At 41.1% G+C, this 121,896-nt stretch overlaps 2 protein-coding genes across 4 annotated transcripts; one reads left to right on the top strand and one right to left on the bottom strand.

Moving 5' to 3' along the window:
* Positions 1 to 938: 938 nt before the first annotated feature.
* On the top strand, positions 939 to 83,239 carry MCM9 (minichromosome maintenance 9 homologous recombination repair factor). 3 transcript variants are annotated; one of them, XM_067011717.1, is made up of 13 exons: positions 939 to 1,197; positions 3,636 to 3,849; positions 13,235 to 13,551; positions 14,017 to 14,098; positions 17,591 to 17,791; positions 21,556 to 21,681; positions 23,353 to 23,472; positions 53,256 to 53,430; positions 70,495 to 70,697; positions 71,550 to 71,753; positions 72,858 to 72,940; positions 73,431 to 73,576; positions 79,566 to 83,239. In XM_067011717.1, the coding sequence occupies exons 2-13, from the start codon at positions 3,678 to 3,680 to the stop codon at positions 81,037 to 81,039; spliced, it is 3,303 nt and encodes a 1,100-aa protein (XP_066867818.1). In that variant the 5' UTR covers positions 939 to 1,197; positions 3,636 to 3,677; the 3' UTR covers positions 81,040 to 83,239. The 3 variants fall into 3 exon arrangements, with proteins under 3 accessions (XP_066867818.1, XP_058939849.1, XP_066867819.1); XM_059083866.2 differs by having other exon boundaries at positions 3,532 to 3,849; XM_067011718.1 differs by lacking the exons at positions 21,556 to 21,681; positions 23,353 to 23,472; positions 53,256 to 53,430; ... (3 more) ...; positions 73,431 to 73,576; positions 79,566 to 83,239 and having other exon boundaries at positions 3,532 to 3,849; positions 17,591 to 17,802.
* ASF1A (anti-silencing function 1A histone chaperone) lies at positions 25,391 to 39,843 on the bottom strand. The gene is made up of 4 exons (XM_059083871.2): positions 39,268 to 39,843; positions 33,179 to 33,294; positions 28,958 to 29,134; positions 25,391 to 27,665 (listed from the first exon to the last, which is right to left on the bottom strand). Exons 1-4 carry the CDS (start codon positions 39,374 to 39,376, stop codon positions 27,453 to 27,455), a joined length of 615 nt encoding a protein of 204 aa, XP_058939854.1. The 5' UTR covers positions 39,377 to 39,843; the 3' UTR covers positions 25,391 to 27,452.
* Positions 83,240 to 121,896: the final 38,657 nt, after the last annotated feature.

The following is a 121,896-nucleotide window of genomic DNA, read 5'->3' as shown; positions in this document are numbered from 1 at the left end:
GTAGCCCCCGCTCGCCGCCAAATAGAGAAAGCCCGAGTGCCACAAAAAAAGACCCAACGCAGCCAAAAGTAAATAAATTTTTTTAAAAAAAGCATGGTTCCTCTTTCCCCATGATTTTAGGGATAAATATGAGATATAAATTTGACAAAGGATCAAACATTTTTGAAATTATATAACACCTAAATAAATGGTGAGGTTTACTTTGTTCAAGGGTCATATGATTCAATATTATTAACACATAAATTCTTCCCACATTGACCTACAGATTCCATACAACTCCAACAAAAATCCCAGCTTTTTAATAGAAAATGTCAAGCTGGCTTTAAAATTCATATTGAAAGAGAAGAGCCCAAACAACTTTGAAAGAAAACAAAATTGGAGGCCAAACACTACCCGCTTTCAACAAGACTCATTATAGTTACAGTAATTAAGACAACGTCGAGTTTTTATAGTTAGACAAATAGATTGGGGAACAGAAATATTAAGTGTCAGACCCACACATATAAGGACAACTGATTTTTGACACAGGTGCAAAGGCTATTCCGTGGAAAAAATACAGCTCTTTCAACAAATAGTGGTAGATACCCATACGACAGAAAGTTACCTAAGATCCACACTTCGCATCATATCCAAAAATTAGCTCAAAATGAATCACAGACCTAAACACAAAACCTTCATTCTAAAACTTCTAGAAGCAGACAGATAATCGTTGTGGCCTTAGCTTTGGCGGAGTTCCGAGCTGGAAAGCCCGGGCCGTACACTCCCTCACGGCCAACGCACAGCCCGGCACTCCTCCCCACTACCGAGCAGCGGCTCCGCCCAGCCCCGCCCGGGACCCTACTCGCCACTCCCAGCGAGCCCTGCCCCTCCCCTCTCTTCCCGCGGCGCCTGGCGGGGCGCGCGCCCGCCCGCTTCTCCACCCGGAAGAGCCACCTGAGCCGCCAAGTTGAGGCAGTGCTTGTCCCGGCGCCCCTCGGGAGCGCGGGCCCGGCAGAGCCGCCCGCGTGGCGCCTATCTCGTCCGGGCGCAAGGCAGGCCCGTTGGAGCCTGCGCGGCCCCACGCGCGCGGCCCGCCCCGCCCCCAACCCGGGGCCTGCTCCCGCCTCTTTGGACCCAGCCGATCGGCTTGAGCTCTCCGCGCCCCTCGGCCTCGGGAGCACTGCGCCCCCGGTGACTTCTGACACCGCGTATCCGCCAGTAAGTGACAGACGCTGCCTTGTTGCACCATTATTTATCTTTCCCACAGTGCGTCCCAAGTCTCGCCCACACCTGGTTAGTTCCAAAACTATTAAACTCTGGGACCAGGCCGGCGACGGAGCTGCCCGCAGCCGAGCCTGGGAAGTGTCAGAGACCTGCCGAGTTCTTGTAGGGTACGGGCTACGTCCAGAGACGGAAGTGTGTAAAGCAGTTCTCCGGGCACAAGTCGGCCCCACGTTTGCCGAGCGCCCGCGGCGAGCCAGGCATGTAGGAGGCGCCGACCTGAAGCTGGCGGGCGGGGAAGGGGCGGTGCCAGAGGGGCGGGTCCTGGGAAGCGGAGGGGCGTGGCTCCCGGAGGGGCGGCGCGGCGGGTGGCCGGCTGCGGTCACAAGGGACCCAGATAGATTGCTGCTGATGCATCCTCCCGGATTTTTCTTGTTGGCAGTTTAGTCAAGAGGATAAGGTAGCACAACTTGGCTTTATTTATTTGGTCTGAAAATGTTTCATAAGAAAAAGGAAAAGGAACTTGAAAGTTGTAAAGCTCTGCCACCAGTTAATCTGGGTGAGCATGTTTCTAGCGTTTGCAAACAGCTAAGAAATATTTGATTAGTCAGTTGTGCCCAGGTATTGAAAGTGAATGCTATTTTTTTTTAGTGATGCTATTTCAAAAAGACTAGGCGAAATTTAATATGATCTTAATCTGAACCATGAATTCTGCGGCTGTCCGCTTCCTGCCGTATGTGGAAGTGCCTTTTAAATTGCTAAATTTGTGGCTCCAAATTTAATATGCATTTGTGGAATCTTAGAGGTTATTTTATAGCCACTCTTGGGATTCCAGATTTTTTAATTTTTTTATCAAAGGCCACATCGTGAATATACTATAGGATTAGTTGTTCCTTCCCAAGTGCTTTTTCTGCTTTATGCTTAGGTGAATTTATATTACCTAACCCAAACCAAATACTTACCAATATAGTGGCCTACACATCTCTTACTCTCACATTGGCATCCTGTAGGTGTCAGGATTCTTAACCAAACTGTGGTATACCGTGCCCCCCCTCACACCTTCTAGTAGATTCCCAGAGAAGCAAATATTGCTAATAGCATGTGTAATACATACTTAGGATGCTAAACTGTGAATTTCATAATCTTCTTTAATCTTTCTGTTTCTAAAGCCTAGTACAATAAATGTTGGTTGAACGAAATTAGTCAAAGGACACTTATCCTTTGACTAATAAGAATTTCTTAAATGATCCATTTGGACAGTTTATTTGTAACTGTCCATTGCCACATCTGGGATTGTCACTCCGTTTAAATTTAATCCTTCTCTTCTTTGTGCTCCTATTTGTATTGCATTTTTGACACTGTTAGAGTACCGTTTCATTTGATCTGTTCCTTGGTTCTTTGAGGGCATAGAGGACCTTTTATTGTGCTTTTTTCATTTCCCAGAATAGTGCCTTGTACATGGTAGATATCTACATGTATACATGAAAATAGAATGAGGGTAGGCCCTTTTAATCTGTAGGTACAAATTAAAAAATATATACATATAGCCAGGAATGTAATATACTGTATTTACTTTCAATCGTAGTGATTTATTATTTAGAGACCAATTTCCTTTCCTCAGTTTAATGATCTAGCTTTATTTAGACTCTTGACAGCTGTTTTTGCTGAAGCCAATAGTTTTCCTAGGTTAGAAATAGAAAATAGGAACAAGTTCACCTCCAAATGTAAATTTCTAAAGCCAATTTGTTAACTATTTAAGTCAGAATTGGCTACCAATCTGAATAGTAGTGTGTTCCATTTAAGTAGCAGAATACAAATGAATGTGTGTGTGTGTGCGCGTGCGTGTGTATAACTAGGTTGTGGGGAGACAGAGAGAAAGATACGTTTTTTATGTGAATAAAATGTAGACCCAGGATGCTTGCAAAGAACTCTACTAGGAGTAACTTAAACCAAAAGACTGGCATTTAAGATTTTATACTTGAGAGCAAACGCATATATGGAATCTGATTAAAGAAAAGGCAAAGGCCTTCTACATGACATATTATAGGGTTAAGAGGAGGAAGTTTGGGGAAAAGATATGGGAAAGGCATTGGACCATTTTGGATTTTGGTTATCAGTACCAACATCATTCAAAATTAACTTCACTCACTGAAAAAAATAAATTTGATAAGTGACTGTGACTCTGTCAGATCCAATTAAGATTTGAATTCAGATAGTATTTTGAGATTAGAGTGTGGCCCAAAGTCAGAATGATTTATAACCAATCTTTTTGTAAACTAGTGTATAAGTCTAGAAATCAAAGGTATAATACAATCCTTTGTCTTTCTTAAGTTACTAGATCCAAGATGAATAGCGATCAAGTTACACTGGTTGGCCAAGTGTTTGAGTCATATGTTTTGGAATACCATAAGAATGATATTCTTCTCATCTTGAAGGAAAGAGATGAAGATGCTCATTACCCAGTTGTGGTTAATGCCATGACCCTTTTTGAGACCAACATGGAAATCGGGGAATATTTCAACATGTTCCCTAATGAAGTGCTAACTATTTTTGATAATGCACTGCGAAGATCAGCCTTGACAATTCTCCAGTCCCTTTCTCAGCCTGAAGGTGTCTCCATGAAGCAGAATCTTCACGCCAGGATATCAGGTGAATCACTTAAGGATTTTACTGCCATGTTATTGTTTAGAAAGATTTTGAGAAATCCCAACATATATTGAATTTAAGCACTAAGAATTAATTGACATTTATACTTAAAAGTATATCCATTTATGTAGTTGATGGTCACTTTTGGAAAAGAATCATGATTTTATACTGCTTTCTCTGGACATTTGGGAGACTGGGGTACTAGCCATGCCAACTGAGAGGAGGGAGAATGTGTGGAGGCAGTATATTTGTGTACATATATACATACATGTATGTGTGTATAAAACTAGTTCAGCTTTCTGAGCTTTTATGACTCCTGACAATGGAAGAATTGATAATTCAAAGAATTAGCAAAGTGGTAGATGCTACCTAGTGATCTTCAAAACTATTTTAGGAAATTATTATTATTATTATTATTTTGCATTACACGGGCCTCTCACTGTTGTGGCCTCTCCCGTTGCGGAGCACAGGCTCCAGACGCGCAGGCTCAGCGGCCATGGCTCACGGGCCCAGGGCATGCTCCGCGGCATGTGGGATCTTCCTGGACCGGGGCACGAACCCGTGTCCCCTGCATCGGCAGGCGGACTCTCAACCACTGCGCCACCAGGGAAGCCCAGAAATTCATTATTTTTATATATCAAGTTTAACATTGTGCTGGCCAGCTATTTGGCACTCAGTAACTTTTTTTGAATGAACGACAGATAAAGCCTCTTAACTTTAAAGAAATTGCAGTGGAGCAATCAGCAACTTGTGATGTCAAAGCTGTGTCTTTGAATTCCTGCACTCTTTGATTAAGTTGGAGAACACATGTACCATTTTGTTTAAAAATAAATATTTACTTTATAGTACATTTCAGAAAGGTGGGGATTTATAATCAACAAAAATGATTACTGTGATTCCAAAAAAGGTTAGGAGTCACTATAGAATTTCTTGGAGATAAATTAAGATTCAAAAAAATTCCAGGCATTTGATTTAAGTGAAAAAATAGTATCTGCGATTGCACTTACTGGAATAAAATTATGAAGATTATTAATCTTCATGCATCAGATACTAGGTAATCTCTTGCTAGGATCAAGAAGAAATGTCCTCTTCTGATAATGTTGCAGAAGCATTGTTAAAAGAGGCTTTAGGGGCCTATGCTCCGCATAGGAGCCTGTGCTCCGCAGCGGGAGGGGCCGCAGCGGTGAGAGGCCCGCGTACTGCAAAAAAAAAAAAAAAAAGAGGCTTTAGTTAATGTTATTGAAATGGTATTTAGCAAATGGTTTTAGGCTGTCCTTATGTTTAGACACTTTTCCATGCTCAGTTTAAATACTAAAGTTCTGTCTGCCTAAGTGACCCTATTGGTTTCAGGTGAATTTAGCCTAGTTCTTCATTATTCTCTGAGAAAGTGAGTCGCAAAATATGTTATTACCTTAGTAACATTCATTCTACAAACATATCCCGTGTAGGCGTTTGCTAGACCCTTGGGAAACCAAAACGAATATGGTATAGTCCCTCATCTAAAGGAGTTCAAAGCTGTAGGGGAGACAGCTGTATATTCAAATATTTACCATATTGTGTATGTATGATCACAGGTACATGCATATGTACATATTAAACATAATTGTAAAGGAGCTTACTGGCAGCTTTTACTTATGTGATGCATGCATCACTCAAGGTATGTGTGAGATATATTAGCTCACTGGGCAGGGAGTGAATTGTCCTAGGGGATTCACCCAAAGATTAAAGACTAGATGGTGAGATCATGGAGGGATGCAGGTGTCCCAGGCAGAATGAACCAGGGATGGGAAAAGTCTGGTTTTAGGTATATTGCACCTCCATCTTGGACTCCAGACAAGGTACTGAATTAGTAAAACCCAGGATGCCTCTGTGGTTCAGTCTCCTTAGGAACATTGCATTGCTCTTTGTCTTCTGGGATTTTTATTGGTCTAAAGTTTACTTGCTATTCCCAGTGGTTTTGATGAAAGGTATTCAAATATGCAGTTGGCATCAAAGTATTGAATAAATGAGGAAGAAAAAAATAGCCCTCAAGTATTATTTAAAGTAGTGTTTCTCAAACATTAATGGGCATCAGAATCACCTGTAGGGCTTGTTAAAGCGCCGATTGCTGGGCCCCACCCCCAGAGTTTCTCACTGAAGAGGTCTGGCCTGGGTTTGCACTTCTCAAAGCTCTGAGGCTGATGCCGATTTCCAGGGACTGCACGCTGGAAACCATGGACCTGAAGTAATTGATCTGGACATATCTCTAACACAGATGTGAACATATCTCTGTTTTAAGTAAAAATTTATTTATTTATTTATTTATTTATTTTGATCAGTGAATGAGTCAGAGAATGACAAAGGTTTTTGTTGTTTAGCACTAATGGTGGCTTAGTGCCTGATGTACCCTGCTTCACTGGGATAGTTGAAGAACACACTTAGTAGCATATAGTAAGACAGATTAAAATGAATTGACATTTCTATCAAAACACTGTCCCTTACCCTTTTTTAGTTCTAAGGTTTTGATTTTTGTGGTCAGTTTTGCTTAGCATTATGTTACTTTTATCTGTCTTTTTTTTTTTTTTTTTTTTTTTTTTTTTTTTTTTTTGTGATATGCGGGCCTCTCACTGTTGTGGCCTCTCCCGTTGCGAAGCACAGGCTCCGGACGCGCAGGCTCAGCGGCCATGGCTCACGGGCCCACCCGCTCCACGGCATGTGGGATCTTCCCGGACCAGGGCACGAACCCGTGTCTCCTGCATCAGCAGGCGGACTCTCAACCACTGCGCCACCAGGGAAGCCCTATCTGTCTTTATATCATAAATTTACTTTAAAAATTGTGATATGAAAGTAAAGAATCTGAAGATCAAAAAATGTACTCACCTCTACTACCCTTTTCTTAAAATAATATAGTTACTTTACAAAATAAACCACTTAATCGTAATGATGATATATTTTAGACTAATTTGCTTGATTCTAAAAAAAAAAATGTTTATCCTAACAGGGACCATATACATGATTCCATTCAGTAAGATAAGAACATTAAGGATGGCATATTGCCCCATATTATAAAAGTATAGAAGATAATGAAAAGCTAATCTTAGAAAAATTGGTTGTAAGTGTTTACATAGTTTTTTCTTTAGAGGTGCTGTAATTGGGTTTAGACACAGGCCCCTTGTTGGAGGTGGGTGGCAGGGAATTCACTCTCGCTGGCCACACTTCAGGAGGGACACAGAGAGGGTTGGTGAGCATATGAGGGACCCTTGTGGCTGAGCCTGATGCCCTCCACCTCTCACCTGCCTTCTTCCTGAGTGTGTAATATCTCTCCAGCACATCTTCTTATGCTGATTGAAATAAAATCAGTATTGCATAGACTTGTCATGACCCAGCATGCACAGGCCTGAGTTATCATGTGCAAGGAAAGGAAGGTGTCTGTGGACCTAAGGGAGTATCTTCTTTTTCACTCTTCCTGGCAGAAGTTTCCTCCAGATATAAGAAGCATCTTTTATGCAATGATGCATTCATTTGACCATTTTGCTTAGCTGTTCCATTTGTGTCTGTGAGGGTGCTAGCCTGGACTTAGGGAAGTTTTCTTGCAAAAGGGTAAGCTTGAGTGTGCTCTTCCTGGCTGAGTGAACTGGGGAGAGTTCTCCAGACAAAGTAGCATGCCTAAGGAAAGCTACAGAGGTACCATGAAATGCACAGAAAAATTCATGCACTTTGTCTGGACTAGGAGATTGGAGGCCAGATGTGATAAAGGGAAGGCTAGAGAGAGAGGGAAAGCCCATTTCCCCTTCTCTTATTCACTAATTTTCTCCTTATCTAAAAGTGCTTAATAAAGCACTGGGCTGGGCACAGAGGAGCATGGAAAGGATCTCAAGAAGTGATGCTACCCTCCAGATACAAAACGGTTAAGGAGCAGTGCAAAGCAATACATGACTAAGGTCCTAAATGACTGGTCCAGGAAGTAAGTGATTATGAATGTCCCTGTCATGTTGTCAGAGCATTTGGGGCAGGTCGTGTAGGATGTGATCTAAACAGGAGCTGAGTAGGCAATAAGAGACATTAGGGCATTACTATTAAATGAAAGGAGGGGAGGGAGGTTTAGCGACTGTTCCCACAATGTAAGCCCCTTTTTCTATTCTTAGAGGTAATGATAGGCAAGTCAATAGAACTATGGGACTGAGGATTTAAATAAGAGGTTCTTCAGGGTTATATGTTGAGAAAGTTACAGATCCTCTTCAGAAAATGCAGGTGTATATATATTTAAATTTCTGCCTGAATTTCAAGAGGTTCAGGGCTTTCCTAAAGCCCAACCATGGCCTCTACTCAAGAATCTGGATTTAGATGAGACATGCATCCTGGTAAGTTACCATCTTAGGGAGATGGGTAAGCCATGTGCTAGAAGTCAGTCACCAGCTCATACCAGCACCCTGGGGGGAAGCATGGAGCCTATGGGGGTGTGGGGGGTGGTGGCCAGGATGACCAGGAATCCTTTCTGTCTCCCTTTCAGGAGAGAGGCCCCTCTTTCAACTCTGTGTCCCCTCTACCCTCCATCTACTCTCCTTTCATAATAATGTTTTGACAGAGTTCATGCCTTCTTTAGCATAACCTTCCCCCATTCACCCTTTCACCTCCACCACAATGAATGCACCCTCCCCCACCTTCCCAGTAACTGCCTCATGGTCAGACTGAGGGACAAGTGTCGAGATTTCTCTTCCTTTATTTCCCTGCTGGATTTGATACTGTTGCCTCCTCCCCCTTTATGAAACTCCAGCCTTGGCTCCACTGACAGCACTGTCTTGCCCTTTCGTCCCTCTCTAGCTGTGACTTTTCTCCCTGCTCTGGGAGCCTCTTCCTTTACTGGTCCTGTAGGTGTGAGGTCCTCAGGGTTGAGGTGTGGCCATCTGCTCCTGAATCCTGCATCCTCTTCCTGATGGGGTGGCCTCCATTCTGAACCTAGGCTTCAGCTGCCACTTATAGAGCAACAAGTGCCAACTTGATTGATTGATTGCCAGAATCTGTCTCTTAAGCTCTGTATTCAAATATACACTTGCCCGTCAGATGTTTCAAACTAGAGATACCTTCTTACAAACTTAGTGTATCAAAAAGTGTAGTCATGGGCTTCCCTGGTGGCACAGTGGTTGAGAGTCCGCCTGCCAGTGCAGGGGACACGTGTTCGTGCCCCGGTCCGGGAAGACCCCACATGCCGCAGAGCAACTAGGCCCGTGAGCCATGGCCGCTGAGCCTGCGCGTCCGGAGCCTGTGCTCCGCAACGGGAGAGGCCACAACAGTGAGACGCCCGCGTACCGGGGGAAAAAAAAAAAAAAGTGTAGTCATGATTTCCCTCCCCTCTCTGTGCCCCCCTCCATCTGAAAATCGTATTTCCTTATTTATTCTTTCAATAGATATTTACTGATTGACTACCATGTGCCTTCCAGAATTCCCTGACTTGGTTAATGGAACCAGGGAACTAGGAGTCACTCTAAATTTCATCCTCTTCCTTATACCTTATCTCTAATTGGTTTCAAAGCTCATGTAGTATCTTTAATATCTATCCCTCCCCTCTTCCTTGCCTTCCTTTCATCTATCTTTCAAGTTTTTTCTTTTTTAATGCTTACTATTTATAAAGCGATGATAATAAGTAGCGAATAAAATTTACCTCTGTCCTGCCCCCATGGAGTTTATATTCTAGTGTGGAAACATAATTATGTATTCTTTTTATTTAAATTGTGGTAAGTAGTATGAAGGAGAAGAACAGTGTGTTAAGGCACATAAGAGGGAATTTAACCTGAAATGGGTTAAAGAAAGATTTCATTAAGAAAATTATGTTTAAGCCAGCCTTTTAAGGGGGAAAATGATAAGATTACATATAAGAACTAAGGTTTAAATAGTGCTTGCTATGTGCAAGTTACTTTTCCAAGAAACTTTATATGAATTCTTTTAATCTTCTTGTGATCCTGTGAGGTAGGTTTTGTTATTGCCATATTACAGGAGGGAAATCTGAGAGGTTATAACTTGGCCAAGGTCACACAGCTAGTGCATGATAGAGTTGTGACTCAACTCACTCATTCTGGCTCCACAGTATGTATTCTGAACCCTTATGTTGCTTCTTAATGTGGGCATTTTTGAGGGACAGAGTAGGGAGGAGAGTGTCAGGCAAAGGGGACACTGTATGAGAGCATTTGAGTGCCCAGAGGGCTTGGTGTGAGAAGAAACCCGTCACAAAACGTCCTGTGGTCCAATCCCACATTTGGTTCCTTATTCTTAGATCTGGGAGCAGCCTGGAAGGGTTTAAGTGGAGGAGATTAAAAGTTAGGCCTTCGTTATTTCTTGCCTGGATTACTATAGAAGCACCAGGGAATATGGTGTTTTACTCTTCCATCTGAAGATGCTATTCAGAGTAAGACAGAATCAATTTAAAAGTAGCTTTTTAGGAAAAAACTACAATAAAATTATACATAGCTTCATTTTTAAACTGAAGTTTGTTTTTGGACAAAAATAGCAAGCATCTAACTAAATGATTATGTTAAGACCTCATTCGTTATATGTATGACTTCATCATACTGAACATCCAGAGTCTGCTAAATTACACTGGGCAGTCTGTGGTTTCACTGGGCATTCTGCTCTATGCATGGCATCGGAGTAACATAGCACTCTCCATAACCCAGTTCTTGTGATCTTAGTTTTTCTTAAGTTTTAATATATTGACAGTAGAATTTTAAACTGAACAATCAATTTGCATCTGAAGCAGAGCTAGGAATGAGAGGAGTAGAAATGGGATGAAAAATGTGACTTCTTTAGGAGCCAAGAAAGAGAGAATGGATGTTTCAAAAATCTAAGTGTTTTCAAAAATATAATTGTTGTTAAGTTCTCTAACCCATCACTTTTTTTTCCTATTCTCCTCCTCACTTTGCTCATCTTTCTCAGAAGTAATTTTGATAGATTTTGTTTATACTTTTAAGAAGCAAATTGGGTTAATAATCCTTTTTCCCACTTGAGTATCCTTTTATATACTTACAATAGAGAACTCTTAGTGATTCTTTGAAAACTTAAAAATTAAAATTATTATCAAAAGTATATTCAACCCAGAAATCCTACTCCTAGGTGTATGCCCAAGATAATTGAAAACAGGTATTCAAACAAAAACTTGCACATAAATGTTTGTAGTAACATTATTCATAATAGGAGAAAAATGTAAACAACCCAAATGTCCATCAACTGATGAATGTATAAACAAAATGTGGTATATCCATACAGTGGAATATTCAGCCATAAAAAGGAACGAAGAACTGATACATGTTACAACATGGATGAATCTTGAAAATGTATGCTAAGTATAAGAAGCCAGACACAAAAGGGTGCATATTTTATGATTCCATTTACATGAAATGTCCAGAATAGATAAATCCGTAGAGACATAAAGTAGCTTAGTGGCTGCCAGAGGCTCAGGGGAGGGGGTATAGAGACTGTCTGCTACTGCGAACAGGGTTTCTTTTTGAAGCAGTGAAAATATTCTGGAAATAGATAGTGGTGATGATTGTATAACCTTGTGAATGTACTAATAACCACTGAATTATATACTTTAAAAAGGCAAATTTATGGTACCTAAATTATATCATAGTTTTTAAAAAGCATTCATGTGGGGAGCAAGAAAAAGGTAATTGAGAATCTGCAAGCATTGTGAAGATGTGTTGCCACAATGTACATCTAATTAAGGCCAAGAGACATCTCCATTTGGTGGTTTTTTGTTTCTTAACATTCTAGGATGGGAACTAAAAGAGGACATTGTACCCCTGAAACATAAGCAATGAGGATATGAGGACTAGACCTGTTCTTAATGAAAAGCTTTTGGTTGTTAGTTTGGCTTTTACTTGGTTGTAACTAGAAATATTGGTGTGTTCTCATCACTTAGCTACATGCAGCTGAATTAACAGACACCTGAGATGAGCACTGAGAAATGAACACCATGGATATTTTAATGGATAAAACCTGCTTTATTCCTGCCCCAACCTCTCTGTCTATTCCTGCACATATGATGTAGCACTGGTGAGCTCCAGGGTGTTTTAATGAAGCATTCCCTAGGAATTGGAAATAGGAAAATAAGTTTGTTTTCTGATAGTTAAACTGTAAAGTTGACACAGAACAGAGCAGAGATACACAAAATCATTGTAAGCAAAAGTATGGCTCCCTTACTGGCAAAGTGTGATACAATCCAAGTTAATATAAAGAGTATTTCCATTAGAAAGCAGGCAAGTCAGCCTTGGCAGCATAGAAAAAGGAGTCATAGTGGCAAATGTTGCAGTGCCCACCCTGTTTATACAGTATAGGATATATGGAGAGAGAGTCTCAGCCAGCAGCAGAGAAAATTCAAGTCTGTCTGTAGATGTCTAAGCTGTATCACCAGATTAATGTAGCCTGGCGCCTTAAGCATTCAGTTCATCTAACCAATCTGCTGCTTTTTTTTTTTCCTTAAATTCCTTGCATCCCAAACTGCCTTCTGATGACAATGATGATGACAGTGATGATAATGATTTGGCTTTCAGAATAGATCTATAAACAGGGAGAAAATGTTCTGACCATAGAAACTTAAAGTGTAATCATGGCAATTATGGTTATTTCTTATGAGCTTGGCAAATCCAATAGATCTGTCTTCAGTGTTCATGCTTATCAGGTTTCAGAGCTAAGTTCAAGGACAAGACCATAGACCAGGGGACATGAACCAGTGTAACAAATGCTCCCTTGATAAACCTGTTAGGAGGCAGCCTTTGACCATCACAGGCAGCATCTCTCTACTCCAGTGGTGCCTTGTAGCCAAATACGAAAAAGAGGGCATTTCCACATAGGAATTTTCTTTGGCATTTTGTACCTTTTGAGTTGCCTGTTTATTAATGATGCAAAACACAAGGTTTTAAAAGGATGAAGTGGTGCTGTAGGTAAACCTCTGGGTAATTCAAGACTTGAAAACACTATCCGATTATGTATTAATAAATCCTGAACCTAACTAGAAAAAGCACTAGCCTTTGTTCATTCCACTACCATCTCTTTATCACTCAGCTTTGATTTTATGTGTGGCATGTGGCAGTATATTCTTCATTGAATGAGGTTAAAATTATATACTGTGTTTACATCCTACTGAGATAGCCTTCTTAAGAGAATCAATTCTTTTTTTAATCCAGGTTATTATCAATATATCATCTAGATACATACTTTTAAAGAGAGTCCATTGATAATTGTTATTTGAAATAATTCTTTTATATTTTCTTGAGTTGATCTTTTTTCTTAAGTAAAACACAAAGATTTCTTTTTCCTGAAACTATACTTTCTCCCTCGGGAAATATGAGAAAAATATATTGCATGGAGTCAAATCCCAAGTAGAAGTTGATGTGTTTTTGTTTTGTTTCTCCATCAGGATTGCCTGTTTGTCCTGAGCTGGTGAGGGAGCACATCCCTAGAACCAAGGATGTGGGACACTTTTTATCTGTCACTGGGACAGTGATTCGAACGAGTCTGGTGAAGATCCTGGAGTTTGAGCGGGATTACATGTGTAACAAATGCAAGCATGTATTTGTGGTCAGGGCCGACTTTGAGCAGTATTATACCTTCTGTCGGCCATCCTCATGTCCCAGCTTGGAGAGCTGTGATTCTGCAAAATTCACTTGCCTCTCAGACTTGTCTTCATCTCCAACTAGGTGTAGAGATTATCAGGAAATCAAAATTCAGGAACAGGTAAGTGATCAAATAAATGCGAAAAATAACAAATTAGAAGAAGTGTTTTTCAGCTATGGGCAAATTGCCAGGACTAGGGAACACGTTTGTAATCTGTTACGAAGAAATAATCAGAGGAACCGAGTGATTTGTCTTATGACTAGATACAGGAAAGAACTGCCTCTCTTTTCTAGTTAAGTAAATGTTATTGTGTTTAGTAGTTGGAGCATGTGTTTATTTTGACCATCCACAAGGTAGATTATATTTTGAGATATTTTCCATATGGATGTTTTTATTTTATTGTAGTTTTAGTGAATTCAACTGATAGTAGGCACACGTTTCAAGAAAATTCCATAAATCCCCATCGTAATTAAATTGTGTGATAATACCAGAGAAATAGAAACAGTAATTTCAAGAACTGCTAGTCTTCTGAATACTTAGTATGTATCTGAGCATACTCAGTGTCTGCTTCCTTTTCCTTGCTAGGTTCAAAGGCTATCTGTTGGAAGTATCCCACGAACAATGAAGGTTATCCTGGAAGATGACTTAGTAGACAGTTGCAAATCTGGTGAGAATGTTAACTTATATAGTAGGTCCTAAAGTATTGACTAGGAAAAGCCACTTTTAATTTTCCCAAGATCACGGGCAAGTGAGTGTGGGGAACTTGAGAGCAGAGACTGGCATGAGGAGGTAGGTAATAGCAGGAAAGAAGCTGGGCTGGAGTTTAGCAGTCTAGTCTAGCTGCTTGTTTTACAGATGAAGAACCTGATTTGCCCATGAGAGCTTATCCTTTGTGTTTCCTTCTCTTATTCCAAACAACTTAAAAACTGTTGCTTTTACTGTTTGCCTAGCAATTTCCACTGGCTGTTTAACATTTAATTTAAATTGAAGGTGGGTCAGAAAATGCAAATGATTGTTGTCAACGATTGCCTTTCAACTAACTTCAACATTTCCTGCTTTAAATATTTCCCATTCTCACTAAGAACCCCTTAATCTCTATTAAAAAAAAAAAAAAAATAGCACCAATGTGTCCCCTGGGCAGTAACAGGTATGTCTGACCTCTTATTTCATATCCCAGTGCTCCCCTACTGGACAAGACGAAAATGCTTTATGTCTCTAAATTCCATCATTTCCTTTTCTTAACCCTAAGCTTCTCCAAATGCCTCATTTTTACAGAGCTGCCGTTTTCATTAAAATGATGAGGCAAAGGCTCTATGGAAACAAAGAGTTCAGTATCTAGAGTCAAGAATAATTCCTTGTCAAAATATTCTCTCCTTCCACCAAGAATCACCAACCCATAGTTTGAAATTTATGTCAAATATATTAAGAGTTCATACTTGTCTAAACAGTATTCTAAGTAAATAACAGCTTTGATCATGGTTTGCCTGCTAAATGGACAAGGCTGTGTCAAAGTACCTTGTTCATATAAGACTCTAGATTTTAACCAGAATCTGTAATGTCTGGATCAGCAAAGCAGTGCTTGTATGAGCTTAGCCAGAACATGAAAATGTCCTTTGATAGTGATTAAGATGTTTTCATGCAGTTCATCTAAACTGAATTCTTTCTGCACTTAAAAAAAAAATCTTAAGCTATTTTTCTTTCACATGTCACTAACAATAGAGAATGGATAGAAGCAGTCTGTCATCAGCTATCTTTCATTTATCCATTGCTACAAACCTCTGTGAGAATCAGAAGACATAAATGGCATAATCCTTGCCCTTCAGGAATTTACAGTCTAGTTAGGAACCCCAGTCTGACGTTGCAGAGTAATAAAGTTGGAGGTTGTGTACTGATAACTGTTAAGTGCTTCAGGAGATCAAAGATGGGTCTGACCAGGGTGGCTGCAGTGGTAAATATGCTGCAGAAGATAGAGGGGACAAAGAGATTGGATTGTAAAAGTAAGAATTTTAGCTTTCTGAAAATAACATTTTTTTCCAGTAACATTTACTATGGAAAAACATGCAAGTTTCAAATTAGTATCTATTGCCTTAGACTATCATGTGTACCTCACAATTGTTCTGATGATCGTATGAATCTGTCTCTCAAATATCTGAGTAAATGAAAACATGTATATATTAAAGGGTGTTTAATGGTATTAGTTGCTTTACAAATGTAAAGTAAGTTTACTATAATAATAGCTAATATTTATTGAGCATGTATTCTAGATATTGCATGAAGTACTTTATATACATTATCTGACCCAATTCTCACTATAGTTCTATGATCTAAGTATAATTATTCCCATTTTGTAGGTCAAGAAATAAACTCAGTTTATTAGGTAGCTTGCCACACAGCCAGTGAGTGGTGGAGCTGGGATTTGAATCCACATCTGATGAGTCAGTGCTCTTGTCCATTCTTGAGTACTTCACATTTTCCACATTACTGCTGCTTAGTAAAGTCAGGTTATTACTAGTGGGTGCAATACCTGAAAGTTAAATTTCTCATTTGACTTAATGTAGAAACAACCTATATATAACTCATTAAAATGACCATAGTAGAGAATTCTTTGAAGTGCTCATATAAAGTTGCCCTGGCCATTTTCATCTAAAAAATTGGGGGCAGACAATATAGTAAATGATCACTGTTCCTGTTTGGATTTGAAAACCATCCAGCCGTGGTTGAGGAAGTATCTTGAAAATGTGTGAAGAACTGATTTAGCGTGTTCATCACCATTTACTGTAAAGTTGCCTTTGGCTAGAAATATGCCTTCTATTCGGTGAATTGCTACCACCAGTTCCATGCATTTAGCATTCACAGAACACTTTTCTTCAGGAAATCAAAAGCCCTGCAGATTACACATTACACATTGACATTTATAGAGTGAAAGGCATTTTGTATCAGCAGATATCATATATTTGACATAGGCTTGGAAATGAAGACTTGCCTGTTAGTTCAGAGTATAAATACTAGGATTGGATTTAAGGTATGTCCAACATCCTATGTTCAACAAGATTGAAATCTGGGGGACTAGGATTATCTTTCCTTTTTTTGCCCCCTTTTCTCCAGTACCAAAATATCGAATGCCAAGCACTCACCTATACTCGCTAATTGAATTGTATGTAATAATAGAAACAGTTGTCATTGTGTCTATAAGTTACCCAAGGCCTCTTAGGAAAATCTGTAAAAGTTTAATATTCTACCCATCAATTAGGAATGGTAGAGTTTCCTTAGATGGGAAGGAACCAACAAAGAAAGAACGAGCAGGGTTGTATCTTGTGCTTTCATAGCTTATGGAAAGGAGCTTTGAAGTAGAACAAGTATTCATTCATTTCTTAGTGCACTCATCCTTTTGTTCATTAAAAAAAAAAAAGGCAGTGAGTGAATGTTAACAAATGCAGTTAAGTAAAAATGAAATATACAAGGAACTAAAACTAGTATAGTATCCATTATCACAAGATTGTCTCCTTTCCTGACACCAAATTGATTATGCAGTTGACCCTTGAACAACATGGGTTTGAACTTGGTGGGTCCGCTTATACACGGATTTTTTTCAATAGTAAATACTACAGTACTACACGATCCATGGTTGCTTGAATCTGTGGATGCAGAACCTCAGATTCAGAGGGCTGACTGCGGACTTGAGCATCTGTGGATTTTGGCATCTGAGGTGGGTTCTGGAACAAATCCCCTGCAGATACTGAGGGCAGACTGCACTTTAACCTTTTGGCTGCAATTCCCACCTCTCCTTTAAGTGAGAATTATATGGTTAGAGATTCTGAGAGGATGAACATTTCACCCAATATAATCACGATGAATAAATCATCCAGTAAACTATTTTCCCAGGGAAAGTTTAGAATTTGGTGTGATTATCATGTGGCAGATTAAGAAAAATTAAAATGCTGGCTTTAGCTTTTAGCCATACAAATACAAGTGCCTGTTTAAAAAAAAAAAAATCAGGACTCTGTGGTGTTCTTTTGCCCCAAATGGTTTGGGGCAAAGAACGTGTACTACTCTAAACCATGGTGGAGTAGTGGTTTATTTCTTGGTTCTGGTCCTTTGTCGAGTTTGTGCCCAAGCAGGCAGGATGCTACTGCTGGACTCACTCAGTGCTTTGTCCCAGGTGACGACCTCACTATTTATGGGGTTGTAATGCAACGGTGGAAGCCCTTTCAGCAAGATGTGCGCTGTGAAGTGGAGATAGTCCTGAAAGCCAATTACGTCCAAGTAAATAATGAACAGTCTGCAGGGATCAACATGGATGAGGAAGTCCGAAAAGAATTTGAAGATTTTTGGGAATACTATAAGAGCGATCCTTTTGCAGGTTTGTGTTAAGGGTATAGAGCTGATAATTATTAACGGCATTTCATTCATTAGTTAAATACAATGTTTGTGATTTACATGCTATGTATCAGTGACTGTGTTCAAAGGGAGTAGCATCAGTCGGTACCTCTAGCTGTAGTCTCCCTTTGCAGCCCTTTTCTGGTATAGTCTTTTCTATTTAGAGATCTTACTGGAAATTCCAAGAGATTTTCCATTTCCAACTATTATTTTAACATCTCTTATATTGCCAAAATAGTTTCAGAGCTTTCTACCTTCTTTACCAATTAAATACATAGTTCTGCCTTAAATAGGCAAAACTCATCCTATTATGAAACTTCATCCTATTAAAGCCATTTCTTTTCTGATGTATCTTATACAGTTAAGACAGCTTCACATGGTTTTAGCTGAAGACTTAAAACTATGAAGTAGGAAAGAAATGCAAAAAATCTTTGTCATCACAGCAAAAAATTTTGACTGTGACACTAAGATTAAAGCACAGATTAAAACATTATAGCCATTGGGTTTGTAGAGTATTTTTTATTTAAAAATCCCCAATGTATAAAACACCAATTAAATCTTCAAATGTCTATTTTCATTCTTCCTTGGAGGCATCTTCTGAGAAAAATAAACGGAAGCCAGTAAAAGACTTTCTGATAAACCTCACCTCAAATCTAATACACAGTGATTACTTTATTCTTAAATCACGTGCTGAACTGGACAGATATCATTTCACAAAAAAAGACTTTCAGGGACTTTCCTAGTGGTGCAGCGGTTAAGACTCCATGCTTCCAATGCAGGGGACATGGGTTCGACCCCTGGTCAGGGAACTAAGATCCCACATGCCGCGTGGCTCAATGAAATAAAAATTAATAAATTAATTAATTTAAGAAAAGGCTTTCACTTGCCTAAATATAGGCAGTTTGCTTTTATTTTGTGGGATGATTTTTTTTTTTTTTTGCTTATATGTGTAACGTGTATGGTGGTTACGGATCATTCTTTTATTTGATCCACACAGAAAGAACCAAAGGTCTCTATGTTGTGGCTTTATTAAGCAAACCTTTTAAGAATCATATGTATATTTAAATAAGTTTTTTTACTTAAAATTGTTTCTCAGGCTCAAATCCTCAGAAAAATCTGTAACTCTTCCTTGGATCATAATCATTCCTTATTAATTCCAGTGCCACAGCTACACTCCACCTAGTAACAGTGAAGGAAGGGAATCGTACAGTGTTCCAACTAGGCCATCAGAAGTTCTCTGTGCTGGTGATAAGTCTATCTTGTTTTAATTAGAAGTCTGTAGCTATACATCTCATTTACTGGATGGAAAGAAGAAATAAATATAATATTCTGTGAGAAGACAGGGAGAAAACGAGGCAACTATTTTCTTTTTAGTATGAACAGATTCTGCTTTCTTCATTTCCTAAGTACCAATTATCAGCCCACTGTATTTTACCATTTCAAAGTATATGTGTGTGTGTTGGGGGGTGTGGGGAGGAGGGTGGAGGTGGGGAGCTGCATCCAAAAGTGTGTCTTCATTTTGCTGGTCTAAAGCCAGAGATGACTTCACTGCTCAGCTCTGGGAGGTTGGCCTGCTTCATTAAGCTCTGATGCTGTGAGTATTGACGAGGAGCTAAAGATTTTCTTCTGATCTACACTGATCTCAGGGATCCCCTGGCCCTGATGCATTGATGCTGGATAGAAGCCCAAACATAGGGGTTGCGGTCTTTTGGGCCATCTCAACCCACTCCAGGGTGACTCATTTATCTTAAATCTAAGAAGTTCTCTTCCTTGGGGTAACTGAAGGCCACGCCACAAGAGTGGATTACATGGGCACACTATTAACATGGTCTACAACCAGAAATCTGAGAGGGAGGGAGGGAAGGAATGGGGTAGTATTCACCCTAATGCGTTCTCTTCCATGATATAGTCATGGGAACTTCTATTGCCATGACCCAAGGAATCAAGTTTTTCAACTTTAGGTAACAAATTTAGGGAATGGACCTTCCTCTTTGCTTTACTCTGGTACCTCAGACCTGACTTCAGAGTGTATCTTTTGTGTTGACCACAGTGTGAGGAAACCTTGAGATGATAAATAAGCACAAGTAGTACAGGTAATAAAATAGTTAACAAGTAGCTCCTACTATGTGCCAGATACTATTCTGTGTGCTGTGCACCTATTAGCTCCTTAACAACCCTACAAGAGACCATCATTATCTCCATTTCACAGATAAGGAAATGGAGGTGGAGAGAATAAGAAACCTGCCCGAGGTCAGACAGCTAGTAAACAGTAGCACTGGGCTCTGCCACCAGAGCCCGTGGGGTGTGCTTCCTGTCAGCACATTAGTCACTGAAACCACCTTTGCTGAGAAACCTGGCTCTTTGACAGCTCTGGCCTACTCGTTCCCTTGTGGAGGCTATTCTTTCTTTGTATGTGTAATCTCCAGATTCTGGTCAGAATTTACATACCTGCCGTTGGTCTTAACTATGTGGATCTCAGACTTTTCAGGAAAGGAGGGATTCCCTCCAGCAGTTAAATGAACTTCCTTCCAGGATTTACTAATTCTTCTTTTTGGTTCCCTTTTCACTAAAATGTTTTCTTTCTTAACCATTTCTGCCATCCCAGGTCACATCACCATAGCTTAATTGCCGCTGAATCAATTTTGGTTTGTTACGAAAAGTAGCCTTTGTGCATAGGGACACAAATTATCTAGGAAGGCCCTTTCCTTTATCTTGATGGAAAAGCTTCTGGAACTGGAATCATCAGCTAAAGTGGTACTTGTATGATTATTTTCCTCCTCAAAAGATCTATCATTGAAACATGAGTACAAGCTCAGAGTTAAATATAAAAGCCCTCAAACGTGCAGATTAGTTACCAGCATGTGGACATTAATTTCTGGTAACATGAATGCAGACATACAGAGTACCATCACAGTAGTGAATTCCATATAAAAGACGGACTCCATAGGAGCTTGTTAGAGTCTTGTAAATTCTATGGGCCTCATTGGTTGATGGGCCAATGACAGAATGAAATACCTACTTTATTCATTGATGGCATAGGCAGATCTCAGATTTGATGTTTGATATTTCTGAAAACAGGACCTAAAACCGTGGTAATCGCTTATTTAAAGCATGTTATCAGAAGAATCCTAAGACCTCCAGCTTGGATTGCTAGAGTTGTCATTTATAATGATCTTCTAAATATCCTGATACATTGATTCTTAGTCTAGATAAAACGATTTACCAAACTGCTCAGAGCAAATGCTGAATTGACTTGCAGGATGGGTTGATTTTACCTCTCATACCTCTGGAGAAGCTCCATGAGCTCCAAGTACCTTTTGTATTTAAAGATTACAGGCTTCTACAATCTGTCTCATTGTTTCTGAGATCGAACACTGTCCCTTTATTTAGGCAGTGGAGTAATTTTACTGAAATTATTGCACAAGAAGTGCAGCTGGTATTATTTTTAAGGGATAATGTTGGTCCATTGAGGGAGAAAAGAGATTTCTTTCTGTCCCTTGTAAAGTACGCTAAATTTATAAAAACAAACAGGTAGCACCCAGGAATAAAAAGAATTTTCATCTCATGGCATTATAATAAAAGGACTTTTAGGACCAAAACAAAGTTCTTCACTCCTTTTAGTCATTTGGAAATGGTACCCATGATCATTTTAGAGCATAGAGTGTTTCTAAGAATATAGGATAGAAAGGGATAGTTCAGCTAGGATTCTTGAAAATTATTGGTAACTCATCTTTCTGCCTTTCCCAGGAAGGAATGAAATATTGGCTAGCTTGTGCCCTCAAGTTTTTGGAATGTACCTAGTAAAGCTTGCTGTGGCCATGGTGCTGGCTGGTGGGATTCAAAGGACCGATGCTACAGGAACACGGGTCAGAGGTTAGTTCCCGTTTAAAATTTTTGAGAAATATTCACACACAGAGTAAGAAGAGAAGCTAGAATTTTTCTTTCCTGAGTAAAAATTGCTTGTTGAGCTTTATTTTCCAAATGTAATCTTTTAAAACTGACAGTTGTTCACTATGTAATACTCAGTCCAGCATCAGGAACTACTGTGTAGAATACCAGTCTTTCCAAAGACTTTCAATGAGTATATATTTTTGCTCCAGCCTATCAGGGTGCCACAAAATAAAATCTTTAAATTTCTTTCACTGTCTATGTTTTTCATTGGATCCCCAGTCTCTCTCCAAGAGGAAAAGATTAGAAATAGTGCTTTTTAATGTCTCCAAGTCAGTGTCTCTCCATCTGTGACTGTCAGTGTGTTTGTCTCAGACTGCTGCTCTCAGTCATCTGCCTGCTGGTTCCCCTTCTGCTGGTGGGTAGCAAATGTGCCATCTGCCAAGAGGTGCTGCCATAGGTCATGCATTCAAGCAAAAATTACTCTAAGTGTGTAATTACATCCAAATGGCAGAAAGCTCTTTTGTGGTTAACACACTTAACTGACCTGAATCTGGCATAAACTAGGTTTATTATGACCCTCATATAGGCAATATGAGGGTCATAATAACCAAAAGCTTAACCGAAAGACTAAAAGGACATTATTGTAAATCGGACTGTTAGTAGGGACTCAAAAACCATACTGTACAGTATAGAATAGTAAGTATAATAAGGTTTATGTGTATTGTATGTTTTGATTACCTACTGTTTGCAAGGCCTTCTGCTAAATGTTGAGCTTCCATAGTATTTCCCTATTAATGTATTCAGAAAATACTTGAATATTACTGAATAAATTTGCTTGATCAGAGAGATAACATATGCTGCAGGATGTTCATATGTTCATCTATGTTATGTTTGAAAAATAAGAGTACTTTAAGATAGATATTTCATTAAACTACTAAAATTTTCATAGAATGAAAAGGTTTTCCCTTAACTGTTAGAATCATAAGTGATTTGGTATTTATAAAGCACTTATAAAGTCCCAGACACTTAAAAATACTTAAATAAAAATAGAATAAAATACTTACATGGTGGGATGGAAAGATTTAATCACAGTATTTTGATATTTCAAATAGATTAAATAAAATCAGAAACTTTATAAGCCAAAATTTTTTAAAATGTTAAACACAGCCTTAAACATCTGGAAATAGCACAAAAATTTGCTAAAAAATTTAGATTTTAGGGCTTCCCTGGTGGCGCAGTGGTTGAGAGTCCGCCTGCCGATATAGGGGACGCGGGTTCGTGCCCCAGTCCGGGAGGATCCCATGTGCCGCGGAGCGGCTGGGCCCGTGAGCCATGGCCGCTGGGCCTGCGCATCCGGAGCCTGTGCTCCGCGATGGGAGAGGCCACAACAGTGAGAGACCCGCGTACCGCAGCAAAAAAAAAAAAAAGAAGATTTTAAATGGTATTCAGAAATCAATTAAAAGATTGTTATTTACCTTGAAAGTTAACTTTTCTAAGATTCTGGTTAAATCCTTCCTTGAATGACCTTAAGCAAAAGCACCATATAAAATAAAAATTGTGTGGGCATCCCAAGTGGACCATTTTCTTTTTGATTAATTACACTTACAAGTCTTTTCATAGAAATTTAAAACTACATTATTTACGTTTTTCTAGGTGAATCTCATCTTTTATTGGTTGGGGATCCTGGCACAGGGAAATCTCAATTCCTCAAATATGCAGCAAAAATTACACCAAGGTCTGTGCTCACCACAGGAATTGGATCTACCAGTGCAGGTATTTTATGTGACCATTTCAATTAATTTAATGTTACTACAGAAGCTAACACAATGGTTGCTTTTTTGTGAAAAAGTACCTATAACAGGACACATTTCAAGATTTTTGAGTTACTGCCAAAAACCTAAGTAAATATGTAGCATTACTTTTGTAGCTCCAAGAAAATATTTTAAAACCTCCACCTTCACTTATTTTCCAAAAGCTTATTCCGTCTATCTTTTTCTATCTTAAGTTTTGAATGATCCTATTCAATTTTCTCATTCTCTAATGATTACTGTCAAACATGTTTATGTAGCATCTGTTATTCTGTGAAGACCCAGCAAACAGTGTTGAAATTAATTAAATAGGGGGAAAAATCTCACTTCATAAAAGTACATAGGGCCTCCCTGGTGGCGCAGTGGTTGGGAGCCCGCCTGCCGATGCAGGGGACACGGTTTCGTGCCCCGGTCCGGGAGGATCCCACGTGCCGCGGAGCGGCTGGGCCCGTGAGCCATGGACGCTGAGCCTGCGCGTCCGGAGCCTGTGCTCCGCAACGGGAGAGGCCGCAACAGTGAGAGGCCCAAGTACCGAAAAAAAAAAAAAAAAAAAGTACATAGCTGGTGTAAAGCTTAAGGCATTTTCATGCTCATGGATCTCACGGGCAACAGTTAATTCCTACCAAAAATTCTTTGGTAGAAAATTTGTCTTAGTATGTGGAAAGCGTACTTTCATCATTGCAACGTGTATCTTCATTCATACATTGTAATGATTCTTCAACAAGAATATTTAAAGCCTGTGCTGATATAATGTCAAGATTTGATTATAAAGTGACTTCAGGAAAAAATTATTTTAAAAAACATGTTTTGATGCCATTTTGAATTTTTACACTGTTTTGACTGGGGAAATATTTCTCCTATTCTCCTATAATAGGCCTTTGGTTTCACACATTTTAAAAATGTTATTTGTTACTTGTTAGGGATGCCTACTGTCCGTGGCTTGTGCTCAAATTTCTTATGAGAAGCTTATAGTCTAAAATGTATTGTAAAACAGCAAATGCTCCATTAATGGTCCTATGTAACAAGAGCCCCATTTTAAGAGACTCTTAGGTTTTGAAATATAACTAAACAGTGTATTAAGCATTGATAAGAAGGGATTTATGGATTGAGAGGTGTACACAAGCTTTAGGATACTGGAGTCAAGAATATATGAAGAACACTTCATGTGCATTTTAAAATTGTTATGACCCAGTGTTCTAGAGTTCTGTATTAAATGATATTAACAACAAACAAATAAAGGTGTTTCCCGAGTAACAATGTGGAATGTTTCCTAAGTTAATTATATGGAGTGTCAAGAAATGAGTCCAATTTGTGGACTATTAGTAACTTCAGAGTATTTGGACAGTTTTAAAGTGAATGGCTGATGAATTCACTGTATTAGCCCTTTTCCTTCTTTTTCTTATTGCCAAATTCATAATCCAAATATGAAAGAAATGACAGGTAGAGGGAATATAAATTTTAGAACTGTAGAAAAGTTATTGCTCCTTTTCGTCTACCCAAAGGGCCAGGCTAGCCTTTCTTTAAACTGTATCACAATCCATTAGAGGGTCATAAAATGTTACTTCAGTGGGTCAAAACCAGCACTTTCTAAACAAAATAAAAGATACTAAAATATACTAGTGCACACAGTAAAGGTGCACTATTAAGGGCATATTTTCATGAAAATTGTTAATATAAATACATATTTGTGTCATCAGGTCATACTTAAATTTTTTTTTTATCATGGATTACACAAAAAGTTTTGAAAACGGCTGCCACAGGCTTTCTTGGTAAAGCTAGAAACCCCAAACCTGAGGGTAAGGCCACATGGAGGCCTATGGTTGTATAAGGTTATAAATGAACGAATGCATGCACGTTTCTCAGACTTCTGCTTGTTTTCTCAGCTCAAATGATATCCTCATTCCCTCCAGCCTACGCGCCTGTCTCTTTTGTGGCATAACTAATTTGTTCATGCTTATCTTTTCAGGACACAGCTATTTACTGTGATCAGAAAGGGAAAGAACAGTTCTAAACTTTCTAGCTATAATTCAGGCAGCATCTAGCTAAACAGGAAAAATAAAAAACAACCTATGCATTACAGTTTCTTACTTCCTAATGTCTGAATGCTAAATCTTTATTTTAATTTTTAAAATTATCTTATAGAACCATAAAAATTTTAAATAAGAGATAATAGTTTTTAAGTCTCAAAGTTTTGTGAAAATTGGCTGTCGGTTTACAAGTTGATATAAAAACCTAACCCTTTGATGTCAGTACAAACCAATCATAATTAATCAGGATAAAAACTCAGCAGTGAATTGATTTGGAAATTTGGCTTATATATGCTTTATTCCTAATAAGCACATATTGTGTTCTTGTTATATTAATCACTGAGCTCTTGGTTGGAAAGTATTACTTTTATTTTCATTTTAATATTTTAACATTTTCTTTTAATTGCAATTAGACAAAAATGAAATCTTTTTCATATTGTTTTAACAGCCAGATGTATTTTACTTTTAAAGTCTATGAACTAGTTAGTGGACAGTATTTTAATTATCTGGTATATTAAATTTCAAAGTTTAACATTTAGCAAAATTTTGCTTTAGCAAAATTTTGCTTCACAAAGTCACTTTTTAGAATGACAGGAAATATATACAACTTAGAATCCATATTCAGACAAATGCCCCTTTCCCTTCCTCAAAATAAAAGCTTTAAAAAGTGCAGTATAAAAGTTTTAGATATGAAGGCACTGCATAACTCTGCATTATATGGCTAACGTCTTGCTTAGCAGCAAGAGTAATGAGAATATTCTACATTTAATTTACCGGAGCATAAGAAACTTTTTGAGGAAGGACCTAGCTCTCATCAAAGAAAAAGAACTTTTTGGCCCATTTAGTTAATGCACTCCTTCCCAAGACTGCTTTTAAAAAACTTACCTGGAAAAGCTATCTAAAATATGTCCACCACAAATATGCCTAATCTTATTGTGCATGAGTGTCAGGGGATATGGAGAAGAGTACTACATGTGAAAATATATATAGTTCCAAAATAGTAACTTATCTATTATGATAAAGCTAAATATATCTTTCCAAATCCACTGTTTTTATATAAATGCTGCCAACAACAGATGACCTAGCAAAACAGTTTTAAAGAGTTAAGTTCATAGTATTATAAATCTAACGAACGGAACGAAGTCATTATACTCTCCTGTTCTTAAACTTAGGGAGTTTGTATCTGCTCTTGACCTGCTGAATTCACTGGGTAATAATGATGTATGATTCAAGGAGTGTTCTGATGTCCTGAACTGTTAAAAACACAGAAATCATAGCCAGAGGACCTTATAAACAATTAACCACATTCGTTGTCTTAGAAACCAAACTGAATGCTGTCTAACATTATATGAACTGAACGGTAGCCATAAGAGGCTTCAAGGTGGCCTGGAAAATCAGATCCTAGAGTTCTTGGTAGCATACAGTTGACTTCAAATCCCTTCTTTAAGGGCATGCCGTAAAAAGAATGAAAACTTGCCCCTTAAATCAAACCAAATTATGTGTTATCACAGGAAGACACATTTTAGTTGAAGTTAACTTTGTTCTTTCAAAGATTAGTAAAATAGTGGTCCAAAGATTATTGTCCAAGAGGCTAAGACATCTTTACAACCTGGTCTAATGATTCATCTTTCTTTATAAGTGCTTTAATTACATATAGAGGAAAAGAAAATAATATATATGTTTTAATCAGATTAGTTTCAGAACAAATAAAATAACACATTAGAGAAAAAAATTACTTAAAAATAGTTGTATTTATATTCCACAATTTGCTCAAATACTGGTTTTCTTATAAACTTTCTACAGGATGTTTTTTAAACAAATTCTTCACATTGTATCTTGACTATGTACTTACGGAATTTCAGGGAAATAGTTCTGTGTGTTTTTATAGCTTAATTTGTACTATAGGGATGGCAGGTGGTCACATGCAGTCCATGTGGGATTCTAACATGACATTTAGTGAGTTTTCTGATGTGGACCATCCCTTTGATGCTGAAGGTAATGCATCTGTTGAAAGAAGTGATTGTAGATTTGGATTACTGCTCTCTGCATCTTCCAGTTTTTCTGTGTTATCTTCCCAATTAATGTGGAATCTTGTGACTCTGGGATTGGATGCCAAAATGTTCCTTTGAAGCTAGAGGAAGAAGGAAATATATAGATGGTAAACACTAAGAAAGTTAGATTACCATACACAAATAGACCTTAATAGAGTGGTTCTTTATATTAGTACTCGTAAAGGGCTAATTAATATACAAAGGTGTAAGTCAAATAAAGCACATTAAACATAACTAATAAACAAGAAATAGGGCCGAAGCAAAGAAATTATTTTAGTCTAATGGAAGATGTGGAGAACCTGAGGGAATTATCCAGGCTCTTTTACTATCCAACAAAATATTCAACTCTGCACTTGTTTCCTAAAGGGGAGAGAATCTCTTGAATGCTTCAGAGGATGCTTTATTTAACAAATTAACATGCTTTCTAGATTAATGTGGTGTTTCTTCACTAATATTTTCAAGGAAAATGAAAACTATTCCCACATATGACCTCTCATTATTAATGGTTTCCTACCTTTAATTATTATGGCTCATTCTTAGAAACAATATTCTAGTTTCTTCTCTTTTTGCTATACAAGGAACCATACAGGTAACTAATAAATTAGAAATGGAACGTTCCACATCAGAATAAGAAACATTCCAGCCTTATTATCAGAAAGGAGAACATACCATTCTACTCCCATGTAACTTTTCTTGCATGGTCTGGCAGATAGAGTGTTATGTTCAATCTCACAAAAATCACCAGTAACTAAACTATTACAGCTGCCAATGGAAAATCATAAAGTACTTAGTATTTTTGAGAATACTGAATCACAGATTTTCAGCTTCTCACTCAGAAGCTAAGCTGTTTTTACCACCAGATAATATTTAAGATCTTTAGTTTAACCTCTGAGAATAGCACATAAAGCAAGGCGTACAGAAGTTTTGAGATAACAATGTTCCTATGAAAAACAAACACAAAACTTCCCCCCACGATCTTGGGAAGAGTTACAGACAAAAATATTATTGAATAATCAGTACAACAAACATGAATTTGAATGTCTAAAGACTGAAATGGATAGAATCATGATGTATGGGGAGTGCCATACAGGGAGCCATTAATAGAGACCTGTTTCTTATAGGAGGCATTTTCAATTTTCTAAATCATCAGAGACTCTCAAGGTGCTGAACCAACAGTAATTACTAATGACTAATCTGGAGGTAGGGTTTGAGGTCATCCATGGTAATGGAACAAAGATTAGTTTGCTCAGTTGGCACAAGGACCTCAAATTTATTTTGTCTCAAAGCCATTTTCATAGTGTACAATGAAATGGCAATTGCTTAAAAAAATTGTATAGTAAAATTAATGAAAAAGGAATAATCAGAGCATTACCTTAGAAAAGTCTGGTTTTACTGGCGGATTTTCCCTTAATTCTGTCTCAGTATATTCATTATTTACATAATAACCAACTCTAATAAATTCTTGACCTCGATAGGTGCATGTAATTAGCACAACTGTTACACCTACTGCATCTGCATCTGGAATGAGTCCTGGATTAGGTGCATCAGCCTAGAATAATTTAAAAAGAAAAGAAACACACGTCACAAAAGGTTGTTAACCATAAGCAAAACTGGAGTTTTTGTTACACTGAGCACCTGTGGTTAAGGGTGCAGCAACCAAAACGTGGAAATCACACTGGGAAGGCAAATGCTCACTTTTTTTTTTGAAACCGACTTACAGCTAGAAAATATAATTCACGTTTCTCCACAGTATACCTAAGTACCCTGGGCACTTGAAAGCATCCCTACGTCTAGAGAAAAATAATTCTGGCCTCAGTGTGTGGTTGTTCATGAGGATTATGCAATATTCAATTACAGAACTTTTTATAAAATATAGTAAGCAAATCAATAGTCTTATTAATTCCAACCTTTCCCAGTCATAATTTTCAGACCTAAACTAGTAAATATTAAGTTATCTCCATATAGCCTTTTAGCAGCAAGTGTTTGTTATCCAGTTTCCCAGGACACATATTCTCATATCCACTCATCCACCCTTCACAGATATTCTAATAGTAAATTAATATAAAAGTGAAAATGGAATGGAAATAGTTATATAGCAGATTTTCAAAAAATACAAATAGTCCCACATATGGAAATTCAATGAAGGTAAAGACTGTTTGAGGCAGATGTAATCAATGATCTTGTTTTCAATCAAAGTGCTGTAAGCTGAACCTTGAGGAATGCAGAAAGTGGGGCAAGTGAGCTAGAGGTGGCTGAGAACATGAGTGAAGGCTAGCGCCCTGTCCACAGCCATGTGGAAGACAGTAAGGACACTGGTTGGATCACAGACTGGGGACAGGCAGTGATGGTGAGGCACTGAGCATGACCCGAAGCAGCTATTCTGAGTGGTAAGTGCATGAAGTCCCAGCAGATTGGCTTACTCTTGCTATGACACTAAGGACCATCCCTGGGCCTCAGTGAACACTTCAGCCAGTGCCTTAGCTTGGGAACACTTCTGACTGGTGTTCTCAATCAGGCCATTATCATAGAAGACTCATGATTACAGTATACCTACCACATGTAGGTGACACAAAAAGGCATAAAACACTCACCTAGTTACCCAGACTAAAAATCTGTCACCCTCAGCTTCCCTACCTCCTCCATCTAGGCAGTCTCAATGTTTCCCATCCCTGAAAGCAGAATTCAAGTCTTTATGTCTTATCTGGAATATTGTTAAAACTTCCCTACTGGTCTCCCCCAGCAGTAGCCTATTTGCACTGCGGCCAGCATTAGCTGTCTAAGCACAGATCCATTCCTATCCCTTTACCAGGTTTTAAAACCTCAGATGATTATCCTCATTTCTGAGATAAAAATCTCAGTTTTAAACTTCATTTATAAGGCCCTTCACAACTGGTCTCCAACCAACATCACAACCCCTTTAACTCCACATCTCTTGGTCTAGAAATGTAGGTTCTTTAAAATGTAATAATAGGCTTTCATGCCTCTGTGCCTTGCATATACTCCTTCCCTAACATTCTGAAAAATTCATCTTTGAAGCTTGCATCAAATGTATCCTTTCTAGTGAAACGCTTTCTAATTCAAAGGTGTAATTAATAGCACTCTTTATGCACTCATATTGTTCAACACAAATTCTCTATTAATGTATGTCCAATGATCTAATATGTTTCCCCCCCTTCAGTCTTCTCTGCGATTCTAACCTTTATCTCGGGCAGGCATCCCATCCAGCTCATCTTTGTGATCTCGAGTCTGGCATAGCTCTAGGCACACAGTATGTACTTAGTATTTTGAAATTCATTCATAACTCAGTTCCTGCCCTGATGTGGTTTATGATCTCTCTTGGAGAGATACCAGAATAGGGACAGAGGGCCTGTCCTGAGAATATGCTGTTTACCTTTGGGTGGAGATGGGAAATAGAGGTAGTTCTGTACTAGGGGAACTTTCCCCTCTATTGCTTCCCATCCCCTCAGCAAATTGGTTCTAGGCATGTTTGTGTTTTAAAAGTTGTTTGCTAAAGGATTCAGCTTGAGCAAATTCAAGGAGAGAAGGCTGCAGGCCTCTCAGATCATTTAGGATGGAGAAGTGATCAGCAGAGATCTTTGACTCCAACAAGCAATACTAGGCAGACGTCCAGGCACCTTCCTGCTAGCCTTATTCTGAGGCAAAATCCCGGCAAACCAGGAGAATGCTATGGTAGTTTGTTTAAAACATAAAATAAAAACTATTTTAGTTCCTTTCTGCTGATAATGGTGAATTCTGAAAAATGCATAGGCTGAACATATGATCTAAATCACACTGTACTTCCTTTGTACTTTTGGCAACATGTGCACAGAATACCAAGGTAAAAATCACTAGAAGGAAATAGTTTTGAGTAATTTTTTTCCTATGATACTTCAAGCCAAAAGCTAAGGACTATTCTTAACCAACATAAACACATAGAAAAGATTTTTTAAAGTTTGTTTCCAAAACATGGCATTTATTTGCAAGTTCTGTTTTTGTTTTGTTTTGTTTTAGCAGCACAGAAAGGTATATTACTACCTCTCAAATCAAGTTTCTTGCATCATAAATTATCATCTGTGAAGTACAGGTTCTCCAGGCTTGTGGGTCAGAGCAAATACTACTTCTTTGTATAACAATTTCAAGAAGCTAAGAGAATAAAAGCTTAGTTCCAATTATAGAAATAGGCAGTGTCTGTCAGTGATTCTACTAGACTGCTTTATTCCTCATTTAATCCTCGTAACGTTCTTATAAGGTAGGCTAGTATCCACGTTTTAGGGATGACTGGAGTGACTGGGGAGGCTGGGAGCCTGTCTGAAATCACATGTGGCTAATAAGCAGCAGAGTGGGATTTGAACCAGGTCTACAACTGCAGTGTATCCTCACACAGTCACACAACTCAGCTTAACAGCACTTTTAATATATTTGAGCCTTTTAGTCAATATATTTAAGCTTTTCTTAACCATTTATTTAAAATATAGTATTTGTTGCTTTTTATTTAATAAAAAGCACTAGGTCTAGGAAAACAAGATTCTGAATTCTGTATTTAAGAGAGGGGAGGGAGCAGTAGAAGCTCTAGAGATACCATATGTTTGAGAGATTCTTAGCTCATATCTGGTGGGATTATTTGACCAACAGTATTTATTTAAATTGGTCCCATCTGTGAGGTGAGCGAAGTGAGAGGTCAGGGAGAGAAAAGTTAGATTTTCAGTGGGTTCTACTTAACTAATGAGACTGTCGGGTAGAAATACTTGTAACAAAATTAAGAATAATGTTTTTTTAAAAAGCAATGGCTAGTTACTCTTTGGATTATTATAAATATCTCCCTCTAATAAACATGGATAATTGAGAAGTGACTGAATAGCTTTATACAACAATTTGACATGGATTAAAAGAAGTAATATTTTTGAATGCAGAAGACAATGTCTGAAGACTTGGCACAGACCTAAATACTGTCAGTGGTATCTGAGAACATAATTTTGTTAGTAGAATTTCTCCTCACAAATGATAAATAGAGTTGTGGATTTGTAACAGTAATCCTCTGTAAGAAGTGTAGAGTAGATGCTTTAGTAGACCTGGACTTCATTTAGTTCCAGTGACCCCAGATCTCGTAGATCTCTATCTTCTAACATACCTGATAACCTAGCTGAGTTATTGATTATGCTGAAATAAAGTTGTTGTTATATCATCATCATTCCTAGTGGCTGAAACTATAATCTGAAAATGCATATTACTAACTATCCCCAGTTAGTAGTAAGCATTTTGAATCCCTATTTTGGGCTGCTGGACAGCCAGCCTGAAGGTCTCATACTAAGGGACTATTCACAAGAAGAGCCCCAAATTAACCACCACGTGGCCCTGACAGAGTATAAGGTTTACTGCATTGCTGTGCAAACCCTGAAGTAAACATCACAGTAACATCTCTCAGCACACAAAATCAGGAAGTGGCATTCCTTCATGACACAGAGACTTCTTAAAACACAATAGAAGCAGACAAAAAGTCAATGCAGCAGAACCAGAGTGATTTAACCCAAAAGGAAAGGGTTAAGGGCCATTTAGAAATGTATTTGGCATACATATTTACCAGGAATAATCTTACCTGAAATACAAACATATGCCTTCCTGCAGGAACAGGACCCACTAAAACAGAGTCTAAAACTTGATCGTATTCTTCACTTTCTGCGGAGCCCACATAGATAATTTTCCATTCCAGGTCTAGGGTTAAAAACCAAAACATTATTTCTTATTCATTAATTACATTATGAGATGACATCAAAGACCCTTTAAATGTCCACTTACACCATTTATTGGCTGCTAAAATTGGCTTTTCATAGCAGAAAATCCAGAAAGGCACTGAAGTGCTCCTTATAAATTTCGGGTGTGAAATTCTTACATTTCATACCAGAGTTTCTCAAAATGCTGTTTTATGAAATACTGGTTCCTGGGCAGGCCTCCTCACGAACAAAACAACATGGCCAAAAACTTGGGAAATGCTACAACCTTCTCTTGAGGATTCAAAAAGCACACTGGCAGAGCAAGGGGTCTGAAAAATCCTTCAGTAAGGAACACCAGTACCATTAATCCAGTGTTTCCCAAATTTATTTGGCTAAGGAATCCCTCCCCCCCCTTTTCTGTATGTCATCTTTTAACAACCTGCTAAACACACTTTGGAAGGGCTCCCCCACGCTATGTTGCACAGATCCAAATCATCGAAGAGCTCCAAAGTGGAAAAATCATTACTTGCAAACTGCTCTTGTGGATCAGAAGCCCCTTAGGGCTTCAACTCATCAACTGTTAAGGGTCCACAGCGGGCTTTTTCCCTCATGGCACCCCTTTATGGCATACATTCTTTACACTGGGAAGAGGAAACCAAGGATCCTTATACCACTTGGTACATCAGAATATTTACAGTGGCACGAGTATCAAGACAGAATAAAGTGCAACCTAAGACGTTCCGTGTAATTCAGACTTTATTGAGCACCCTTTACAGAGTGCTCTGTGAGAGGAACCCAGAGGTGAGTCAAATGATTGTTCTTTGGAAGAGGCCACCTCTTTAGTAGGGGGAGAAAGACCACTCTACAAATACAAATTCTCTGAGACCTCCCGGTCCTCTTAGGGTGTTTGGCACTGTGTGGCCTGCCTCTTGGATTCATTCCGCAGAGTCTACACCAGCAATCCCAGAGGGTGTTTCTGGGTCACCTGTGGAGAATCCAGTTAATGCCACCATGTGTTGTCATTTTTGTGTAACTTTGTAGATATTTTTGTTCCCTAAACAGATAACAGAAATAGTATAGGTAATACTTATTCATACTGTATTACAAACTGCAAGTTATTGAACTAAAAGATCCCTTAGGTTTATACTTTCTCTTATTATGTCATGGTTCTATCCCAGACCTAGACCACTTTATCTCCAGTTTCTAGCACATTTCCAGATGCAGGGTCCTACATCTGACATCTCATGAGATCGTCTGTTTGTTGCTGAAGATTAAGAGAGGGAACAAGCAGTATGAATATCTAGTCAGAAGGAACAGCAAGTACAAAGGCCAGGCAGTAGGCACATGCTTGACATGCTCAAGAAAAAGCAAAGCCACCAGCGCAGGAGGAGAACGAACAAAGGGGAAAACAGCCAACCATGAGATTGGGGGTGAAAGGCGTGGCCAGATGATGCAAGATTTTGAAGGCCATCATAAAGATTTTTTGGCTTTTACACTGAGTGGCATGGGAAGCCACTGGAGGGTTTTGGGTAGAAGAGTGACATGATGTGACTTTCATTTTAGGAGGATCATTTTAGCTGCTGTGTTCAGTATAGACTGTAAGAGGGCAAGGGAAAAAACAGAATAGTTCAGTTGAGACAAGAAATTATGGTGGCTTGGACCACATGTAGCCCTGGGGGCGAGAAGGAGTAATATTCTGGATAAATCCCGAAGATAGAGCCAGCAAGAGCCACTTATTTTTTCAGGGGGCAGGGGAGGGAAACAATCAGGAGTTCTAGAGATAATGAATAAGTGGAGATGATGAATAGGTTTGGTAAAAATTTAGCTGAAAATAGGTGGGATCCCTAGGGAGTGAGCCTGGGCGCTCTTCAAAGTTAAGAGGCTGGGGAGATAAGAGCAATAAAGTAAGTTACAAAACTAGTGGCTAGGGCTTCCCTGGTGGCGCAGTGGGTGAGAATCCGCCTGCCGATGCTGGGGACACGGGTTCGTGCCCCGGTCCGGGAAGATCCCACATGCCGCGGAGCGGCTGGGCCCATGAGCCATGGCCGCTGAGCCTGCGCGTCCGGAGCCTGTGCTCCGCAGCGGGAGAGGCCACAACAGTGAGAGGCCCGCCTAGCACACACACAAAAAAACCAAACAACAAACAAAAACTAGTGTCTAGTGAGGTAGGTAACCCAAAAGTTAATTGGAGAAACGGTTTTAAGAAGAAAAGGCTGTGGAAGCTACTAAACTAGCTGAGTAGAGATAAGACTGGGAATTGTCAGAGGTTTTCATAATGCTTTGTTCATTTCATGTGTATTTGTACTACTATGTATCGTGCTCTTAGCTTAACTGGTATAAATTGGTATTTGTGGTCTGGCATAGGAACATGGTTATGACTTAAAAACCTACTTTCATAAAATACCTACTCTGCTGGGCATTGGTCTTGCCACTTCACACCTGTTGTTTAAAACCTCAACAGCTTTGTATCATATGGATTTAATTATACCTATTATACAAATAATTAAGTTGGGACTCAGAGAGGCTAAGTAACATACCCAAATTCATACAGCTAGTAAATAGAAGAATCAGAATCCAAGCTATGTCTCTGCTTGGACATAAACTCCAAAGCCTGGACCCAACTTGGACCCAACTCCAAAGCCTGGGCTCTTTCCAAAAATCTAAGGAAGATAAATTCTTCCCTTTTTAGCTCTCAAATGAATAGTGAAATAAAGGAACTTAATTGTGGGAGGTGGGAAGGAATGGGTGAGGGCAGAGGCCATGAGGAGATAATCTAGCCTTAAGGAGTATAGGCTGTAACTCAGGGAACACCTGTACCTTAATTTTTATGCTTATGGGTGCTTGCTGTAGCTAATGAGTTTAAAATGCTCAGTACTTATTTATAAATTAGCATCAGTTGTTTTGTCCTTTTTTTTGGAACCCATTCCCTTGTCTCCTATATTTGAAACAAGAAGGGATATGTGAGGATGCTTTGCAGATTATCACTTGAAGGAGTTTACTCATTTATTTAAAAAGCTAACTGTTTCATTTAATCATGGTAATCCCAGCCTGCAAATTATCTCCATTTGTGGTGGGAGTGAGGGAAGTCACCAAGGGAATTTCAAACTAATTACACTACTTGGGAAGACCTGTGATCTAGGGGGAAGTATGTAGTCTTTGTGAATTAGTACAAGCCTGAGGTTTTAAAGTAGGAAGCACCATTCAGTTCTGGTACATTATAAGTATTCAACTGACAGTAGCTATAATTATTGATATTGATCAACTTTTTTAAAAAAAGGTTTCATTCAGTAAAGAAGCAGAGTCAGCAATCCACAAGGCATAACAAAGAGAGAAATAAAGTCAATCAAAACTTGTACAGGCTTGGTGACCATCAGATCAAACACATCCAAGGTCTCTAGCTCCCAGATTTACAGGAAAGCCTCTGCTTAAATCTGTGGATTGCTGTCCTACCCCTGTATAGGTCTTACAGTAGAAACAAGTAAAGTCTCTTAAGACTAAGTACTCCTCAAGGCTTTTTCTAAAGCAAAGCTACAGGACAGCTTTTAAAGGAAAGTGAAAACATTTGGGGGCTATTGACAACTTAAAGTATGGAAAATCACGGCCAACCTCTGGCTTGGGACTTGAGACAAAATTATAAAGTGAAAATTTCTCTTCAGAATATTCTGCAGTTCAATTTCAAGAACAAATTTTTTTAAAGAACTGCAGTATAAAAGATGGGACCTCTAAGAAACCTTTGCTAACTCAATTTCCTTAATCCACACAGCCTCTAGGTGGAGTACATAAGCATGGCACCTTTTTGAAAGATTCCTTTGCAGCTTTGGTATGACTCAGCTTAAACTCTTAAACAATACTAAATTAACGCCCAGTATAGGTGCCCTGGGAAGTGAGGTATACAAGTTGAAGTAGGTATATTCCTGACATTAGTAAAAATTTTGATGTAATTCAGCTGGGTTCTGAACAGATCCTAGTTAACAATCAGAACACATCAATGGCAGGTTTCAACCATCCAATGTCAAAGCCCTGTAACAACATCCTGAATCATCTAACTTCCTTGTTCAGAACTGGCTCCTAAAATGGAAGGTATCACTTAGAAATACCCGTAATTTCAAGAAGTTCTAATGCCTAAAACACTGTAGTATAAGTTGGAAAGGACTCAATAGTTTTTCATGCATTTGCCCATTTTTATATGCAGTTGGTAATAAAAAGGGAAAATTAGTTTAATGAGCATGAAAATGGGCCTGGTGGCTTAAGTGCTTATGGTAGTACTATGGGAAAGTAACCAAATAGTTTCAAAGTACCGTAATAAGAAAAATCCCCTTTAATTTTATTACCAATGGCCTATTTAGGAATTAGTTTTAATAAATGAATCGTCTTTCAAAATGTGCCCTTATATATGTGCATTTGTGCTTTATGTATGTAGTAAAACTATATGGAAGAGCACAGACTAAACAGAGGACTGTTAACTTTATATATGTATGTACAACTTTTTAAAAGTCTATTACAATGAGCATATATTTTGTAATTTAAAAAGTTAACAAGGTAACACCCTACATAAAATACATTATACAGAGATTAAGAACTGATTTTTAAAGTGAAAGTGCTTTACATGCCTTGATTAGCATATAACTTAAAGTGCATTTTGCTAAACATACTTGTAAGTTCAAAGAAGTATGTCCCCTATTTAATTGTTAAATTACCATTGATGAAGTTAAACTTTTTCCCCCTCAAATTTTGAAAATGGAGCACTGGACTGTTTTAATAAAATCGCAAAGACCTTGGCAAATTTTAGCTTTCTAAATTTATTACTGCATATATTAAATATTTATCTTTTTGAAGACCTTAAAACGTACTTAGAAAAAAATAGTAAAAAATTTTGCATTGCCATCAGGACTTTACCTTTTATTTCCTAGCCCACTTTAGTGTTTTATGTTCAGGGTATTTGGATGTGGAGTTACTGTATTTAGATTTCAACACGTTCTTGAAGAAAGTCTTCTTTTAGACTACTTAGAAGCCAATGATTAAGTCCTGGAAATTATTTAAGTATTTTACTTATTTCTGTTCTCGGGTTAAATGTAACTTCCTAGCTTAGCAATATTTTTCTTCCTGAGAGAGAGGAGAGAAGATTTCTGTCATTAAGGATGAGGAGTCCACGTTGGTCTGGGCGAGCCTGAGCGCCAGCATCCCCAGGCGCCCCGAGCATCCCGGGCGCCAGCCGGGGAGCGCCGGCCCGCTAGCACCCGCGGCCCCTGGGAGCACCGGCCCGCGGCGCCGAGGGGCCGAGCCTGCGCCCGCCTCCCCCGCTGGTTGGTCCAGGGAGCCAGAAATCAGCGCGAGGACAGCCTCACTCTCCTTCTCGAGGCGGCCGGGCATGGCCACCCAGGAGAGTACGGCAACTCCAGCGTAAGCCCTAAAAATGGATCTGCCTCTTGCTCGGGGGCAGGAAGGTGGGCAGGCGGGGCGCCGCGTTCGTCACCCGCGGAGAGGAGGCGTCGTGACGCCGGGGTCGGTGGCCCAGTTCTCTACTCTCGGTAAGATGGCTCCGCTGCGAACTCGCCGGCGCGACCACACACACATGCCTCTCCTTCCCACCTCCTCACGGGGGCCGTGGGGGCCGTGGGGGCCGCGGAGGCCGTTCGCGGCCGGTGGCCAGCCCGGCGCGACCCCCGGCCAGCGCCACGGGCGCGAGTGCGGGTCTCGCGAACCGTCCGCCCGCCAGACAAAGCTGACAACATGGCTACCTCCGCTCGAACAAGTTCCTCGCAAGTTGAGCCGCGGCAGGCGCCCCGGCTGCGGCCGAACGCCGCGCGCGCCTAGCCGGCCGTCGTCCATCAACTTCAAGTTTCCCTCCGCAGAGCCGAGCCCGCAGCCCGCCCGGCGCCGAGCACCGGCCGCCCGCGCGAGGCCGGGCCCGGGAAACTTTCAACGTCTGCAGCCCGCAACTGACAGCCCGGCGGCGGGCGGGCGCCCGACTCACCTTCAGACAGGTCCTCGATGCACTCGAAGGTGATCTCGAACTGGAATGGGTTGTAGAAAGGAGACGGGTTATCCAGCACCACTACATTGTTCACCTGAACCTTTGCCATATTTTGAAAAAAACACAAACAATGGGAACGGGGGCTTGTTGCGGCACAATAAAGTCCAACGCGCGGCCGCTCGGGAGAGCGCAAACCCCCGCCCCAGCGCCGGCCCGACGTCGTGCAGCGGTGACTTGAGAAACTTTTTTTTCCTCTTTTTATTTACACGGGAACACTCCACAGTGTTTTGCAGCTTTCCTATTTCACTAAACTACAGCCCATTCTGCTCTGATAACTAGCAGCGTTGTCCACGATTGGCTGCACCCAAGCTCTGACCCTCCTCCTCCAGCGAGGGCCTCCGCGGCGAGCAAGATGGGCTCCCGCTCTCGGAATGGACTCGGAAACTTTAACTGCGGCTCCACCTGCTGGTGTGGATTAGGACAAAGGCGGAGAACAAAGTGAGTGGAATACGGGCTGTGAGGCCCGCGCGGAGGCCGCCGGCGGCGGCGGTGGGAGGGGCGGCCCAGGCCCCGCCTCCGGCCCGGCGGCTCCCGCGCCTCACGTCGGGCGTGGCCTCGGCGGGGCGGGGTCGGAGGAGGAGGCGTGGCCATGGCGAGGCGGAGGGAGGCGTGGCTACGGCGGGAAGGCTTGATCGCTGTCGGCACGGCGGCGGGAGGGCGCGATCTCCGGCGAAGCCCGCCCTTCGGGTTTGCTTAGTGTAGTTTTTATTTTTTTCTTTTTTCTTTTTTCTTTTAACGCTTTCTTTACATAAGTCCAACGGCTGTGCCGGCTCTCTACTGAATTTAGCAGATGTGAATCCGCTGTCTACACTAGGTTAGGTTCAGTTGTCTGTATATTGGGTAGTATTTGAGGTAGAGGGAAGGGTTGGTTGCAGTGTAAGTAAATTGCATTTTATAGACTGATGCCAGCTCGAAAGGAGCAAAGCCATTTTGGAAATCTCGTTCTTGGCCAGTATGCGTTTGGGCACGACAGCGCCGTTAGTTAAATAGATACAAAATGAAGGGCGAGGAGACGCTTTTCCACCCACACTTTGTGGAATAGGTAATATGTGGGCTGCACCTGGGTCTTCTTCCTCCAATTCCAACCTGGAAAGTCTGGAATAAGAAAAAGATGATTAAAGGTGGGATCAGTTACGCCCAGGTTTCTTCCGTGCGGTGGGCACAGCAGGAACATAAAAGGAGAAAATGGAAGTGTCAGGAGACCAAAGGGCAACAAATATAATAGAGAAGGGAAAAGCAGAGGAGAAACCACAAAAGCATACCAAGACATGCAATTTTCAAAAAATTCATGACCTAAACCGTTAGTAAGTAAAAATTTGTGGCAGACACTACAAGTTCAGAGGAACCTTTGCTTGATTATTCCCCATTCAGTGTCAGTGTATTTATGCTGCTTGACTACCTCTGTAGGGAAAGGGAGAGCTTGTAACACGTTTGTAAGGTTGTTGAACTGTTTCTATTTACTAAGTAAGAGGGGTATAAAGGGATTTTTTTTTTTTTTTTGCTACTGCATAAACCATTTTTTTCCTTAAGTATTTTGAATGAAACCATTAAACTTGGCTAATTAAATTCAGAGAGAAAATTATTTCTTAAGTATCATCTTTGCTGGAAGTTTTCTTAGTATGGTGCGGAGAATTTTTCAGTTATCATTCTTTGGGCATTGTTCATACTTAAGTAGATTGCTTTTGATGACTTCTTCATCTGATGGTCTTTTGAAAATTAATATGGGACAGCTAATACCAGGCCTCCCCGCATTTAGGGAGAGTACCTAGAGTGGGGATCCCATTTTATTATCAGTGGATTAGCAGTCAAATATGACCTACTAGAAAAGGTTGCCTCAAGCCCAGTTGCTTTTGTGCATTAGACTATAAGAGTGATACTGTGGTGACAGATGCAGATTACGTTGAGTGATAAACTGTATTTTCTGTTCGCTGTTATTAGTACCGCCTCAGATAAAGTATAAATTGCTGTATGCTGTAAGACACACTGGACATATAAGATAAATAACCATTTGAAGTATAAAACATGACTCCCTTGAGAATGGTGTATGCAGTTTCCTGATTACTGCAGGCACACTTAAGAGGAGATTCTAATCCACTTGCTTTATAAAAATGACCTTATAAGCTTGGTAAAATCAAGTGCATTTTGAATCTGACCACAGGTGTGTGTCATAATAAGGTGCGTTTGCTTCTGGTGGATATGCAGCATGAAGAATGAGAAGATTTACTGGATACTACTAGTTTGGCTTAGTTTCTTTGACATCTTTTGTTTAACATGTCATACATAACAGTATTTAAGGGGAAAAAAACCCCTCCCTATTAGTTCACTGGAAGCCACAGAATTGGCTCCAGGCCTTTCATGTTGCCTTTCCCATCTTAACTCTCTTTGTTACTGCCCCTCAGAAATATTAAAGAGCCTTAGGGTGTGCTCTCCAATAGTTTCCTCACCATTGACAGTGCTTTCCAGGAAAAGCCAAAGGGATTCTCAGATGTACCCTCGCATATCTCTAAATTAACTGGCATGCCATAGGGGTAAAGATTGTAAAAGCATTATTCTGGTTTCAGAGGCAGTCTATAAGATCTGTTGCTGAACAACTTTTTGGAGACCCTCAAACAGTTAACCATATTGCAACAGATGGGTCACCATGAATGCTGTCATGTCTTAGGTACCCAAGGGGACCCACGTGATCCTTGGAGGTCTACACGGAATGTAATCCCCAAATCACTTCTCTCTGTACAGACTGCTTGGGGGAAGGATGGCTGAAAAAGGATGCTTTGGCTCTTAAATGAACAAAGCCTAAATTAAAGCCTAGGACAGAGATAAATGAACCTAGTTACCTATTGTTATGGGCCGAATTGTGCCCTCCAACCCCAAATTCATATGTTGAAGCACTACTATGCCCCCAGTACCTCAGACTGTGACTGTATTTGGTGACAGGGCCTTTAAAGAGGTGGTTAAGTTAAGTGAGTCCCTTAGGTTGGGCCCTAATCCATTCTAACTGGCATCTGTATACGAGGAGGAAATTTGGTCGTAAAAAGAGACACCAAGGGCACTCATGCACAGGAGAAAGACCAGGTGAGGACACAGCAAGAAGACGGCCATTTGTAAGTCAAATGAAAACAACCTTGCTGACACCTGATCTTTTATGTCTAACCTCCAGAACTGTGAGAAAATAGATTTCTGTTGTTTAAGCCACCCAGTCTGGTGTTTTGTTATGGCAGCCCTAGCCAACTAATGCAGGTGTAATTTTTCCTCCCAGAATTAAGTTTATTTGGTACTCTAAGTGTGTTTAATCCACGTACTGTCCATCTATCAAGGGGCCATTTAGCCATGCCAGCAGGTCGTGGGGTGGGGTGGGGTGCTGTAGCTGTTCCTCAGAGGAAGTGCCTGCTGTAGGGCGTGCACACCTTAAATTCTGAGCAGACCAGATGCAACTCGCGTCTGTGTTCCAAAGCTCATCTACAGAGGGCTCCTAAGTATCTTAAACTTGAAGTTAAATTGAGGTCACACACAAAACTAGATGAAGGAGTGAGTTCAAATGTACTAGAATTAAATTGGATTAAGTTAAAATATACTGGATTAGGGGCTTCCCTGGTGGCGCAGTGGTTAAGAATCCGCCTGCCAATGCAGGGGACACGGGTTCGAGCCCTGGTCCGGGAAGATCCCACATGCCACGGAACAACTAAGTCCGTGTGCCACAACTACTGAGCCGGCGCTCCTCAACAAGGGAGGGCCACCGCAAAGAGAAGCCAGTGCACCGCAGCAAAGAGTAGCCCCCGCTCGCCTCAACTAGAGAAAAGCCCGGGTGCAGCAACAGAGACCCAGTGCAGCCAAAAATAAAAAATAAATTAAATATACTGGATTAAAATGTATTAGAACTAAGAATTAAATCAAATCTCAGACCTTACCTGCTGCAGAAGTTATCATAGGTATGGAAATGCTGACCTCTTGCCTTTGTTCAAATCCTAAATTTCACCTGGGGTAATTATATTATCACTGTGTTGAATTCTCTTTGAGAAGACATTTGCATTATCGTCCCCATCTCTTAAAAAAATTCTCATGTAAGGCTTGTTGTAATATGATCTTTAGTTAGTTTAAAGGGCTCCCTATTATTATTAGTTATAGGATGTCAAAATTTCACGATAGTTTTAAATGAAAATTTCTGTATGAATGTAGAACGTAGAGATTTTCTGCAGTTTACAGACATTTCTAGAAGGAATAACTCCTAGAGTAAGAGTAATGACTTTAATAATAATAACTCATTATATATATAGAGAGAGTATAAGTGTTAGATGCATTAACAGTAATGGTTAAAGTTCTATGGGAGGGAAAATATGGTATCACAATAAAGGCTGTGTGTGTGTATATATATATGGTATACATACAGATATATGGTATATATGTATATACCTATGATGTTTTCTTTACTATTTGTAAAAAAAATTTTAAATAACCTGTTTTTGAGACTTGTAGCATGCTGGTATGATAGGAAGGTAAGATATTATCATCTCCAGATAACAAATGAGGACACTGGTGCTCAGAAACCTGCTCCTTTAATTACTGACTTAGTGCTTCTCTGTTTTCTGCCCACTGTGTCGGATAATATTTAAAGTGGACTTTACCTGCAGAAAAGCAATTGGTATAATTTCCTGGAAGAACCCACAGGCTGGCAGACACTGTAGTAATGACTTGAATGAACTCTTGAGGAACAAAGCTCCATGAATGAGTTTTGCCCTGGTATATACTGGGAGTAAGAGGAGGCTGCAGCCAAGGCAGAGCTGTGGGAGCCTCCCCATTGAGGCTGCAGATGCCAAGTCTCCTGTTGCGGGAGGAGTGATTGGGAGTGGGGGAGGATAGATCCTGGAATGCATCATTACACTTTTAATAAGGTTTTTATGTTTGTTACATAACATAAAGTATGTCCCGCTCCTCCATTCTCTGTAACAGTTTCACTGTTTTGTGTTCATTGCCACCCACCGTTAGGTTACAAATTTGTTGAAGAGATAAGCTATGTTTGGCCCCTTATCCATAGCTGGACTATACTGTTAAACACCTTTTGGATCACTATCAATATTAGTCAGCTTTCTGAAGCACCATAATCATGTTTCTTTTGGACAACCTGCTGATGTCAATATCATGGTATTGTTTCTGACCAGAAGAATATGGATGGAAATGCTTGATAATTATATTCTGTTTTTTGTATCTAGTTTTTAACCATGTGTTCTTAGTCCTTTTATAAATGAAGCTGCTTCTAAGCTTGTTTCCTTTTGAACTCAGTCTCTACTTGTAGTCCACTGTGCTTCATGTTTTACATTCTGTCCTTTTGTCTTTCACCCTCCACCTCTTCTGTTTGTTAGAGGCTCTCTCCTTTTCCTAGTATCAGGAAGAATTCAGTGGTAAGTAGAGAGGGGACTCAAGTCTTTAAAACATCTCTAGGCTGGACCACTGCTTGCACAAAGCCTCTGCTGAGCACAGCAACTTTTTTAGTCGGTTACTATAGAGACAAATGACGTTAGATGGAGTCATGCTTGACGGAAGCTAGGCAAGTCAGCTTCCTGAGATTGGAGGCCTTATATGCAGAGTTATTTAGAAAAGGTAGAAAACTAGAAAGGATAGGAAGTGGAAAGGTTTCACATTGAACTGATAGCTAATTAACTGGTAGATCTCGTTGGTAGAATTTGTGCCTGTTAAGGACTTGAATCCAGCATGCAAAGAATCTATCTCCAAATACTCCCAGTATGATTACACAGTGATTTTTTTTTAAATAATGGATATGTTGCTATCAACATTTGTATACAGATTTTTGTGCAGAACATATGTTTTCATTTTTCTGGGTATATGCTTAAGAGTGGAGTTGTTGGATCATATGGTAACGAGAAGCTACTAGACTGTTTTCCAGAGTGGCTGCACCATTTCACATTCCCACCAACAGTGTATAAGCTTTCCAATTTCTCCACATCCTCACCAACACTTGTTACTGTGTCTTTCTGATTATACCTATGGGTGCTGTGAGCAGTCGTTCTCACTGTGGTTTTGATTTACATTTCCCTGGTGGCTAAAGATGTTGAGCATTTTTCATTTGCTTATCAGCCATTTGTATATCTTCTGTAGAGAAATATCTTTTCAGCTCCTTTAGCTATCTAAAAAATTGGATTGTTTGTCTTTTTATGGTTAGATTGTGAGTTATTTATATATTCTAAATATAGATAGAATATATAGTCTCTGATTAAGAGACTTGTATTTACCAGGTTTGCAAAATTTTTCTCCTGTAGTGTAGCTTATCTTTTCATTTTCTTGGGGGTGTCTTTTGCATCACAAAAGGTTTTAATTTTGATGAAGTCCAGTGTGGTAATGGCATAACAATATAGACCAACGGGACAGAGTTGATTGTCCAGAAATAAACCCATACATTTATGGTCAGTTCATTTTTGATAAGGGTTCCAAGACAATTCATTAGGGAAAGAATCGTCTTTTCAAAAGTTACTGCTGGGAAATTGGACATCCACATGCAAAAATATAAATTTGGATCCCTATTCACACCATATACAAAAAATAATTCAAGCTGGCTCAAAGACATCAGCATAAGGTGCTAAAAGTATAAAACTCTTAGAAGGAAACACAGGCATCAATCTTCTGGCCCTTGATTAGGCCATATTTTTGAGAGATGATAAAAAGCACAAGCAGAAAAAGTCTGAATATGGGGTGTTTTTCATTTACGTCATTTTCAATTTCTTTCAACAACGTTCTGTACTTTTCACAGTATAAGTTTTATATACTTCTTTTGTTAAATTCATTCCTAAGTATTTTATTCTTTTTGAGACTTTGTAAATGGAATTACTTTCTTAATTATATTTTCGTATTCTTCATTGCAAGTATATAGAGATAAAATGGATTTTTAAAAATTGATTTTGTATCCTTCAACCTTGATGAACTCATTTGTTAGTTGTAGTTTTTAGTGGTTTCCTTAGGATTTTCTATATGTAAGATCATGTCATCTGCAAACAGGGATAGTTTTACTTCTCCCTTTCCCTCCGGATGTCTGTTATTTCATTTTTTGCCTAATTGCCCTTCCTAGAACCTCCAGTACAGTGTTGAATAGAAGTAGTGAGAGTGAACATCCCTGTCTTGTTTCTCATCTTAACAGGGAAGCATTCAGTCTTACATCAAGAATGATGTTAGTTCTGGGTTTATCAGGTTGAAGAAGATGTCCTTTATCAGGTTGAAGAAGTTCTCTTCTGTTCCTGGTTTCAGTGTTTTTTCATGAAGGATGGTTGAATTTTGTCAAGTGCTTTTCCTGCCTCTATTGAGAAGATCATATGCCTTTTGTCCCTAATTCTATTAGTATGAGGATATTACATTAATTGATTTCCAGATGTTATACCACCAATCTTGGATTCCTGAGATAAATCTCACTGGGTTATGGTTATATAATCCTTTTTATATATTGCTGAATTTGGTTTGCTAGTATTTTGTTGAGGATTTTCGTATATGTAGTCGTAAGAGATATTGGTCTTTACTTTGATTTTTGGTGTATGGGTAATACTGTTGTCATAGAGAACAAGTTAGAAAGTATTTCCTCCTTTTCTACTTCTAAGAAGAGTTTGTGAAGGATTCATATTTGATTCTTTTAATGTTTGGTAGAATTCACCAGTGAGGCCATCTGTGTATGGTTTTCTCTTTGTGGGTAGTTTTTATTTTTTTTAATTTTTTTTTTTTTTTTGTGGTACGCGGGCCTCTCACTGTTGTGGCCTCTCCCGTTGCGGAGCACAGGCTCCGGACGCACAGGCCCAACGGCCATGGCTCACGGGCTCAGTCGCTCCGCAGCATGTGGGATCTTCCCGGACCAGGGCACGAACCCGTGTCTCCTGCATCGGCAGGCGGATTCTCAACCACTGCGCCACCAGGGAAGCCCCTGTGGGTAGTTTTTAAATTACTAATTCAATCCCTACTTATTATAGGTCTGTTCAGATTTTCTTTTTCTTCTTGAGTCAGTTTTGGTAGTGTCTTTTTAGAGTTTTGTCAATTTCATCTAAATTGTCTAATTAGTTGATATACAGTTATTTGTTGTGTCCCTTTGTAATACTTTTTATTTCTGTAAAGTCATTAATAATGTCCCATCTTTTTGATTCCTGATTTTAGTAATTTTATTCTTCTCTCTTTTTGGCTTGGTCAGTCTAGCTAAAATTTGTCAATTTTTGGATTCATTAATTTTCTCTATTGTTTTTATATCTGTTTCAGTAGTTTCTGTTATATATTATTTGCTTCCTTCCGCTTGCTTTGGGTTTAGTTTGCTCTGCTTTATTTCCAGTGTCTTAAGGTGGCAGCATAGATTGTTGATTTGAGATCTATCTTCTTTTTTTTTAAAATTTATTTATTTATTTTTGGCTGTGTTGGGTCTTCGTTGCTGCGCGAGGGCTTTCTCCAGTTGCTGCGAGCGGGGGCCACTCTTCATCGCGGTGCGCGGGCCTCTCACTATCACGGCCTCTCTTGTTGAGGAGCACGGGCTCCGGACGCGCAGGCTCAGTAGCTGTTGCTCACGGGCTTAGTTGCTCTGCGGCATGTGGGATCTTCCGGGACCAGGGCTCGAACCCGTGTCCCCTGCATTGGCAGGCAGATTCCCAACCACTGCGCCGTCAGGGAAGCCCTATCTTCTTTTTTAATGTAGACATTTATAGCTATAAGTTACTCTCTAAGCACTGCTTTAGCTGCATCCCATTAGTTGTGGTATGTTGTGTCTTCATTTTCTTTCATCTCGTTGTTCTCTAATTTCGCGTTGTTCAGCCAACTATTCATTGCATAAATACCTTTCTACACTATCTCTGATAAGTGGACTTTCCACTTTTACTTAAAGATTACTTTGACAAAAAGTTTATTACTTTGCAAGGTAGCTCATTCCTTTTTAAACACCTCAAGGTTTCCAGTAGTTCCCTGTAAAATTCTGCACGTTGGTCTCAGTTATTTCTTTGAAGCCACCCCAAATTAGCCTAATTGCTCTTCCATAGGGTAGTTCTCTAAATATGTAATAATTATTACTTTCTCTTCTCTAAATCTTTGTTTCAGGCTAATCATAGCCTATGCAGTAAACTATTTTTTAAGTGGCATTATTTCCATGTCCTTCATTATTTGTTTACTTTCTTTTTTATTAGTATTTCTTTTAAAATTTGATTCTCAATGTAGATATTAATACTGTACATCAGGAGTCAGCAACTTTTTTCTGTAAAGGGCCAGATATAAATATTTTAGATTTTTGAGGGCCATTCAATGTCTCTCACAAGTACTTGACTCTACCATTGTAGTGTGAAAACAGCCATAGACAATATGTAAATGATGAGCATGACTGTGTTCCAGAAAACGATTTTTACAAAAACAGGTGGTTGGGCCAGATTTTGCCCACAGATCATAGTTTGCTGACTCCTGCTCTGGATGTTATCTAACCAGTGCAGAACTTAGTGTGATTTTATCTTCACTTCTGAATGCTAGTCTTGCCTTAATGTATTTTTTAGATTGTATTGAAATATTCTGAGGGGAAGTTGGATATAATTCTCATTTATGCTCCTCTATAGGTAAGGTGGTTTATCCCCACCTCTGGCTTTTTTCAAGACTTTTTTCTTTACCTTTGATTTTCTAAAGTTTAAATCATATGCATAGGTATGGTTTCCTTAGTGTTTCTCCTGCTTTATAGTCTCTGAATTTTCTGGATCCATGATTTGGTGTCTGACATTAATTTTGGGAATTTCTCATTATTGCTTCAAACACTGCTTCTGTTCCTTCTCTCTTTCTTCTTCTGGTATTTCCATTATATACACTGTGTGTATGTTACACCTTTTGTAGTTGTTCCATAGTTCTTGGATATTCTGTTCTGTTATTTTCCATGTTTTTCTCTTTACTTTTCAGTTTTGGAAATTTCTACTGAGTATCCTTATTCTCAGAGATTCTTTCCTTAGCCATGTCCCCTCTACAAGTGAGCCCATCAAAGGCATTCTTCATATCTAGTGATTTTGATCTCTAGAATTTCTTTTTGATTTTTTCTTAGACTTTGAATCTCTCTGTTTACAATGTCAGAGACAAATTGTTGATATTCAATGTGAGAACCTGGTAGAGCTCTTGGAGGTGAAACTCACAGAAGTGTGTGTACCCACCCCCTCCATGACTGGGTTCCTAAGGAATTTTTAATTCTCAGAGTTGTCCACACAGAGGCTCCAGCAATTTGTCAGTTACAGTTCAGGGTTTCCTGTCCCAGTGCTGGTGCCCATAGAGGCTTCTGTTCTGGTAAGTTATAATTCTCTGTCTTTCCAATTTGGGGGGCAGCAGTTTGCCCTGTGAGCTCATTTTTTTTGATGGATCTTAGAACAATTGTTGATTTTTCAGTTTGTTTAGGTTTTCACTTTTTAGGATGGATTAGCAACTTCTGAGCTCTTTAAGTGCTGCACCAGAAACGAGAGGAGCTCACATAGCTTTTTTCCTATGTTTTCTTCTATAAGTTTTACATTTTTCATTTAGGTCTTTAATTCATTATGAGTTAATTTTTGTGTTAAATGTGAGGTATGGAGAAATATTGATTTTTTTTCTGTTTGCATAAGGATATCCAATTATTGCAGCACCATTTGTGGAATAGATTATCCTTCCTCTATCGAATTGCTTTTTCATTTTTATCAAAAATTACTTGACCATATATTTGTGGGCCTATTTTTGGACACTTATTCTATTTCATTATTCTGTCTGTCTATATCTTTTCTCCAGTACCACACAAAATTGATTACTTCAGCTTTGCAGTAAATCTGGAAATAGGGTCATGTGAGACCTCCTAGTTTCTTTTTTGGTTTGATTCTTCTATTTTCTTTGCTTCTCCATTTAAATTTTATAATCACCTTGTCAATTTCTATAACAAGAAAAATGCCACTAGGATTTTGTTTGGACTTGCATTGAATCTATAGAGCAGTTTGGGGAAACATCTTAAAAGTATTGAGTTTTCAGTTCATTCCATGAACATGGAATATCTCTTGATTTGATTACATCATCTTTGATTTCCTTTATCAATGTTTTGTAGTTTTTGCACACAGATCTTACACATCTTTTTTAAGATTTATAACCAAGTATTCATATTTGGGGGTAATATTATAAATATATTATTTTAAAATTGCAATTTCTAATTGTTTTTTCCTAATGTATAGAAAGATAGTTGATTTTTGTATATTGACTTACACCCTGCAACATTGCTACACTTACTTATTAGTTTTAGTATTTTTTTGGTAGATTATCTGGAATTTTCTATGTAATCATTTTCTGCAAGTATAAACAATTTTAATTTTTCCTTTTCGATCTGTACATTGTTTATTTCTTTTCCTTGTTTTATTTCGCTGGCTAGAACCTCCAGTATGATTTTTGAATAAGAGTGATGAGAGCTGATATCCATGCCATGTTCTGATCTTGGGGGTATGCATTCAGTCTTTTATCATTAAGTATGTTAGCTGCAGGATTTTTGTAAATACCCTTTTTCAGATTGAAGAAGTTCCCTCTGTTCCCTAGCTTTCTGAGAGATTTCTTCTTTTCTTTTTAATCATGAATGATTGTTGAGTTTTATCAAATGTTTTTTTCTGTATCTGTTGAGGTTTGCTTTTTCTTCCTTAGTTTGTTGATATGATGAATTGCAGTGATTAATAGTTGAATGTTGAATTAGCCTTGCATTCTCAAGGTAAACTTCATTTAGTTATGATGTTATCATTTTATATATTGTTTGATTTACTTTTATTTTTTCAGAGTTTTTTGCATCTATATTAATGAGGGGTACTGGTGTGTAGTTTTAGTATGTCTTTATTTGTTTTTGGTATCATGATAATGCTGGCTTCATTAAATGAGTTAGGAGGTGTTCCTTGTTTCTCTATATTTCTGAAAGTTTTGGTATAATCGGTATTATTTCTTCCATAAATGTTTGGTAGGTTTAACCATGAAGTCATCTCAGCCTGTAGGTTTCTGTTTTGCATCTTCTTTAACTATAGAATCAATTTTCAAAGTAAATGCAGGATTTTGCAAGTTATCTATTCCTTTTTAGATAAACTTTGGCAGTTTATATATTTCGAAGAATTTGACCATTTCATCTAAGCTAGGACATAGAGTTCCTTATTATTAGTTCAATGTCCTTAGGGCCTATAGTGATGTCCCCTCTTTCATTCCTGATATTTATAACTTGTATCTCCTCCTTTTTTTTCCTTGATCAGTCTAGCCAGAGGTTTATTAATTTTTATCAACAGTAGTTATTATAATTACTCATTGTGCTCCTTTTAAAGAGCTTTATTTATATTCTATTTGAATATCTAAGAATCTGTTAAGTATTTTCTATTGTTATCCTTTTTTTTTAATAGATAAATAAACTGAGGCCTGGATATACAGGCATACCTCAGAGATACTGCAGGTTCAGTTCCAGAGCACTGCAGTAAAGCAAGTCACATGAATTTTTTGGTTTTCCAATGATATAAAAGTTATGTTTACACTATGCTGTAGTCCATTTGGTCTGCAATAGCATTATATCTTAAAAAAAGTACATACCCCTTAATTAAAAAATAGTTTATTGCTAAAAAATGCAAACCATCATCTGAGCCTTCAGTAAGTCATAATCTTTTTGCTGATGGAGGGCCTTGTCTTGATGCGGATGCTGCTGACTGATGAGGGTGGTGGTTGCTGGAGGCTGGGGCGGCCGTGGCAGTTTCTTAAAACAAGACACGAGGGAAGTTTGCCGCATCAGTGGCTCTTCCTCTCACCAATGATTTCTCTGTAGTGTGTGATGATATTTGGTAGCATTTTGCCCACAGTAGAACTTCTTTCAAAATTGGAGTCAATTCTCTCAAATCCTGTTGCTGCTTTTTTCAGCTAAGTTTCTGTAATTTTCTAAATCCTTTGCTGTCATTTCAGTAATCTGCATAGCATCTTCAGTAGCAGTAGATTCCATCTCGAGAAACCACTTTCTTTGCCCATTCATAAGAAGCAACTCCTCATAAAGTTTTATCATGAGATTGTAGCAATTCAGTCACGTCCTCAGGTTCCACCTCTAATTCTAGTTCTCTGACTATTCCCACCACACCTGCAGTTACAGTAGTAACAGGAAAGATCACCGATCACAGATCACCACAAGAAACGCAATAATCATGAAGAAGTTTGAAGTATTGTGAGAATTACCAAAATGTGACACAGAGACATGAAGTAAGCAAATGCTGTTGAAAAAATGGCACCAGTACACTTGCTCTACTCAGGGTTACCACACACCTTCAATTTGTAAAAAACACAGTATCTGTGAAGTGCAGTGAAGCACAGCTCAATAAAACAAGGTATGCCTGTATTAGGAAACTTGTCTACAATATGGCAGCCAGAATGACAGATCCAAGGTTCAAATCCAAGTCTAGGTGGCTCCAAAGCCTTTGCTTTTGACCAGCTCTGCTTTATTGACTAGTATAAAGGATGACTCAAAATCTGATAATACTTATGAGGGGAATCCTCTCCTTCACACTCTGACTGGCAGCAAACGTTTCATTTTCATCATTGGACTGCAGTATCTACTGTTCTCTGTCTTTGGACTCTTCTCTGTAAACAGCATATAGTTCAGCACTTATTGTCATAAGATCTCTGGAGATCTGTTTGCTCCGTCTAAAAGTTTAGACTTCTCAGTGAGCATACCTACCAAGGAGAGACAGAAAATTGGGAGACTTCTGTCTGCCACAAAATACTCAATAACACATATTAGATTTTCAGAACATAGAATCTCCCGAGATCTTCCAGTGAATGGATACCTGAAGTAGCTGTCCTGATGCCATCTGTTGTTGGTAGAAATTAAAGCCTTGACTCTATCCCCTTCCCTTTAAAATATAGGAATTTATTTACCTTCATAGTTATAAGATACGCTTTCTAAAATAAAAGCTAACATAGCTTGCTTGTTTCCTTAGGTCTGACGGTAACTGCTGTAAAAGACTCAGGAGAATGGAATTTGGAGGCTGGGGCGTTAGTCCTTGCAGATGCAGGCCTTTGCTGTATTGATGAGTTTAATAGCCTCAAAGAGCATGACAGAACCAGTATCCACGAAGCAATGGAGCAACAAACCATAAGTGTTGCTAAGGCTGGGTAAGAGTTTCTTTTCTTTAAAATGTATGGGAATAGTGAGATTAGTTAATATATGATTATGGGAAAATGTGAACCATATTGAACTGCAAGGTATGTTTGGTCCTCTAAGAGATTATCAGTTATCACCATTCAACACACATTAGTCTTCCCATGGAGATACATGAACAAGTAAAAATGAGGTGTTGAGAAAAAGTAAGGGAAGGCTAAAGTATCAATGTAAGTTCACTTAATTCTTGCAGGGAACTTATGAAGAGCTTTCAATGCAGCATTCATCCTCTCATTCAGTAATTGTGTGTCTACTCTGGGCATAGTACTATGTTAGGAATTTTGAAAGATTTGAAAAGAAAAAAATTGTAATTTCTGCTTTCGATGGCATTCTCCTTATATATCCTAATGGAAGGTTTATCACTACATATAGAAACCTAAAAAATATATATTAGCATAAGATGAAGTACCTACTGTGACTCAAGGAGACTCAGAGGTTCAGGTATGTGAGTCTCTGGCTGCACGTGACCAATGAGGAGGAAACTTAGGTAGGTTTAGATAGAAATCCATTCACCCGGGCTCTGAGGTGGTTATGGGAAACTTACCTGGCTACAAAGGTTGACCATCAAGCAGGCTGCCAGGTCATCCAAGCAAAGAACAGAGCCAGAACTATCTCAGTCCTAAGGCTCCTATTATAGATGTGAGGCCAGCTGATCAGGCAAAAAGGGCTGCCAGCAGAGTCTTCAAAGAGTAGTGGGTACCTGGGAGCCAGGCAGACACTGGTAGATAGGGATTCTGTGAGATCTATATATACACTCACAAAAAAGGAAAGGGCAGAGGGCAGTAAGAGACGGATATACCCCAGAGGAAAAAGATAGGCAGAACCATTATCAAATCTATTCATTTCACTTAATATATAATCATTCAGTGCCTGGCATATGCCAGGCACTGGGCTAGACCCTGAGAAGTACAAAGATGGATACAACACCATCCTTGAGGTGTTCAGTATTTTGTTGGGAAAGATTGAAGAGCAGCAAGGGATAAGTCCATAATGAAAGTGTTATAAGAGAACATACTTTAAAATAATGATTGCTTCTAAACTCTTTATCAGGGGAAATTACAGATATAGTTTTACTAAGTGTCTTCAAGGCTACTTTCTCTTCTTATTTTGTCTCCATTTAATTAGCACCTTTTCTGGTTGGTAGAACCTATGGTTTATTTTTATATGCCTTTTCCAGAGGCAATCTGAGACATTTTGAAAGATTCCTAAATAATTAACCCTTACATCAGGGAAAATTGGGACAAATGCTATGAACCTGTTTTAGAAAGGGAGGAAATTAGCAGCTCTATATGATAGTCTACAGAAGAAATCTTTGGAAGTGAAAATATTTTATTAACCACTCCTACTGCCTTACCCTCTGCTAAATGTGAATTAGTATGAACCTTTTGTGCTTTATCCATAGTATGTCATAAGGTCCAAAAGAAATGTTCTTGTAGCTAAACAGTGTGCCCTCAGATTGGACAATCTTGTCATAATCATGACTGCTTTATGCAATGGAACAGTGCTGCTTTTCGTACTATTTGTGGCGAAGGACCAGTTTTATTGTTGTTTTTCAATCCACCACAGCGCAGTATTTTTATAACACAAAATTTATTTTTTAAATGAAATAAAAAAGCAAAGACATATAAAACATAAGCCTGAGTTCTTCTTCCACTTAGGATGTAGAAAGCTGTAAGAGCATGTCACTCTCATCCTAATGAGAAAAATCCAGAGAGCTCACAAAAGTCATAACTTTCCAAATGTATCAGAGGGCTGAGTTTACAAGGAAATCAAGGGAACTCAATTCCAAAGTGTGACAAGCCCCTCCTAGGAGAGTTGAGCCACACAGACTGTTCACCTTTGACAGAGCGTGAGAGGAAGTGGTGGCCGCCATAGAAGCAAATAAGAGGAAATAACTAAAAAATTTTAAATTTCCTGAAGTCCAAATATGGGATAGGGTATCAGTTTAGAATAACTGGGATCCCCAAGCACAAGGGGAGTTCTCACTTGTAAGCCCTTCCTCCTTGGGTCTCCACAGATGCCTCGCCTGCCCTCATCAGTCATGCAGGCCTGAGCGGGGATTGCTGCTGGGTACTAGGCACGAAGCCGTGCTGCTTCTCCGGACACATCTTTCATATGAAGCCAAATTTTTAACTCACTGGGGCCAGGGCAACAAACCCTCTCATCCCCGGGGCCTCTGGAGGAAGGCTAGAAGCAAAAAAATCCTTCTGCCTGAGGAGGAGGTTAGAGAATCTTCCTTCGTTTCTTCCCAAAGGAGCCAGGCAAAAAGATGCTGCTTTGGGGAGGAGGACAGAAACAAAAGCCATCACCTCCTAAGGGAAGGGCAGGAAAATCTCTCGGGTCCAGGATTCTGACCCAATACAAAGTAGAGGTCTGTGCCACTGGGAAAGGGAGAGAAAGACCCTTCCTGCCTGAGACCCACCACAGATACATGGCAGGGTTCAGCCGCCACAGGTGGGAGGGACAGGAAGCCTTACAGCTCTCTGGTCTGTCCCCTCCAAGAGTAGGTACACAGCGCCTGCCTAAGACCAGGAGACCAAGAACCAACCTGGCCCCAAAATAAGCCTAACACCAGTAATGCGCAATAGCAGTCTGCCATTGGGGAAGGCACTGGAGTGTGGAATGAGACCCCTCTGGTGCAGGTATGCAGGGACTGCTGAAAGCTGAAGGTGGAGCAGAAACTCCGAGGATAATGTTCCAGCTCTGCCCCACACTGCCACACAAAGCACAGGGTAATGACAGTTCAGCACAGAAAGAATTTGAAGTCTGTGCTGCACTAAGGGTAAAGATCACAACAGCAGTGCCAATCCCCAGACTAACTATGATGGCCTTGCACTCTACCTGAAGTGGTATGGTATTATTTGAAGGTAGACTGTAATAAATTAAAGATGTAAATGCTAGAACAACCACTAGAAAATAAAAGACAAAACTAAAACTAGTAAGTAAGTTGTGGAGGTAAAATGATATCATAAATAATCCAAAAGAAGGCAGGAAGAGAAGAAAAAGGGAACAAAGAATAGATGAGACAAAGAGAATATAATTAGCAAGATGATAGATTTATTTATTTATGTATTTATTTATTTGGACTACATCAACATTTAAAACTTCGGAGCATCAAAGGATGCAATGGAGTGAAAAATTAACATGTGGAATCAGAGAAAATATTTGCAAATAATGTATCTGAAAAGGAGTTAATAGCCAGAATATATAAAGAACTCCTACAGCTCAGCAACACAAAATAATCAAGTTAAAAACTGGGCAAAGAACTTGAATACACATTTATCCAAAGATGATACACAGATGGCCAGCAAGCACATGAAAAGATGCTCAGCATCACTAATCACTAGGAAAATGCAAATCAAACACAATGAGGTATCACCACACAAATGTTAGGAGGCTACCATAAAACAAACAAACAAACAAACAAAACAGAAAAGAACAAGTGTTTGTGAGGGTGGGGAGCAATTGGAGCACCTGGAATCCTTGTGGATTATTGGAAATATAAAATATAAAATGATGCAGCCACTATGGAAAACAGTTTTGCGGTTCAGTTTCAATTTTGCAAGATGAAGTGCTGGAGACTGGTCACACAACAATTTGAACACATTTAACACTATTGCATGTACACTTAGAAATGGTTAAGATGGGGCTTCCCTGGTGGCACAGTGGTTGAGAGTCCGCCTGCCGATGCATGGGGGACACGGGTTCGTGCCTGCCCCAGTCCGGGAAGATCCCACATGCCGCGGAGCGGCTGGGCCCGTGAGCCATGGCCGCTGAGCCTGCGCGTCTGGAGCCTGTGCTCCACAAAGGGAGAGGCCATGACAGTGAGAGGCCCGCGTACCGCAAAAAGAAAAAAAAAGAAATGGTTAAGATGGTGAATTTTGTGATATGCATTTTTTACCACAATAAAAAATAATATACAAATTTGAAAAAAATATAACCCATTCACATTTTTGTACAACCATTTGTGTACTTTTTTTTTTGCAGTACACATAAATGGTTGTACAACATTAGCTCAAGTTACCTGAAATACACCTTAAGCCAGGCCTGCTAGGGTATGTGGGAGAGTAAAAGCTGCATTTTGGTGTGACTGGAACATAATTTGGGGGATGGGAGTTTGTAGATATAAAATAGCTATATTATCTCATTGCCACCTTAGCATCAGAAGTATATTCATTTTCAGACCTGCTCTCCCATTGTTGTGACTCAGATATATTCTCTGTCTTTGATTTATTTGTGTGTTTGTGTGTGTTTTAGGCTTGTTCACCTCCTTTTAGTACTTCAGCTCTCCCTCTTGTGCCCATTTCAGATACCCTCAAGAGAGGCCCAGTTAGATATTGTCACCCCTATTAGAAGATTTATGCAAGAGCAGCTCAGAGACCTCTGGCCAGTTTCTTGGCTGACTGCTCTTGGGTCAGGTTCCAATATCCGGCCCAGCCAGTCGTCCATGTACGGCAGTTTACGTACAAGGGATTGTGGAGTTAATGTGCTTGGTGGGCATTCCAGTGGTTGGCCTGTCCAGGACTATAATGAGGACAAAGAATCACTTAAGAAATATACCAAAGAACAAGTCATATGTCAGTTGTAAGTACTAGTAGATTTGTCGTGCTGGGAAACAATAGTTTGTTTACACAGACAGAGTACCCTGGTGAATCAGTCTAAATAAGAGGTAGCTCTTCATGAAAAAGTCTTGAGCTCAGTGGATTTCAAAGAGATGGACAAAAAGGATGGTTTTAAAAGACAATACTTAGTCTCATGTACCTAGTGAGTTGTAAACTCTTGGTCAAGCTCTGTAGTTTGTAGAAGTTCTTACAATTTCTCCCCAGCTCATAGCTCCCACCAATTATATGATCTTTATTCCTCCATTCAAATTGTCCTTTTATGTTTTTTTTTAACTTTTATTTTGACGTCACTGTAATAGCTGTCCTGATGGAAAGTATACAGTTAATTGCCAAATGCAGAACTCTTTCAGAAAATGTCTCTAGATACATAAAGCATGTCAGGTTGTTCATTAGTAAGCAGGTAAGAAGGGTTAAGTATGAAAAGGGAATTCTTAATCATGTATTCAACTAAAATAAAATAAGGATACTCTGAATTTTCCTCTTGAAACACCTTACCTACTCCTCACTCCCCAGTTCAGACTTTTCTTCCTTTGGCTTTTGTCCCCTAGAATAGGAGTCCTTCAATGAGCCATCATCATCCAGGTGTTCTGGGCTCATTCTCTAAGACCATGTCAAGATTGTCTTTGAGATGTTTGATACCTTGCAGCATCATTTTTAGGAACTCTTTGATATGTCTGCTTTTGTTTTCTCTGTCTCGTTGTCTCTCTCATGTCTCAAGTGACTAAAGTCTGATTGACTTGTGAAGGAATTTTTGTTTGAATTATAATCTCCCTTAAGGGTATCAACGTGAACTGCTGGATCAGAATGGCTGACCGCCAAGGCTGCAGGGAATCTCATAGAGAGAGGTGTGTGTGTGTGTGTGTGTGTGTGTGACTTTATATACATTGCATAGAAGTAGAGGATTCTTTTAAAAAATAAGACCCACACACTTAATTGTTCCATGTAACTGTGCCAGTTCCACAAACTATTTTTTAAGTTGAGGTTAAAGTTTATCCATGTGGTGAGCATATACCTGCGAGGGCATATCATAAGCCATATACCCACCATTCAAATGCACAAGGGGCTGGGAGAGAATCAGTCAATATGATTTCTGTGGTGTAAAAGGTTGTTATGGGCAGTCAGAATAGAAAAAAATGCTAAAATACTCAGGATGTCTACTACAGATATCTACAGTCTACTAAAATGTAACTTACAGTGTTAGTACCAAAATATAGGTCTTATTGAATCCATATTTGTTTGAAAAGACCAATAGTTTTATTGTTCTCTGCTTATGTTACTTAAATCTGAAAACATTTTTAAAGTTTGGGAGTTTCACACTTTACATTTGTCCTGGCTGCTTAATGAAATAGAAGAAGAAACCAAGAAGGAAAGGATGCTGTATAAGCTTAAAAGGCGGTATCAGTATTTGAATGTACCTGTTTAGTCTGTGCAAATCAGTCCCTGCAACTGGCAAATGGCAGCACAATGCCACATGACTGTGTGAAGTCATTTGAGAGAGCTTTATGTGGTGATGATCTTTAAGGCTGTAGAAGGCTAAAGTAAATAATGATTTGGGAAAGATAATGTTTCATGTATTTTCCCGGTTGTTTTCAATCTTAACTCGGATAGCTTCTCATCAAAGACAGGGTATCAGATTCTTAAGTAATAGAGGGTACGCTCACTATTTGCTGAGGACATATTTTAGGAGAAAATCTGACATTGCAATTGTATATTTGCTGCTACTAAATTATACTCATATGCCTAGGTAGAAGTACAGTCTAAAATTTAAAAACAGCAAGATGGCTATTTCTTGTTTTGCTCGGTAAACATGTGTTGAACACTCAGCAACATCGTGGTCTCTGCCAGCTACTAACACCACAAAGATGAAGAGACAAGACTTTTGTTCTCAGGATGCTGACAACCTCGTAGCGAGGCAGACAAGTAAACATTTATTGTACACCTCGGTTCTAATAGCCACGGAAGAGCCACAGCACCAGTCCCCACTGGGCTGACCTTCAGCGTTCTAGCCCACACCAGGCCTACCTGTCAGAATCTCGGAGGTGGGACCTGGGAATGTGTATTGTTAAAACCCACCTGGGTTCTCATCGACAAGCCAGGCTTGGGAACCGTGGCTCCAGGGTAAGATGCCTCCACACCGGGCACCCAGCTTGCCTCCTCCTTCCGGGATCTTGAGAAGCTGCTTCTCTGGTAGCATCCTTCACAGGGTAGCCTCAGGTTAAGAGAGGGAAACAGGGAGAGGAGGGAACAGATTGAGAAGTGTTCCTTAGAGGCATCCAAGCATGCCACCAAGATGTGAAAATCTAAGTGCAAATCAGGTACTCGGAGAGTGTCCTGTTCTTTCTAGACGATACATACGAGCAGTACTTTCACCCCTTTCCTCTTTCCTCTTCCCATTGCCTGTGCATCTCTTGTTACCACTCATTGGGTCAACCTAGATGTGAAAGGTAACTTGTCAACTTTATCGACCTTGTTAGAAAGCAGGGGAGGGTGTGTGTACCTCAGCGTTTAATATTGCCAAAAAGAATGTAATGGATTGTGAGAATATCATTTTTATACTTTTGTTTTGTATAGTTTTGTGGGGTTTTTCATCCCATTTTTGGGGGTGCTAAACATTTTTCTTTATTTTTTATTTTTATTTTTATTTTTTTTTGCGGTATGTGGGCCTCTCACTGTTGCGGCCTCTCCCGTTGCGGAGCACAGGCTCCAGACGCGCAGGCTCAACGGCCATGGCTCGCGGGCCCAGCCGCTCCACGGCATATGGGATCTTCCCGGACTGGGGCACGAACCCGTGTCCCCTGCATCGGCAGGCGGATTCTCAACCACTGTGCCACCAGGGAAGCCCAACATTTTTATTTTTAAATCGAGGCCCTATTAATATAGAAAAGTTGGATAATCCGGAAACTGGTATGTGAATGTTGCATCCAGGCTGTTTTCTGGCCTGATTCTTTTTTTTTTTTTTTTCCAACATCTTTATTGGAGTATGACTGTTTTACAATGGTGTGTTAGTTTCTGCTTTACAACAAAGTGAATCAGTTATACATATACACGTGTTCCCATATCTCTTCCCTCTTGCGTCTCCCTCTCTCCCACCATCCCTATTCCCCCCTCTAGGTGGTCACAAAGCACCGAGCTGATCTCCCTGTGCTATGCAGCTGCTTCCCACTAGCTATCTATTTTACGTTTGGTAGTGTATATATGTCCATGCCACTCTCTCACTTCATCACAGCTTACCCTTCCCCCTCCCCATATCCTCAAGTCCATGCTCTAGTAGGTCTGTGTTTTATTCCCATCCTACCACTAATCTCTTCATGACATTTTTTTTCTTAGATTCCATATATATGTGTTAGCATACGGTATTTGTTTTTCTCCTTCTGACTTACTTCACTCTGTATGACAGACTCCAGGTCTATCCACCTCATTACAAATAACTCAGTTTCATTTCTTTTTATGGCTGAGTAATATTCCATTGTATATATGTGCCACATCTTCTTTATCCATTCATCTGTCAATGGACACTTAGGTTGCTTCCATGTCCTGGCTATTGTAAATAGAGCTGCAATGAACATTTTGGTACATGACTCTTTTTGAATTATGGTTTTCTCAGGGTATATGCCCACTAGTGGGATTGTGGGGTCGTATGGTAGCTCTATTTGTAGTTTTTTAAGGACCCTCCATACTGTTCTCCATAGTGGCTGTATCAATTTACATTCCCACCAGCAGTGCAAGAGCGTTCCCTTTTCTCCACACCCTCTCTAGCATTTATTGTTTCTAGAGTTTTTGATGATGGCCATTCTGACCGGTGTGAGATGATATCTCATTGTATCTGGCCTGATTCTTTAGGTTAGGAGGAGATCACTTAAACACTGGGATGGTTATTGTCATAGCCAGCGGATCTGGAGCTCAGTAGAGAGGTGTGCTGTATATTAGTCAGGTCAGGCTACGCTAACTACTGTAGCAAACCATGGCTTAACACAACCTAAGAATTAACTCTCAGCTACTGAGGGATCGTCAGTCAGTAATCTTTGCTTCCCCATCCCTGGGTGGCACAATTCTAATGTACGTTCCTCGAGGTTCCCTGGCAGGACTGAGCCCCAATTTTCTGCCGTAGTAACTTGGTCATCATTGTACTCTTTATTGGCTTTTCTCTTTTTCTGGTCTGACTTTCCCCACTCCTAGGGTTGCCTCCTAAATAAACTCCCTGTTCCTAAATCCTTGTCTCAGAAGTCAGCTTTTGAGGGAACCCAGCAATGCACTGTCGGACAAAAGAAAGAAAGACAAAAAAGAAAGACAAGTATGTTCCTACCCCACGCAGTATATACCACGGTGGACCAGACTGGTTGATCACAGTAACAACCTCTACTTAGAAAGGGGGAAAATGGAAAATACATGGCAGGCACTGCATTGTAGAAATTCTGGGGTCCTGCTGAGCGGGCATTATTAAGGGGGGTTTTGTGATTAAACCCTGGTTCTAATTCTAAGATAACTCCTTTTGCACTGTTCTCTGGCCCCTGGCTCAGCTCAGCACACAAAGGGTTCTTCTTGTCCGTTATCCTCCTTGGCCCCATCTGAAGGCGGCGCCTGAGCTTCCCAGCCTGCATCCTCCTGGAGCAAGCTTAAGGGGCCAAGATTGTTATTTTTGTTTGTTTGTTTTTTACAGACATACCATTTTATTTTGATCCTTTCCTCTGACTTTTTCTCTTAACAGCTTTGAGGTATAAGTCACATACTACATAAAGTCCACCCTTCTGAAGTATACAATTCTGTGGTTTTTAGTATATTCATAGAGTTGTGCAGCTGTTACCACTGGTTCCTGAACATTTTAATCACCCCAAAGAGAAATCCCATATCCTGTAGCTCTCACTCCCCATTTTCTGTCTCTCCCGAGTCCTTGGCAACTACTAATCTACTTTCTATCTCTGTGGATTTGCCTGTTCTGGAGATTTCATATAAATCGAATCATATAAGATGTGACTTTTTGTGTCTGGCAACTTTCACTTGTTTTTAAGGTTCATCCGGGTTGTTGCATGTATCAATAGTTTGTTTCTTTATATGGCTGAATAGTCTTTCTTTATATGAATATACCACATTTTGTTTATCCATTCATCAGTTGATAAAAATTTAGGCTGTTTCCAATTTTGGGCTCTTATGAATAATGCTACTACAAAGATTCAAGTACAAGTTTTTTGGGGACATATGTTTTCATTACTCGAGTATATACACAGGAGCAGATGGCTGGGTCAAATGGTAGCTCCATATTTCACTTTTTGAGGAACTGCTAAACTGTTTTCCAAAGCCACTGTGCATTTTACAGTCTCTCGAGCAATGTATGAAGGGTCCAATTTCTCCACATTCTTGCTAACACTTGTTATTGTCTTTGTGATTATAACCGTACTAGTGTATCTAAAGTCGTATCTCACTGTGTTGGTTTTTTTTTAACTGAAGTGTAGTTGATTAACAGTGATCCAGATATACATACAGTTATATATCTATATATAGATATTCTTTTTCAGATTCTTTTCCCTTATACGTTATTACAGAATATTGAGTATAGTTCCCTGTGCTATATACAGTAGGTCCTTGTTGGTTGTCTATTTTATATACAGTAGTGTGGATGTGTTAATCCCAAACTCCTAATTTATTCCTCCTACCCCTCTTTTCCCCTTTGGTAACCATAAGTTTGTTTTCTATGTCTGTGGGTCTATTTCTGTTGTTTAAATAAGTTCATTTGTATCTTATTTTTTTCTCAGATTCCACATATAAGCAATGTTATATGTTTGTCTTTCTCTGTCTGGCTTACTTCACTTAGTATGATAATCTCTACGTCTATCCATGTTGCTGCAGATGGCATTATGTCATTCTTTTTACAGCTGAGTAATGTTCCATTGTATAAATATACCACATCTTTTTCCGTTCATCTGTCGATGGACATTTAGGTTGTTTCTGTGTCTTGGCTATTGTAAATAGTGCTGCCATGAACATTGGGGTGCATGTATCTTTTCAAATTATAGTTTTCTCCGGATATATGCCCAGCAGTGGGATTGCTGGGTCGTATGGTATTTCTATTTTTAGTTTTTTAAAAAACCTCCACACTGTTCTCCATAGTGGCTGTAGCATTTTACATTCCTACCAACAGTGTAGGAGGGTTCCTTTTTCTCCACAACCTCTCTAGCATTTATTATCTGTAGACTTTTTGAAGATGGCCAGTCTGACCAGAGTGAGGTGATACCTCCTTGTAGTTCTGATTTGCATTTCTCTCATAATTAACAGTGTTGAGCATCTTTTCGTGTGCCTGTTGGCCATCTGTATGTCTTCTTTGGAGAAATGTCTGTTTAGGTCTTCTGCCCATTTTTTGATTGGGTTGTTTGGTTTTTTTTGATATGGAGCTATATGAACTGTTTGTGTGTTTTGGAAATTAATCCCTTGTCAGTAGCATTGTTTGCAAATATTTCCTCTGATTCTGTAGGTTGTCTTTTCTATTTTGTTTATGGTTTTTCCTCACTGAGGTTTTGGTTTGCATTTTCCTAATGACTGAAGACATTGAGCATCTTTTCGTATGTTTATTAGCCATTTGTATATCTTCTTTGGAGAAATGTCTATTCCAATCCTCTGCCCATTTTTTTTTTTTTTTTTGCGGTATGCGGGCCTCTCACTGTTGTGGCCTCTCCCGTTGCGGAGCACAGGCTCCGGACGCACAGGCTCAGCGGCCATGGCTCACGGGCCCAGCCACTCCGCGGCATGTGGGATCTTCCCGGACCGGGGCACGAACCTGTGTCCCCTGCATCGGCAGGCAGATTCTCAACCACTGCGCCACCAGGGAAGCCCCCTCTTCTGCCCATTTTTAACTGGGTTATTTATCATTTTATTGTTGAGTTCTAAGAGTTCTTTGTATGTTCTGAATATAAGTCCTTTATCAGATATATGATGTGTAAATCATAATTTCTTCCATTCTGTGTGTGGGTTTTTTCACCTCCTTGGTGGCATCCTTTGAAGCAAAAAGTTTCAAATTTTGATGCAGTTCATTTTACCTATTTTGTGTTTTTTTTTAACTTGTGCTTTTGGTGTCATATGTGCAAAAGGTTGTTTTTACAACTTGAAAGCAGTTGTCAATGAAAAAAATTAATCAATAGTCGATCTAAGAAAGAAATGGAAAATTTTATTTGAGCCAACCTGAGATTATAACCTGGGTGACAGTCTTTCAGGAAGCTCTGAGGACTGTTCTGAGGTCAAGCACAGTTATGTAAGTTTTTGACATGAAGGGTTGTATGTCAAATGATGTATTATTGACAGTTTACACAATCCAGATCTACACATACAAAGTGAGTTGTGGGTCATGGGTCATCGTGGCCCCTTACAAGATTAAGAAGGAAGGTTATCTCCTAAGGAGGTCTGGTTAATGCAGATACAATACACACGAAAGGGGAGGGAGGAGGCCCAAATAGGCAGAGAAGAATTTTATGTTTAAATTTTCTTGTCTTGCCATAAAGTATGAATTTTATTCCATCACAACAAAGGCTTCTTCAGACTGAGTTCGTGGTTTCTTTGGCAGTGCAGATCCCATAGTAAATTAGGTCTCTGACCCCTTTACTTCTAGTCAGTTGCATATGCCAGTATCCAGAATTCCTTTCTTGACATATTTCTCAGGCTCAGTTTGTTGGGTTTGGGGGGTTTTTTTCTTCTTTGACTTGGGCTGCTCTAACAAAATACTGTAGACTGATTGGCTTAAACAACAGATATTTATTTCTCATAGTTCCAGAAGCTGGGGAATCCAAGGTCAAGGTGCTAGCAGATTCAATTCCTAGTGAGGACCCACTTCCTTGCTCTTAAACAGCTGCATTCTTGCTGTGTGCTCACATGGCCTCCCCTCCATGTGCGAGCTGGAAGAGAGAGCTCTTGTCTCTCATCCTCTTCTTTCAGGATGTGAATCCAGTTATGAGGGCTGTACACTCATAACCCCATCTAAAACCGGGTTATCCTCCTAAGCTCCCCAATTCATAATATCACCACTTTGGGTGTTAGGGCTTCAAAATAAGAATTTTCGGGGGACACAAACATTCAGTCCATAACGCTCTCCATTCCATTTTTTTAAATTGTGGTTAAAAAAAAAAACAAACGTAAAATTTACCATCCTAATTATTTCTAAGTATACAGTTCAGTGGTGTGTTAAGTACATTCACATTGTTATGTAACCAATCTTCAGAACTCTTCATCTTGCAAAACTGAAACTCTACACCCATTAAACAATAACTCCCCACTTTCCCCTCTCCCCAGTCCCTGGTAACCACCATTTTACTTTCTGTTTCTATGAATGTGACTACTCTAGAAACCCCATATAAATGGTATCATATAGTATTTGTCTTTTGTGACTGACTTAATTCACGTACCATAGTGTTCTCAAAGTTCATCCATGTTGTATTTTGTGGCAGGATTTCCTTTCTTTCAGGCTGAATAAAGTTTCATTGTGTGAGTGTGTGTATTGTTTATCCATTTATTCATCCGTGGACACTTGTATTGCTTCCTCCTCTTGGCTCTTGTGGATAGCTGCTGTGAACATGGTGGGCATTCGTTCCATTTTTCTTCAACTTAATGGTGGCTACCCTAAGGCCATCTAAGCTGAAGGCTTCACTCTTAATCTGGGTCACTTTATACTACTGAGAAAATTGACTGGGCCTTTGTTGGTCAAAGCCTGTTTCAGTCTTTCCCCTTACTTTCTGGGGTCTAGAGGCAACTGTCTTTTCCAGCCCTTCAAAGCCTCAAATTCCTGAGCTGTCTATTCTCTTTCGTTACTCCTCGAAAAGTGGTCACTTCTCTCCTGTGCTCATCTCTTCCTTCAGTGTTTTGCCAGAGGGAGTTTTTCTCGCTTGAGTCACAGTCTCATGTGGGTGGAGGGTGAGGCGCTGTGCTCCGTAGTCCCTCGGGTGGCTGTCTGACTCCAGGGCCTCATCCTCATCTGTACCAGCAAAGAGAGAGAGAAGCAGCGAGGGTCACACAGGAAGGCCTTTAGGAGCCTGACCTGGAAGTAGCATATATTCTCCTACCCCCATTCCATTGGCAAGACTTGTTATTACAGCTCTCCTTAACTGGAAAGGAGGATGGGAAATTTAATCTTGCTCTGTCCCCAGGGAGAAAGGAAAACAAGGTTTGGTGAACACAGAGCAGCCACTGCCACAGGCTAGAGCTAAATTTGGAAGTGCCAGCCTATAGGTAGTGATTAAACCCATGAGCAAAGATGGGGATCACCAGTAAATATGTAATGAGAGTAATGGGGGACCATCACAAAAATAAGGGCACTATCCAGAGGGCCTGTCATGGTAAAAATAATTTATGTAACTTAACTTTACAATGTTTAGAAAACGTACTCCCATGTATATAGGAAGTTTTAAACATGTGGATTAAAAATGGAAAAGTAGCTTTTTCAGAAACTGGAATGTTTTCACTCCTTGAAGTTAATGCAGAAAACAAAATATATTAGTGTGATTATTTTATGACTGATGAAGCCTGTGAGTATAAAATGACTCTGAATTTTAGAAATACTGTACTAAGTAAAGATTAATTTTTGTTTATCACTTATTCAGTACATGTTTATTGAGCATCTAGTATGTGACAAACAGTGTGAGCATTATAACAGTAAGTCACAGGCCCTCAAGGGGGATCAAATTAAGTAGGAAAAATATAAGGCAAGGAAATGAATACCTAAAACATGAGGCAGAATCTTCAAGACCACGGGAAGTGTATAAAATGTGACACCACCAGGGTGGCAGTCTGGAGATGAAAGAGCATTGGTTTTGGAGTTAAGCAGATCTGGGTTTGAATCACAGCTCTGTGGCTCTCCACGTAACCTTGGGGAAGTTATTAACATCTTGGGACTTCTAGTTTCCTTATTTCCAAGTTAGTGATAATAATATCTACCTTTCAGGTTGTTGTGAAGATTAGGGGTAATATGTATACATAAAGCCTAACACAGTGCTTGGTATTACAAATATGGTCGTTATCTTCTTATCACTGAGGAAGGTAGAGCTTGTATTGGATTGGGAAAATAACCCTTACCTTCCACTAATTCATGAGTTCCTCCTTCAGTAGTATTTAGCGAAGCATTACTGTGCACACAGTACTTAGGGTTAGACTGTGTGAGTATCTTTGTTCTCTAAAGCCCCATTCAGTTTGTAATGCAGTCACGTTTTTGTTTTTTTTTTTTTTGCGGTATGCGGGCCTCTCACTGTTGTGGCCTCTCCCATTGCGGAGCACAGGCTCCGGACGTGCAGGCCCAGTGGCCATGGCTCACGGGCCCAGTTGCTCCGCGGCATGTGGGATCTTCCCGGACCAGGGCACGAACCCGTGTCTCCTGCATCGGCAGGCGGACTCTCAACCGCTGCGCCACCAGGGAAGCCCATGCAGTCACGTTTGTACACAGGTCTGCAGCCACCAGGTGTATATGCTGTCCTCCCCTCTTTCAAGTGATCGAGACCACTCTGTCCCTTCTGACACCGTCCCCATCCTCCTCTTTGCTACTGGCTACTGCCTGACTTACTATCCCACACAGTCTCCTCTTCTCCTGCCCACCGCTCTACCTTCATTGCTTGAATTTCCACAAGCTGCCCCTCAGGAAACCTGTTTTTTTCACGTATAAATCTTCCTTAGCTCCCTTCCCTAAGCTGCTCCTTTCATTTTTTTCCCAGTTACCTCAGGAATAACTCACCACCTTTTTTCTGTCTTGGCTTTGCTCATTTTCCTTCTTGCGTCATGGATATCGTTAAGATTCTATGTCTTACACGTATCCAGGCATCTCCACAGAAGTCTCTCTTTCCGGACACTAACTCTGACGCTGCCGCCAGCTTCCGTTGCACACGTCCTGTCTGGCAGGCGCTGTGTTGAGCCTCCTTATCCTCCAGCAGTCCTATTGTAAACTAACTGAAGGCCGGGACCAGCTATATACCCTTCTCAATTCTCAGTACAGTCCTTTGCGCACAGGAAATGGCTTGTAAATAGCTCTTGATCACAGAGAGGAAGACCAATCAATTTTACCTCTCAGAAAATAATTTTTGAGAAATCAGTTCATATGCAGTTGTATTTTGTTTCATTGCCAGTATTGCAGCAATATTCCTTTTTTATGATAAATGCAAACAGCCTCGCTTCAGTATTGGATTAAATGTGCTTTTTGTGGGATTAGTTAGGGACCATTTATTACATTGGTAATATTATGGCAAACTTGAATCTGAGTTCTAAACAGCTGCCTTTACAAAGTCATTCTGGTACATAAATGATAAGATGTGGACTCTCTGTTCAAAAATTCTCCCTATCAATAATTTTTTTTAAAAAGAGGATTTAGTTTTCAGTGTAAGTGCCTTGTTTGTCTTTCTCTTCTGTGTCTTCTTGTGCCCTTTACCACAAATAAAAATTCTCAAACTTTTTCAGTCTTCAGGCATGAGGTAATTGCTAGAGCCAACTGGAAATAGATCAGGGATTAACAGACATAGCACATGTTTGCCGACGTCCCAGAGTTGTGACTGCTTAGAGGCAGACATGCCGCTGTAACTGAAAACAGTCATCACTAGAGAGCATACAAATTTACAGAGAAAGAATGCTATACTTCTTATTATCAGTGAATGTGCCATATTGTTTTGAGGGCTTGCCCATCATAAACAAGTTTAAAAACAGCACCTAAGTTATGTCACCTCCATATCTATCCTGTCACTGCTCTGTTAAAGGCTTCAGTGCCTCTTCCTGGGCCACTGCCCTTGTCTCTCCCATGTGTCCCACCCGTGGTCCTTCCACATCTGACCAGCCCTCCTCCGCAGCCCTCCCTTCACTGTTGCTCCTCAAAAACACTATGCTGATCAACCTTTCTTTTTCCTGATTTCTTCTTCTTTTATCCCTCCCTCCCTCCCTTTCCCTTCCGCCTGTTTCTTTCACTTTTAGAAAACTGGAACAAAGTAAGTGAACGCACGGAACAAGTCCAGATGTCACGAAAGGCCCAGTTCAAAAACTACTTCGTAATGTTTCTCTGAGTGTCTCTTCCATCCACATAGATGAAGACACATCATCTTTATTTCCCCTGGGAAATGTATGTGTCTAGAACTTACCATATTCTGCCTTGTCTTACCATTATAGCTAGTGGACTGCAAGCTCCTTGTGTGGTCTAACTTTGTACACCTCTGAACACCCCTTAGCAGAGGGCTCTGCTCATAGTCAGGGCATAAGAAGTGTTTATTAAATACTTACTTCTCTTCAAGATAGGCTAGTGTAAATGTCCTTCATTTGAACTTGGTGTTTGTATCATTCACATTCTCTTTCACATGAGTGTAGATTTTCAAGGTGCAAGAGCAGTCCCTTTCTAGTAACAAGTTTAATGTTGCTTTTCATTTGAATCTCAACAGTGAATTGTACCTTCTCTTTTGGTAGCCTCGTGTGCAAGCTGAACACAAGGACCACCATCCTCGCAGCAACCAACCCCAAAGGCCAGTATGACCCCCAAGAGTCTGTGTCAGTGAACATTGCCCTTGGCAGCCCTCTCTTAAGTCGATTCGACCTGATCCTAGTTCTGCTTGATACCAAGAATGAAGACTGGGATCGTATAATTTCTGCCTTTATCTTAGAAAACAAAGGTATGTGGAGACGAACAAATCATTCAAATTGACAAAGAGTAGACATAACAAACGAAATTTTCCTTGAAGAAAATTAAATAAATACCCAAAGTACCGTACCTAATGGGCAGTAGAGAGAGGCTTAGATAGAAAGCAGTGAGACGAGTCAGTTAGTGAGCCCAGAATAACAAACGGAAGGAAAAGGGGTCTTTCTCTGCTTGCCATTGATGAGATTAAAGTTGGTAAATGTGTCCTTTGCGGTGAAAGGGGGCAACTTTATGATATATAATTACCACGTGGTTCACCACTTGCCCACACAAAAAATGGACTGCGTTTATGAAACAGAATTCTAAATGTGGGGCTTCTGTCAAAAACTTAGATTTACCAAGTACTATTTATTTCTGTATATGGCAGAACAGAATTATTCTGAATAATTTAAACCTCTGTAGGAAGCTTACCTTTATTACGCTTAGAGCCTAAGACTGTTTATTATAGAACTATATGCAAAGACGCATCTAGATTTCAATGGCCACAAAACCTGAAGGTTATCTTTTTAAAAATGAGTACAGGGCTTCCCTGGTGGCGCAGTGGTTGAGAATCCGCCTGCCGATGCAGGAGACACGGGTTCGTGCCCCGGTCCGGGAAGATCCCACGTGCCGCGGAGCAACTAAGCCCGTGAGCCATGGCCGCTAGGCCTGCGCGTCCGGAGCCTGTGCTCCGCAACGGGAGAGGCCACAACAGTGAGAGGCCCGCATACCGCAAAAAAAAAAAAAAAAAAAAAAAAAAAATGAGTACAAGAACTTTAGCAAAACCCTTAATATGAGATGTTTGCCTGTTCTTAGAAATTACTGACCCAATACCTGATGTATACAGGTTATCCAAGCAAGTCAGAGAAGCTCTGGAGCATGGAAAAGATGAAAACCTATTTCTGCCTCATTAGGAATCTGCAGCCCACGCTGTCTGATGAGGGCAATCAAGTTCTCCTCCGGTACTACCAGATGCAGAGGCAGAGCGATTTCCGGAACGCTGCCCGGACAACCATCCGCCTGCTGGAAAGCTTGATACGATTGGCAGAAGGTTTATTTCCTTCAGCAGATAATACTTTTTTGGGTGTCCGATGTGAGCAAGGCGTGGGGCTTGGCCCCGTGCATTCAGAGATGAGTGAGGGTGATCTCCGAGGGGCTTGCTCCTAGTCGCTTAAAAATGTAAAAACTCGGAGCAATGAAACCACTCCTCTGGGGACGGATTATAGAAGTTGAGTGGAACGAAGCATCGTTCAGAAAGAGGAATCTTTGTGACATCTCAGAACCTCCCATAACTTAAGACATCATTCATTTAGAAAGTCTGATTGACGGATGTTCTGTTTCTCGATGGCTTCTCTTAGCATTTGGGGTGGAACACACTCCCTTACTGGGAAATGTTTCCTATCTAGCATCCTGGGTTATTTCTCACCAGTTGCCACTCACAGCCCACCACTAACACAATAATGCTGAATTAACAGTGCCATGCTCTATCCCATCCCTAAGGAATGAGACTTACATGCATACTCGCAGCTAATAGGCGTCTCCAGACTTTTTCTTCTTTTTTCTAATACTGGCTTTTACATTTAGCCCTTATTAAACAATCCTAAATTTTTTTCACATGAGCTGACTGTATCATATGATGATATAATATATGCTTACCAAAAATTTCTATATAACAAAAGTGCCTCACTTTTTCAAGGATTTATAACTAATATTAAGGCAAGAAATACCCAAGATTCAGGCTTGCAAATTTGGCAGTTTTGAAAATCTCACAGATAAAGAGATGTACCAGAGATGAGAAATGAATATTAATTTTAATTTTGTATGATTTATAATAGATTAGAAAGTAAGGATTAAAAGTCACTGAATATTAAATATATGCCGCATAGCACCTTTCTTTGCTGGAGCCCAGAGTACCTTTTCATGTAAATCCACAGAATTGCCATGGGCTGTGCAGAAGGATTAGGCCCATTATTAGAGAAACAACCTTAAAGCTAGTTGAAGTTAGACTTATGTGCTTGTTCTAGTAAAATTTATTTATTAGTAGCTCACCTATAAAATAACAGTTTTGGAATGGGGGGATCAAGGAGAGTATTACATTTATCACCTCAAAAATTCATAAAAATACTTCTTCATAATTTCAAATGCACCTTATTAGCTCATGCTCGCCTGATGTTCCGTGACACAGTGACTCTGGAAGATGCTATTACAGTGGTGTCGGTAATGGAGTCCTCCATGCAGGTAAGGATATTTTGTACCTAATGTTTGAACCCTAGTTACAAGTATTGTTTAAAAAGGACAATTTGTAGCCTATCAGGAGTTATAAAAATGATCATATTCTAGACCTAGTAATTCCTGGAAATATATCCAAAGGAAACTATTTAAAAGAAGGGGAAAAAATTATCATAGAAACAGTCTCTGCATCAGTAGCATTGCTTTACCCACTGGTATAAAGCAGTGGGTCTCAATCCTTTTTCTCCTCAACACGCCTGGGAGATGCTTATGGTCCCACTAGAGACAGTGTGGCTTCCCAGAGCAATGCATGCCACCAGGAATTGAGGGAGAGGACCACTGAAATTTGAAAAAGGCTCCCAAGTGATTCTGATACCGTGATGGGGGTGTAGAGGGCTGGTCTTAGCCATCTGGGATCAGTGGTCCCTAGTGTGTACTTCCTGTATGCAGGCTAGCCTGGTGACTCTCCCTGGTATTTTCCATTTTCTCACCCTTTCAGGGAGGTGCACTGCTAGGAGGTGTGAATGCACTCCACACATCCTTTCCTGATAACCCTCTGGAGCAGTACCAGAAGCAGTGTGAACTTATTCTGGAAAAGCTGGAGCTGCACAGCCTCTTACGTGAAGAGCTAAGAAGACTTGAAAGGTGAGAAAAGAAAACCAAGAAAAGCATATAATGGAAAAGGCTTGTTTGGCATTTAGTGAAATGAAAGAAGTATAAAGTGGAAAATCTGTCTGTACTCTCAGTAGGGGATTTCAGTTATCTAGTACTGTATAATCTACTACCTCAAAGCTCAGTAGCTTAAAAACAAAACAAAACAAACAAAAAAACCACCACAACTTTTTAGTGCTCACTTTTCTGGGAGTCAGAAATTCAGGAGCGCTCAGTGGGGATGGCTTATCTCCATTCCACATAGTGCCAGCTGGGATCACTCATACACCTGCATTTATTTAGCTGGGAGCTCAATTGGAATTGGAACATCCAAGATAGCTTCCATCACGTGTGGTGCCTTCGCAGGGGTGGCTTAAGTGGCCGGGGGCTAGCTGGGCTCTCTCTACGGTAAGGTAGTAAGAATTCTGAGATGGTAGCTTAGAACTCAAGTAGCAAAAGTGGAAGCTGCAGGCCTCTTATGGGCTGGGCCAGAGCTGATTCAGCATCACTTCTACCACATTTTGTAGTTCAGAGCAAGTCACAAGGTCAACCCACATGCAAGGTAAAGGGAAATGGACACCACCTCTTGATGGGAGAAGTGACATAGACATACAGGAATGAGGGCATTGATGGCTGCCTCTTTTGAGACCACCTTCCACAGTTGCATTTCCTTGGCTTACTGGTTTGGTGAGCCTCATGGAGAACACTGACTGGTCCTTTACTATATGTAATAAACCGGGTCCTGATTGTATGAGAAGCACCAAGGTGTGCCACCTACAGTTTATGACACACACCCAATGTGACACACAGTTTCCATCAAGAAACCTTGGTGAATGGGCTGTATCCTGTTTACTGCCACCACTTTTTCTTCTTCTCTTTCTTTGGCTCAGTATAAGAAGTAGAGCAGTGCTATTCAGAGAGGTGGCTGGGACTGCTGTTGAGGAAGAGGAAGTTGGCCTCTAAGGGAGTGATCTATCCCATCCTGGGCCAGACCCAGACACAAAATATTTTGTAACTTGGCTGTATTGTTTTTCATCACCAGGAGAGGACATGTGCAATGGCCTTTACATAAAGAATCTGACTGCTTATTAATATTTTAATTCTTTCCTTACTGTTTGTAAAGCTTTCTTCAAAGCATAATAAATATTTGATCATTAGTCATTATATATCTCTGGTAGAAGAAAATCGCAGGTAGAGACCCAGGCTGCTTTCAGGCCAGCCTGTGCTGGAACACTGGGAAGGTTATGGAAGTAGAGATAGAAGTACTGACTCTCACCCAGGAAAGGCCTTCCTGGTCCATTAGCAGCAGCACTGACTTTCCCGTCAGCATCATGATTTCCTTCCCTACATGCCCAAATCCATGACTTTTAAAAATTTACAATTTAATGGTCAGACTAAAAAACCTCCCCAGTGAGAATAAGGTATTTTATGTTAAAGAAGGAACTGATTTTTTTTATAAACGTATTTATTTATTTTTTGGCTGCATTGGGTCTTCGTTGCTGCGCGCAGGCTTTCCTCTGGTTGCGGCGAGCGGGGGCTGCTCTTCATTGTGGTGCGCGGGCTTCTCATCACGGTGGCTTCTCTTGTTGCGGAGCACGGGCAGTAGGCACATGGGCTTCAGTAGTTGTGGCACACGGGCTCAGTAGTTGTGGCTCTCAGGCTCTAGAGTGCAGGCTCAGTAGTTGTGGCACACGGGCTTAGTTGCTCCGCGGCATGTGAGATGTTCCCGGACCAGGGCTCGAACCCGTGTCCCCTGCATTGGCAGGCGGATTCTTAACCTCTGTGCCACCAGGGAAGTCCCGACAGTTATTTTAAATATTCTGTTTTAGTATCAGGACTCAGTACACTGCCTCACATGGAATATTGAATAAATGACTGATTTTATGGCCTTATTCACACTGGGATTTTGCCACCAGGGAAGACCATGAAGGAACTTTTCATCCTACAGGGGAACAACTCAGGAATGACAACAGCAACGTTTCAAAACTCCCCTTTCTAGTGACTTGTTAAAATGTGGACATGAGGGCAGGAACGTGTCACACACATCACCTAAAGAATTTTTGCCTGAACTTTCACGTTTGCATGCTCCCTAAATACATGAACTTCTAAAAAGCCTGACTTTGAGTTTGTGCCTGTGAAGCAGGAATGAGGAATGGCAAGTGTGTCCATCGGGCCTCTTTCTCATTCGTGTGAGTGGGTTAATGACTGACCTGAATCTGGTTACTGGTGTTGATCTCAAAGCTGGGGCCTGGTGAATGGAGGGCATGTGGGAGCAGAGCAGCTGCACAGTGAGAATTTGGGGAGCACACTGGGATTATTGACTGTTTAAGTAAAACCTTGAGAATTCTTTTCCTGGCGTTTCTCTCCTATCTGCTCACTCTCTTCATCCAGCAGTGCTCTTGTTCTGTTTATAAAACCTCAGCACAGCCTTTTGGAGAAGTGTGGGGACTAGTTTTGTCCCACTAATACCCGGGTGCCAGCCTGCAGTAAACTTGCACTTTGTCTAGAATCAGACTCTGTTTTTTTTTTTTTTTTTTTTTTGGTCTCCTGGCTTTTTCACGATCCAGAGCATGATGTTAAGATCAAAGCTCTTACTCTGGTTCGTTTATAGTTTGATGTAGCTGATCCTTTTCAGGCCTGTCCTGGGTTTGGCTTTGCTTTTGGAAAGGATGCTCATTTTGAGTGACCAGAAACTGGTCATTTTGACTACCCTAAACTGACATGTTGGATTTAGGAAAGAAGGAATGTGAGGCTAGGAACCAGTGTTGTGTGATAGAAAAATAGCAATTGGACTTACCAAGTTCAAAATGACCCTGCTGGAGGGAAAGAGGGAAAACAAAAAAAGAGTAGGTGATGGTCTAAAAAATAGATCTTAGGGCTTCCCTGGTGGCACAGTGGTTGAGAATCCGCCTGCCGATGCAGGGGACACGGGTTCGTGCCCTGGTCCAGGAAGATCCCACATGCCGCGGAGCAACTAGGCCCGTGAGCCATGGCCGCTGAGCCTGTGCGTCCAGAGCCTGCGCTCCGCAACGGGAGAGGCCACAACAGTGAGAGGGCCACGCACCACAAAAAAAAAAAAAAAAAAAAAGAACTTAAAATGGCCTTTAAAATGTTTTTTTTCTTCTGGTATGTATGTCTCTGTAATGCAAGGGTATGTTCCGGAGCTGATCCTCACAGCAGCAAAGGAACTGAATTACCTCCAAGACACACTCTAAAGCTAAGCTTAGCAAGAGGGAAAACCCCTCTAGCACGTGGGTTTATCCCCTTGGGAAAGAGTTTTCTATTTCTTAAGGAGAGCACATGTTAATAATAAAGCTGTTTGTATTTTTATCAATTTTCTTTGAGAAAATGCTTTACTAGTGACAGCCAGCCTCAAATGGCGGCTGTTCTACCCATCTCAAAATGACCCAGCAATTCCACTACTAGGCATACACCCTGAGAAAACCATAATTCAAAAAGAGTCATGTACCACAATGTTCGTTGCAGCTCTATTTACAATAGCCAGGACATGGAAGCAACCTAAGTGTCCAACGACAGATGAATGGATAAAGAAGATGTGGCACATATATACAATGGAATATTACTCAGCCATAAAGTGAAACGAAATTGAGTTATTTGTAGTGAGGTGGATGGACCTAGAGTTGTCATACAGAGTGAATTAAGTCAGAAAGAGAAAAACAAATACCGTATGCTAACACATATATATGGAATCTTAAAAAAAAAACGGTTATGAAGAACCTAGGGGCAGGACAGGAATAAAGATGCAAATGTAAAGAATGGACTTGAGGACACGGGGAAGGGGAAGGGGAAGCTGGGACGAAGTGAGAGAGTGGCACTGACATATATGCACTACCAATAGCTAGTGGGAAGCAGCTGCATAGCACAGGGAGATCAGCTCGGTGCTTTGTGACCACCTAGAGGGGTGGGATAGGGAGGGTGGGAGGGAGACGTAAGTGGGAGGAGATATGGGGATATATGTATATGTATAGCTGGTTCAGTTTGTTATAAAGCAGAAACTAACACACCATTGTAAAGCAATTATACTCCAATAAAGATGTTAAAAAAACAAAAACAGCGTGTAAAGATGTCTTAGGAGGTATAGTAAAATGCAGAATTTAAACAGTGGAGAAATTAATTTCCCACATCAGAATCAGACTAAGATAGTAGGGCTAAATTATTCTACCCTTAAAATTCCCATAAATTTTTAAAGTTATGGAGCGTTAACAATTACAAGTATTCCTGACCTCAATTTGATACTGAAAGTATACTAGATAGTAGTAATTTTTTTTTTTTTTTTTTTTGGCAGTATGCGGGCCTCTCACTGTTGTGGCCTCTCCCGTTGCGGAGCACAGGCTCCGGACGCGCAGGCCTAGCGGCCATGCCTCACGGGCTTAGTTGCTCCGCGGCATGTGGGATCTTCCCGGACCAGGGCACGAAACCGTGTGTCCTGCATCGGCAGGCGGATTCTCAACCACTGCACCACCAGGGAAGCCCGATAGTAGTAATTTTGAAAGCTATTTGGGGTTTTTTTTTGTTTTGTTTTGCTTTTGTCTGGCTGTGACTACAGTGAACCCAGGTTTTCCTGTATTGATGTTCCCAAGTCTACCAGTGACTATAGCCCAGAATAATTTTCGGGTATTTTTTTTCCCAATTGTAAGCAATAATGCACATTCTTTTTTTTTTTTTTTTTTTTTTTTTTGTGGTATGCGGGCCTCTCACTGTTGTGGCCTCTCCCGTTGCGGGGCACAGGCTCCGGACGCGCAGGCCCAGCGGCCATGGCTCACGGGCCCAGCCGCTCCGCGGCATGTGGGATCTTCCCGGACCGGGGCACGAACCCGTATCCCCTGCATCGGCAGGCGGACTCTCAACCACTGCGCCACCAGGGAAGCCCAATGCACATTCTTTATAGAGTATTTTGAAAGTAACAATAATAAATTAATAAGGAAAAAATCAGACATAATCTTATTTCCCAGAGAGAGCTGTCATTAACATGTTAATGTATTTAAATATATTTAAGTTTAAAATCCATTTAATTTTAACGTATTTTCTATTGTTCCTTTTTCTATGATTACCCATGACCTTTAGAATAATTTACTCATCTGCTTTTTGGTGTAGTTTCTGTTTGGATTTAGTGCACGGAAGCAGAGTCATATTGCCCCTTATACTGAGAAGGCATTTCTAGGTTGTTAGGAAGGGCTTTCTAAGGGACCTCCTTTTGAGAAGCTACAATCCCTGTTAGAAATTGGTCCTCTGGCATTATTCCAGTTTAAAACGAATATCACAAGATGAGCTCCGCCTTCTGGGCAGGTCAGTAGGTTTCAACTCTGTATCAGTCTAATGGAGAGTGGCTGCCCAGAACACATGCTGAAACGTGGCTGGGCTAGGCAGAGAAGAGGTCACAGCTGCCTGGAGGAGGTCTGCCCTGCAGGTGGCTGCTGGAGGGGCGGGGGCCACAGCACAGAGGAGTCACAGTTCGTTTACTCCTGGGGAAGGTGATTTTTCAGATGCACGAAAATTCAGTACCTCAGTTAAGTCAAGAGATGTGAGGAGCTTGTAAACTATAGTCTTCCACTTTGGTTCAGATCTGCAGACTGGCTACCAAACAACTCGAGCCACTTCTCTTGGTCCATAATCAGCGACTCTGCACATAGCCACCAGTCTGTCTTGTAGGAGAACATTTAACACAAGAGAGAAGACTGAGAATTCTAAAATGAATGAAATGGACTTTCAGAGAGATCTGAAAATATGTACACAAACCTGCTACTTCATTTTCTTTATTTTACTACCGTTTTAGGTCAAATTAGAATGATTATCAGAACACTTGAATTCTATCCTGATGAAAGTATAATTTCCTCCTGCTGCTCTAAGGGACTGCATGTGGTGTTAACCCGGAATTATATTGGACTTAAACCCTTAGATGGCATCTCAGAGAATAAAGAAATGAAACGATTAAAGCAGTACACGTTTTCCTTATCTTCTGCAGGTTACAGAATCAGAGTGTGTGTCAATACCAGCCACAGGCAATGGAAGCAGAGACAACTTCAGGGTCCCTGAGAGATGATCCAGGGGAAGAATCAAAGCTCAGGCCATCAGCTCAGCAGGAAGTGAACTGTAGCACACATCTGTCCTCTACTGGAGGCAGGCCCGGGGGAAGCCCACCTCTCAATCCCCCGTCCCATCTGGGGCCTGATAGGCTGACAAGTAGAAGGCATTCAGCTGAGCGCAAAAATAGCCAAGATGACAGTTTGGACTGGTTTGACTCCATAGCAACTCATCCAATGGAACCTAAAAACACTGTTCCTGTGTCTCCTAGTCCCAAAACAAGTGGGGGGGAAATGGCTTTGAAAATCTCCAACAACAAATCTCAGGGTAAGGAAAAAAGGGAGCCAGGCCAAAGGAGCAAATTGGAAACTGGACCGCTTCCAACACCAGAAGAGACAGGAGCTCCATTGAGGCCAGACAGCCTTGAGGGTGAAAAGGCAAAAAAGGCAGCAATGGTTTCTGAAGCAGCAGTATCTGCTGATGAGCCAGACTCAGTACTGACTCATCACGTCCCCAGGAAACTGCACAAGCTGCACAAGGAGAGGGCCCAGGAGTTGTGCAGGAATCCCGCCAGGCCTCCCTCGCAGCCCACAGGCTCTCCTCATCCTCGGCCCACTCCTGTACAGAGCCCAGAGAGAGTGCTTGGAACTCGCAAAAGGAAGAGACAGAAATCCCTTGCTCGGGTGCAAGAGCCCCACCTTGAAAGTGTTGAGAGTCCGGGTCCCCCTGTGGCCAAACTGGCAAAATTTACTTTCAAACAGAAGTCAAAACTGATCCACTCTCCTGAAGATTGCAGCCATGTGTCTCCTGGCACAAGCAAAACAGCAGTTCAGGGTCCTGAAATTCCCCAACGTAGAGCAAGAGGAAAAGCAGCTCTGCCTGGGAAGGGTCCAGAAAAGCTGGCCTCTACCTCAGAAATCAGAAGCCCAGCTCAGCTGCAAGATAAGACAAAGGAGGTGTCACGGCAGCCACCGGACAAAGACGGACCAAGAGAGAAGAGGGAATGTGCCCCTGCAAAGGGAGCTGTCCAGCCTGAATTAGAGCTTGGGAGCAACACTGGGCGTTTCCATCTTGCTTCTGAAAGAGACAGAAAGGAAGAGGTTTCGAGCCATAGTAAAAGTGGCAAGGTTCATGCTTGCACATTAGCAAGATTGGCAAACTTCTCCTTTACTTCCCCCTCTGAATCCAGATCAGAATCCCCTCCTCCTCCTGAAAGTAAGAACCCGGGTGAGGGAGGCCCCAGCCCTCTTCTTGTGACTGCAGCTACAGTGCTTGGCAGGAAAAGGAAAACTTTTCAGCTGGGGGGATCCACCGAGAGACTGAGTCTTTCCAGAACATCTCTCTTCACTTTACCGGAACTAGACGATGAGCCATTAGATTTTGATTGGGATGAAGAAATGAGAAAAAAGCCATAATCATGAAAAGCTTTCTGGTCAAGTTAAGTTTCACCCTCGTCCACTCAAGCCAGCACCTTCAGGATATCAACATGGTGTTTATGGCTATATAGAAGTATTGACCATATTGGGCGCCATTCTGAACACCAGCCCCCCCATCAGGTTTTATAAATTCAGGTTTATCTTCATGATTTGAAAAACTGTATAATCAATGAAGGTCAGTGTGATACCTGTGATTGAATCTAATTAATTAACAATTGTGCTTGATTCTGCAAACAGAGTACTTATATTCCCGAAGATGTTTCTGTTTGTTTTGTTTGGGTTTGGTTTGTTTTTTTTTAGGGGGTAGGTTTTCCTGCGATCCCTTCATTCACTCAGGAGCGAATGCCAGGAAACACTCACAATGCTGACAAGTCAGATGAACTCTTTCTCTGTTTGTTTTTTTCCTTTGTTGTTTTTTTTTTTCCACCCAAGATGTGCTGAGTGTGGTAAATATTTATTATGATTTGCCAAAATCATGTGATATTTTTTCTAATTTTTTGTATTTATTCTCATGTGTCAGATTAAATATGACTGAAGCTTTTGTTTCTTTGAGAGGTCTTCTCACAGTTCCATGATAGTCATAGAGATCTGGCCACTGGTCAGATAGTAGCTTTCTTGGGGTATTGACCTTTTGAGTTTTCCTTTCTTTCTTGAGCCAACAGTTTGTGCTTCAGATTCTTTTTTATGTCTTGGGGATGTACCTTCAGTAAAATTTAAATCCTACAGTTGGAAGAAGAGAGTGTGCAGTAGTCTCAGTCATATATCATGGCATCCATCCAAGTGGTTAACATGGAAACATGATTCCTACTAAGTTATGATTCATTTGGCTTTAAAACAAAGCAATAACTGTGTTTGGTAGGAAAAGACCACTCAAGCTTTGTCTTTCTTAAATGCTTTTAGAGTAACTTCTTCTTTTAGATTCTAGCAAGGGTTGTTAGGATTTCATAATTATAGACATTCTCTTCTGAAGTTTGAATTTGGAAAATGATAATAGATTCTTTCATTGTCTGAGGGACTTTAGACATGAGGAATACTGAAAACTATATGTCCTTTGTCTAATGATCACTTCATTAAATTCATACAGAAAAAAAATTAGGAATCTCAATTTTTCTGGAGCGTTTAAACATTAATTCCAAAACTGACTAATTAAATTTTCTGAAAAATTTTAAACTATGAGTACAAATTTAGTATGGATGAGTCTTGAAATCCTCAAACACCTTAAGCAGCTGATGAACAACATACATATAATGTTATTATTGCACATTCACATACACCTATCCTAAAACATTAAGGCTATGGTTTAGGTAATTTCTTCATTATTTCTGTACTTTACTAACTTCCCAGTGTAGTATGATTCTTAGTGTGATATATTCCTAATCTTTAAATATTAGTACTTCCCTGAGTTTTAGCATTCTTAGGAGTACTAAAGGAAAAGCAAAGCATCTGGGTTGTTGACTGGTGATTCTTGGCCTGGACATGGTCTGGTTGTGAAGACTAGGGTAATTCAAACGTGAGCCACAGTGTTGAGCTGACGTTTTTTATGGTAAACTTTTAAGTTCCTTTCTTATAAATTTTTGTCTTTGAAACTTGGTATCTTTTGCACTAATGATGTATTAAGCTGGCCATGGCTGATAATTCCTAACCTATTGATTTGCCATTAGGGTATTTTGATCTGTTCTGTTTTTATCATTTAACATGGTTGTAGTCTAGAGCTTTCATTTTTCATTTCAATCTTGATTGTAGAGCACTTAGTTTCATGTAGTTAACTCCTCTCTTCAGGACACTGAGTAATTCATATTTTAAAATACAGTGTTGAATTGTCCATCTTCCTTAGTTACTGTATATGACCATCTATGCCATCTTCTACCTGGTATTATCTCACCATATGTCCTATTATTTGTGTTAATAAATCTACCCTACTTTTTTTAGTACCTTCTGCTGCCAGGATCATTTGGTCAAGTTACAAGTTCCATGTGTTTATTCTTCAGTGCTTACCCAGAGAGCAATAACTATATATGTAAATATTATAAACAGACATAATTATTAGAAGAAATAAACTACTCAATATGAATGCTCCCTTACTTATTAAAAAAAAAGTAAACTTCTGTCACAGCTTACTTTCGTGTTATGACCACCTCTGTACTTGTTTTTGATGTGCAAATTCTTACAACTCAGTCAATGGGAAGTCCCTTTATGTTCACACCAATGTCCTTTTAAGACTCTGACTTTCACCAAAGCAGCCATGCAGCATGTTCCAGACTCATTTTATTTTTTTTCCCAACTCAAGTCATGGAATCCACTACCCCTAAGGCACTTTATTCCTTTAGTGATAAACGGTATTAAAGGCCGAACTCAGGGCTTTGGGGATGCACGGGGAAGTCAGTGCTACCACTACTGTGGGGTCCCTTAGTTTCAGAGCTGAAAATGTTTAATGTCCTGAGGTCACATTTTATCCTGCTGTGTCCTACTTTATTTTATACTGTGTGATTTCACAACCACTAAGACTTTCGCTTATATGGTATTTAATGTGTGTACCAAGGAAAAACACAGATGTCTCAGGGGAAATATGTACAGTCTCAAAAATCATATTTGTAGTCAATAAAGGAAAGTATAAAAATCACCTTTAATTCTGAATCAACATGTCAGGATATAGTTTTTTCAGGCCAGTGGACTCCTTGAAAACATTTTAATAATGTAAAATTATTTAAACACAATAAAAGCTGTACCTGATTTTCTTTGTGAGAGGACCAAACCAGGATCTTAATTCTATCATAGCTACATAAAAGAGTTGAGTTTTCTGACATTGTTAAAGATATACTTTTCAGTGTATATGTGGTATTCTAAAATTTATAATAGGGATTTTATTATTTTAATTTTTAGTGTTTTTTAGAAATACAGACAAAACAAGCATATTATTTTGATATCTTTACCTCTTTGGCTTAACTCAGCCAAGCTTTAAACTTTTTTTTGAAGGTATGCCAAAACTATAATAATAGAGACCTATTCTTGATTGACAGGTTTTAATTCTTGCAAACCTACGTAGTCTTGATGTGTGTACTGTATTTGATTTCTATGCCTTCCCCTAGTGCTAAAGCTGCCTAGCTGGTGGAATTACTGGAAGAACAGTTCTAGAGAAAATCTTAGGTCAGCCACAAGGAAGATCCCTAGAGCTCACTTTCAGCCAATCCACAACACTTGGGTGTTCAGAACCTACCTACCCTGATGAATGTCTAAGTCTAGGGACTACCTGGGACCAGGTTAACCTTTCAGATGTAGCTTATCAGACACCCTAGTTCCAAATCTGACAAACTCAAAATGTGGAAGGCGAGGCCAGTGTGTATTCCTGTGTTCAGAGTAACATTTTCCATGTCTGCTTTCCATATTGTTAACATTCAGGAAAGGTAAAAGAAGGCTCCTGGCTCACATTAATACTCTCTCCAGTAGAGGTTTTGCTGTCTATGTCTCATCTTGCAAGTGGCAAAGCAGCCCTCCACCCCAGGTATATGGGGGAGCATTACCCACACTCATTCTCTTCACTGCCACTCAGAGGACACACACAGGAAGCTGTGGTAACTCTTCTGTTGTTCTTATATCAGTTCCACCGTCTTCCCTCTTAAAGGCTTAAAAATGCATCTGAAGGTAATATTTGTAAACATGAACTTGACAGAAATTTTAACTTAAACTCAAGTAAACTGTTCATGTGTCTACGTAAATACTCTGATGCAAGATATAGAACAACAAGGGAAATAGGATATGCACACTGGGCCTGATCTCACTAAGGAGTAGGGTGTAAGTTATTTATCTTGTGAGTGTAAATGGTTTTTAGGCCGCTCTTCTTTATGTTTTGCTGGAACCTGAAGCCTTGGCTGAATCAAACCACCAGAAAGCAAGCAGTTGCATCAGGCACACTTCTATGTGGGGACAAAATTGGTTTAATTTAGGGCTTCCATAATAAACCAGTGCTGAAAGACTGCTTAATATTTCAGATCTAACTTTTTCGGTGCCTACTGATACATCAGGGAGACTGGTAGCACAGCAAAATTGGGAATCGGGCGAATTGGGTTCCAGGACTGAGTGATCACTGAGCAGCAGTTATCTTACTTGATTTGGTGTGGCTGACTCCTGTCCCCTCCCTGGAATCCTTTGTCACTTGGCCTCCAGGACATCACATGCCTGTGGTTTTCCTTACTAACCTTTTCTGGTCTCCTCAGCTTTTCTTCTCCTTACATGATTTCTCCTTCTCTCCCAGACCTTCAATGTTCAAGTGACCCCGGGCTCTCCTCTATCTGCTCCCCACTTCCTGATATGCTCATTGAGTCTTCGGGCTCCCCAAACCTATTGGTCAGCTGATGATTCCTTTCCTGAACTCCAGACTCCTCTATCCAACTCCTAGTCAATATACCTCCACCTCAACATATTTCAAATAATACTCCTGATCTTGTCCCCATCAAACATGTTCATTTCCCAGATTTATCCATCTTGGGAAATTAGAGACTCCATCCTTCCAATCGCTTAGGCCAAAAACTTGAGTCATCCTTGAGCATTTACTTTCTTTTTTTTTAAATTTTTTTATTTATTTATTATTTTTTTGGTGGTACGTGGGCCTCTCACTGTTGCGGCCTCTCCCGTTGCGGAGCACAGGCTCTGGACGCACAGGCTCAGGGGCCATGGCTCACGGGCCCAGCCACTCCATGGCATGTGGGATCTTCCCGGACCGGGGCACGAACCCGTGTCCCCTGCATTGGCAGGCGGATTCTCAACCACTGCGCCACCAGGGAAGCCCAGAGCATTTACTTTCTCTTGTACCTCACACCCCATCTGTTAGCAAATCCTATGGAATCTCTATTTAAAATATATCCAGGGACTTCCCTGGTGGCGCAGTGGTTAAGAATCCGCCTGCCAATGCAGGGGACACGGGTTCGAGCCCTGGTCCTGGAACATCGGGACTCATCTCGGGGCTCCAGCCATTTCCACAGCTCTGTGTGAGGGTCTCCCTGCTGTTCTGACCCTGCTCCTCAGTGAGGCGTTTACTCCCACCTTGCTTCTGACTGTTAAGCATTGTCATCTGGCCTCTAGGGTTCTGGGATCTTCTCTCTCCACGTGGATCAATCATCGGATGTAGGCCGCCCCTGGGGAGAGGGCCTGTCCTTGGGCTAGGGCTCTGGGCTGAGGGTAATCTCTGGGGGCGGGGACTCAGCTGTGAGCTGTCAGCCGACAACACTCTGGACAGCTGGGGAAAATGGGTGCATCGGACTCAAAGGGGAGATGTGTGTGGTGCATTTCAGACCTTACCATGCGTCTACCAGCACCTGTCTCACAGCTGGGACTGGATGAGGGGAGTGAGATTTGCCTCAGGTACAAAATTTAAGGGGACACCAAATAATTAAATAATCAAGATAAATATTTTGATGCAATACTTTTAAAAGTCAAAGTGCAAAAAAAGAAAAAAGAATCCACGAGGAGCAAAATATCAAATTTTTAACTGATGGCAGGATCAATGTTACTGATCTCTCTTTTTGCCTCAGCATGGCACCGTCTGTCTACCCTCACTAGAATGTAAGCTCCTTGAGGGAAGGGGTTTCTGTTTGTTTTACTCACTGATGGACCAATTCTTAGAAGAGTCCCTGGCACATAGTTGATGCTCGATAAATATTTGTTGAATGAGACATTTAAGACATCTGAGGGAAGAATGACCATTTGTCTACACTTCCCCATTTCTCTCTCTTCTTTTCCCAGTGTTTCTCAGTTAGTGTTGACTAGACACAAGAGGCTGCTTCTCCTTGGAGCCAGGAGACTTGTAAGGAGCTTTGTGCCATGTAGGGAAAGCACCTGACAAAAACAGGACATATCTTATTATTAACGTCAGTTTTGAGAGGGGTGTGTTTGAAAGCCTTTTCTTCATTGATTTCATCATTGGATGTAAGGGATAGATGTAGTGCATGTCATTGTGCTAACTAACCACAGCTAATTTGTTGTCAGGCTTGTATAATTATGAGAAACAGTTTTCAGAACTGCTCCTAAAAAGTTGCCCTGCCCCCAAGAATAGAGGAATTTAGGATTCCAGGACCAAAAGCAGAACAGCAAACCTTGATGCCAAGTGGAGAGTGTAAAGGTCAGCAGGCTGCTCTCCTTCCCTGCTTTTTATCTCCTTGAGACTGTGGTTATCCGAGCAGAGCACTAAGGTTGGTGTTAGCACATGGAGGGAATGCCCTCCAGGTGTGGCTGAGATGAGAGCGTTTTTTGCACGTGACACTGGAAGAGGATGTGATCAGAGCTGCCGGTAGTGAGTCCCCTCCTTACTGGAGGGCCTGTTGTCACCACACCCTGCTCTCTTAGCACCCACGACCAATTCTAAGTTCTTTTTTAGTCAGTGAAGGGAACTTGGGAGTCTCTGGGTCAGATGAGAATCTCAGGGGGTTAAAGGCAACTCCCACTGACTATAGAAAAATGAGATTGTTTGTGTCCTGCTAAGGCTGGAGTACAGAAGAAATCCCAAGCACCAGATCTCCAATGTCATTTCAAAACAAGCCAAAACAAACAAAAACAAGCCTGCCAAATAAAAATCTAGACCTGAGAAGTTTCAGAAGCAGATGAACTGAGTCTGGTTGTTCACCCCTCTCTGGAGCAAGAGCCATATATGCAGACGCTGGGGTGGTGATGGGGTCCTGCCTCATGACATGAATGGACTGCTCTCCTCCCAGGCACAGAGGGATCTGAGAGTGGACGATTGTGGCAATATGGGAAGATGAAGGAACTGACTGGTACTGAGCACCTGCTATGTGCTAGACATCCTATTAGACACTTCATGTATGTGTGTGAGTCTATATGTATGAGATCTAGATAGGTGGATAGACGATAGATATTTAGTTCTCACAGCAATTCTGTAAGAAAGGTATCATTAACCCTGTTTACAGATGGAAACGTGATCAGAGGGACTGTGTTAATTTTTCAAGGTCACACAGCTAACAAATGGCTTCTGGGGGAGGAGGCACTGTTTGATTTCAAAACCAGTGCCCCGTCAGCTATATCGTGACAGCTCCCAAAAGAAATGTGACTGTGTCAGGGCAAGGCCAAAGTCATAAGGGCCTTGGCTTATCTCCCATTTAGTCATCATGTGCTTTCAGAAAGAAACGTGTGGGCAGCCCTCTCCTATGGGCACTAAGCCAGGGTAACAGTACTGGGCTGAGTGCAGGTCCCTTTCCTCTACAAGAGACCTGGGCAGCTGCTCCATATCCGAAGCAGGGGACTCCTCCACGCCTCAGCCCTGGTTCAGCACCTAAGAAGATGCAGTAAACACTCCAGGGCAGTTGTACTTCGCCACTCCAGGGGGGCCACCACCTGTGCTGGGCTCTGGGCACCGTCCACGTAGAACACACTGAGAAGGCTGCCGTGGAGGACGGCGAGGTGCGGCCCAGCCAAAGGGCCCTTTTTATTTTCCATCAAATGTGTGCAAATACTTTTTTCCTGGAGGACTTCTCCTCATTAAAAAGCTTTCAGTCGTGGGACCCTAGATAACCATCCGGAAGGGGTTTTTGTCTGTCCGTTTCCTGTGCTTACTTGCCTTGAACAAACGTGGCTCTGACGAGCGAAGGCCCCGGAAAGGGAACGTAGGCCAGCCCGGTCTCTCTGCTGCTCACACCGCTAGGGGGCGTGAGGGATCTCTGGCAGGGGAACTGAAAAGGCTGGAATGCCTAAACTCGCCAGCAGAAGCCGAAGACCTGCCTGCATTCACCTCTCATGATGAAAACACTTCTTCCACAATCAGCCTCCTCGGGCACTTCCAGCAGCAGACACAGGCCAGCTGAGGGGTGGACCAGAGCGGGTGAGAGCACCTCAGCGGGCGCCCCATTCGATCATTGTGGGACAGGCTCCGTCTTCTGAAGACTTGGATAATGTGTACCTGAAGAGCCGGCGGCAGCGGGGCTTTGAAACCCTCTGAGCCATGAGGTCAGAGTCCGTTTCATAGAAGCTATACTCTAAAAGAATATACATTCAATCACGCGATTCCTTTGGGAGATGGAGACAGAGAGTCAGACTCCAATCCACAAGGTCCTCAGATAGATTTTTGTTAATCAGAAGCTTTAAAACAATGCCCAGAATCTCCCACAAGCAACAGCCTGCATTATTTTTTTGTCATTGAGGTATAATTGGCATATAACATAGCGTAAGTTTAAGGAGTACAACAGTTGTTTTGATACATTTATAGAGTGTGTGATTACTGCTGTGGAGCTAGCCAGTACCTCCATCATATCACATAATTATCATTTCTTGTTTGTGGTGAGAACAATTAAGATCTAAGCTCTTAGCAACTTTCAAGTATCTAATACAGTATTATTAACTGTAATCACCGTGCCGTGCATTAGATTTCGAGAACTTATTCACCTTCTACCTGTAAGTTTGTAGCCTTTGACCAACATCTCCCCATTTCCTTCACTCCCCCGCCCCTGGTAACTACCTTTCTACTCTTTGTTTTTATGAGTTCAGCTTTTTTAGATTCCACATATAAGTGATATCATTACAGTATTTGTCTTTCTTGGTCGACTTATTTCATTTAGCATAATGCCCTCGAGGTTTATCCATGTTGTTGCAAAGGGCAGGATGTCCTTTCTCATGAATGAATAATATTCCATTGTTTACGTGTACATCTTCTTTATTCCTCTATTGATAAACTCTTAAGTGGTTTCCATATCTTAGCTACTGTGAATAATGCTGCATGGAACATGGTGGTGCAGATCCTGTTTTCATTTCCTTTGGATATATACCCAGTAATGGAATTGCTGGATCATATGGTAATTCTATTTTATAATTTTTGAGGAACCGCCATACTGTTTTCCATAGTGACTGCACCAATTTACATTCCCACCAACAGTGCACAAGGGTTCCCTTTTCTCCAAATCCTTATTAACACTTGTTATCTCTCTCTCTCTCTCTTTTTTTTTTTTTGATGATAGCCATTCTAATAGATGTGAAGTGATAGCTCATTGTGATTTTGATTTGCATTTTCCTGATGATTAGTGACATTGAGCATCGTTTCATGTACCTGTTGGCCATTTGTATGTCTTTGGAGAAATGTTTATTCAGCTTCTCCATTTTTAAATCGTTGTGGGTTTTTTTTTCTATTGAGTTGTATGAATTTTTTATATATTTTGGATATTAACCCCTACCAGGAATATGATTTGCAAATATTTTTACCCATTTGGTAAGTTGCCTTTTCACTTTGTTGATGGTTTCTTTTGCCATGCAGAAGCTCTTTAGTTTGATGTGGTCCCGCTTGCTTATTTTTGCTTTTGCTTTTGTTGTCAAATCCAAAAAAAATTGCAAAGGCCTATGTCAAGAAACTTACCCACTGTTTTTTTTTTTCCTATTAAAAAAAATTTTTTTATTGGAGTATAGTTGATTTACAATGTTGTGTAAGTTTCTGCTGTACAGCAAAGTGAATCAGTTATACATATGTCCACTCTTTTTTAGATTATTTTCCCATATAGGTCATTACAGAAACCACTGTTTTCTTGTAGGAGTTTTACAGTAGGTGTGGGTTTGGCCCTCAGGGTGTTAGGGGTACCCACAAGCCAGTTGGGGGATCCTCTGGTGAGGTTTCCCCAGCAGTTCATAAGCAGGCTTCCTGCTGGAGTTTAGAACACAGTCAGCAGGAACCGTGTCCCTTTAATGCCCTCTGATATTCTTATCTGCCTCTTTCCCAACCTCCTCCCTCCCCCTAATCATGGAACTCTTGCTTCAATACTCTGGGTGCAGCTCTGGAGAGATGGTTTCTTTAGCAGCGTCCTGCCCAGCTGGGACAGCCAGACGCTCACTCACCACTCCCCCAGTTCCCCACCAGAGGGATCCCTGGTCTCTTCCTTCTCTAAGCTGGGCTGCCTTGGAGGGCAGGAACTTGGCAAAGTTCCTCTTACCCACTCCAACACATCCAAACTTGTATTTTTTTATTTTTTATTTTTTTGCGCCAACAGAGTGCTGGAACTTCTCCTCCAGAAACTTGAACTTGTACTAAGGCTCTCTCATCCATGGGTATCTGCCCCAGTCAGCATTTTCCAGGTGCTCTCAGACTGTGGCCCAGAGGGGTTGGAGCTGGTTCACAGGGTTCTGCTGGCTGCACAGCCCATACCAGGGTCTGTCTGCCTGTTACCCAATGCACGTTGGGTGAGATGCCTCTGGGTCCCTTGGCATATGGTGCTGCATCCCATAGCTCCTTGTTCATGGATAGAGGCCAAATCTTAGATGTTAAAGGGGGACAAAAATAAGGGACATCTTATTCTGCCATGATGCTAACATCACTCCTCCCAATAGCCTGCATTTTGGCAATCCAGATTTTAGCTTCCATGCAGGTGTGACAATAGAAAGAGCATGGCGTTGGGTGCCAGACAGAGCTGCTACTCACTAGCTTTGTGACTGCCTGGGGTACTTGATCTGAACAGCAAATAAAACAGCACAGTTTCACCTTTGTAGGACTGTTCAACACCAACAAGTATTTATCAAGGACCTACTTACTGTGTGCCAGGCACCGTGCTAGGCACTGGGGATATGATAAATGGTAAGACAGACGTGGTTGGTACCACTCTTGCGCATTACAATCTAGCAAGGACTGTATCACTAGTAGGGATGTGTCTATAGTGTCTGCACAGTGCCTGGCACATCCCAGACACTTAACACATATTAGTGTTTTTTTCCCCCATCCTTCCCCTCCTGTCTCCTTCTCCTCAAAAATATGGATGGTAGGGGCTTCCCTGGTGGCACAGTGGTTGAGAGTCCGCCTGCCGATGCAGGGGTCACAGGTTCGTGCCCTGGTCCGGGAGGATCCCACGTGCCGCGGAGCGGTTGGGCCCGTGAGCCATGGCCGCTGAGCCTGCGCATCCGGAGCCTGTGCTCCGCAATGGGAGAGGCCACAGCAGTGAGAGGCCTGCGTACCGCAAAAAAAAAAAATATGGATGGTAGGGCCAGGTCGAGATTCCCCTTTGGCAAAGTGGGTTTCTGGAGCAAATGGCAAGATAGGCTCCTTTCTCATGGCTGAATAATATTTCATTGTATTTACTTGAGCATATTATGCTAAGTGAGACAAGTCAGACAGAGAAAGACAAATACTGTATTTCACCTAAATGTGGAATCTTAAAAAGGTAACCTTGTAAAAAACAGAGAGTAAAATTGTTACCGGGAGATGGGACTGGGCAGGGACAAGTTTGATGTTGTTAAGGGTATAAAACTTGCAACAAGTAGCGAATAAGCCATAGAGATCTAATGCACAGTATAATGAATATAGACAACAGAGTTGTACTATAATTATGTAGTGTGATGAATATCTCTACAATGGGAATCATACTGCAATATATAAATGTATCAAAGTAACACACTGTATACCTTAAATTTATACAATGTTATATGTCAAATTTATTCAATAAAAAAAGTGGGTTTCTGGAAACACAATTAGAGGCGATTCATTCATACTTTACTTTTTAAGCTGCCTTTACTAAGCACTTACTGTTTGCCAAACTGTGCTAAGCCTGAGGGATCTGTAATAGACATTTGTTATTGTCTGGCCACCATTATCTGAGCCACCCTCCTTATTTGAGGAATTACCTCACCATCTCTGACCGGGCTGAAAACATCAGCTACTCACCTTCATTCTGACCATGGGCACTTTGAGGCTTAGCCAATCAGGTGCATGCACCCTGGTGCACTTGGGAGCCAGAGAGGCCAGGAAGTAGGGGGGCTGGATAATCCACCAAGGGGAAGGCCTGTGGCAGATGCTGCAGCAGCCTGTCATTTCCAGGAACAGTCGGCAGTGCCAGTGGGAAGGCAGTGCATTCTGGACATCAGGTGGCCTGGTTTGGTGGTGTGATTTTGAGTGTGGTCCTGGCTGCTTTTAGTTTCCTTGTTTCATACCTACTTTCTGATTTTCCTACTGGTTCAGTGAGCTACCCAATTCCTTTTATCAAAATCCTTGCATACTTAAATCAACACAGATGGGTTTTGTTCTTCACAGCTAAGAACCCTGATTGACAAAAGAAGAAAAACAGTTAAGTCTGACCCCTGTCCCTCAAGAGCTTAGCCCACAAGTGATTTCAATACAGCCTGTGTACTAGAGAAAGACAGGACTCATTTGGAACATCTACCGCGCTGGACAGTGAAATTCAGTAATGAACACACAGGACTTCTGGCTGCAAGGAGCTCAGTCTATTGGGAGAGATGGATACATCAATAGATAAATCGTATAGCAGTGTCATAAGAACAGTGCTGGAGCCGTGTGCAGGGAGTGATGAAAGCCCCAGGGGGAGCACAGCCCAGCTCAGGTGAGTCAGGCTTGCTGATGGACGAAGGCTTAAGAGAGGAGGATGCGATGTTTGAAGCAAGTCTTAAGAGTAAAAGGAAGTCAGACAAAGGCAGAGCAGCCTGGTGGAAAAGAAGGCATTCTCTGTGCGAGAGCAAAGGCCCAGAGGAGAGTCAATGTGGTGTGTGTGGAATTAAGCAGTTTGGTGTTGCTAGAACCACTGTGTTCCTGGTGAAGAGTAAAATGTTATCAGGGGCCAAGAGAGAGGTGCGCTTTGAGTACCAGACTTAGATGCAGAGGTAAGAGTGGGAAATAGCTCCCTGGGGGAATGGGAGATGATGAGGATCAGGGATAAGGAAAAGATGCAGTGGTGCAAAAGGCCCAAGAGAGGCTGGAGATCATGATATTTTAGTAGAACTTACCCAGGTGGTCAGAGATTTTCTCCAGAAATACTTAGCTACCAGTGTATAGCAGTAAAGAAGGATATTGGTCCAGAATTAGGGTTTGGCTGTAAAAATGAAGGCATCTGAATTTGGAGAGCCCGATCTTGGACCAGGTTTGCTCAGGTAGAACAAGCCACACGCTTGAAACCTGCTTTTCGTTTGGATGGAGGAGAAGGTATAGGACTGGGGTGTAGACGGTGGGAGGGGATAGTCTTGACTGAAATCTGCCACATATGGCCCAAATCCATTTCATGCCCTAACACAAGAGTCATTATATATTTTGAGTATAAAATTACAAATGTAAAAGAAAATTTTAAAATAATCGTCTCAATTCATGACACCGCGGGGATCAAGATGTTCTTCACATTTTTATAGTACATTTACACATCATTCATTTCCCTTATGAGGAAAATGTACAAGCCCTCTTTAAGTATTTTAAGGAAAAACTTGAAATAATTGTAGCAAACATTTATGGAGGGCTTTCTATGTATAAGCACTTATTTACTCTTCATAAAAACCCCTCTGAGGGAGGCATCATTATTAACCCATTTTACAGATGGAGGAACTAAAGGGCAGAAAACTTAAGTGACTTGCCCAAAGTCACACAGGGGGAAGTGGGAAAGCTGAGATCTGAACCCAGAAGGTCTGGCTCTGGAAGCAGTGTCCCTACCATATACTCTACTGCCTCTCCCTGGAAATGTCACCACATCCTCACGGTTAGAGGCTGAATTGTGTCCCCTCAAATTTTATATGTTGAAGTCCTAACCCCTAGTACCTCAGAATGTGACTATATTTGGAGAAATGGCCTTTAAAGAGGTGATTTTGCTAAAATGAGTTCATTAGGATGGGCCCTAATCCAATCTGACCGGTGTCCTTATAAGAAGGGGAAATTTGGACACAGACAACGGTCAGGTGATGTGAAGACACAGGGAGAAGATGGCCATCAAAAAGCCGAGGAGAGAGGTCTCAGAAGAAACCAATCCTGGCAACACTTTGATCTCAAACTTCTAGCCTCCAGAACTTTGAGAAAATAAATTTCTGGGGTTTCAGCCACCCAGTCTGTGGCATTTTGTTACAGCAGCCCTAGCAAACTAATACCCTCATAGACCATGAGTTAAGAAGGAGCGGGAAAAGGGGGAGGCAAAAAAGAAATTAATCTTGGAAGTGACTTCCCCTTCTCATTTAAAATAAAAAATGTATGCATTTCATTAGATAGTAAAAGCTTTAATTGGATCGTGTTTTAAAAGAATTAACTTGGAATTCAGTTCTGTAATGGGAGTAAAATAAAGCATCAACCGTCTCCATTGATATTGAGGTAGTATCACAGACAGGAAAAGGCAGCTTAATTAAGGCCAAAGTGTGCTTGTTAATTGGCTGTCATCCTCTCCAGGGAGCCTACCAAGGGATGCCGTTAAGAATTAGAGAGCATGGATTTATTGATGGAAGATGAGGTAAGCTGGGCGTTAAGTGCACTGTGTTTCCTCAGAGGGCGGCAGTCCTTCATTAATAATGAATTCAGTCTTTGCTCATGTCTTCTGAGTTTCCCACTAATACTGGAATTATTGGTGTGAAACATGAGGCCTTCCAGCAATTATAGGCCATCGAGAGATTCTTAGAAAGCGCAATAGTATATTCCAGGGTAAAACTAATTTCCAGCATACTTATTTTTTTCTCTAATGAATTTCAACCGCGTGTGTTCAGCGCTGACCGCCTGCAAGGGGTTGGTGGTTGCTGCTCTGAAGATCTCACTGGTGTCAGGATTCTGGAAGCTTTGTAGCCTGAGGCCCTTCGGAGGTCTGTTTTCTGAGAAATAAATTAGGGAACGTCCCAGTCACAGGTCTGAATCGTTTTAAGATCAAAAAGCCTTGTTTGTAGATTTGGAAAAATTCAAACTTTGACCAGGTTGTCACATTTTCAGTTCCTGCTCCATGCTTTATAGAGCTATGCGTTTCATGTTTCAAAGTTTAAAATCAGAGAGTATATTAAATGTCTCATTTTTACATGTATTTTCATTTTTACATTGTCTCGTTCCTCTCTGCACCTGAGAGTCTGGGTTCTCCTTTTACCAACTTATTTCTCACTAGCCTTGAAAGGCATCAGCATTCTGTGTATATCAATATAGGGTTGAGGGGCTTCCCTGGTGGCGCAGTGGTTGAGAGTCCACCTGCCGATGCAGGGGACACGGGTTCGTGCCCCAGTCCGGGAAGATCCCACGTGCCACGGAGCAGCTGGGCCTGTGAGCCATGGCCGCTGAGCCTGCGCGTCCGGAGCCTGTGCCCCGCAACGGGAGAGGCCACAACAGTGAGAGGCCCGTGTACCACAAAAAACAAAAACAAAAACAAAAAAAATTAGGGTTGACATGATGGACGTTTCTGGAAAACTCCATCCCGGGTCAGGGAAATAGTCAAGAACATTTTTTTTCTCAAGGGCACTGAACTTTCAAAGATCAACTGAAGTACATGCATGAAAAAGCTACTTGATTCAGAGTTGGGGGGAAGAGGAATTTGATAATTCTTAGAAACAATATACAGTGGTTGCCATTTAATGTAACTTTGAATAAATGAATGGGAAAAAAGAAAAGTGTGGGAAAAAGAGGCAAACACAGAGGAGACAGATGGAAATAGACAAATAGAGACAGTTTAAAAGAAGTGATGCAGGAACAAAAGCAGAGCAAGATGTGCCCAGGCCCAGAGACATAGGCAGAAATACACGTATTAGAAAGAAATACACAGAGTCATATGTGGGTCATACCTAAGTTTCATGACATGTCATACCTCGTCTTAAGATACTATTACTTTAAAAGCTGTGTCACATGTTTCCCACCAAAACAAAAGCAAAAAACCCAAATTTAAAACATAAACAAGAAATAAACCTTGTTCCACAAGCCAAAATAAAATAACACTGAAGGCCAAATCTGACTGGGCTGGGGACTTCTCACTTATACATTTTGGCCATATGTGAGCATGTACATGTGCGCGCGTGTGCGCGCGTGCACACACACACACACACACACACACACACACACACACACACCCCTAATGATTTTGGACGATGAGAGAAGCTACTGCTCTGCCGTCGTATGGCTTGGCAGCATCATTCAGAGTGCGGAGACGTACAGTGATGGTGATTTACGTCAACCAGAACACGTCAACCAGAACGATGGCCTGTGGTGGGTCTGACTGTGTGTAGAAGTGGCCATAGGCTATTGGTAAACAGACTCAAAGCTGCACTCACTCTTGACTTTTGTTTTAGGAGCCGGCCTTGGGTGTCTCCTCCCAGGCCAGGCCTGTTCCCCGTCTTCCTTCTCATCATTGCTCTCTTTATTTTACTCCCTCACCAGTCAGAAAACCCAGGCTATATGGCCTGAATGGAATGAGAACCATTGAGAAAGAAGAAACATCCAAGTAGAAAGAAAAGAATTTTCAAATTTCTTGTCTGACACTGGGCCTTCTTGATTAGCCTCAGCGATTGGGATCAATCCAGTTATTCCCATGTAGCAATATTTTTCATTCCCCAGCATTTAGAAACCATCTCTCTATTCCTCTTATAGTCTCTGGTCTTTTGCATCTCTGTCTCTCCAAATGGCTTCTTTATATATATATATATATATATATATATATATATATATATATATATATATATATATATATATATATTTATTTATTTATTTATTTTATTTCTTTATTTTTGGCTTCATTGGGTCTTTGTTGCTGCGCACGGGCTTTCTCTAGCAGCCACGAGCGGGGCTCCTCTTCGTTGCGGTGCACAGACGTCTCAATGTGGTGGCTTCTCTTGTTGTGGAGCATGGGCTCTAGGTGAGCGGGCTTCAGTAGTTGTGGCTTGCGGGCTCTAGAGCACAGGCTTAGTAGTTGTGGCACACAGGCTGAGCTGCTCCATGGCATGTGGGATCTTCCAGGACCAGGGCTCGAACCCGTGTCCCCTGCATTAGCAGACGGATTCCCAACCACTGCACCACCAGAGAAGCCCCCCAAATGGCTTCTTTTTTAAAAAAAAATTTATTTATTTATTTATTTTTGGCTGTGTTGGGTCTACGTTGCTGCGCATGGGCTTTCTCTAGTTGTGGCGAGCCAGGGCTACTCTTTGTTGCGGTGCGTGGGCTTCTCATTGCGGTGGCTTCTCCTGTTGCGGAGCACAGGCTCTAGGCGAGCGGGCTTCCGCAGTTGTGTCACACGGGCTCAGTAGTTGTGGCTCACGGGCTTAGTTGCTCCACAGCATGTGGGATCTTCCCGGGCTAGGGCTCGAACCCGTGTCTTCTGCATTGGCAGGCGGATTCCCAACCACTGCGCCACCAGGGAAGTCCCCTCAATATATTTTAGAGTGTGTTTGCCCTTGGCGCTATCCTGAAGGCAGCAGTGAATAAAAATTCTACTGGGAAAATACAGTAATATTACAACTGGTGGTGAGGGTGAATTTGTAAACACACGTTTGTTTTCAAATTTTCTGTTTCCCAAGGCATTCCTAGGGCTGAGAAGTTTGGTGAATTCGAGGAAAATAGAGGAGCCTGGAAATCTGGATGTTCCACCACCTGCTCACAGACCACAGGGAATTTCGCAGCCAGTACATTTGCGGAGGCTGGTGCCAGGGGGACTGAAAATGAAAGCGGTCTGTGGATTTTTCTATCTTTTCATTCAGCTTTTTTTCAAACATTCTTCCCCTTTCAAGAAACACTGAAGTGCCTTTCCTTTAAAGTTAACACTGTAAGGAATCGAAGCCTCATTTCCTGGAGATACAGAGCTGGACGGCAGCCATCCCTCAAACGGGCCCCCACGGAGAAGACGTGGAGATGTGAGCTCCCAACTCAGGCTTCCGGCGGATGCGTATTGAACCCCTCAGACTGGAAGCTGAGGTCATGGATGACTTTCTCATTGCTCTCAAGGGTCAGTTCAACTTATACTTCCTGTCATTGTTGTCTTAGACCACGCATAACCCAATCTTTCTCAGCCCATTTCCACACACACAGATTTCTAAATCAGTTGTGAAAAAATACCATTAATATCTCTACATTCAAGAAGAGATGCTAATGGGAAAAGGGCGGAGGAACTGCTGTGGATTGGCAGTAATAGGGCGTCAAATAAAATAGGGCAGCAAATCAGGAAATGGGGTAGTGGCAGTCACTTGAGGCGGGGAAGTTATGCAAACTGGCCAACATAACCACTGCACCATTTTCCGTTTTCCCTGGAAACTTCATTTGCATAACTGGGTCGGCAGGGGGCTCGTGGTGGGAGGAGTGTGAGCTTTGCTACCGGATAAATACAGGTAGGAATCCTGCCTCTATCGCTAGGTTCTGTGATATTGGACACGTTTCTTAACCCTTCTCAGCCTCAGGTCAGGGATACTTCCTAACTTCCAAAACTGTTGTAAGAAACAGATCATGGATTGCCGAGTGGTTGGTATACAGAGGCACTCACTACACTGTAGAACTCAGGGTGTGCTCCACAGTGCGCTGGCCTGATGCTCACTTTGATGGGGGCAAGGGAAGAGTACAGACAGCCAGGAGGCTAGCAGGACCCTGGCGAGAGCAACGTTAAACTCACAGTAGCTACTTAATTTGCTTTTGTTTTCCTTATCACATCCTCACCAGCATTTCCCCCAACTTCAAGTCAAATGATGACCCAAAGAGATAAGGAGACAAAATAATGTCAATATCGTGAGGAGTCTGAAAGTTTTACCCTCTTTGCAGGCTAACAAGTGAGCCAGTCACAGCTTCATCGATGCTGGCATCGACGTCCCCGGCGTTATTACTCGCAGCACAGCAGGCAGCGTGAGCTTCACATTCTCATGGCTTCCTCTTGAGCCCCGAGTCCCATGGGGATGATGCCGAGGTGGGCACAGGTGGGTGCTACGCACACAGTGGATTTATGTCAAAGCTGAGGAACTTGAGCTTAGAAAACCTCCAATCTTTTTTTTTTTTTTTTTTTTTTTTTGCGGTACGCGGGCCTCTCACTGTTGTGGCCCCTCCCATTGCAGAGCGCAGGCTCCGGACGCACAGGCTCAGCGGCCATGGCTCACGGGCCCAGCCGCTCCGCGGCATGTGGGATCTTCCCGGACCGGGGCACGAACCCGTGTCCCCTGCATTGGCAGGCGGACTCTCAACCACTGCACCACCAGGGAAGCCCCAAACCTCCAATCTTATAGTGGGCTCTTAGCAAACCTGCCGAACCTTTGTTCCAGACACAGACATTACCTTTATTATCCTTGCCAGAAAACAAATCTGCCCTCAGCACCTGAAAGAGACTCTCTCTCTATCCTCCAAGGCTTTTTTTGTGTACAATGTCCTTGAAAAGACGGTCTGGGACAAGAGTTGTTACAACGCATGTAGAAACGACACAGAGAATTACCCTCCATCCTCCAACAAATAAGACACAGCCAGAGGCAGAACTCAAAAGAAGACAGTGTGATTAGATGGGAGGTGTTTAAAAATTTATTAATTTAAGCAATACAATTGATAACTTCCCATGGAACCTTAAATAACATAGGTCTCAATTGCCTGAGAATATAGGGAGAGATGATTACTGCTCCCTTATATGCTAGTTTGGAAGCTGCTGCCTGCACCAGGTCGTAGCACCTCAGCTGTGGGGACTCAGCACCTCCTGATCCCATCTTGGCTAAAGGGCCTGTGCTGATGTCTTGGTCCATGCAATTTCCAATTAGCTTGGAAATGGGATTTTTGCCTATTGAAAGGAAATGCATTAGGGACTTTTTTTCCCCTAGTTAATGAAAAGGAAAGAAATAAGATAGTCCTTTCTGAGTTTCTTTGGACTTTATGAGATTAAAAATGGTTTTGGAAAAAGAATTCCTTCAGAGGCCACCTGTGGAGATTGTGGAATCCTGAGATTTATCCAGATAAATCGTCTTATCAACGTGCATTTGTGAGGTCAGACATGGTTCTCGTAATGACTTGAGGACCTGGAACACACCCCACCAAAGAGCCTCCAGCATTTCAGGTCCTACCTCGGAGCACACCCTGTAGTCCTAAAAACGGAACCATCTTGAGGACCTTACACCCTTATTTGGAGGCACAGCCCTGCCTCCACTTTTAGACCACCCAGGGATCTGGTGTCCTACGTTTTGGTTCAAAAGTATTTTCAGTATTTGCCGCAAAATGAAGTAATTGTCATAATAAGGAATTCAGGGGCTGCCTTGTTTGAGAGTTTGATGACAGAGCAGCCAGGGCAGGTGGGTGGGTGAGAGATGGGTGATTCAGGCAATGTCCTCCTTGCTTTCACTTCAGAGAGAAGGATGCAGGAGCCCCAGATCTGCGAGGCCAGAGATCTGGTTCTCAGCCCTAACACTTCCTTCTCCCTTGCTTTCCACCTCTAATCAGTCAAAAAGTACTGTTGGGGCTCCTAAATGTTTCTGAAGCTCTGCCCACAGTCTTTTTTTTTTACTGAGAAATTCTCTTATTTTATTCCTTTGTGGTCCTATTTGTTTACATATAAAAATATACATCTGAAATATTTTGTTTTTGTTGCTTCAGCCTGTGAGGTAGAAATCGAATAGATTTTTCTCAGGCTACCAAGAAGAGTTGTCAGTGCTCCCTTCCTATCCCTAACACCTGCCCACCCCACCTAGAGCACACACAAGACACCCCAGAAATGCACCCAGAGGGGAGACAACCCTTACTTTCATTCTACTCAAGTTCTTTCCAGTTGCCCAGAATTCCGTTTCCTTCAGTCATCTCTAGGTGTCATCCGAGAGGAGCCTCTCCAGGCTGGATTTTCAGCACAGAGACAGAGGCATGGCTGGCCTAGGGAAACTGGGATGCTTGGGGGTCCTGCCCTGCCGCAGGTGCTGAGCCTGAGCTCTGCCCCAGTGCCGGGCCCCCAGCTCTGTCTCCTCCCAGCACCTAGCGCCGGGCAAGTGGCACTCTCAGCAGAGGGGAGCTCCACCCCCGGCGTCCCTATCCCCAACGAAGGAGAATTGCCCTCTGTGATTTTACATGGAATCTGCCAGCAAGAGCCGCCCGAGAGACTAGACAATGGAGGTCTCTGTATCACTGCAGAAAAGGAGAACAAAAATGCTGACACTTCAGTGATTACATCTGGTATCCGCAGTCACCCGGGAGCATCCCAAAGATGACACAATACATGAGACGTACCATTTCTTCAGAGCTTAAATTAGCTTTCAAATATCTAAAAGGTTAGAGAATATATCATTTAATTAGAGGGAAACTTAGCTTCCTTCTCCATCTCTATAAAGCACTGGCGTGTGTGTGTGTGTGCACGTGCACGCTCGCGTACCTGTATGTGTGTTTTCCTTTGCATTTTTTGTTTTCTATTTTTTTATTCTTTTAAATTGAAGTATAGTTGATTTACAATGTTGTGTCAATCTCTGCTGTACAGCAAAGTGACTCAGTTATGCACATATAGACATTCTTTTTACTTTGTATTTTTTGCACAGCTTTTGCAATGCTGGGAGCTGCAAATAGCTACAGGCTTTCTGTACTGTACATAAGGTGGCCACACGTTATGACAGGGTTTTTTTGTTTGTTTGTTTTTAAATTTATTTTTGGCTGTGTTGGGCCTTCGTTGCAAGCCGGGGCTACTCTTGGTTGTGGTGCGCGGGCTTCTCCTTGCGGTGGCTTCTCTTGTTGCGGAGCACGGGCTCTAGGCGTGCGGGCTTCAGTAGTTGTGGCTCATGGGCTCCAGAGCGCAGGCTCAGTAGTTGTGGCACGCGGGCTTCAGTAGTTGTGGCTCGCGGGCTCTAGAGCACAGGCTCAGTAGTTGTGGCGCACGGGCTTAGTTGCTCCATGGCATGTGGGATCTTCCTGGACCAGGGTTCGAACCCATGTCCGCTGAACTGGCAGGCGGATTCTTAACCTCTGTGCCACCAGGGAAGTCCTGACAGTTATTTTAAATATTCTGTTTTAGTATCAGGGCTCAGCACAGTGCCTCACATGGACTACTGAATAAATGACTGATTTTATGGCCTTATTCACACTGGGATTTTGCTAGTAAATATGGATACACAGAAAACCCATTTGGTAAATATTCCTTAATTCTCCCTTGGTAAAACAAATTCCAATAACTCCTGCGCCTCTTCACACACAGTCTAGCAGGGATCTCACTTGTCAGCAGAAGTGAACCATGTGGTTGCTGCCCGAAGGCCCCATGTTAAGTATTGTCACTGCTTTGCACATTCACAGCAGATTTGTTTCCTCACCAACCGTGAGAAGCTGTGTCTCAAACAACTGGAGCAAAATTATATTTGTCAAACATCAAGAACAAAGTGCATTTTTGTAAGTCAGTAGTCTTGTTTATAATCAATTCAGTTTCCTGAATATTCGAAATTCAGTCATCTGGCTGTAGGTTTCTGGCTTATTTACATAATAATGCTTAATAAACCTCAGAAACCACTTTCAGCTATATCTTTGTACTATGAGTCCAGCAGGCTGAGAAATTACACTAGTAGTTTTGTCAACCCTCCTCCCGACGCACGTGGACCCCAGGAGTCCCAGTATTGGCAACTGTGGTTTGCCCGCCTGCACTGCACCACAGCTCAAGTGTGTTACCTTCCAGGTGTTTAGTCCATGACTGAAGAGCTGGCGAGGACCTCAAACTCATTGCATTGTGCTGCAGGTTACTTTGATTAACGCCAGGTCCAAGCTTGAGGCAGCTTGATTCTGACATGTGTTTTGCACTGGGGGCCAGAACCACAAGAGTTTGAATTGCATGATGGTTCTTTTGGCTGAAGAAGAAAGGAAGAACTTTAAAAAAAAAAAAAAAGGTGTTTTCTTTTTTATTGGCTGCACCACACAGCATATGGGATCTTAGCTCCTGGACCAGGGCTCGAACCTGTGCCCCCTGCGGTGGAAGTGTGGAGCCCTAACCACTGGACCACAAGGGACTTCCAACAACTCTTCACTTTTTCATATGCATCTGGGAGAAAAATTAAGATGAGAAGGACTTGTAATTCAGACACTAGTTCCTTGGTTAATCTCAAAGACCAGAGGACCAGGACAGAAGACGTTTGGATCATGTGAAGACCCTGCTGTGGGCAGAGACGTGGGCTTTCCCGGGGATAGCTGTGGCAGTCACGGAGGATACGGGTTGCCTTCCTGTGACTTCATGAGACGCCAGCATCACAATGATGGTTGGAATTAATGGCTACAAGAGAGACAACATCTAGGACTCTCAGAAAAAAATTGTGAACTAGGGAACGGGCTGAGGACCTTCATGAAGAGATGGGCTAAAAGCCAGTGAAACTGGAGCTGTTAATGTTGTTGGGGAATAAAATCCAAGTGTCCTGCCCTGTCTTCTTCTATGGTGTTGTTGTCAGAGAGCAGAGACCAGCCCTCAAAAGCACATTCATTCTGGTCTTTACTGGTATCTCTCAAGTGACATTCAAAAGGAAATGCAGTTTATAGTCTCCAGTCTCACTCATTAAATCTCCTTTCCCCTTCTTCCCCAGTTCCCACTCTCTCACTCAGGCCTCCTGCTCCCCGCTTCCCTTTCTCAGCCTTTTCTGAGACAAAACCTCCCTCTCAGTGGTGCTCCTCACACGGATTAATCTGATCTGAAAGACGGGTGTGAATTTTTATCAGGATCGGGATGATGTGGTAGAATGCCAAGCAGGAAACACTAGAATGTTCCTCCAGGGGTAAGGAAGGGAAAGCTGTGAGTACTTATGCATTCATAATTTTTGTCCCCATGTGTTGATGGGATTCTAGTTGTCCCCCCAGGCTAGAGAGGCCTGGAGAAACTTTGGTTTTATGAAATTGTGAAATTAAAGTTTGTATTTAGTTCTCCAGCTTTCCTTTTCCACAAATTTTCCTCAGCATTCAATTGCTCATGCATCTAGAAAACATTTAGGGAATGCCACTTCTATGCTAGTAGTTCAGAAAGAAAGAAAGAATCTAGAGAAGGAGACAGAGAAGTAAACAAGTAATTACATTAGTATAATAAACACTATAATATAGTTTATAAAAGTATAATATAAAAACAATGACTGGTTTTTGCATTTCCCCCTTCCAAAAATTCAGAGGCTTAAATTAAAAGTGTATTTCTCTCTTATGTAACAGTACAAGAGTAAGTGGTCAAGGGATGCTATGAGGTTCTGGAGTTTCACTGTAGCAGGGACCAAGGCTGTTTCTCTTCTGTGGCCTATTCATCCAGGTCTTGCCCTGGTCCATGTGGGATATGGTTCACCACCATATCTGCTGGATCTGCATCCTGGCTAGCAGGAAGCGGGAAACGAGAAAGTGCTTCCTTTAAGGAGGTGACCTGGAACTTTGATTCTGCTCACATCCTGTGGGCAACAGTTTACTCATTTAATCACATCTAGCTGCAAGGGAGGCTGTGCAATGTAGTCTTTTGCTGGATAGCCATGTGCCAGCAAAACATGGGTTTTGTATTTAGGGGAGAATGGATTTGTGGGAACAACTCATGATCTCTGCTACAATTGATAGCTAATTCACTATTTCCTAAGACTGTGTGAGCCAAGCAAAATACTTTGTTCTCAGCAGCAATGGCTCTTAACCCTGTAGTTTCCCTACATTCCTCAACATGGCCACAAGATATGGCCAAAATCTGGAAAGGCCACAAGACACTCAGAGGGAAACTAGTAGACAGATTCTTCTGGTATAGGCAGTATGAGGTATTTGCCAAACAGTTCAAGGCTCTAAGCTAAGGAATCTGGGTGGCAGATACCATTTGGCTCCCTTCCTAGCACACATGTTCCACCTGCTCATGATGAAAAAGGAGACGCTCCCTGGAGGCTTGAGAGTTTATCAGCATGGGGTGTTCTGTGTACATCTACTCCTATCCATGTGGGTGCACATCATCTTCAGTGGATCCTCACAGCCCCTCCCAAATTGCATCTTACACTTCATAGGCAACCTCAACAATGTTCTGACAACCTGGTGGAAGACATGCCAAAACTCCTACCAGAACCAAGACCTAGAGCAGTAGTAAGGGTGTGGGCCAGAAGGGCATTCAGAACAGCTCACCTCCCCATTCAGAAGGCTGCACACCAGGTGGCTTGGATGCTGCCATTTCGATATGGATACTTAGATTTGGTCATCTTGACCAGAATACCACCAAGCTACTAATTTTTCTTTTTATTTTCCAGAATGAAAAACTGCTGTATTATCTTCATCTAATGACAAAAATAACAAATACCCATTTTAAAAGAACCAGACATTGCCAAAAATTATGACATTACAAACCATCCAGCACAAAATACTTGAATATTTTTTCCAGAATTTGTTCACTGGATAGGTATAAAAATCACTGGTTTGGGTTTTCTGGGAAGCAGATTCTGAGATGGAGCTTATTGTGCAGGACGTTTCTTAAGAACTGTCCTTGGGGTCAACACCTGTGGAAAGAAGGGGATGAAAGCAGAAACAGGTAGAGAGAGAACTCGAGCTGTGTTGCAACCTTGTCTGACCTGACAGGAAGCTCTGGGGTGAAAATAGCCCAGCAGAATTGCTCTCTGTTGAGCTGAAATGACCAGCCTTATACCCTTACCTCCATCAGGAAGTACCCACCCTCCCTGCTCGGGAGGGCAGGACATTGGGAGAGGTAGCCCTGCAGCTGGGTCAGTTCCTGACCACGCTGACAGCAACAAGTCCTCTTTTGAAGGGGCATCTGGGCGGTGCAGCTTCACATCCATCACACAAGCACACACACTATTATTTTAAAGAAAAATGTAATCATATCATCTATGCTATTATGACCCTGATATTTTTTACTTAGCAACACAATGTAAACATTTCCTCCCTGACCCCAAATATAGATCACATTCATTTTTAATTACTGCATATATTACATTGAATAGATGTACAATACTAACGAAATCCCTGTTGAAGGGTGTTTTAGAACCTTTCTATTTTTTTGCTGTTATGAGTACCTCAGTCACGAACATCCTAATGCATATATCTTTTCACACATGTCTAATTAACATAAAGTAATTCCCCAAAATGGAATGGGCCAAAAGGTATCCATATTTACATTTGAAGTGTAGTGCCAAATTACTCCCCAGAACTCTGTACCAATTTACCAGAGCACTGAAGATAATCAACATCGATCTTCTTAATCTTTGCTAATCTCATAGGTGAAAAATAGCTCATTGTTTTCTTAATAACATTTATTAGTTAGTAGCCAGGTTAAATGCTGTGTTTCAGATGTTGACAGATTGTATCTCTTCATTTATTTTTCCTCTCATGAATTATCTGTACCCATCCTTTGCCCATTTTTCTCTGGTTTGTAAGTGTCTGTTACATTGAGGATATGTACCTGTTTGGTACATATAATATAACGTTATTTGCTAGTATGTCATCTGTGTCTTATTTTTTCTTTTCCTTTTTCTTTCTCTTCTTATTTTATTTTATTAAACTAACCAAATACATTTATCACCTCTTTCAGAGTTCTGGTTTGGGTGTTATTCCTAACAAATTTCTCTCTACCCAACTCTACATAGATATTCTCCTGAACTTTCTTCTGGTAATTTTGTAAATCCTTACACTTTCAAGTTTTCTATTAGTAAGTAATGTAAAAAATAGACATTTTCTCTCCAGCCCATTCCTTAATCTCATCTTATTCCTCAACCATACTGAATTACCTGTGATGGAGAAAAGTTATGAAGAAAACACAGTCTTTATATTTCCAAATGGTCATTTTGATGCAACTGCATCAAGTTGTCTGCTTTAATGGTCTTCCCTCCATCAGAAATGCCCCTGAATGGTCAGACTTTCCGTTTGGGGTTCATGGAAGCCCTGCCTCTACCTGCAATAGGAATCTGAGCCGGGAAGCAGTGTCCTTTCTGCCTCTAGCCTGTGAACCTCAGGCCACCCACCTGGGCACGAGCTATGGACAATGGAAAGTGGACAAAATAAGTTCCAAACCGCAGCAGCTGTCCTAGGCATTTTTCCTGCTCACCCCTATCCGAGCTCCACATTCACCTTTCCTTCTACCCAGTTACCCAGGCTTCCTAGCTCTGTACCTACATTTACAAGTTATACACTCTGCTTTTCCCTCCTGTTGTTTTTTTTAAAACACCTTTATTGAGGTATAATTTACAGACCCCCAAATTCACTCATTTTTAATATACATTGCAATGGTTTTTAGTAAGTTTACTGTGTTGTACCACTATCACCACAATCCAGTTTTAGGACATTGCATCACCCCACTAAGACCTTTTCTGTCCATTTACAATTAATCCCTAACCCCAGGCAACCACTAATCTACTTTCTGTCTCTATAGAGTTGCCTTTTCTGGACAGATCAGATAAATGGAATCATGTACCCCTCTAGTTTTGACATTGCCTCTTATCTCCAATGAGAAATTCCAGATTGAACTTCAGCTCTGTGGAAACTGACCAGCTAGACATAGGTTCACAAAACTGCTAAATGACAGAGCTCTGACTCAGATCCAAGTCTTGTGATTCCAAATTCTTTCCACTGCCTCCTGCTTTCCTGATCTGGATACCCTTTCAATGGTGAATGGAAAAATTTAGTAATGGCCATTTTAAAAAGACTCAAAGATCGCTGGCCTTCTGAGTCTGGACACAGCTCCTGACTCTTCTTAGCCACCAGAGGGTGCCCCAAAGATCTATCTTTGAATTGGCTTTTGCTTGTCACAGTTGGGCATCTTAGGAAAAATTATGTGAATTGTGACCTGAGTGGGATCTTTCTGGGTGGTATTTTTCTTACAGTACTTTCCCTCTCTGGGTAACTGCAAATAGCAATGGAGAATAAAAGCTAGAAATGTGTTTGGTGCACATTGAAAGTTTTCTTTCAGGCTTCTCATACCAAGATTTCCTTTTAAAATACAATAAAAAGGGAAACTACAGATTTGATTTGGGAAGCTGGTGAAGTGTTCTTAAGTTATAACAATCCAGCATGACAGGTATCAATTAGTCATAATATTAAGGTGATTTTGTTAATCTTTTACATTTTTACATAACTAAATTGATTCTTTGATGGAAGGGAACTGGAAACATGTTTTTAAATTGTTACCCTGGGCTTCCCTAGAGGCACAGTGGTTAAGAATCTGCCTGCCAATGCAGGGGACACGGGTTCGAACCCTGGTCTGGGAAGATCCCACATGCTACGGAGCAACTAAGCCCGTGCGCCACAACTACTGAGCCTGCGCTCTAGAGCCCACGAGCCACAACTACTGAGCCCGCGTGCCACAACTACTGAAGCCTGCACGTCTAGAGCCCGTGATCCGCAACAAGAGAAGCCACTGCAACAAGAAGCCGGCGCACCGCAGTGAAGAGTAACCCCCGCTCTCTGCAACTAGAGAAAGCCCGCGCAGCAATGAAGACCCAATTCAGCCAAAAAAATAAAATAATAAAATAAATATATAAATGCAGTATCTGTGTAGCTAGAATTAACTGGATAATAATTCAATATGACAATTGAATTTATCTTTGAGGAATAATTTTATTGTGACATATCACCAGCTATCTGGACAAAAATGGCTGAACTCAGTTGTCAATTTAGCCTTTAAGAGGAGTCTCCAGAATCCAGAGGGCATATATGCCTCTTGGCCTCCCCCAGCTGAATACGTCCTATACTCCCCTTCATTCTGGACAGAAGGATGGATGGATGGATGGGAGCTGATCAACAGCCAGGATGGGAGCTCCTGGGAGGATCTTCAGGGGAGCTTAATGATGGCTGTGCTGAGCACCACACCTGCCTGTCGTCAAAGTCACTGGAGCCGTATGTCTGGTGGTGCTGTGTCCCTGTCCCCACCATGGACTGCCTGCATGCTCCCCAGAATCTGGGCCACAGCTATGGAACCAGGATTAGACTGGAGCCACAAGACAGGTTTTAGGGCTGCATCTTCCCATACCTAGCTGTGTGTCACTTATCCTTTCTGTATCTCATTTTAGAAAGTCTGTAAAATGGCAATACTATTTGCCTTAATCACCCTCTACCTTACAGGGTGGTTTCAAGGAACGAATGGCAAGAAAAGAATGCTGGACAAATGTAAACTGTGATTATTATAACACTGTGCCTGTGTGAGAAAGAGAGAAATAGATGCCAAAACAAAGGTTGAGGACGGAGAGAGAGAAGAAGGAAACTAGGAGAGGGAGAGAAGAAACCACAGTTCCACAGGCACAACTCTTCCTGCAGTCACACGAAGACACCTTTCTCTATCTTTAGTCTAGTCACCCTCCTCTGAAAAATAGAAAATAATCCATTCCTGTGTTAGGAGATGATTTTACCAATATTTTTCAAGCACCAGAAGTTCAAAAACATTTTAATGTTTTTCCAGGAGAATTAATTTGCTTTTAAAATATAAATGTCCCAATTAAATCCTGGTATGGGACAGTGCCAATCAAAACCTTCATTAACTGGCATGAGAGGTTGAGAACGGACTCACAAGTGAGAAGATGTGTCTTTTACACCTATCCTTCTCTTGACAACTAAGCCATTTGTGAACACCCTGCCTTTAAGCGATGACATTGAAAGGAGGGTGCTTTGAATTTCAAAAAATGGCAAACCTTCCGAGTACTTTCAAAGCACCTAATTCTATGCAATGAATTAACATGCTAATAAGGGAGCACAGCATTCTGGTCACCTTAGTAGGGTCCCTCCTACCTAAGGAAGGCAGCATTTTATTGGTTTCTATCTCCAAATGGCAGCCTGTTAAAACCTGGGCCACCTGATACTCTCTGACTAGAAAATATTGTCTCTATAAATTGACGAAACTGTGATGTTGAAATAGCACTTTTTTTGATCATGCTAAAACACACACAACATAAAATTTACCATTTTTGAGTGTATGATTCATTGGCATTAAGTACATTCAGTGTCGTGTAAACATCACCACTAGCCATTTACAGGACTTTTTTGTCATCCCAAACAAACTCTGTACCATTAAACAATAACTCCCTATTCCCCACCAGTCCCTGGTAACCATGATATATCACTTTTATATTCATTTAGTATGTCTGGGGATGAGAAAGTCATTTTACAAAAAGGAAAAGTAGGGGAGTTAAAAAATGGCAAAACTCTGCAGAAGTCATTATAGTGAAAATCATAAATCTGTCCATCTTTTTCCTAACATCAGAATTGGCCTGTGATGGGAAATGCTGCTGCACACAGACAGTAAAGATGACACCCAGTCCTAGATGAGATTGCTGAGCACTGAGGACGCTCCCACAAAGTAAGGAAGTTGCAGAATCTCCTGAGAACCCAGAAAGGCCTCAGGCAAGGCTGGTAAGTGTGGGCGTCTGCCTGGGGTCAGCAGTGGGGCAAGGCCATGGTCTCAACCTAAAACTTCACGCTAATTATCTGAACTCTGAACATTTTTCCAAAGCTAAAAATTTAATTACTACCAAAAGGGACATTATTCTATAGTTTGAAACACCTACACAGTTACCTCTTAAATAAAATTCAACCTCTAAACCAACCACAATTCATACTTTTTAAAAAGCACATAAAGAAAAACGTTAATGAAGATATTAATGATCTATCTTAAATCTGGACTCACAAAGTCTCTTCTTTTGTGTTTTATTTACAGTCTTAGGCACTTAATCTAACTGGCCCCTTTCCAAGACCAGCTTCTTCTGAAAGCACATGGATTTCCTTGTGAAGGAAATACTTACACTTAAAGCCTTTCTAAGCTCCCTTCCCCCAAGGCATTTTGCTAATGTGTACCAGAACAATCTTGAAAGGAGAAAAAAGGAAAAAAGAGAATGAAGTGCTTTGTGTAGAAAAGAGTCTGCCTTTGGGCATGTCTAGCACAACTGCCTCCTATCCTCTTAATCTGCAACCTGGTTAAGAGAACTAGAAATAATTTATTGTGAGCAGTGGTTCCTACAATAACAGCTAACATTCATTTGAACACTTGCTACGTGCCAGGCACTATGCTACATTCTAAGGAGAATCTCATTTGATCGGTAAAACTACCCAATAAGGTAGGAATCATTTGTATGAATATTGCATATATTGAGGAAACTGAGGCTTTAAAGACTTTAAGCAACTTGACCAGATTCACACAGCAAATCTGTGGTTGAGCCAGAATTTGAACCCTAACTAATCTGACTCCAGGAGCCCCACCATGACACTGATCCAACTCATGTAAAATCTCTAGGAGATGTTAACTTATACTGTACAGGAGAGAAAACTGGAGATTAGTTAATTGATCGGCCCAAGGTTGCTGCTATTATGTGATTGAACAGAGAATCAGGCCTGGTGTTTTGGGCCCTCAAGCCCTTGTTCTTTCTAGTAAACACACATGTCCCATTCCCCGAGGCCACTTTAAATACCGAAGGGAAACTGAACTGATGTACAACAAGAGTAGTTGAGTGGCAGCTTATCCCTCCCACTGACCTTGTATTTCTAGGAAGTCTCCAGGGTCTGATAGACCTTTGCACACATTCCCCACCTGCCTGCAGCCTCCTGAAGCCACCTGACACAAATTAGGTGATCAAGGTTCAGTTACTGAAGGAGATGAAAATAATACAAATTGTAACGTTTGTTTACACGCTGTCTGGCTCTGATAGGAACCACCAACCAACAGATGTTCCCCGTCCATGTGAAAGATCAAAGAACATGTGAGAATAAAGTTACAAGTGTTGTATGGAATGTTTTAAGTGCTATTACCCTTAAGCATTTGTTTCTCTCAGGCAAAGCAGCTCCATCCAAAGACCTACACTGTAATTTAGGACAGGAGGGTCTCTTTACACTCCATGAAATTCTTGCAAACTTACTTTCCAAACCAAACTGTGATGCCGAATGTTGACTGAGAAAAAAATCTACAAATATGTATACATATATCTATATATAATATAAATATATCCCAGGATGTTAATTTTTATCTATGTGACTGTTAGGAGAACAGAATGGTTATAATCATTGAAAATGAACATTACTCTCAGGGAACTGGTCAATTAATAATTATGGAAAACCTGTGTTCAGTAAATTTTAAAGATAGTCTATGGTGATACCATTTAAAATGAGCAACTACGTTGGCAAACATGAACAATTTATGCTTATTTGTCTGTTTTTAAAAAATTAATTTTCTTGGGAATTCCCTGACGGTCCAGTAGTTAGGACTTGGCACTTTCACTGCCCTGGGCCCGCGTTCAATCCCTGGTTGGGGAACTAAAATCCTGCAAGCCGCGCGGAGCAGCCAAAAAAAAAAAAAAATTTTTTTTTCTTTTCTTTAATTTTTTAATTGAGATATAATTGACATATAATATTATATTAGTTTCAGGTGTACAACATAATGATTTGATATATGTATATACTGTGAAATGATCGCCACACTAAGTCTATTTAACATCCACATCACCACACACAGTTACAAAAATTTTTTTCTGTCAGTGAGAACTTTTAAGAAATACTCTCTTTGCAACTTTCAAATACACAATACAGTAGCTCTTGTTTCAGACTGAGATTTAAAGGCCAAGAACAGGATGTTGAGAAAGCAAGTTGACTGCCCAAACTAGATTAGAAAAAATAATTCCAGAACAGGGACCTGCAGAGCTTCTCTCTTTCTCTGGTTAGCAGGGGCAAGAAAAGACAACTAGGATACCTGAAGCTTAGAACTCAGTAAGGCAACCAGAGCTTTCCTTTGAAGGAGCAGTAAACAGACAGCAGGTGAAAGTATGTCCGTATCAGAAACTGCTGTAAGGAAATGCCTTCTCATTACGCATGTCACCTAAGCCAGGCGTTTCCAATTGCCTTTCCTCTGAAAGTTTCCGCTGGTCTTATTCAGAAAGCCATTCCCTCTGGGGTCAGAGGGAAATAAAGACACCTAGAAGTGGGTCAGAAAACTGCCTCAGCCTACTTGCTTCGTGTGGCCATTCTTTTGTTTTCTGGTTTATCTTCATCTTTTCCTGCCCCTCCCTTTCTTTTAGACTCTATTTTTTTGAGAACCACTGAGCTATTTGTTTCTTTTTAATTGAGCTATAGTTGATTTACAATACTATATTAGTTTCAGGTGTACAACGTAGTGATTCAATATTTTTACAGATTATTATACTTCATTTAAAGTTATTATAAAATATTGGCTATATTCCCCATTCTGTACATTACATCCTTGTAGCTTATTTATTTTGTACGTAGTAGTCTGTACTTCTTAATCCCATACCTCTATTTTACTCCTCCCCACTTCTCTCTCCTCAGTGGTAACCACTGGTTTGTTCTCTCTACCTGTGAGCATGTTTCTGTTTTGTTATATTCGTTCATTTGTTTTCTTCTTTAGATTCCACATATAAGTGATAACATACAGTGTTTGTCTTTCTCTGATTTATTTCACAAGCATAATTACCTCCAGGTCCATATCCATGCTTGTGCTCTTGAAACTGCTCACTCACTCAGACATCACCCATGATGTTGTCTCCATCTCATTCTTTCTCTTTGACATTCTGCTCTATTTGACTGTGCTGATCACTGTTTTATTCTGCCGTGCAGGTAGAACCCCAAAGCATCTGCCAGGAAGCTCCTTCCCAAATGAGAAGGGGCCAAAGGCTGGCCTTTAGAGAGAATACCAGAGGTCAGTGTGGTCAAGGTCAAGGCCAGGAATTCAGATGGTTGGAATAGAGAAAGTGGGAAGGACAAGTGGAAAGTTGGAAATAACAGAGCTCAGACTCACTGGAGACACACACGCACTGGGATAAGTCAGCGCCCGAAGTGGAGTAACTAGGAACAAGAGGGAGTCTGGTGCCAGCTGTTGTGCATAGTGTGGGTGGGGGTGCAGGCAGAGTGGGGCTGTAAATGAGACTCCTACAAAAAGGCCCATAACTCTAGCCCGTAGGGCCAAAGGGCTTTGGAGGTAGAGGCTGAGGCTCTGGGTCCATCAGTCTGGTTCATAGGATGATGGCAGCCCTGCTGAGCAGGACACAGGGGTTCAGTTCTACTGCCTAATCCTACCCACCAGAACTTAGCTTTCAGATTCTGTACACTTTATTCACTATTGTCTCATCCTACCCCTCTGACCTTTGGCCTTCTTTATCTTCATCATCTCTCTTCATCCTAACTTCATCTTTTTTTCTCTGTCGATCCTTTCTTCCTTCAGCATCCCCACCTTCCTTGTTCACTTTGTTCTGGGGTGTCTACATTCCAATTCCCTGGCTTGAACAGCCTACCAGACCTTGCTTGTGGATATCCCACCGTCACTTTATGGGCTCATCCTGGACAGTCGGCTCTCACAGCAGAAACTTCTAACAGGAGTGCCACAGTTGGACTGAACTAGAACACTCTCCTCCCAACCTTTGCATTCAAGGGATGGGGTTTTTCGGGTCCATGTTCTGGAGGCTCATGGTCCTTTTAACCCAGAATACAATCACTATATTGGAGTCAGCACTGTTCTTAAGGGATCCTATCTGCCAGGGAATTGCTAGACCTTGTAGTCACTGGCGCTGAGGAGGCGGAGTAGGGCCGCTCAGTTCTGGGACCTGTGCAGGTGGCCGAGGTCACTTACCCAGCAGTTCCTGCCCGCTAGGCTGTGAAGAGCACTTTATTTCTTTGGTCCTCTACGTCCTGAACTCACAATCGGGGCATTCACAGATTGATCAGTTCTCATTTATCCCAAATCCCCTGACCCCTTCTTGTTTACCTAACATGGGACTTTGGAATTTCTTTGTCCCCTTCTGGCACAACTCATTTCTGCATAATTCTTTCAGCACAGAGATCTAAAAAGGTTTTACAAATTTTCACTTTGAAATCTATGCAGGAAATATTACTCTTAAGACACTTGGAAAAATCTTCCAGAAAGAGTGAAATATTAATTATATCGGATATTTATGTGGCCTTCAATGTAGAATGAAGACTGCCTAGTACAAACAGTGCTTTTTCCCATGTCTTTTCTTTTTCAATAAACTTGAATTCCCTTGTAGCTTCTCTTTTTTTTTTTTTTGGCTGCACTGCGCGGCACGTGGGATCTCAGTTCCCAGCCCAGGGATTGAACCCACACCCCCTGCGTGGAAGTACGGAGTCTTAACTGCTGGATTGCCAGATAAGTTCCCCCTTGTAGCTTCTTTTTTATTATTATTAACTAATTTTTAAATTTTAGGTTTACTTAATTTATCTATCCTCCCCCCTTATTATTTTATTTTTAAATTTTTGGCTGCTTTGGGTCTCCCTTGTTGCGTGCAGGCTTCTCGGTAGTTGCGGCGAGCAGGGGCTACTCTTCGTTGCAGTGCGCCGGCTTCTCATTGTGGTGGCTTCTCTTGTTGTGGAGCACGGGCTCTAGGTACGCAGGCTTTTCAGAACTTGCAGCGTGCAAGCTCAGTAGTTGTGGCACATGGGCTTAGTTGCTCCATGGCATGTGAGTGTAGATATCTCTTCAAGATCCTGTTTTCATTTGCTTTGGATATATACCCAGAAGTGGAATTGCTGAATGATATGGTAGTTTTTTGGGTTTTTTTATAAATTTATTTTATTTATTTATTTTTGGCTACGTTAGGTCTTTGTTGCGCGGGCTTTCTCTAGTTGTGGCGAGTGGAGGCTACACTTCGTTGCGGTGCATGGGCTTCTCACTGTAGTGGCTTCTCTTGTGGAGCACGGGTTCTAGGCGCACGGGCTTCAGTAGTTGTGGCTCGTGGGCTCAGTAGTTGTGGCTTGCGGGCTCTAGAACACAGGCTCAGTAATTGTGGGTATGGGCTTAATTGCTCCGCAGCATGTGGGATCTTCCCAGACCAGGGCTCGAACCGGTGTCACCTGCATTGGCAGGCGGATTCTTAACCACTGCGCCACCAGGGAAGCCCCATATGGTAGTTTTATTTTTAAATTTTTGGGGAACCTCCATACTCTTCTCCCCAGTGGGTGCACCAATTTACATTCCCACCAACAGTGCACAAGTGTTCCCTTTTCTCCACATCCTCACCATTTGTTATCTCTGTCTTCTTGATGATAGTCATTCTAAAAGGTATGTGGGAGATCTCATCGTGGTTTTGATTTGCATTTCCCTGATAATTAGTGATGTTGAGCACCCTTTCATGTACTTGTTGGCCATTTGTATGTCTTCTTTGGAAAAATATCTATTCAGGTCCTCTGCCCATTTTTAAATCAGATTTTTTTTTTTTTTTTACTATAGAGTTGTATGAGTTCTTTATATATTTTGGATATTAGCACCTTATCAGTCAACACTTGGTATTATCAGCCTTCTTTTGTTTTTGCCAAAATGATGTGTATGAAATGGTAATTTTTTTCTGTTAACTTGGGATTTTGAACATTTTGTCATGTTGGGCTTTCAGTTCACTTGGAATTTATTTTTATCTGTGGTGTGTGGTCAGGATTCAATTTATTCCTCCTCCTCCCACAAGGTAATTTTCTTGTTTAATATTGAGATGACCTCTTTCTTGACTATCTGGGTAGAACTTATTTTTAAAAGTATTGGGGCCTGGTGTTTCTTTTTGAGATACATATATTATAAACTATATATATGCATACATACATGTATACATAAGATATTTTTGTATATTATATAGACTATATATCGACTATACATGTATCTATATTATGGATAAATTACATTTTTCTAAGAATTTGTCTACTCCATCTAAGTTTGAATACTCAGCATTAAGTTTTTCATTGTAAATATTTTCAGTTTTTTTATCTGCTATATCCTTTTCACTGCAAACTCTATTTCTACTTTCTCTCTTTTTTCTTAATAAATATTGCCAGGGATTTGTCTACATTATTAGTCCTTTTAAAGAAACAGCTTTGGTTGTATTGATTATCTTTATTGTATCTTTGTTTTCTGTTTTCTTAGTTTTTGCTCATATCTTTGTTAGTTCTTTCCTCCTGTTTTCTCAGGGTATATTTTGATGCTAACTTCTCGAATGGGAAATTTAATTCATTAATGTTCTGTGTTTTCTTCTAATATAGGAGCTGAGAAAGCAAATGCTTTTTGCCTCCACCCCTGCCCATTTTCCTGCCACGGGCCCCAACTCCATGTTTCCAGGACTCACTCATGACCCTCTGTACTGACAGCCCCACAGGTGAAGCTGAAGCCAGACTATAACCCAGAGAGTCTGTTCAGCTGATCTTCTCCAAGGAGCGGCAAACTGTCTTCTCCATACACAGCTAGGCTCACGTTTTAAAGTCCAAAACCAAAATCCAGGTTTGTCAAAAGTGAACACTGTATTAAGATACACACACACACACACACACACACACACACACACACACACACATATACACACACACATATATATATCTACCTATATATGTATGTGTGTGTATGTATTTATCTACCTATGTATGTATGTGTGTGTATATATGTGAAAAAATCATAAAGAAAAGCAAAAGAATGATTAGTTCAAAGATCAGTACAGCTGTTCCCTCTGGGAAGAAGGGAGGAGACGATGTAAAAGATGCAGGGAGATTAATTGATAGAACAAGTGATTAAATATAAGGGGTAACAGAATCAAGGCCAAAATGAAAGAGTTAATCTTTGAGATAAGCAGGGAAACTTTATTTTCTATAAATAATGATGGGAAGGATGTCTTTTATAGTTGGGAATGTGAGGGAGAAGATTGAAGAACTTCGCATCAGTCATTTCAGGAAAGTGGAATAAAGGTCATCTGCTAAGAGGCCAGGGATCAATGGGGGGTTGGGAGTCAGGCTCCGATGTCTGGAACATTTTCTTGCTCAATACATGCGGGTTGAATAAATGCTGAATAAGAGTTTTTAAAATATTGGAATAAACACTGTTGGTCATTTGCTAGGAAGTAAACCATGAAAGAATATAAGAAGAAAAGAATACTTGGACAGCTCTGCAGGTTCAAGTGAGGTTAGGTAGCATGAAACTATTGTAGTAAAGCCAACTGGCAACCCAAGAGCTCTGGAGAAGAAAGAAAATGGTAGGCTTGGGAAGGAAGGAGTAACAAAAGGGACGCATTGTAGGGAGTTAGTATAAGCATAATAGAAATAGCCAGTCATGGGACCAGGCTGGCTAACAAGGGAAATGAAGCAAGGAGGGAAATGAAACCAGGCAGGGAGGAAGAGAAAGGTTGAGGGACTAAGGTCCCCTCCACTGAAGTTTCTCTACTGGCTCGTTCCCATCACTGTACAAACTTGCCGTTATTTCTCTCACCTTTAAACCAAACCAAACAAAGCCCTACTCTTAACCTCAATTCCCCTGTCGGCTTCCGCCCCATTTCTCTGCTCTACTTTGCAGAGGACGTCCTTCAAAGAGTCCCTTATACTCACTGTCTCAAATTTCCCTCCTCCCGTTCTCTCCTAAACCCACTCCAATGAGGCTTCGCTTCACGGACCTCCACTGAAACCACGCGGGTCAAGGTCACCAGTGACCTCCATTTTGCTAAATAGAGTGATCAATTCTCGGTTCTCATTTTACCAGAGCTCTCAGCAGCACTAGATACAGCTGATCACTTCCTCCTGCCTAACACAATTTCTTCACTTGGCTTCTAGGGCACCATACCCTTGGCTTTTCTCCTTTGTCTCTGGCTGCTCATTCCTAATTCTTTTTTGTTGGTCCTCCTCTTTCCCCTGACCTTTTAACCCTGGAGTATCTTAACGCTGAATCCTTGTTCTTTGTCTCTTCACTGTCTATACTCACTCCTTGGCATTACTATCTTGTTCTAAGCCTTTAAATGCCATCTACGCCTTCCAAATTTATATCTCCAGGCCAGAACAGTCTCTGAAACTTCAGACTCATACATCCATCTCCTGCTCAACATAGTGGATATCTGAAGGTCAGTTTGTCCAGAACTGACCTTCTGATTGTCCCGCCTTTCCCTTCCCCTGCATCTGCTCCACCCAGAGTCTTCTACTTCTCAAGTGATGGCAAATCCATCCTTCCATTTGTTCAAACCAAAAGTCTTAGTGTCAGCCTTTACTCCTTTCTCTGACACTGCATGTTCAATCAATTGGCACCTCCTGTCGGTGCTTTCAAAATATATCTAGAATCCAGCCATTTCTCACTACATCTGTTACTGTTACTCTGAGCCATCACATTTCACCTAGGTAAATAGACTACAATATCTAGAATAGTTTTGCCTTGCTTGTACCTTTTCACTTCCCATCAACTCCCCCCAACTTAATCTATTCTCAACATAGCAAAGCGGTCCTTTTAAAAGTACACTAGGGGCTTCCCTGGTGGTGCAGTGGTTTAGAATCCGCCTGCCAATGCAGGGGACATGGGTTCAAGCCCTGGTCCAAGAAGATCCCACATGCTGCAGAGCAACTAAGCCTGCGCACTGCAACGAAGACCCAACGCAGCCAAAAATAAATAAATAAAATAAATGAAAAAAAAAATAGCACATTAGATCCCACATTCCTCTCTTCTAAAACCTCTAATATCTTTCCATCACACTCAGAGTAAAAGCCAGAGTCCCCCCAGTGGCCTACAGCATCCTCCACAATCTGCTCTAAAGCTACCTGGCCCAGCGCATCTTTACCACTCTCCTTGTCTCTCACTTTCTCTGCTCTGCCCACTGGACTCCTTGCTCTTCCTAGGACACCCCCAGCCTGCTCCTTACTTTGGGCCTTTGCAGTGGCTGTTCCATGGCCTCAAATGCTCTTCTCCTAGATGACATATGGCTGAAGGCTGACTCCCTCACCTCATTCATGTCTTTGCTCAAATGTCAATGTTTGATCTAAAATCACACCAGTGGTATGCTGGTAAACGTTTATCAGCTGCCTATTTGAGAAAAAGAAGCTGCACTTTGTAAGATCTGCAAATTTCCACGGTGCGAATATTTTGCTGTTTCAAGTTACCAACGTGATGTCCTTGAATTGATGCTGATGAACATGGAGTTGGAGAAGAGATGCCACAATCAGCTCCTGGAAGCCGATTTTCCAGAGCACATATCACCGCCTTGCATAGCACGTTACTTATCCACAAGTCCACTGTGTATTATCTGCCTCCTCCCCACCATGCCCCCAGGGATTTTTGTCAGTTGTGTTTTTGACGTCCTGTAAGAACAATGCCTAGCACAGAGTAGGCTGTCAATATGTTAAATGAATTAAATGAATGAACGAATTTCCTAATGAGGGTGATACAGTGCAGATATGCTAATATTGATTGACTAGGAGAATGTTCAGGCAGAGAGCTGTGGTCAGAGGGCTTTATGAGGTTGAATAGCAGCCCCTTGTTTTGAAGCTCTATATTTAACTCAAAGAGCATTATTTCAGACTGTCATTATTATGGGTTTGAATAAAAAGAATAATGTGCATTGAAAACTAACAAAGGAATTTATAGGTGTTGCACTCATTAAAAAGAGAGAGGCAGAATTCTTGATAGTTTTAGGAATTCTTTGCTGTCACTCTTCTTTAAATAATCTGCCCTAGAGACTTGCTTTTATTCAGTGAATGTGTCAGTGTGACACATTCTTCACATCCTGATCCAGGGCCTTGAACATCTGGATTTTTCTCCTCTTGCAAATGTATGCCCTCTTACAATTTAGAAATTCCATTTACAGTGAAGCTTCAAATAAAACTTTTTTCTTAATATACCAAAGAAATCTATTTCTTCTCCATACATTCACTGACATAAGTGAGTGTGTCGTTTTTATGAGTTAGAAGACTAATCATCAATTAACTCTCCTGCCTTTCTGAAAGTGTTGTACTGTTCTCACACTTGGATATAATCAGCCTCTGCCTACCCTGCCTTTGATTTGAAAGCTATTTAGCCTATTAACAGCAGTCTCAAGCCTTTATAGGCACATTGTCTACAGCAAGTTTTTCTCATTTATCCAGTTTTTTCAAAGGATATCTTTCATGAATGACATAAAGGTTGAGTGCTATTTAATATTCTCCTCTGACACGTTGTTGGATTTGCTGTTTAGGTACAGGGGAGCCAGGATGGGAAATATTGATGTTATACGTAACCTTTCTCTACTTAAAATGTAAAAAAAAAAAAAAAAATTCATGCCCAATGTAAATTTCCAAAATCAGAAATGAAAGGAAGACCAGAATACAGATGATGAGTGTAAGTGCTGGTTCTTGGCACTGACAATGAGTGCAGACCTCTATAAGCATCTCCAGAAGGACAGTACAGTTGAGATCTCCTAGAGAATCATTTTCTGCAGCTGTTTATTTTGGCCTTGCGAGAGCTGTGGCATGCCGAGTGTGGGCTGCGGTGGGGTGGCTGCCGCCAGCAATGTGGCTGCTGTGAATTCCTTCCCTAACTTGGAATTTTCCTCATCCAGGGCTGGCCCACG

Source organism: Kogia breviceps, chromosome 13, assembly GCF_026419965.1.
Source record: "Kogia breviceps isolate mKogBre1 chromosome 13, mKogBre1 haplotype 1, whole genome shotgun sequence".
Lineage (NCBI taxonomy): Eukaryota > Metazoa > Chordata > Mammalia > Artiodactyla > Physeteridae > Kogia > Kogia breviceps.
Note: the sequence above shows the minus strand (reverse complement) of the source record. Positions and strands in the feature narration are given on the sequence as shown.

Excerpts from the sequence above, each read along its gene's own strand:
- MCM9 (XM_059083866.2), top strand. The coding sequence starts at position 3,546 with ATGAATAGCGATCAAGTTACACTGGTTGGCCAAGTGTTTGAGTCATAT. Across the intron at positions 3,850-13,234 it reads TCTTCACGCCAGGATATCAG|GATTGCCTGTTTGTCCTGAG; the intron begins GTGAATCACTTA and ends TTTCTCCATCAG. Across the intron at positions 70,698-71,549 it reads CTTTATCTTAGAAAACAAAG|GTTATCCAAGCAAGTCAGAG; the intron begins GTATGTGGAGAC and ends TGATGTATACAG.
- ASF1A (XM_059083871.2), bottom strand. The coding sequence starts at position 39,376 with ATGGCAAAGGTTCAGGTGAACAATGTAGTGGTGCTGGATAACCCGTCT. Across the intron at positions 33,295-39,267 it reads CATCGAGGACCTGTCTGAAG|ACCTGGAATGGAAAATTATC; the intron begins GTGAGTCGGGCG and ends TTTTAACCCTAG. Across the intron at positions 27,666-28,957 it reads TAAAACCAGACTTTTCTAAG|CTTCAAAGGAACATTTTGGC; the intron begins GTAATGCTCTGA and ends TTCTTCCTCTAG.